Raw genomic sequence first — 144,179 nt, forward strand, 5'->3', positions numbered from 1 at the left:
AGCAACCGGAAGAATTTTTGTCATCTTCATTCTTTCCGTCAAGGACAAGATTATCTTTGAATGTGATACCAAAAATCCCTATTCTCATATCAGGGTTTTGCTACTGACTTCAATTCATCATCTAACCTATCCCAGATAACTTTATTTATTATTCTCTTAGGCTAACAATTACTAGTGCTTTCGAATGACCAAACATATTTATTTTTTGTGTTTTCACTTTGTGGGAAACCTGAACGGATAAGTACTCCTTATGTTTATGTTTATGTTTATTAGTATTGATATTCTATTTGTTCATGCATTACTTGCAATGTGCATACATAAACTATTACATTTTTATTTCATGATCTGACATATTTATAATGTGTTGGCATAATTAGATGTGCTCAACGCTATAACAATTGCCAGTATATTAAAGTTATAAAACTCTTTCATCATATTTTGTATTTTATATATTTGGTCTTAATATTATGGAATGCTTATAATCATTGTATTGTTTATATATTTTTTATTATTAATTAGTCATTGAAGTATTAAGTTGTTTGGTTTTTCTTTTCTAGAACGTGTTGATGCATATATGTTTAATTTTGCTGTATGGTTTTTAAAATTTTTAGTTATTTCTATGAATACTATTTCATTGTATTGATATTTTATCATATTTTTGTTGTATTATAAGACTTTAATTTATATGACAAAAGGTGACTTCATAATTCAATATGATTTTCGTCTATAATATATTTCTGGAAGAAACACACATTTTTTTTATTACTTTTACTATAACTGTACTTGGTATAATATAATGAATTGTACTTTTATTTGCACTAATTATTGTGAGATATTTTTACAGATGAACTTACAACATGAAGTTAGTGGATAATACTTAATTTTTCCTCTATATATATCTTATGGGAACATAATATTAGATAGTTGTTTATTTAATTTAAATTAGTTCAAATTATTGTAATATATTCTAATGTACAAGTTATGGATAAAATTTATTCATTCATTTTTACTTATAAATTTGACTACTAACATTGCAAAATTATGTAATCTTATGTTGAATTCTTTATATACTATATTTAATTTTATTTGCTCAATTTTAAAATTTTTATATTTATTAACAATAATAATTTTTAATATATATATTTTATTATAGTATTAACATTTATATATGAAATTTTGTAAAATTTCTTGCGTGTTGCACGGATCAATGTACTTTTTTATATATATATATATATATATATATATATAATTATTATTGTCATATTTATATATTTGTTGTGTCCTCTGTCTTTAGACTTTATATTAGGGTTAATTTGAGAAATTCTAATCCTATTTTTTTTATGCGTCTTCATCCTTTGCTTTATTATGATCATGATATTTATCGTGATAATTGTCTAGTTGGGCCTTATGAAGTAGAGATGATAATATGAATGAGTGGGTTAGTCTATCGATAAAAAAAGAGCATAGAGCGGGTTGTTTATTTTAACCACTAGTCCACTTAGGTTTGTTTTGCGTAACTCATAATCCTCGCAGGTCAAGTGCAAGACGAGTTAGGCCAACCACATATATTAAAATTCTGGATTTTTTTATTTCCATAATTTCTTCGAGTACCCCATACTCTCAAAAATTACAAAATTATCCTCATCAGCTTATATAATTTGAAATACAAATTTTAGCTAGATTTTATAACTCTTTGTATTCCAAATTCTAGAATTAAAGAAAAAATTTCAATGAAAAATGTAAAAGATAATGTGAGTATTTTTTGAAGTATGGGGTGTAGGAAGAAACATCTCTCAATCCCTAATTCATAACACTTTCACAAAATTCGATAAGACTTAATGATTTTTTGAAATTTAATAATGTATTTTTGTCTTTCTGAAATGCATAAATTATTTAGGTTTCAATGCTCATCCAATATAGTAATATGACCTAATTCATTTTTATAATAAAATTTAAATACAATATTATATATATATATATATATTATAGATGTTATTTTATACTATTTTCTAATTAGAATAAATCATATTTTTACATCTATTACTTTTAAAAGTGTATATATTTAATAAAATATTTTATTAGTCCATTTATTTGTACAATTAAAATTAAAATTTTATTGAACATAATAACTTCATAATATTTTTTTTATCCATAACTTATTACGCATGTGTCGTGAGAACAATATTGTGAGACAATTTATCTAATTCATCTAAAAGAGAAAAATATAAATTTAATAAACAAAAAAATGTATTTAAAATTTTTATTTGAAAAATTATTTTTCATTAATTTTCTTAAAAAAAAGATATGCGGGTTGGAATCCTGCCCGCAGACCAACTCTTATGCAAGACGGAAAAATAAAATCAATCTGCATTTCCTATGCGAAACCGACCAACCTAACTCATATTTTAGAGGTCAAAAGTCGACGGATGAGCCCAAATTGTCTTCCCTAGTGAAAAGAGGAGTGTTGGAAAGTCCCCCATTGTCTATGTCAGTTCTTAGAGTGTGTGTTATATATATCTATTGGACGACTTTATTAGTTACATGGCAATTGGTTTTAAGCTCAAATGTAACTAAGTATTAGAGCCTTTGAACTATTGTCATATTTTTATATTTTTATTATTGTTATACCTTGTACAGATTTTCTGAACATGTAAAGTATATAGGGAAGAATTCCAATACATATTGTCTATCTCGACATTAGAAGATCAATCAATTGGTTTCAATTACCATTACTCAATTGTTACAAGTTATGGTTCACCTCTTTAGCAATTGAAATAAACTTAGTACAACAGGTTTGCAGCTCTAGTCCATCAGAAAATATTTTCCTACAACCAGTTCCTGATGAACAATACTCAACAATGTAGAATTACACATACTCAGTTCAATATTTGATATGACTTGACTTGTGTATTTCTAATTCTGAAATCACAACAAAATCAATAGATGCAGGTGAAAAGCAAAATTAATTGACTTTAACAGAGCAAACTCTCAAAGAACTATAAGAGAAGTGGTGTTTCAACTAACCTTGCTGCATAATTTTAAGAGCTCACAGGGTTACAAAAGTAAGGGGTTTTGAAACGACATTAAATTCGTTTAGGCCTCATGACTGCTGAAAAAACTCAAGTATGTTCAGTTAACATACAAAAAAATTTGAAGTACAATGAAACGCCTGATAATAAAAAACATATTATATAATAAAAGTACCAGTTACGTTTAAGAGAAAGACAAACGATTAACAGTATATTAAAAATGGGGTGAGCGGTTACAAAATGGAATTTGGTCTCTACAATGTTTCATAGTCTACATTTTCAGTCACATTTGTTGATATGTGTAAAGAAAACAGACAGACAATCACTGGATTAAATGTTTGATTATTGTATGAAATCCTAGAAAAGTTGTTTCTGAATTCATTCATTGTTTCTACAAATTACAAGTACCACTCTTTGGATAGATTGAAAAAGTCTCTGCATATATGTTTGACATATTTTTCCTCTGTTATCTTAATATTTAAACATGATTTTACACAAGAACTTGGACTCGGAAATGTGAAATCGCTTTCAATTCAGAGATTGATTGAAAGTCTGTGCAAAGAATATACAATCAGTGCATCAACTAGAATACCTTTGTAGTCTAATTTGCATATTTCACATGACTTTTTCTATTTTTCGACCATCATCAATTTCACATCTAATAAACCTTTAAGTTAAAACAGAATTCTATACTGCATAGATCTTTAATATTAAAGAAAAGTGTATCGACTCTCTTCGGTATCTCCAATATATAATTTAGAAGTCGAGAAAAAAAAACGAATTCAATACATTTTCCTCATTTTTCCCCTAAAGAACCATTTAAGGACAAAACCATTATGAAGTTTTAAGCTCCAAAAACAAACAATACCTCTGAAATACAGCCAAGTAAGAATATGGCTAGAAAGATTCTCTTGATTTTTGTTTCACACTCTCTAGTAAGATTCTGAGTGTTTTCTTCTTCTATTGTTGCTTGTCCTGGTTTTGCCATAAGAGAAGGGTCCAAAATCTGTAAAATATTATTAGGAAATGAATTTTTCTCAAAAGTATGCAAATTTGACCATCCTCAAAGATGGTCTCCTTCCTGTAAACATTTCCAACATAAGAATTCCTTATGTATAGCAAAAGTAGTCCTTAGTAAATAAGTCCTTACAAAAGGCGAGACAGATAAAAAAAGGCTATTAAAAAGTTTACACCATACCTGGGGGAGCATAGCCTACTACCGTCCCTTTTATTCCCTTTTGTTCCTGTTAGGCCATATCCTGGAAACCATTCCCTTTCCACCACCCCTTCAGGCATTCAGCTTCAATGAATCCAGCTTCAATGAATCCGCAAGCGTGGGATTTGGTTTCAGTACTTTCATCACGGCTTCTCTCACAGAGGGGTCAATCATTGCACATACAAACCAAGTGGTTTTCGAGGAACTTCCTCGTTTTTGCAGAGGCCACAGAACAATTGAGAGTACATGCTGGTAAAAGTATATATTATGGTTTCATAACAAGTTCTTATTTTTTTAGACTGAAACAGGTTCTTTTTCTGACTTGCAAGAAAGAAGTTAAGAAAGATGCAAAATTTGACATAATGTTTAATGAATAAGAACAATGAATTAATTACAACTTTCATGTAAAACTAGATAGAGAATATAAACTTGATTTAGAATCTGTAAGAAAATCTGACCACTTTTAGTTGTTCTTGTCTCTCAATAACATATTTTTATTCCAATAAAACTTGATAAACTTATGTTATAAGCTCATGACCAAACTATGCAAGTATTCTTGACGTACAAATTCTGAGTTTAACAAAAGATGTTGAACACAATTCAACATTCATAGCAATTGGTTCAAAACTCTTTATCGTTAAAAAATAAAATACAAACCTCTTAGTATGACAACAATAGCTAAATCAATTTAACACAGTGAAAGATATTTTACTAGGTAAAATATAGAGGCTTTTGAGACTTTTTTTAGTTAGGATTAGAATGAACAGTGTAACACTGACTAACTGACTAATTTGGTTACATTAGAATGAGTTGTATATAACTTCAAGAGTCGTCAAAGTATATTTTTCTTTTTGCAGGTCTGTCAGTACCTTGTATCGGACAATCCTTCATCAAACCTGATGCTGAACTGTTTGGAGGAGTCGCCTCCTATTCCCTTATGTAGTGTCAATGCTTCTACAAGAGGAGAGCCACCATTTACAAACTACACACCTGGCTTCACTAGAACACTCGACTATATTTTATATTCCCCTTCTGATCACATTAAACCAATTAGTTTTCTTGAGCTTCCAGACTCTGATGCAGCCGATATTGTTGGTGGACTGCCAAACTTAAGTTAAATCATCAAGGAGTAAACATTGTTGTGTGGAAGGTGTTCTTTAAATTACCAGGCTTCATGTTCCATCTCCTCCCCCTTTTTGGAGATGCAAGCAAGGCTCTGGGAGCAAATGTTCAATGAATTATGTCATAAAATCATCACAGGCACTTGCCAAGGAGGCCAACAGTCACCAAAATGCTAACATTATGCAGGAATCTTTGTTTCTAAAAAAGTTTTTTTATTCTCAACTAGACAGTATCAGAGATTATGTGAACATATGTATCCTTTTAAAGACAATAATTTGTTATGTATTTTTTAGGAGATAAAGCATTTTTTGTGATTAAATGTCATTATTCATTTCAAAGGAATACTGGAAAAAAGTATGTATACCGAATTTCTTTGTTGATCTTGAAACTATAGTGATTAATTTTATTGGATGTCCTTTCTGGCCAGCAGTTACTGGCCCCCTTCAGCTTTTACGACCATGATCTTTTTCGTTGGATATTTTCTTTTTTAAGATTGTGGTGGAAGTTCTGAACCTGTCCATACGAAACAGAAATTTGATGTTCATCATGATTGTCACATGATTTGATGGCCCAACGATAACGACTAGTTAACATAGTTGATTTACGAAGTCAATATTTGCCCATTCCCCTATCAGATTGCACATATCACTGTTTTCCCATAACACACATTACCTTGTGAGAATACACTTCTTATTAGCTATAAATTCCAAGTATCTCTTTATCTTTATCTTTCTTGTCTGGGAAAAATAATATGGAAAAAACGCACACGGAAGTAATATATATAATCACGAATCAACTATAAAAAATAAACAATACAGAATTTAAAGTGATTCGGTTGCTAATTCCAACCTACATCCACACGGACAACTATTAGGTTTTATCTATCCCCATCAAATTTTTTTCTATTCTCATCTTTTTTATTTCACTTCTTTTTATCAAACAAATAATTTATGTAAGAATGGGCAAATGAGTAGCTAACTATCTATTTTTTTTTATATTGTTAATGCAATAATGACACGAATTGACTTGTTTTGCTGGTGTAGGGATTTTGAAACTACAGTTGTTCCATAGCTAATTTGCTCTGCTTTATGTACTTGTTAGACGACTCTCATTTGGCCATTCGCGTGATGCTTAGCACATCGTTTGGGACCACGAACATTGCAAGTTGCAAGTTGGGAGGGGTAGGTTTGTGTTCTCATTTTTCATATAATCTGAAGTGTGTAGAGGTGTTACTCTTTAGATGCATTAACGTGAACTTCATTTCAAAACTTCAAGAACATGATTAAAATGCAACCATTGCGACTTTCTTTGAGGAAAGTTCTTACCTTTAAAAAAATTAGATTGTCACATGGTCATATAAGCCTTTAGATAGATAGTATATACTTGTCTCCGAAATCTGAACCATACCCAAAGAAAAGTGGGGAACTGGGGCTCATGGTGATTAACAAAAATCCTTGCATATTCGTCTTTGGCTGGAAGGTAAAGGAAACTTTGCCCTCCTGACATGGGAAACAGTTCGTATAGAAAGAGGTACCTTTTGTAGTAAATCAGGCTTTAAAACACAAACATTTTTGCTTTCCCAAGGTGCGAGTGATCACTGTTCGTAAGGACTTATCCGCGGTGTATTGTACAAGTTCCCGAGGATACAACACAAACATCACTTTAGCTAAACACCCTCACCTATGAATCCCAGACACGGACACGGGAACGGATACGACACGGACACGGACACGGAGATACGGCTAAATTGAAAATTATAGGACACGGGACACGGCTATGTATAAATTAAAATGTAGTAATATATTTTGTTATATGAAAAAAATCAAGAAAAACATTTATAAAAATGGTATAAAAAAAAGATGTATTTATGTAAACCATAATGTTTAACTTTTACATTTATTCATCTTCATTAAAAAATATAATTTCTAATTCTGGTTCATCAAGAGATAAGCTAGCAATATCGAGAATTCCATTGTCATCCAATGAAAAGTCATCTCCTGCAATATCCCATAATTTAGTTTCCTCTTCTTTGTAATGTGAGGAGTTCCTTGAGAGAAGACGAAGATTACTATGGACAAATACTAGATCCTCTGCCCTTTTCGATGTCATCTTATTTCTTTTTAAAGAATGTATAAAGGAGTAGGTACTCCAATTCCTCTCACAACAAGAAGAAGAACATGGTTGTCCAAGTAGTTTAAGAGCTATCTTCTGAAGTGTGGGTGCATGAACTCCATGAACAATCCACCATGATTTTGCATCCATTTGACCTCTATCATTTAAAGAGTCAGCATCGTCAAAATCTTCTCTTCCATCTGAAAAGTTTGCGAACTTTATATTTACTTGTCTCCTTACAACCACATCATCAAAGTACCTTATAAAACATTTCTTCCTTTCCTGAGTAAGTTCCTTATCTAGATGTGGGGCAACTCTGTGTGAATCTTCACTTAACCATTCATGACTATAATATCTACATAAAAAATATAAAAAACATAAATTAACATAATATTATGTACTCAATAAAATATAAGAATAAAATAATATAACTATATTGTATTACCTTGGATTTAAAGAATGAGCCAGACAATGAAGTGATGTGCTACTCTTAGTCCAACGATCAATTAATATTAACTTGATTACCTCGAAAAATGATGAGTATTCAGCTTATGTCTTCCTTTCATGATGGTATATGACCTTTTTCACATTTTCAATCATTGAATCCCACATTTCATATACTAAGTGAAGAGTAGCCATATCCGTATCTGTTTTTCTGAGTACATCATAAATAGGAGTAGTAAAAGCAAGTATGTAATCAACCTTCATCCACCAATTATCATTCAACAAAGTTTCTTTCACAAATTGTGCACTATCAACATTATCCTCTTTGTAAGAAGACCATTCATTATTAATAACCATCTCTTGGAGCCCTTTCTTCAAACTTCTAAACCTTTTTAGCATGACTGTGGTTGAAGCAAATCTTGTTGAAGCAACAGAAAGCAACTTCAATGAGTTGAAGTTATTGAACATTGATAATCTCATAAAGTGCCCCATAATAAAGGTTTTAATAAAGGTTGCATCATCAGCAATTTGTGAGATCCAAGAACATTGTTGATAAGTATCACTATTTTTTTCGGTATTTTTTGCTGCACATATATTTTTCAATGCAAGATTCAAGGTGTGCACTACACAAGGAGTCCAGTAGATTGAAGGAAATTCTAATTCTATGAGCATACCTACTGCCTTACATACAGATGCATTATCAGTTATAATTTGTACCACATTTTTTGGCCCAACCTCCATAATTACATCTCTGATGTGTTTAGCAATAAAATCTTTGTCCTTTATTTCACCAGACCCATCTACTGACTTCAAAAACATTGGTCCACTCTCAGTGATAGCCATAAAATTTATAAGTGGTCTTCTTTGAGGATCACTCCACCCATCACTAACAATGGTTACACCTTTCTGATTCCATGAGTTTCTTATAGGTTGCAGAAGATTTTCTACATGTCTTCTTTCCTTTGAAAGTAAAGGACCTCTCAGTTTATTATATGTTGGCGGTACATACCCACTAAGATTAGAAGTATTAGTTGCAACAGAAAAGGCATTCCTATAATAAGGATTTCTTGCTAAATGAAATGGTAGTCCTGAAGAATAAAACATCCTCGCAACTGCACAATCAACAGTATCCCTCCCTTGAATATTGAAAGCAGCTTGTAAAGAACCTTTCAGTTTTGGGTTAAGATCATTGTTGTTGGTCTGCTTTCCTTCATCAGATACATGTGGCAAAGGAACCTTCTTCTTTTTTAAGTATTCTATTTTCAATGATGCTTCATTATCTAATTTCTTGAACTCAACCAGTTTTGACGGCGTCACATTCGCACAAATTCTAACTCCTCCCCCGTAATTCTTAACAAATGAGCTCTTACTCGAGTGTAAGATCCATTGAATGAAAAATCACACGAGCTACACTTGATCATATTATTTCCACCACCAGGAGTTTTCCTTAACTTTGAAACATATCTCCACAAAGGTTTTGTTTCATCTTCTTCTTCCGTAGTTTGATTGGATATATTCATCTTAATTTCCTATAACAAAATAAATTAAATATAAAAGATTTACTTACATATAAAAATCAAATAAATTTATTTAATAGAAATCAAATAAATTTATTTAATAGAAATCAAATAAATTCATTTAATAGAAATCAAATTATAAATATAAAAAATAAAATACGTAGAAATTAAAGATGAATTATAATATATTTTATTTTTAAAAAGTATTCAATTATTATGTTATTTATTTAAGGTTATTTTATATTTTTTGTTTTAATATAATTATTAGAAAATAAATTATCTTCAATATTTAATATTTTTAGGTTAAAAGTTTAATTTACCTTTATAAAATATTTTTTTAATAAAAATTTAAGTGAATATTTAAAATAAAAAAAAATTATTTTCATGTTAGTAATTTAAAAAATAAAATAAAATATTTAAATTATATAATAATACATAATATTATATAATTATATTTAAATTATTTGAAAATATTAAAAATTAAATAAAATAAATAAATTCAAAAATTACTGTATCTTTATTCAGAATTACAATGATATATTTATATAATAAATTATATTTAAATTATTTGAAAATATTAAAAATTAAATAAAATAAATAAATTCAAAATTACTGTATCTTTATTCAGAATTACAATGATATATTTATATAATAAATTATATTTAAATTATTTGAAAATATTAAAAATTAAATAAAATAAATAAATTCAAAATTACTGTATCTTTATTCAGAATTACAATGATATATTTATATAATAAATTATATTTAAATTATTTGAAAATATTAAAACTTAAATTCAAAACTACTGTATTTTTATTATCTACAGTGCTGATTAAAATATTGATTAATCTTAATAAATATAATTATATATAAATTATTTGAAAATATTAAAAATTCAATAAAAAAATTAAATTCAAATTAATATTGTATTGTATGTAAATTATATGAAAGACCTTTATCTCTAACAATAAGTAGTAGGTATGCATTTTAATGGCAAAGAAAAAAATTTAAGAATTTTAACATTGGAATATGAAGGGATTTATTGAATGGACAATTGGGCAGTGTGAAAATTAAAACTAAGGATAGTCACTTACCTCTCTTCACCAGGTTGTCTTTTTTCTTCCTTTTCTTTCTTTCTTCTTCCTTTCTTCTTCTCCAATGTTCACCACTTTACGCCTTCCACTTGAGTTCACCAATGCTCTGTTACTGGTTCTAACTCATATTTATAAAGTTTATTTTTTAAATTATAATTTTTTTAAGAAAAAAATATATTATTTATTCTTAATTTTCTTTTTTAGTTAAGATTTTCTGTGAAATAAAGGTTTTATTTGATATTTTAGTTAAGATTTTATGTGAAATAAAGGTTTTATTTGAAATTTTAGTTAAAATTTTCTGTGAAATAAGGATTTTATTTGAGATTTTAGTTAAGATTTTATGTGAAAAAAGGGTTTTATTTGAGATTTTAGCTAAGATTTTCTGTGAAATAAAGATTTTATTTGAGATTTTAGTTAAGATTTTCTGTGAAATTAGGGTTTAAAGAGTGCAAGTGTCCGTCCGCCGTCCGTCCGTCCGTCCGTCGTGTCTCAGGAGTGGACCGCACGCCATCCGCCGTGTCGAAGGAGTGGGCCGCGTCTCCTCCGACGTGTCCGGGAAGAGGGCCGTATCCGGCCCAGGCAGGTGCGTCTGACACCGCGTCGTGCACGCACCCGTCGCGCACCCGTGTCGGCGACGTGTCGGAAGCGGTAACGGCGTGATTTTTGCCGTATCCGAGCTTCACAGACCCTCACACTCTTAGGTATTTCATATTAGATTGATAACCTTTCCACAACTCATAAGGTGCTTTGCCAGTTTTTCTATGTGGTATCCTATTTTGCAAAAGACACGCGGTAACCAGAGATTTGCCTAAAATGATAAATCAAATTCAAACAGTGTGCAATTCTTGCACGAAAAAAAACGGTGAAGTAGCATCAGATTTGGAAAATTTATCATAATTGATTGATGCACTCTTTTAGCATGATTCCAGTGCCAAAAGTTAGTTAAGATCTCAAGTTGTCTGTGGTTTAAAATTCAAATTCAAATTTGAAAGATTCAGTTCAGCATAATTTTTTTAAGTCACACATTTGATACGTCAAAATTCCAGTAGTATTGTTTTGGTTTTATTAATCCAATTCTAGTGTCATTCATTAGGTTCAATTTGTGTGTTATCCTTTTGTTGTGTACCTTATTTTGTTTGCTTGTCATTTTTTGTTCATTTACTTTTTCAAGTTGTCATATATCAACTCCCTTTGTTGTATGCCAATTTCAAAATTGATTTTTGGTTGCTTTAACTTTTGTTGACCTCATTTCTTGGTGGATAAGTAATTCAAAGGTGCATTGTTAAGTTTGGGGCTAATATCTTTGGTGAGAGCTTTATCACTTAGTAGGTGCTGATTTGATTTTTTAAAGTTGAATATCCTTGAGAGGTTGAGCAAGAGGACAACAACAAGTGAGCTAGCTTAAACACTTACACAAAGAATGAGTGCCAAAAAGAAAAGAAGGGTTGCATAGAATAGGAATTTTTAAATTTTATCAATTCAATTTTCTTTGTATTTTCTGAGTTGTAATTTGCAAAACCTTTGAATAATTAGTGGATTAATTGCGCATTAGACGGTGAGTGTGTCTTCAATGGTTCTAAGTACCTAGAAGCCTCACCTTAGGATACGTCTAGTTTAAAGCTTTCTAGATAGTAATTTTTCAATTGTGTATTTTCTTGTTTAGCATTGTTTAATTGCTTTGCATTTTGTTTTTCTTGCATAAAATTGTGTTTTCATTCTTGATTGTGCTCTAAGTGAATTACTTAGAGAAAGGTTTTGTGAAAGTTTTGAAGGATAGAATCTGGCTTGGTACTTAAGTAATCCAAGTGATTCACCTCCCTTTTCTGGGAATCTACCTACACTACTTCACTTATCTTTCTTTTGGTAAATTGCTTTTAACACATAACTTTAACGATGTCTTCTTATTCTCATCATTCTAGTGAAAGTGATAGAGAGTCTATTAAATCTCTTTTGAAACAACTAGCACCAAACTTTCAATCATTTTCATATAGACAATTGCAATATGAGACCCAAATCAAAGAGAGGGTTGAACATTTTGCTTTGATGAAAGAAGAGTTGATAGTGGTTAAAGAAAGGGATGAATACAACAAATTGAAAAAATTTCTCATTCATCTAGCTCTGGAGGAGATGATTCTTTTGGGGAACAAAATCTTAGAATTAATGACTATTATCAACCACCCCCTAGGAGAGCTAGAAGAGTAAGACAAGAAAGCACTAAGGAGGTTAGGGTAGATCTACCTTATTTCCATGGGAAAGAAAATGTAGAAGCTTATCTATATTGGGAAATGAAGGTAGAACAATTGTTTTCTTGTCATAGAGTAAGTGAGGAATGAAAGGTACCTTTAGCCCCCCTAAGCTTTCAAGGTAATGTTATGTATTGGTGGACTGCCCTTGAGCAAGATAGGCGCCTTCATAAGGACCCTCCCATAGAGTATTGGAATGATCTTAGAGGAGCCTTAAGACGCTGTCATATTCCCTCATATTATAATAGGGAGTTAATGGACAAGCTCCAAAGACTTCAACAAAACATTATGAGCGTAGAGGAATATAGGCAGAAAATGGAATTATATTTGATGAGAGCCTCAATTAGGGAGTCTGAGTCCACTACCATAGCAAGGTTTTTAAGAGGACTCAATCTTGAGATTAGAGATAGAGTTGAACTTTTACCTTATAGAGACATGAATGATTTAATTCAACTTTGTATCAAAGTTGAACAACAAAATTTAAGGAAAACTTCAAGTCGTAGGGAAGGTTCATATTCTAACTCTTATCCCAAAAGAGAGTATAAAAGGGAGGAAACCACAAAGGAAAAATCTAAGGAAACTCCCAAAAATATAGATAAAGATATGATAACCCCACAACCTCGTAGCCGAGATACCAAATGTTTTAAATGCTTTGGAAGAGGTCATATAGCTGCCCAATGCCCAAATAGGAGAACCATACTCTTAAGAGGGAAGGATGAATATAGTAGCCAAAGTGATGAAGCTAGTGGGGAGAAGAAAAAGAAAATAGTGAAGGGGAATATCCGTGTGAGGGTGAGTTAATGATGATCCGTAGAACCCTCAACAATCAACCTAGTATGAATCAAGAGTCACAAAGTGATATGATTCCAATAGCAAAATATAGATGATTCTTTGACATTTTATGGAATCAACTTGAGTTGGAGAATGAAGAGGCACTTTTATAGAAATGGATCAATGTTCTATGTTTCAAGAACTCACCAAAACTTGCGCCAAACACCAAAACTCACATGGAAGTCCCATTTCTTGTCAATTGAATCGATTAAAAGATGCAAGAGTGCAAATGAACCGATTAAATTCCATAACAATTGAAATGCACCGAACAAATTAATAGAAAATGAAGAAGAACCGATTAAATCCAGCAAGGAAGAAGATGAACCGAACAAAACATGATTTAAAGCTAAAGTACCGAAAAGAATTGCAAGAAAGGAACCTAAGACATGTTTAGAAGTTCATATGTTCACGGAAATGGAAGGAATAGATGGAGAAGAAAGATGACTTATGTAGTTGTAGTTCTTGGTTGATGAATACGCCACTTGAAGTGTGAAAGCTCCAAGATAAGTGTGAATTGCCGCCACTTGAGGGAACCAAGGCTCTCAAGATGAGACTAGGAAGAGGAGAAGGCAAGTTCTCACTACACTCAATCACCAATTTGGGAGAGTTTTGATACTACAAATTCCAATTCTGAATTTCAAAGGACCCAAGCCCTCCTTTTATAGGAGCAAGGGCCGGTCATGAGCTTAACAAAGCTTGTACTACAAGCTACCCAAGAGTCTCCTAAGCTAACGCCTATAGTGACTTATGAAGAGTCACCTTCTAGAAAATTCTAAACTAAAGCCTAAAGATGCTTTACAAAAGAGGTATCTAATGTTTCCCTCTAAGCACCTTTCTAAAAACCATGTATTAAACATTCTACTTTTTATACAAAAGACACTATAAAAAGAGAAAACAATCTACCACTACTTCCTAATTCCTTAAACTTGCTCCTTGTAAGCCTTTGAGGTAAGCTAGTGTCTCCTTGAGCTTCTTCAACTTCGGCCTCTACCTCCTCTTGTCCTTGATCTTCGGCCTCTATTTCTTCTTGATCTTGATCTCCATCACAAAGGGGGAACATTTTACACACAAGGTGTAAAGTTTTTGAAAATGTGTGTTCTCTCATTGTGGATAGTGGTTCTTGTTGCAACTGTTGTAACGCTAGGATGGTTGAGAAGTTGAATCTACAATTAATACCTCATCCTAAACCTTATAAACTTCAGTGGATCAATGAAGATGGGGAATTAACTGTAGATCAACAAGTGAAAGTCGAGTTTTCTGTGGGAAACTATAAAGATAAAGTTTTATGTGATGTAGTTCCCATGGAAGCTTGTCATATTTTGTTGGGTAGACCTTGGCAATTTGAGAAGAAAACTAAGCACAATGGTCTTACCAATGAGATTACTTTCACTCACAAAGAAAAGAAGTTTGTACTTTATCCCTTATCATCTTCACAAGTGATAAATGACCAAGTGCAAATGAGAAAAAAAAAAAAAAGGAAGAGAAAAAAAAAGTTAGAAAACCAAGAAAAAGCCCTTAGGGAAAAAGAGGCGTGGGAGAAGAGTGTTCCTTCCCACAAGGTTATTCCGAAAGAAGAAGAAACATTTGAAAACCAATTAAAAAATAATTATTTCTGAACAACCATCAAGCCTCCTGTTGTGTAAAGGAATACTTACATGCACTGCCACACTTACTGCAACTTGTGTTGTACCTCCTCAAGTAAAAGAACTTTTAAATGAATTTGATGGCATATTCTCTAGGGAAGGCCCTAGTGGACTTCCTCCTTTTAGAGGAATTGAACATTAAATAGATTTAGTTCCGAGAGCTAGTCTACCCAATAGACCAGCTTATAGAACTAATCCTGAGGAAACTAAGGAGATAGAATCACAAGTACATGATTTGTTGGATAAGTGTTTGGTTCAAAAGAGCCCGAGTCCTTGTGTTGTACCTGTCTTGTTGGTGTCCAAAAAAGATGGCAAATGGAGAATGTGTTGTGATTGTAGAGTCATCAATAACATCACCATCAAGTATAGACATCAAATTCCAAGACTAGATAACATGCTTGATGAATTGCATGGGTCCACCATATTTTCTAAAATTGATCTTAAAAGTGGATATCACCAAATTAGAATTAAAGAAGGTGATGAGTGGAAAATCGCTTTTAAAACCAAATTTGGACTATATGAGTGGTTAGTAATGCCTTTTGGACTTACTAATGCACCTAGCACTTTCATGAGGCTAATGAATCATGTTTTAAGGGATTGTATAGGAAAATATGTAGTATTTTATTTTGATGATATATTAGTATATAGCCAAAGCCTAGAATCTCACCTAAGTCACCTTAAAAAAGTTCTCCTAGTGCTTAGGAATAATAGTTTGTTTGCTAATAGAGATAAATGTACTTTTTGTGTTGATAGTGTAGTATTTTTAGGATTTATAGTTAACAAAAATGGGGTACATGTTGACCCTGGAAAAATCAAAGCCATCCAAGAATAGCCAATTCCACAAAGTGTGGGACAGGTTAGGAGCTTTCATGGATTAGCAAGCTTTTATAGGAGATTTATGCCTAACTTCTCAAGTCTAGCTTCACCACTCAATGAGTTAGTGAAGAAAGACACTCCATTTTGTTGGACCAAGAAGCAAGATCAAGCCGTCAAAAGGCTAAAAGCTCAACTCACTAATGCACCCATTCTAGCTTTACCAAATTTTGCAAAAACTTTTGAGCTAGAGTGTGATGCATCGGGAGTAGTTATAGGAGGAGTTTTGTTGCAAGGTGGACACCCAATTGCTTATTTTAGTGAAAAACTTCATGGTGCCACCCTCAACTACCCAACCTATGATAAAGAGCTCTATGCACTTTTGAGGGCCTTAAAGACGTCGGAGCACTATCTAGTTTCTAAAAAATTTGTCATTCATAATGATCACGAGTCTTTAATGTATTTGAAAGGTCAACATAAGTTGAATAAACATCATGAAAAATGGATGGAATTTCTTGAACAATTCCTTTATGTTATCAAATACAAGAAGGGCAGTACAAACATTGTGGTTGATGCTCTCTTAAGGTGACATGCCCTATTTTCAAAACTTGGAGTCCAAATTCTTAGATTTGAAAACATAATTGAACTTTACAAAGAACATCATGATTTTGCATCCATCTTTGCTAAATTTGAACATAGAGCACAAGAAGGGTTTTGATGTGTCTGAGGGGTATCTTTTTAAAGTAGGAAAACTATGCTACCCTAAGGAACACATAGAAAACTTCTTGTAAAAGAATCTCATGAAGGAGGTCTCATGGGCCATTTTGGAGTTGACAAAACTCTAGAGTTTTTAAAAGGAAAATTCTTTTAGCCACATATGAGAAAAGACGTTCAGAGACATTGTTTTAGATGTATATCATGTTTAAAAGCTAAATCTAAAACAATGCCTCATGGACTATATACTCCTTTACCTTTTGCAAGTGCTCCGTGAGAAGACATTAGCATGCATTTTATTCTAGGACTTCCTAGGACGACAAGAGGTTTTGATTTCATTTTTGTGGTTGTGGATCGGTTTAGCAAAATGAAACATTTTATTCCATGCCACAAAGTGGATGATGCAAATAATATCTCTAGACTCTTCTTTAGAGATGTGGTAAGACTTCATGGTCTACCTAGAAGCATAGTGTCTGATAGAGATCCAAAATTTATAAGTCATTTTTGGAAAACCCTTTGGGCAAGACTTGGAACCAAATTGAATTTTTCAACTTCTTGTCATCCTCAAACGGATGAAACCGAAGTTGTAAATTGATCTCTTGGTACTATGCTTAGGGCAGTCATGAAAGACAACCAAAGATCTTGGGATGAGTATCTTCCCCATATTGAGTTTGCATACTATAAAGTAGTCCATAAAACTACTAATATTTCTCCATTTGAGGCTGTTTATGGATTTAATCCTCTTACTCCTTTAGACTTGTTGCCACTTCCTAATCCACAAGAATTTGTGCATAAGGAAGGAGTAACAAAAGCTGAATTTGTTAAGAAAATGCATGAGAGAATTAAAGAACAAATACAACAGCAAACAGAGAAATATATAAAACATAACAATAAGGGGAAGAGAGAGATAGTCTTTGAAGAAGGAGATTTAGTTTGGCTCATCTTAGGAAAGATAGATTTCCAACTAAGAGGAAGTCCAAACTTACACTACAAGAAAATCATGAAATAGAAACCAATTTTTAGAGACCAAAATAATTAGTTGTAATAGTAATTAAATTAGAGACCATTTTAGAAACTAAAAAAATGGTTTCCAAATTAGTTTCTATTACTGGTAAATAGTTTCTAAATTGGTATCTAATTAGCAACCAAGGTTTTAACTACCAAAAATTGGTAGTTAAAACCTTGGTTGCTAATTAGATACCAATTTAGAAACTATTTAACAATAATATAAACTAATTTAGAAACCGATTTTTTTTAGTTTAAAAAATGATCTCTAATTTAGTTACTATTACAACTAATTACTTTGGTCTCTAAAAATTGGTTTCTATTTCATGATTTTCTTGTAGTGTTAGTCTCTGAGATGATGGACCCTTCCAAGTCCTAAAAACAATCAACAACAATGCAGACATTCTTGATTTACCTAAAGAATATGGAGTTCATAATACTTTTAATGTTTTGGACCTAATGCCTTTTGCAGGAAGTAATGAAGAAGAAAAAGTAGAAGCATGAGATTTGAGGACAAATCCTTTTCAAGAGGGAGGGGATGATGGAAGAGGCCCAATGGCAAGCCCAAGTGAGCCCAACAAAGAGAAGATTCGGGCCTACCACTAGAGCCATGACCAAGAAGAATCAAGAAGATTGGAATACTACTACTGATGGCAGGGAAACCTTCTTGTACATGTTTAAAATGTCATAACTATAGTGTATAGTAGAATTTATTTTCGTGTTAAAATTAGATTAGGAATTTTACTTGTAATTTTCTAAGAGATAATTTTGGCACCTAATTATGAGACGGCCCATGGAGGAGGGAATAAGAAACGCTAATCACACCTCCCATGTGCTCATTTGAATGTAGCTTTCATTTCATTTGTATTTGGCTCTTCAAATTCTAAGTCTTTCATTGCTATAAAAGGAGGTGCTTGGCTCATGAAATAGCAAGATTATTCTAGAGCAAATTGCTGCCAAAATTGTGCCAATTTTGCTCATTGTCTCCTACCTCTCTAGGATAGACATTTTAATCTTCATTCTTCACCATTGCCAAGTGAGATGGCCTCACCACTCACTCTCCACGCCTAACATGCACCTTCAAGGAGTCCACAACTCTACGTGAGTTCCTTGTTCATTATCATCCATTGAAGCTTCTGCCACTCCTCCAAGAAATTACAATTCGGATGAAGGCACTCTTCCATCAGATAGAGGTATCTTTTGTAGTAAATCAGGCTTTAAAACACAAACATTTTTTTCCCAAGGTGTGAGTGATCACTGTTTGTAAGGACTTATCCACGGTGTATTGCACTAGTCCCCCCAGGATACAACACAAACATCACTTTAGCTAAATACCCTCACACTCTTAGGTATTTCATATTAGGTTGATAACCTTTCCACAACTCATAGGGTGTTTTACCAGTTTTCCTATGTGGTATCCTATTTTGCAAAAGACACGCAGTAACTAGAGATTCACCCCATAGATTATCAGGAGCATTAGAACTAATAAGCATGACATTCATTATTTCTTTAAGTGTCCTATTTTTCCTTTCAACTACTCCATTAGATTTAGGTGAATGCGGTGGGGTTACTTCATGAATAATACCTTCTTTAACACAATAATCATTAAATTAAACATATTCACCACCTTTATCTGACCTAATTATTTTAATTTTCTTATTTAATTGATTTTCTACTTCCGCTTTATAAGTTAAGAACATGTCAAAAGCTTCATCCTTATGTTTAATTAAATACACTTTGGTGTATCTAGAAAAATCATAAATTATTATTATATTTCTTTTTGTGATCATATTTTTTCTCGTACCTTTTTGGAGCTGGTTTGTCTTCTACCACGTTTGCTTTAGCAGACAAAGTTTTGGCCTTTGCAGCAGCGCACTCCTTCCTGTTTGTGTCTTCAATGATGATGTGGGTGATCAGATCCGATAGTGACATATGTTTGTGCTTCAGTTGTTATTTGTAATCCGTCCAAGATTGTGGAAGCTTTTCGATCAAGAGTTCTGACATGAATTCATCCGGCAAGGCTATGCTTTCAGCTTTGATATCTTTAAGCAGCTTGTGATGTTTATCTGGATTTTGATGTCTTTGCCTTCGATAATCTCCCAACGGTAGTAGTTTCCAATCACGAACCTTTGTCTAACGATGTCTTCGACAGTGTATTTGAGGATAAGAGAATCCCAAATATCTTTTTCTTCCTTGTAAGAAGCATAGACATCGAACAGGTCGTTGGATAACACACTGAGTAAGGTGTGACGACATACCTTGTTTGCATGGATCCAATCATCAACTTGTTTCGCAATTGTGCTTGAGTCGGGTTTAGAAGTTGTAAGTGCAAAAGCAACTCCGTACATGTCTAATAGGGTGGACACGCGTTCTTGCCAACGTCAGAAATTCTGACCGGTGAAGACTTCAATTTGTTAGACGTTCGGAAATGGTTTCTCAAAAATGGTTTCCATTGCAAAAACAAAATTTGATGTTTCTGGAGCAACGTTGTTGTTGTTGTCCATATTTTCAGCCATAAGTCCTTACGATTGTAGTAAATCAGACTTTAAAACACAAACCTTTTTGCTTTTCCGAGACATGAGTCATCACTGTCCGCAAGGACTTATCTGCGGTGTATTGCGCAAGTCCCTTAGAATACAACAGGAACTTCTCGAAGATTTTCGATGATCAGAACTAGCAAGTTACTCTTAATAGAGTAAGAACCCAATGAACCCAAAAAAATAATTATAATAAAATAAAATAATGAATGAAAAGAGAGAAAGAGGAAAAGGTGAAAATGGAGAAGAAAGGTGCACGGTGGTGGGTTGAGGAAGATGAAGAAGGTAAGTGAGAGACGTATCTTCTGAAGCAAATGGATCTGGTATTTATAGATGGAGAAGCCACAACTACCGCAGTTTCAAGCCCTAGTTGAGCGGCACCATTCCATGGTCATGGCCGCCGAAAACGAAGCAACCGCCGATGATGGAGGAAGACCCGCGTGAATGGAGGAGCCAACCACCCAAAACTCTTGCAACGTTCTCTGAACCGCTCGAGAAAGAAGGGAAGTTGAGCGTAAATCTCTTCCATTTCTCTTTCATTTTCGCGGATGTGGTTTTAAGGTTTGTTCTCGTCGGCTCGAAGTCGGTCGGATTATGGATGAGCTCTTCTCGGATTCCCTTCTGGTGCTCGGTCAGCCAACTGGATGAGGTGTTAGTAATTGCCTCCAGGCTTTAGCAAACTGATCTTCTGGGGACGAGGGGGGTTCCACTTGCGATTACACTCCGACGCCCAAGTCAGTGAGAGCCCAAAATATAGTGTATATGGTAAAATATATTGCAAAGATGCAAGTTTAGATACTCCCCTATGGATGGTTGTCTATTTATAAGCCTTCATGGGCTTGGATTTTTGACTCGGGTTCCTCTAGACATCAATGTGTCATATTATGATAACTTTACATAAAATTTGAATATCAGTTAATATAATCGAAGCATTTATGTAATATAATAAAAGATATTAGACAAATAAATTAGGACATTTATGTGATATAATTAGAGAATATTTATAGCGTAATCATAGATATTGTGTTAACATTTATAATGTAATCAGGAATACTGCGTTTAGCATTTATACCGTGATTTGAACGAACTCTAATGAGCCTCTCGATTGATATGGAGACCCGAGTAACTTGTCTTAATTCCTAATTCCTAGCCATTTATAGGACGGTTAAGGATTCACAGCCCTTTTGCAATATCTTTATAGGAACGTTTGAGGTTTGATTTACAACACCATATCTCCCAGGTCAAGATCAGAAACTTTAATTTTGATGTCGTACGTAGTACCTCAAATATTTGACATTCCAACTAACTTTTCCATGATCTGGAAATCGTCCTTCTTGAGGTGACCAAATAAATGCTCAATAAATTCTTAAACAGTTTGATGAATTTAGTTTTCTTACGGGAGCTTGATCAAATAAAGATTGTGCTAATGAATATGAAAATCTTGTCAAATTTCTCAAATTCATAATTATTCTCTACAGAGGAATCTTTAAAGTAAAGTTGTCATCCCTAATATTTTTTTTATCGTTAAATAAAATAGCTCAAATGAATCTCTAAAAAAATTAAACGAGTTTATCCTAACTTTTAACGAACTCCTCTTTGTGATCCTTATTCTCTGTCTGTCTCTTTTTTTACTCACATAAAATCTCATGTAAATATATAATTTTTCTCTCTGATTTTTCACCTCTCCAAATGTAGTTTCTCATTTTGAGTGTTCATCAAACATTATCTAAACGATAAACAAGGCACCCAAATTTTAAGCTTCACTCTAAACACATTCATAATTCAAACATTTCAGTTTCATCTTTTGCTGTGGTTTGTGTTCCACATGTGCTGTAATTAGTCTTACGCAAATCTTTCTTTCTCATTTTGGATGGTGGGATCGGCACGTTCCATCTCATACATTTTTTGTTAAATTTCTCTTTATATTAGTTTTTTCGATCTCATGCCTCCCTCTCTTCAGAAAGCTACACTGCTGAAAAATCCAAACAAATTCATGACTCGTCTCATAGTTAAAAACGTTTATATATATTTTCCTCTCATAACTCAGATAAACTCCAAAATAGATAATATTTCATACAATATCTAATTTAATCAATATAAATATTAATTATTTTTTATTTTTTAAAATTCATTTTTATTTAATAATTTCATCATAGTAATGATAAAACATCCAAAATATAAGTCATTTTAATGTACTTCACTTAATGAAAATGATTAGCTCAATTACGATTACAATATGAAAATTATAGAAAGGAAAAAAGGAAAAAAAAAATAAGTTTATATTTTTCAAAAAGTTAAAATAAGCTTTTTTTTCATTTGTAAATTTATACATTGTTTTTAATTTAATATTTTGCAAAAGTTAAAATATTATATAATTTAGTCAATATAGCAACTAATTATTTTTTGTCTTTAAAATTAATTTTTATTTAATATTTTTTTTATAGTGTAAGAATGCATATGACATGTAACATGACGGGATAATATGATAAACCAAAAATTATATGATTCTAAATAAATTGCATCGATTAAAATGAAGGAAAAATTCAAGAACAAACAAAAAGAGGCATGAAACAATAAAACAATAAGAATCTTAAGTTGAAATTTTTTGTGTGTGGAAGGAAATTTAGTGAATTTGCACCAATAAAAATGTAAAAATACAACAAACAATTGGTGGAAAAACTTCAAGCCATGAAAATAAACTGCGAAACAACATGGAGTTGGATAGACAAAATTTTAAAGAATTTTTCACTTAATGGCAAGAATCGTGCTTTGATCCATTTGATTAAGTGTTGTTTAGCTCTTATCAATTCTGTGAATATGGAAGGTATGGTTACTCAAATCATTAAAGTCTGAATTTTACAAAGAAAGAATCATATTATAGGGTTAGAAACTATAACTTGCATGACAAGTTATGGTTAGAATGTTGTTTGTCATCCTAGCTTGTTTTAAGTCCTACCTTGCATTCCAATTGGTTAGGGTTTTATTTGGTCCTAATACAATATCTAAAATGTATTTTATTATAGTTTGTATAAATATTTACAAGATTCAAAAAGAGAAAATTCATAGATTGATATTGATGTCCTCTTGTGTGATGTTCTAAGTCTAGTTTTGTGACGGTTTGAATAACCTCCATCAACTCATCTTAAATTCAATCATGTAAAGAGACCCTTTTGATGCTTATCAAATTGGGTCAATGATGAAATAACTTTTTGGAACATAGAGTTTTCAGAGTCATGGGATGATGTCAAAAAATTCATTTTAAAATTACTGAAAATATTGAAACAAATCTATTACCTTTGCAATTTTTGTGTACCTTTGTGGTAATCCTGTGCCTCAATCCAACCACCTGTAAACCTTAACAGCATCGATTGATGAGAAGACAGAAGAGAATCCGACAGTCAGACACAACCAAGAGTCAAACACCTTCATCCATATAGCTAGCTGGTAGTTAAACTTTCTAAAACGAACAACTGAATGTCTAATATTTGTTGTTATCCAGAAAAGGAAATCTTATAAACAGAATATTATTCAATATGATTTCTTTCTGGTTAAGATAACTTCAATGGAGTCAATTGACGCATAATTGTCTCATACTGAAAGAGTTAATTGTTATATATTTCTAACATTTATGTTTTAATGGAAAAATAATTAATATAGGTTTTTTTTCTTTTAAGTTTTAAAAAAATTGTATATATGCGTGTAAAAGAAGGTTGAAACTAATATTTTTTCTTGGAATAACTATAAAAATACATGTAGTGTATACAGTGTAATAAATGTCATTATTCTTATTTTGAACTAAACCTGCTCCAAACCTTTGTGACTATTGTTTTGCGGATGTAAATTAACTCACCCGTCGGTCAGCCGACAAATTATGTTTGGCGGGAAATGAAATAAATTATTCTTTAGCAGTTGATAAAAACTAGATTAATTATACTTTTTAATTCATGTTATAAAATTATTAAATAAAAATTATTTTTAAAAATAAAAGAATAATTAATTATTATTTTAGTATGTCTAATAAATCTCATATTACTAAGTAAGATTAAGGACAGTTTATATATATTTTTCATTCATAATTTAATTAATATAAATACTAATTATTTTTTAATCTTTAAAATTAATTTTTATTTACTAATTTCATTAATTTAAAACATCAAAAATATAAGCCATTTTATCGTACTTCACTTAATGAAAATGATTAGCACAATTACTATTACAATATGAAAATTATAGAAAAGAAAAAAGGGAAAAAATAAGTTTATATTTTTCAAAAAGTTAAAATAAGCTTTTTGGTTTTTTTTTTCATTTGTAAATTTATACAATTCTTCTGAATTTTAATGTTTAGCTTGTGTACACACTATTTTTTTTCATTTTTTTTTCCTAGAACTAGTTATGTAAAAACTTATTTAAATATATTTTTAATCTATGCAAATGTTAGTGAGAGATGAAAATTGAAATTTGAAAAAAAGTAAAATCCAACGACTATTATACATAAAACACAAAAACTATAAGTGAAGCTAAAAAATAAAAAGGACGTGGAGCAATAAGAATGACATGAGAAAGTGAATTTTATAAAATTAGTTATTCTTTGTAGTAATTATAAGTATTTGAATGAAGCGGAGCGGAGGAGGGAGAGAGTTGATTTGTTTGGAAAGAGATTGGTAATTGTGTGGCTGAGCGGTTGCTATAAAAGAAGGGAGAAATTGTACGCAAGGTGTGATGAGAATGGCGGGGCAATCTGGGAAGTGGATGGTTCTGGTGGCGACTATCTGGATTCAGGCCTTCACCGGAACCAACTTCGACTTCTCCGACTACTCCTCTTCCCTCAAGTCCCTTCTCAACATCTCTCAGATCAAACTCAACTACCTGGCCACCGCCAACGACATGGGCAAGGTCTTCGGCTGGTCCTCCGGTCTCGCCCTCAGTCGTCTCCCGCTCTCCCTCGTCATCTTCATCGCCGCCTCCATGGGACTCCTCGGCTACGGCCTCCAGTGGCTCGCCCTCAAAAACTTCATCACCTTGCCTTATTACCTGGTTCCCTTCTTCCCTCTTTACTTTTCATCAACATTAATTTAATTTCACCTAATCCCATTCAAGCTTAACTAGGGTTACATATTTAGAGAGCAGTTTTTTTCCCACTTATTAAACAAAATTCACTTTTACACCATATTATTCAAAAACAGAGTTCAGTTTTTAAGTAATCAAACTTTCGTTTCTAACTTAATTTTCTATTTCTTTAAACTAAAGTTGCGAGAAATCTAAGTTATTTATTTAATAATTTTTATATAAACTATTAAACTAAATTAACTAATATTAATTTAGTAGTTAATATTTTTATTATCCTTAATGAATTTATTTATCTGCTTTGTATTTGTTATTTACAGTTTTTTTTTTTTAATTTGAATTGACGCTTATTATTTTAAATTTAAGTTGTTTCAATTTTGCGAAAATAATGGTTAATATATTAAAAAATAATAATACAATATTAAATTAAATCATTTATTTAAATTATAACTTAAATTTTCAATTTTTATTGTCAAATATTTTTTGTAATTAAAATATTATTTATCTTAAATTATAAAGTTTATTGCATTAAAAAAATATTTTTCAACAGTTCTATAGAGCTTAAAAGTAATAATTGTAACATGTCATCTTATTAGAAACACATCACAGCTTAATTTAATATAAAATTGCATAATTAAATTAATAATATTTAAATCATTATAATATTTTGTAAAATGTTAATAATTTTAGTTGATATTACAGAAATAAATTCAAATATTATTAATATTTTAAAATATTAACTATTTTAATTTCTATAATTTTAGCATTTAAAATTTCTCAAACATAATTTTTTTTTAGAAAGTGAAGAATTCGGGTTTTAAGAATCAAATTTTTACCTCATTTTTAATGACGGATGTATTAAAACGGAGAATTTGGTTATACATATGATGAGTTATTCTATCTAGAATCTTATGTCAAAGGTGGTACATTAGAAAAAAAATAAATTAAAAAGCACTAATTTGAAAATATATTTTTAGCAGTGAAGAAGTAAGTAGCAAAGTTTGAATCCTTGGAATGGGTAGAGTCATGGCCTTGACTGACAAGTAGCACTTTGATATGGATGATATGCTTGTGGTGTAGACCTTCCTTACGTTACATACTCTTCATTAGTTCATCTGGGTCGTTACATTTTTTTCTCCATCTCCATATTTTCATGCAACTTATATTTAATGCACATTTATAGATGCACAAACTTCCATAGTATAATTCAAAAGTTAATATTTTGAACAATTTGTTTTTTATTTAAAAAAGACTTTTCAATTGTAGAGAATCCTTAAGTCATTTTTTTTAAAGTTTCAAGGTTTCAAAAGTTGGAAGCTTTTGAATTACACAATTTAAAATTTATTTTTTACTTCTTAATTATATAATTTGAATTGTAATATTCGGAAATTTTTTAAAGAAATACTCGTAGATTGTTGTGGAGTATAGAAGTCTTCTTTTAAGTAAAACATGATTTTTAGATGGTATAATCCAAAAAATGTTTTTTAAATTGTATGATTCCAATTTTTTTTTTTAAATTATGTAAATAATAAAATATTTTTAATTTTTGGATTGCAAATTCTCAAGAGGGGTAAAATGAGAATTTTCAATTTTATGGAGTGCTGGACCAAAAATAGGGAGGTGTGAGGTGGAGGAAGAAATGCCCCTCATACCAAGCTTTCGCTTTTCTAGCTTCTATCCATTTTTTCTCTTTTTTACAAATCACAGTAATTTGTGTTAAACTCCAATGTCACCTTTTACTAATTAGTGCTAACTTATTATCATTTAACAGATTTTAGTGAAGTAATAACTTACATTAAAAATTAAGGAATCTTGTTGAAGGGTATCAGGAATCTGCTGGGGCGATTTTTATCACTACAGTACAGAACACTCACTCCATTCCCAAGGACGGCTGGTCTAATAGAGATTGTAGTTTTGGCAAGTTTGAAAAGTTCGTTATAGTTTTGAATGGCCTTCAAAAAGAGTTTTGAACGGACCACGTATTTCTGAAAAGGATAGAAAGTTATCATATTTGCCTCCATGAATCTTTTATATTATCGTTGTTATGTGTAGCTGTGTTTTGTTTGTGGTCGTGTTTTCCAGACATGTCCTTTCGTTTCCCAACTTCTCAACTGTAGTTCCGTTTATTCAGCTGGTCCCAATCACAAAAACTCCAAAATCATAGCCTTTTGACGTGGTTCTTTTCTATACGCCACTACGTCTGCATGTAACACAAACCAGAAAAGATTACAAAATTTATACTTATACAATCTCTTTCTCCTATACAATGATAACTATTTTATAATTTAACAATAATAAAACTATATCTATATTATTATATTGTTAAAATAAGATTATTAAAATAAGATTATCAAATACTTTTGTAAAAGATAAAGGATGTGAAAATATGGAGTTTTTATCATGATGGGTTATTTTTTTGCTTTTTACTAAAATAGGGTCCGTTTAAAAAAAATTACAAATTTAGACAAGTCGTGCCAATTCGGCACGACTTCATATTGTACAAATTGTCCCAATTAGACACGACTTCTGTCCTGTCATACTGAAATCGTACTAACTTGGCACGACTTCTGCCACGTCATAATTTTTTTTTTCTATGTATTTATTCATTCATAACACTCTTTAGAACATTCATTTTCTTTATCTATGTATTTATTCATTCATAACACTCTTAGAACATTCATTTTCTTTATCTATGTATTTATTCATTCAATTCAAACATGATCCAATTATCCAATTTTTTGTTCCTTAAAACTAACACTCTTAGAAAATTATGTATCAAATTAATTTTTAACATTACATAACTTACTACCCAATATATAAACAATAAAATTAAAAAAAAAACAAAATTATGACGTGGCTGACACGACTTCCGTGTGACAAGGCAGAAGTCGTGCCAAGTTGGCACGACTTCAGTATGACATGACAGAGTCGTGTCTAATTGGGACAATTTGGGCATATGAAGTCGTGCCGAATTGGAACGACTTGCCTAAATTTGTAATTTTTTTTAAACGCACTCCATTTTGGTAGAAAAAAAAATAAACTCATAATGGTAAAAACCCGAAAATATGATTGGAGAACAAATATATACCTGCACAATAAATTATTCACACAAACGATAAATGAACAGCTTTGGAAAATTTCTCTGACCAAACTATGGTCGATCAATTACAAAGGAATATTAAACCTCACAAAATTGTAAAGGTGTGATGTATTAATATATTTACAGAAAGTTGGTTATATTAATTTTTAGTCAGGTTAATTAGCTCTTTACTTTGTATGTGGCAGTTCTTTCTTCTGAGTTTGTTGAGTGGCTGTAGCATCTGTTGGTTCAACACAGTGTGCTTTGTTCTCTGCATTAGGAATTTTCCAGTGAACAGACCCCTTGCATTGTCACTCACAGTGAGTTTCAATGGTGTGAGTGCTGCACTCTACACACTTGCCGCCAATTCAATAGACCCTTCATCTGATTCACTGTACCTTCTCTTGAACGCCCTTGTGCCCCTTCTCACTTCCCTTGCAGCACTAGTCCCAATTCTTCTCCAACCTCCTTTAGACTCTCTCTCTAGATCTCCAGATGCCGCTCGCAAAAACTCGGTGATATTTCTTGTACTCAACTTTCTCGCCATTTTCACCGGTATTTACCTCCTCCTCTTTGCCTCATCAACTTCTGATGAAGCCACCTCGAGGCTCTACTTTGGTGGGGCCATTTTTCTCCTTATATCCCCACTATTCATCCCTGGTACCATCTATGCTCGAGGTTGGTTTCACACCATCCATTCCAGCTTTAATATGAAAGGCTCTGGTTTCATTCTTGTTCATCTTGATGATCTCGAGCTTCATAAGGAACTCCTCCTCAACGGTCAGGACAGTACTCTCAATCTCAGCAATGGAGATGATCACGGCCTGTTGGGTGAGAATGGATCCGTGCATGGAAGTCAGAGGGAAAAAACCAGTGATGTGGGCTGTGACAAGGTGCTTGGTCAGGATCTGTTGGCAATGCTAGGAGAAGAGCACACCGCTGCTGAGGTAGTCCAGAGGTTGGATTTCTGGCTGTATTATGTTGCATACTTCTGTGGTGGCACAATTGGTCTTGTCTACAGCAACAATCTGGGACAGATAGCTCAATCTTTAGGCCTGAGTTCAAGTATATCTACCCTTGTCACACTATACTCAGCATTTTCTTTCTTTGGTCGCTTGCTTTCAGCTGTACCTGACTACATTCGAAAGTAAGTGTTTTCTCACCATTATCAATCGTGTCTATCATGTTTTTGGGTGAATTCTTTCTCTGAATAAATAATTCATTAAACAATAAATTATTTGTAGACTCTGATATCAGAAACATCTATATATAATACTAAATTTATTGACCTATATAATTATCTTCAAATAAAAATGATTTCGGATTGATTCCTCGTGTAAAATATTTTGTATAGAAAGTACATACATGTTAAACTCTTTTGTTAAAATCATACCAAAGATGATTTCTGATCAATTGATTATACAGAAACTTTAATACAGACAATGCATCTATTGTAAACTTTTGTTATTGTTAATACTGCACTAAATATCATTTATTCAAAGAGTGAGTGCATACTTTTTTAACATTCGCTTTATTCCGGAATCTTGTAATATAATATAAGTTTGTAGCAGTTATGATGATAATATTTTTCCAAAATGCAGCAAGTTCTACTTTGCAAGAACCGGATGGCTAGCCATTGGGCTTGTTCCAACCCCAATTGCATTTATATTGCTTGCTGCATCTGACAGTGCCGAGACACTTAAAGTTAGCACTGCACTGATTGGTCTGAGCTCCGGTTTCATCTTCGCAGCAGCAGTGGCAGTTACATCAGAACTATTTGGACCCAACAGTGTGAGTGTCAATCACAACATTCTCATAACAAACATCCCAATTGGGTCTCTTCTGTATGGTTTTCTGGCCGCATCGATCTACGATGCCAATGCTTACCCAGTCACAGGTGGCTATATGGGTGACACACTGGTGTGCATGGGAAGGAAGTGCTACTTCTGGACCTTTGTGTGGTGGGGAGGAATGTCTGTCCTAGGACTAGCTTCTAGTGTGCTGTTGTTCTTGAGAACAAAACACGCGTATGATCATTTTGAGAGAAACCGTTCGAGGATTTCGGCGCATTCACTTGTGTCTTAGCTTGTGACACCGCAGAAAGGTGGAAATCATAGAATTGTTGATGGAAAATCCTTTGGTGCACTCTGTGATTAAGACCAACAGATTTGTGGCACGCGTCACTGTAAGTAATTTGATTTAGCTGACTCAGCCTCGTGTGTTCTTGCGTAGTTCCTCTGATACGCCAACTGTTAATAATTGAAGGCTTGAAACAAAGACTCTTGAAGGCTTCTTAGCAGACAAGTACCTGCGACTTTTCCTTCCGACTTGATTATCAGAAAGTATATATAACTGCTTTTTAAGCATACTGTAATATGCATACAGGTAAAAAGGGTACTGTAACGTTGTCATCATGTATAGAATATGGTATTCCATACCACAACTCGGATAAAGTGAAACAGGAAATTATAATCACCAAAACAATATCTTGAATTGACAAAACTTAAATTTTTTTTATACTGATATCTGAATAACGGAAGCAGATAAGGCAGTGATCAAAAGAAAAAGATTACACCTCAATAATAGTTACAAAATTTATCTTCTTTTATGCATAGGAATAGTCTCTCATATGCCAACGCCATCTTTGTTGCTGTAAACATAGAAATTGCATATTCACGGCATGCCTTTCCCCTCCTTGCAAGCCCTACCTTTCCTTCCTTCACCACTGCTTCAAGAGCCTCCATGAGAGATTCCACGTTGGGAGAGAACATAAAGCCAAATTCATCATCCACCACAACACTACCTTTGATGCTTGGAAACCTTGATGCCAAAAGGGGTTTCCCACTCATCATGGCTTCCATCAGAGTAAGGTCAAGCCCTTGTGGTCTAAGGGTCGGATTGACAAAAATGTCAATGGCATTATAGAATGCTCGTAGCATGGAAGGACTCATGGATCCAAGAACAAGAACTTGGTTTCCTAAATCCCTATATCGATTCTCCCATGGTCCTGAGCCAGCTACAATCAAATACACATTGGGGTGTTTTGTTATTAGCCTAGAGTATGCTTCATGAAGGAGAGGGTGGCCTTTGTCCTTCACTAATCTTCCAGCGACACCAAGCACTAAACTAGCATTGCTTGGAATGCCAATTTTGGTTCTAAATTCCCTTCCTAATTCCACGTCTTCTCTGAAGTCACCCTCATCAACTCCATTGAGAATCACATGCACTCTTCTGCTGGGGATTTGGTACACATCTCTTAACATCTCACCGCAACTATCACTGATAGCAACATGGTGTGCATAGTTTCTGAAGAACCTTATCTCATTTAAAATCTTAGGGAGAACCCCTTGTAAACCTTTGTCAAAATCCGGGGATCTAGGTTCATCAGTTCTACGCGCTAAGTCTTGGAAAAGGCTAGATTGCAAACTCTCAAGGGCTATGCCATGCCATGAAACTGCAAGGTTTGGAAGGTCGCGAGCGAGCCAGTGAGGAAGTGCTACACTTTCTGAGTGAACAACATCGAAGGGTTCTTTCTGGTTTTGTTCCAGAAACTGTTCCCATGCTTTGTTGTAGCGCCACTTGCCTGGCTCCCCTTCATGGCAATGGATGAAGGGTGAAGAGGGTGCATTAACATCTGCTTGGTGATTGGTTGTGTCTGAAGAGAAGGTTGAAGTGGTTTCTTCTTCTGGAGGAGAGGTGAATATATGAACCTTGTGGCCCCGCTGAGCTAGAGCTGTGTGAAGTGTGTATGCATGGCGCTCCATGCCACCAGGAGTAGTTCCAATAGGCCATTTTCTAGAGAAGACAGCGATTTTGAGAGGTAAGGGTGAAGGGTTGTGTTCCAGAAATGGGAGTTTGTTCCATGCAAATTTGGCTAAAAGAAGATCACCTGACCAGGTTTTGGAGAGGGTGGTGCATGTGGTGGGTGTGTGGAGGAGGAAAAATGCTGGTATGGTGAAGAGGACAAGGAAGAAAAGGGTGACACAGAAAGTAAAATTAGAAGGGGAACTGGACTTCTTTGATTTGTTGTTGAAGGCCATTTGTTAAAGGAATTCTGGAAATTTGGACATAGATTTTGTTTTTGTGTTTTGAATTCTGCGGTCTATGAGGTGGAAGCTGGGAATTATCTATGTGGAGTAGCTAGGTTGGCTTGCAATGAACCGTTTAGTTAGATTTTACTTTAATTGCATTTCTCACGCCCCTTTTGAGGGAAAAAGGTGGATTCATGTGGCCGAGGTTTCGTAGGTTTCTGAATCAGAAACTTTATTTAACATACACACTCATGCCAGAATGGACTTGAGAGAAAGTTAAGAGTCATTATTAACATACTGAATTCCTGGTTAAGTTTTGTCTTATGTAGAAAAAAGGAAACCACAACTATGGTTAATTACAAATTTACAACGTGTTCTTCTTGTAATTTTGAATTTTGAATGTTTTGATGCCCCACAAGCTGAAGCAGAGTAGTTAGCTTAAGAAATTCGCACAGTAAACTTTCTACATCACTTGAATATCAGATCCTAGAAAAAAATGGGGTGGATCCTGTTACAAAGAATTTATTACACTCACAAAATTATTATGCAAAATAGCATTTTATTTGGTCATTTTAACTTTCTATCATTATCACTCTGTAAAGAAGCCTGTTTTTATAATACATTTGTCGCATGTGCTTCCTGGAGAACCGCTGAGCATGATGGGGTTATTGTAATTTGCGTACATAATTTGGTCCCTTCTCTTCTCCATTTCTGGAATATATTAATGCTAGTCAAATGATGTGACGTAATTGTAGGATTTTTCCAGTCCTAAAGCAGTTGAAAATTTACTCGTCTTCTCCTGGCTTGGTGGTTTTCCTTCTCAAGCATTGCATATAACTTTGCGTACATAACATCTACATGTTATTGGAATCTCCTTTGATCTGTAAATCACATGGAAAGGCTTTAACTTGAAGAAATAAGTTATGTTCTCACTTTTCTTGTTAAACCAGACACGTACTTTAGTGGCCATTTTTTTATCAGAAGATGTCTTAACGATATTAAGATTTAAGATTATTTTTCTTTGTATTCGTAAGATTTGCTTCAGTTGACAACTATAGCTAGCAAGCATGTTGTCAGTTGATTTAAAAATCTAGCTGATTTTCATTTTGATGGATTGAGAAGAAATCTAAATTGGATTAAGGAAGATTTTAATGTACACTCTATATATTGAAAATATGTTTTATACATTTAATTACACATATATAGGGTGGCTTGAGAATTACTCTTATACCACATGATACTTCATTAAAAACCAATCTTCTTAAAGGTAGCAATCAAGTTTTTTTGCTCAGAACTGGTGATGGTTGCTTGTGGTTTGCACCGGCTCTAGTGTTCACATTCATCTTATTGTTGGAGACTTTACTTCTAGTAGATTTTTGTGACACTGGCCAGTGTCCACTGGTAACAGCCATGTCCTTGTACTGTTGCAAGCCTTCAAGAGTTTCAACAATCATCGGCATTCTTGGTCTGTCTTTAGGATTCAAACTTATGCATTGCAATGCCAAACGAGAAATTTCCTTTGCACCCTTCACAGAATATTGGCCTGCAAGCCTTGGATCCATAATATACCTCAATCTCCTACTGCTACTCAAGTAAGGTTTTGACCAATCCACAAGGTTTTGCTCAGTCTTTGGTCTTGTTTTGTCCGTTGCTCTCCTTCCCGTCAGCAGTTCTAGCAGGACTACCCCAAAGCTGTAGACATCGCTTTTGGTGGTTAAATGCCCTGTAAACAATCATATGTTGCATTAAAATCTGCAAACTATACCAAATTTGATGACAAACTATTACATGGTTGGTTCCACATGGTTTGACCAATCTCCATATGACACATAGTTGTTTTGTTTATAAAGAGTTGATAACATTTTTCTCATTACCAAAAAGTACCCGTCAAATACTGTAACTAATCTTCTTGGAAGTAGTGAACATATAATATGGCCAATTCATCCCACTAATTTTTATGTGACACAATCATATTTTCAATTACCAAAAAGAACTATCAACGTGTCATATGGAGATTGATCATGACTATAGATCATATAATAATATTTCCCCAATTGGCACCAGTTATTAGTTGAATTCCACTTTGTTCTCCTTATGGAAGTAATAAACATATGCCAGAAAAAAGGTACATATTATATTTATTAATCTTACCTGTTGAGATGTATTCTGGGGCTGCATATCCATAAGTGCCCATGACTCTGGTTGAAACATGTGTGTTTGATCCCTCTGGCCCCATTTTTGCAAGTCCAAAATCTGACAATTTAGCTGTGAACTCCTATTTTAAACAGAAGCACATGATGCATAAAAACTCATTGGATTTAGCTTCTTGTGTTATTTTACAGTTTTAATGAATAACAAAGAGAATGATTGGTAGTTGATCACGTACTGAATCAAGCAAAACATTGGAAGTCTTGAAGTCTCTATAAATGACTGGTTTCTCAGCTCCATGCAAGAAGGAAAGTCCTTTAGCAGCACCTATTGCAATTTTTAATCTTGTTCCCCATGGAAGTGATGTTAGCCCTGCAATCACATGCAGTGCGTAAATGAGTAAGGCATTGTTTGTTTAATGTTTTCATAAACAATTTTCTACTTTCTAAAATTTGTTTGTTACCTCAACACAATTGCAAGTATTTGTCCTATGAAAACATTTCTGTTTTCTAAAAAATTGTCTCTTCAGCATAAGAAAACTCCTCCCAGTTATTTCTGTATTTTTGTTTTTGAAATACTTGTTTTGAAAACAACTTTCAACACATTTGGATGATAAATTGATTGCTAAGTAAATTGTTTTAGAAAACATAAAATAGTAAGAAGTGAATCAAACAAGTTAAAAAAGACAGATCTGCAAAGTGAGGCTTTGGAGCATATGTTTCCCAAATAAAAATGTACAAGGATTTTGATGCATACTTCTGAAGAGATGATTCTCCAAACTTCCTCGTGGCATGAATTCATAGACAAGTAATCGTTCTTCATCTTCACAACAATACCCAATCAATTTAACCAAATTGGGGTGTCTTAACTGCCCAAGAAAAATCACTTCTGCCTGCAATCCAATGCAATTATTCAACTCACTCAGCCAAAAAAAGCCTAGTTCTAATTAACAGGGGTTAAAATTTAATTTCTATATATATAAGAACCAAAATTTACAATTTTTTATAAGGATTAAAACCTAAAATATAGATAATTATAAATATGAACTGAATAGTTAAACTTTTCTATGTGAGGTTGCAAAAACAACTCAGAGGATGGTGGTATAAAACTTAGAAGTGCTCTTAAAAACAATGGTTAGAAACGCAATTGCTTCCTGCACCCAATAAATTTACCCTTTTTAGTTTTTTGATAGGGTGGGCTGCAGGTCAAAATGTATTCTGGAATATATTTTCAGATTTGGGTCTCTAGAGGTTAGGTTTTTTAAACAACTTTTTTGGAATAGATTTTTAGAATATGTTTTTGGATTTTTTTTTTCTGGAATATGTTTCTAAATTTTGTTTTTCAAAATGTACTATTTGTATTTTAGATTTTTCTTTTATAAGTAGATTTTAGTTTTTCATTTCTATTATAAAATTTCATTTTCAGAATGTAAAAAAATCTATTTCACATTTCCTTTTTCAGAATGTATTTTTCAATTCCAGATCAATGGACGATTATGAAATTTTAGAAATTCATTGGATGCAAAATAATTGGATACAGGAAGGAATTGCCAAATTACAAGTGCATTTGTTTGCAAAACAAAAAAACTTTTGCGCTGGCCTCATTGGGTTTCAAAAATCTCAGTCCCATCGTTATAAAATGGGCTTCGGTTTTCGGTCTTAAAAGGGAATATTAATTTTGTATTTATAAACATAAACTAACTATCTTGGACGTACCTTTTGACTTTCTGAATTCACATTACAACTCGATATATTATTGTTTTATTATTATACAATATTTTATTAAAATAATCGGTTGTCAAAGGAAACTTTTCCAACTATCTTAGGGAGGCTGGTTTACCTTTTATTTATTAATTGATATATTCCTATTAATAATTCTAAAGATATTGTAATTTTTTATTTATAAGTCGTTTGTTCATAAAAATTCAACATAAAAATAAATACAAAATAGTTTAATTATTTTCACCATTGATGAAATTTGATAAATTAAAATTAAAAACAAAGAACTTAATAAAATTTCCCCACATATTTTCCCATGCATTTATGACATCTAATAGGACAATCCTTGTTTCTTTAATATTATAAAGAATGGTCTTTACAAATTATTACATTACAGTATGCTGTTTTATTTAACTTTTCTTGTACTATAAGAGATTGACTTTCATCCATCCTCCGAAGAATCAAAATAATAAAATATGAATACAAAAAATGATATAATAATAATAGTGCATGCCAATATTAAAGTCTTAGTACAAAATTTCCTAACTTTTATCTTGGATACCCAATCATATGAGTTGATGAAGGATTTAGTCCACTAATTGCATCACACTCATTCCTAAAAATGAAAGATTCTGATTCCAACAACTACGCCAAAATTAAACGACCCTGATAATGACTTGTAAATATAATTACATGAATATATAAAAGGTTTTGTTTTTCCTTAAGCAAGTTATTCAAATTGAAGTTGGTGATAGAAAAAAGTGTAGTTAGAAGAAGAAACAGCATTAAAAATGAAAGTTGTGATTGAAGAGTTATGTTTAAGATGATTTGTAACAGTGAATGAAGAAGAAATGTGATACTCACAAGCCATTCACGGTGTCCTTGCAAGCCTTCGATGTCAAGAAGCTTGACAGCAACAGGTTGTGCTTTCAATCCGAGTCTGAGATGATCATCTAAGTAGCCCTTATGCACAGTTCCAAACCCTCCTTCTCCCAGCAAGAAGTTGCTGCTGAAATTCTGCGTTATGGCACGCAACTCACTCAGCTGAAAATCAAACAAGTCCGACCCAAAAGACTGTGCAAGATCCTCATTGATTCGCACAGATGAAGAACGGCTGAGATCGGAGAAGGAGAGCCTCCTGAACGATGGCAAAGGAGCAATGTTCTTTGACAACTCAGAGCGTGAAGGCTTGCACCTGCTGAAGTTCTTGAAAATAGTTTGGTCCTCTGTGGAGCAGCAATTTGCAGTGATGGGTCTCCATGGCTTTGATGGTTCCTTCATTTTCTAAGTAAAGGTCTTGTGGGAAACAATTGTGATGTTCTGCAAAATTTAAGTACCAAGAATATATGGTCAAGTTTTCCAACATTTGATGGAGACTCAGAAAAAAGATATTCTTTCTTCAACTGCTCTAACCACTCTAGTAATTTTTGGAGACATTATTATATGTTTTCATATGTTTGTTTACTTATATATACGTTGTTTTCTTCTCTAATTTGGCATCTATGTTGTGTCTTCATGCACAATACACCAATGTCTTTTTGTACGTAGTATTACTATAGGTCCACGCCAGACACCTTCCTTTTCCTTTCCTTAATTGTTTGTAGGCAGTAGTAATGTAACAAGTACAATATATATATATATATATATATATATATATATATATATAAGTATGTATGTATGAATGTAGAGAGAGATTAAACCAGATAATTCATGAGTGACATGAACACTGATATTCATGCTGTTTGCCAGTATGAAAAGTTGTATAGATATTTTGTATCTTAAATGATTGTAGTAAAATTATATTTAGTGAAATACTAATTTTAAACTGAAGTTGTTATTCTAATTATGGCCAGGTGGCGTGAGGATACATTTAATTATACTGTATAATAATTCAGATTGGATAGAATAGCCTTATCTGTTCCATGAAGGAGAATATTATGGATGATGCTATTCTAACTTTCATTCATAATTTATGTTAACAGGTATAATTAAGAAAACTTAATCAATATCACCCTTCAAATTGAATAGTGCTAATGATTTGGTAACCTAAGTAACGTATAAATGGCAACAACAACAACGGTGACGAAGGGAATGATAGCATCAATTTGTGTCTTCATTGAGAAATAGAAGTACTGAGAGTTAATGTGAAGAGGAGCAGTTGCATGTTGAAGTGCTGGATAAGGTATTCCACAAGATAGTCCAAAAAGTCATTATTATAATAAAAGAGAGAAAAAAGTAGGTAGTGAATGAGGTATACACATAAGTATGTATGTTACGTACTCATAACCACCAATTTCAACAACCAGATAAAAAGTAAACCATTCATCAGTCCAATGTTAATTTTGTCAAACTTTGAAAACTTGGTCATGTCATGGCAATTTCATTTGAATCACTTTCAACCTAAAATCATTTTCAATGTTGCTTCATATGTTCTAGAGTGTGTATTCAATTTATAATTCCAAAATGGGTTTAAGACTAGAGTTGTAGGAGATCAAATATGATAATTTTGTATGCAGTCAAATGTATTATGTATGTTTCTATATATAATTAAGGAAGTGGGTTTGTTAGTGCTGTTTATATAATTTAACAAGTGGATTTGTTTATAAATTTTTATTAAAATATTAGTGTGCATCTTTACTTTTGTTAATTATGAAAACTTGAGTTGCACAATAAAACAGAGAAATATTAGATAACAAACGGTTTCTTTTATTTTATTTGTTGTATACATTAAGTCTAAAGGTATCACTGGTACAGAAAGACAAAACGAATGCAGCTATTTTATATTTATAAGGGCAGCTATAGAGTCGTATTTAATGAACACGCATTTTTAAATTGAAGAGATAAGAAGGCAGCTATATAGCCACATTTGTAAATCATATTTATAAGGACGACTATTTTTGGTAACCGCACTTGTATATACTTTTAAATGAGGGTTTAGAATTTAAGGGTAATGCATTTACAAGTGCAACTATGGTAATAGCCGAACTTGCGTTGGATTTACAAATGCGACTATAGTAAATAGCCGCCCCTGTAAATGGTGTTTTTTTAGTGCAATCTGTTTAGTGTTAATTCCCATATAAATTATCCTGTTCAATTATACCCAGCTGGACAAATACATAAATTTAGATAAATTCAGAGAATCAAATTATATATATTGATCAAAATGTATTACAAACACTAATCAAATTATATAATTACTGCACTATTGATCAACTATCCTAGAGTTATAAAAATTTATGAAATATGTGGACCAAGAATGTCTCACATATGTTATGGCTTCCGAAGACATTGGTGCTTCATCCGTGAAGAACAACATTTCAAAATATGGTTGACATAAATTATTTTCAAGATACATATATGTTCAAGAATTATAAAAATAATTTAACATATCATGTTACCTCTTTCCAATCACTTTTAAGGCCTACTCTTACAATGGTGATCATCCATTGTATAACGTAATAGCCACACTCATAACTTCCTGGTTGTTTATTACACTATAATTCAATAAAAAGTAAAAGTTAGTATATTGATAAACAATGAAAAGAGAGAAAAACTTACAAACCTTTAGTCTTATCCAGTTCAAATTTTGAAAATTTGAATTGGATTGACCTTTTACGATGTTATATCCACGCCATGAACTGGTTAATACAAAAAGCCTCGTTAGTAGATGGTTAATTAGTAACATACAAAGTTAAGTTTATAGTGTACTTACGTATTAATGATATTATTCTTAAGACTTGGGAATATCTTTTTGTGTAGGGAACAAAACCACACAGTAGTCTTATCAACCATTGATAAGACAATTAACTGTCAATGACCCTTATATCATCCATGAAAAGAGTTAGTAAATATTTAAAACATGAAATAGTAATAATTGACGACATATAATTAAACTTACTCATTAATATAAGGGCATAAATAAATTTGTTTTCCCTCTTTTTCCAGGGTGTTAGTGATGTATGATTGGATCTCATTTGCCTTTGCTCCAGTTGGATTAGTATATGCAAGATCTAAGAATCCATACACATTTTCCTTCTCCTCAGTGAGACAGACTCCATGCAAAAACCTACAAGTTATTAGTTAAAGCATAATCAATAATAATTTAACATAAAGTAAATTGAAATATAGGTAAATATACTTATATCATAAAAAGTTAAATTATATTTATATTGAGCTCCTGATCTTCAGCTACAAATTCTAATAAATTTGTCATGTATATGTATAGTGGCAGTTCAGTGTTTATTTCAAAAAATGTATCATCCCTGGGAACTTCAAAAGGTTCTCGACCAATCTGTGTAGCACCTACAGCTAAGAAAGCTATATGATCGTCAACCGGAACCTCATGCTTCTTTCTCGGACTTGGTTTCCGACGAGGTTTCTACAAAATAAAGAACATTTGTATTAAATTAGATGTAATATATAAATATAAATTAATATAATATAATGAAATGAAACTATTACCGGAGGTTCTGCAATAATTCAAATAAGGTGTTTGGGTCAGGCAACGAATGTCTGAAATGCATCGACTACAGTGGTTACCTCATCTGAAAGTAGTGGAACACGAGCATCAGGTACTCGTACTATTTCAACTGTTAACTTCGCCACATCAGGGGAGAGAGGAACGTTATGTAAGGTGGTTGATGAGAATCAAATAAAGGAGACTTTTATTAATGAAGGAAGAGGACATTCGCCTTCACATTTGAAGTTCTTCCTTCTAGTCTTCTCAAAATTAAAAGAAGACATAAAATGAAGATGAGGCCCAAAGCCCAAAGCCCAAAGCCCAAGCCCAAGCCCAAGAAGGCCAAAGCCCAAAAAGCCCAAGTCCATCCCATGAGGGGCAAGGCCAAGCATTAAATAAAAGAGCATCATTTGATTTACTCTTGTAGGAGGTGTGGATATTAAATAAGTAGGTGTAAATGTTTTAGAGAGAGTCACATTGTCCATGTGACTTAGTGGGAGGGTGTAGGCGTAATAGGGAGGTGCCAATCTAAGAAAGGAAGTCACACCTTCCTCATGCTCTAAGTTGGTGCCACTTTTATGTCATTTAGGGGGTAATTTGAGTTTAATTAGCTTTTCATTTCAGCACCTCTTAGGCTATAAATAAAGGTGCTTGCCTTTGTAAAAATCAAATTGGAAATTGGTAATAGAGAAACTCTACTCAATTTGAGAGAGAATTGTGAGAACTTGTCTTCTCCTTCACTTTGTCTTATCTTGAGTGCATTTGGTTCTCTCAAGTGGCGGCACTAGCTCACTCATCTTGGAGCCTTCACCATCCAAGTGGCGTGATCATCAAACCAAGTCCTCCATCTCCATAAGTTCTTCTTTCTTTCATCTCCTAGCTCATTTGAATCTAAAACATGTCTTAGTTTACTTTTCTAGCAATTTCATTCGGTAATCTAGCTTGTTTCTGAATTTGCTTCGGTTCATTTGCTTCTTGGTTGTTTCTAGTTGTTTCTTCTTCATTTCTTGCATTTTGTTCGGTCCAATTTCAGTATTGTAGCTTTCTATTCGGTCCTTTTGCTTTTATACACAATTTAATTGGTTCAATTGGCAATAGATGGATCTTCCATATGAGTTTGTTGTTTGGTGCAAGTTTTGGTGAGTTCTTGAAACATAGAACATTGATCCAATTCTATTAAAAGTGCCTAAGCTATCTCCAACTCAAGTTGATTCCATAGAATGTCAAAGAATCATCTCTATCTTGCTATTGATTTCATATCAGTGGTGGTCTCTTCACAGACTTTTCAAATGGCCACCACCCGAGGAAGCATGTCACCCGCTACCAGTAGCTCACATTGCCTTGTTTGGCCAATGATATCCTCCCCTGATGTTGTAGGAGCTACATAACTCCCCTTTATGCTCTTGGGAGCGGGACTAACAAGGGGTTGAATCGGCTCAGCACAAACTTGTTGCGATAGAAACTCTTATCGCAACTCTAGCCGCATCCGATCAGTCTCCTTTTTCATCTCCTCCATTAATTCTTCACATATCTTAGTCATTATTTCTGCTTTGGTCTCTTGGGGGGAGGAGGATGAGTGTCGTTGTAAAACTCCAAAATATAGTTTAATTCCAACCCCTTGTCCAGCTGCACGAACACGACCACAGTGCTCAGGTCGTCCAATTGCTTAAACCAGGATATCGTGACGACCTTCAAGAACAAAATTACCTTGGGATTCCAAGGAATCCTGCTAGAGACAAAAATCATATCAGTTTTTAATATAATTAATGCTTTAAAATAAATGAAAAAATGCTAAAAATAACTACAATTTTTTTTATGATAACCCCTAATTGCTCAGAACTTGGTGCACTCGACTTTTTAATTCAGTCTCTCTTCCATTTTACATGGCGAAAAAGTGGTGATGGAGGAGAAGTGACCCCTGTTACCACATTCTCAGACACAGTCCTTGTCTAGATTGCTTCTTTTCCATCATCAGTGATTGGTCAAGCTTTCGATACCCCGAACGAGACAATACGTGCGGGGTAACATTCTTTAAAGCTATCTCTTGAGATTTCTTCCGACGATCTTGTCATAATTGAAATAAACAAATTGAATTAAATAATATTAACTTATTAATGTTATATAAATAAAAATAGTTAAGTAACTTCACTTACCATCCAAAATTCATTTTCACGGCTTTGTTTAAAAAGACGTCATGTCTCTTCATCAATATTTTGTACTTTAAACAGGGACTTTTGCATTTAAGATCACCAAAATATATTTTGTCGTCAGTCGTGACTTAAAGTGACGAAATTTAAGTCCGATAGTATCTTTGATCGAAGCGATTCCACATTAGGAATTTCAAAATTTGCCTGCAAAATAACATCACCAAATTAAAATTAATCAATGAATATTAAAAAACATTATATGATAACAATAATAATGTAAAGCTTACCCCACTACAAAAAAAAAATCACTTTTAGCAACCACCAAATTTGGTTGCTAACCGTATCTGCGACCGAAACAGTCACCAAATAAAAATGGAAGCGAAAACCCTAGTCGCAAAGCCTTTAGCGATCGAATTATAAAGTGATCGCTAATTTGCAACCGATATTTCGGTGGCGAAATCGGTCGCAGAATATTTGGTCACTAAAGTTTAGAAACCAAATTAGCAATCAAAATTTCAGTGGCTAAATCGGTCGTAGAAAATTTGGTCACCAAAATTCAGAAACCAAATTAACAATCAAACTTTTATAAAAAAATTGGTGGCTAAATCGGTGGCTGAAACAGAGGTGATAGTGACCACATTCGGTCGCTAATGGATTAAAATAATTAATTAAAAAAACTTTTGGTGGCTAATTCGGTGACTAAATATTTTTCTTAATTACAGTACCGATTCTATTTCGGCCGCTAAATTTTTATTTGTAAATATAGCCACCAAATCGATTTCGGTGACCATTTTTATATATATTGTTCATACCTATTTAAAATGGTATTTTAACCATTTTATAAAGAAATTCAAACCTGCTTATAGATACTCAAAATTCAATCAAGCTAAATATGAATGAACTTTAAATACATAGTTTAAGAAGGAGTTGTACTCAAATTAAAAGTAAATCGTATTACACAACGAAAAGTATTAAAAACTAGTTTAAAAAGTCAAATCTATTATATAATTCAGCATCCAACTAATCTTCTTCTGAACTATCATCTCTAATGTTGTCTCCTTTATGATGTCCACTGGTAATAGGATTTGAAGAACCTGATATGGGATTATTTATTTGAATGTGTTGCATGATTTGTTGCATCTGCTCATTTTGTTTGCGCATCAGCTCATCTTGTTTGCGCAAGCGTTCACTTTGCTCTTCATGAGTTTTCATCAATAGCTCCATCTTTTCTTCAAGAGTCCGCTCCTTGACATGTTTTGTCATAAGTTCATCATTTAACTTTTGAATAATCTCACGCATTTCTTCTATTTGATGGACAACTAGAGCTTGGCTTGTAGTCGAGTGAGCACTTGTTGAACTATTAAACCTTTTGCTCAATACACCAAGACCATAGACATTCCCTTTCTTATTTCCACCTCCAACAACATAAATGTATATTTCATTGTCATCAATAGAGGCAACATGAGAGTTTTGCGAAGATTCGTTTTCAAGCATTTGTTGTTGTTGGGCTTCTTCTCGACGTTTCTTATATTTCTCCTGAAAATGAAATCAAATTGATTATTACAAAGAAAACATATAGTAAAAATTAAATTATAACTTAAATTTTAAACATACTGCAAGGTCGCAAGTCTTGTCATTGACCCATTGTCCAGTCTTCAATTTCTTCGTTCTCTCTACAACCTCCGAAGCAGTTGGTTGTCGTTCAAGCTCCTTAGTCTACATAATTTTAATAAAAAGATATAATAGATTATATTTAAATAAAATATAGAAAGAGAAAAAAATATAATAATATTACCATTTTCTCAAAGTGAGCCGCAGTAGATATGGAACCACCATAGTAGGCTGAGGCTCCCTTCTCAACAGCCCGATTCGCCTTGGCAATAACACTCTTGTTTTGGAATTTTGTAGAACTCCAATGCTGGTCCAAGGTTGCTCGAACAAGTGGTGGAATCCAGGTCCCCTTATCTTGACCATGTCTAACTTTACTCATAGCATTTTTAAAGATACGGGAGGCTTTTGTATCAAAAATGGATCTAATGAGTTGGTCTTGTTCCAGATCCCACCTATACTCTTTATGCATGAAAAATAAATTAGAAAACAAACATTGTAGAAAATAGAATAACATTTTAAATGTAATCATAACTCAAATTACCTTAAACTCTCCAAACCATCTATCTCTGAGCTCAAGACAAACCTTCTTCCATGTGGGACTGGGTTCATCATATTTTTGCTTGATGATTTGTGAGATTACATTGGAAGGTCCATTTGCTGGTGAAAATATGTATTCAAAACATATTGTCAAAATGATATATGAAAATCAAAACATATTGATGAATTACAATTAGATTAAAATATACTTACTCTCCTCTTTCTGCATGAAGCCAGGGTCTTTGATCAACTACATTGTCGGACTCATTGTCAGGTGTAAGAGAGTCTTGTATTGGTGAAGGTTGATTCATAGTTGGCTCTGTAGAAAAGGAAATAGGATTTGATTCTCCTACATGATGTTCAGTATCTTGTTCGTGAAGTGTAGGAAGTGGGGGTCCTTCATAGATAAGATGTGTAGACTCCATAGTTGTTGGAAGAACAAATGAAGGGCAAATGTTGGAGTTGGGTAAAGATATATCATCAACACGAACACCTTGACCACCACGATTAGGTGGTCTACGACCACCACCTCTACGACCACCACCACCACCAAGTAAAAAATATTACATATATAAGATGTAATTAATACAATAATCAAAGTGGACCAATCAATTTTGAATAATCAAATAAAGTAATCATGATCAAAAGACTCAAACTTGATTGTGTTTTCTACAACCAAATATGCCAGTTATCTTCCCTGTTATTCACTACAATTATGGGAAACCACAATAAAATTAATGTTAAACATAATTTTGACAAGGTATACAATCAATTTTAATGCATGAATTACCGAAGAGGTATCTGTTTCACTGAAATCACTCTCAATGTTATCCTCACTTGAAATGTATTCCTCCTCGTATTGTTCATCTATGTTTGTTTCATTTAGTAATTGTAGATCTACTTCTTCTCCCCCCCCCCAATCAACATCAGCAAGAGAATCGTGAATGAATTCTGGATCAACATGTAGCATTACTTCAAGTTAATATGAATCACCAACAAGTTGACCAATTAAACCCAACAAGTTAATATGAATCATATATGGATAATGTCCAATCAGAAACACGCAAAAAACATATTAACTAATTGATTCTCGTCGTACACGGTACATTGCTTCATACACATTCATAATATAATAGTTCATAAGAAATTGCATTGGAACATTAACTTGAGTAAAATATACTAGAAAATACTTGCATACCTCCATTTGCGCCTCTTTTCACGCCTTTGCTCGCACCTCCGCTCGCCTCTATTTGCGCCTTCGTTCGCACATCTGTTTGTCTCCGTTTGCGGCGACGCCCTCCATGCGCAGCTTCCTCCTCCTTCTCTTGCACCTTCGTTCGCACCACAACCACCAGCTGCAGTTTCTTCCTCCTTCTCCAATGGTTCTTTGTTTTATGAAAATTTACCCACTTCAATACCCTAAAAGTTAACACCAACTCTTTGAAGCTTGAAAAAGAACACAGTGAGAGAACTTTCTTAAAATAATAATAATAATATTCAAGAATTTATGACCACAAATTTTTCAATAGATTAAATAAAATTGATTTTAAATCAACATCCCAATGTTTTATTTAATTACATTATTTATTTTTTCAATACATAAAATAAAATTGATTTTGAATCAACATCTCAATGTTTTATCTAATTATATTATTTATTATTAGAAATGAATAAAACTATGTAGCCATACACATTCAAAAATAAATATTAAATAAGTATTTAAATACCCATGATAATAAATATGAATATTTTAATCACTTAATTATTTTTCATACTAATACAAATTTGATGGTTTCTAACTTGCATATACTTATTATCTCTATTAATAATTTTTATTTAAACAGCCTTTTTTATAGAAACAAGTAATAAAAGTGCTATTAATAAAAAATATTAATAATTAAAAAATTATTTACAATTTAATTCTGAAAATTTATTTATTTTTATAAAATTAAAGTTGTTTTTAAAAGATAGTTTTATTTAAATTTAATTATGTGGCGTAATTTATTTTTTTATAAAGAATTAATTTTATTAATAATAATTTTTTATTATGTAATTTTATTTATAATTTTTATTTTAGCTGATATTTTAAAAATAATATTTAATTAATTTTATTTAAATTTAAGAAATTACAAACTCATGACCACTCATGAATGTATAGAATGTGATCCTTGTATAGTTTTTATAATAAAAATAAAAGTAGTAGTAAAATAAACAATTATATTTAGCGACCAAAACAAATTCGGTGGCTGATTTGGTGAAAAAAATAAACACTTATATTTAGCGACCACAAACAAACCGGTGGCTAAAAAATAAACAAATTTGGTGGCTGATTCGGTGGCAAAACTAAACAATTATATTTAGCAACCAAAGAAAAATTGGTGGCTAAACAACAAAACATATTCGGTGACTAATTTGGTGGCAGAAAATAAGCAATAATAATTAGCGACCGAATTAAAATCGGTGGCTAATAAAAAAGAAACATAATCGGTGGCTAATTCGGTCGCAGATGTATTTTCCCAAATTTATTCAAAACAGTCACCACTTTAGCGATCGGTGATTTTTTCACTCTCATGTTCGGTCGCTGATGCGGTCGCAAAACTAACTAAAATCATTAATAATTCAGTTGGTCGTTATTTTGGTCGCAGATTTGACACTATAGGTATTCGGTGGCTAATTCGGTTGCAAATTGCGACCACTTATTTTCGGTCACTGAATTCGGTGACTAAAGTGTTATTTTCTTGTAGTGCCCAAACATCCTCCCAGTGCATGTTTCGATTGACCTCTGACACGTCATCCCATGAATTAATCAAAATGGAGAGCCTCTCACGAGAAACAACTCCAAGATATCTATTAAACTCATCTGCATTAGGACCAAAAGTCACTCCAGTGTTGACGTCAATGTCAACACGTGTCGTCTCACCAGCAGCACGTTTCAATGCGAGATGCTTCAATCTAGTAGGTCCTTTTCCGGCCTCGTCCGGATTGGGATCTAATTGGAGTTTGATTGTCATCCATATATGTGTTAAAAAAATTAGGTAACAAACATTAGTTAATCTGCATCGAATTAAAATCATATAAAACAAATACATAAAATTCTAAATGCGTATTATAAAAAATATTTCTAAATTTACTACCATAGTGGGTTGAATATTCATATGTAAATTCCTTCACTGTGGTCTTTACGGGTTGCATGTACATCATCAAGTACATCGTCATCTTTATTAATTATCATTGGTGTGAATGAACGGGGGTCACCATTTTCAATATTATCTATGGCCTCCCCTTGTTTTTTCCCGTGTAAAACGACATACCAATGTTCTGATGTAAGATCTTTCACATAGAAAATCTGAAATGCTTGTTGAACCATTATAAATTGCTCATCTCGATACCCTATCTTTCAAAAGTTCATTAGTGTGAATCCTAATTCATCAATTTTAACCCCACTTTTATTGTCAACCCATTTACACTTGAAAACTGGAACGAAAAACTTAGTGTAGTCAACCTCCCATATCTCTTCTCTAAACCCATAGTATGTCATTGATCCAAGTACTGGATTTGTATCTTTCGAAGTCGAAAACTACATTGACACGGCTTCAAGAGTAACACCAGAATTTTGAATGATACTTTTTTCATTCATAGACTTCGTGTAAAATATACAATTATTCACTTCGTACACTTTACAAGAAATGACATCAAACTTCAATCCAGCAGCCAATCAGGTCAAGGTCTCCGATGTCGTTGAATCCTTTTTTTTTATCAGCATCGTTGAATCCTTTAACACCTCGTCTTTAAACCAAGGCATGAAAGTTTCCATCAATACCCATTTCTCTGCTTGTCTTGGGTTATTTGCCCTCACAATGGTTTTATGAGCTTTTATGTAAGGTATAACTTCATCTTCAATATATACAAATGTGCTTGCAAGACTTCTGATCGAGGTTTGCTTACAATATTCACACAACGTAAACATTTACGTGTAGAATGCTTGTGGTGCCATGAATTAGCTAGAAGACCTATTGGATTTGCTTTTGACATGTATTATGAACAAAATTCAATACTTTCTTCAGCTTTGTACCTTTCAATCATTGAAGCTTCTGGACGATAATGATTTTTCACATAACCTTTCAAAATTTTCATATACCGCTCAACAGAATACATCCATCTTAAGTACACTGGTCCACACAATCTAACCTCTCTTACCAAATGCACAACTAGATGAACCATGATGTCAAAAAAAGATAGAGGAAAAAACATCTCCAATTCACACAAGATAAAAACAATTTCATCTTGAAGTTCATCTAGTTTTGATGGATCAATGACTTTACAACATATGGAAGAGAAAAATGAGCACAAACGGGTTATGGTATGTCTAATATTTTTTGGTAAGATCCAACGAATAGCTACTGGCAGCAATTGTTGCATCAAGATGTGGAAATCATGAGACTTCAACCCAATTAACTTCAAATCTTGCATTGACACTAGGCTTTTCACATTTGAGGAATGTCCTTGTGGCACTTCCTTTAGACATTAACAAAAACTATTTTTTTCTTCTTTTGACATGGTGTAACAGGCTGGGGGCAAATATGTACACTTACCCATTTCTATGGGTGCCAACTCGCCTCGTATGTTCATCTCAGTCAAATCTAAACGAGCATTTAGACCATCCTTCGTCTTCCCGTTAATGTTAAGAAGTGTACCAATTAAGCTATCACACACATTCTTCTCAACATGCATTACATTTATAGAATGTTTGACTTCTAACCTCCATCAGTATGAAAGATCAAAGAAGATTGATTTTTTCTTCCAAATGTTTGTCACAGATGACTTTTTTTTTTACTTACCGAAGGTGTGGTCTATGTTATTTACCTTTTTGTAAACCTCAACACCAGTTAATGGAGTTGGTGGACCACTAGTCTCTTGGTGTCCATTAAAGGCTTTTTTCAACCTCCGGTAAGGATGATGGCTTATAAGAAACCTCTGATGCCGAAGATATACTATATTCCTTCCATGTTTCAATTATTGAGAAGCATTGTCTTCTTCGCATATTGGACATGCTTTATGACCCTTAACACTATAACCTAATAAGTTACCATATGCTGGAAAGTCATTGATGGTGCAAAATAACATGGAATGAAGCTTGAAAGTTTCATTAGAAAATCCGTCAAATACTTCAACACCATGGTCCCACGTTAACTTCAAATCTTCAATTAGGGGACTTAGATAAACATATATGTCATTCCCTGACTGTTTCGGACCGGATATCATCATAGACAACATCATGTATTTTCGCTTCATGCACAATCCAGGAGGTAAGTTGTAAATAACTAGTAAAACAGGCCATGAACTGTGATTTGTACTCATATTACCAAATGGATTCATTATGTGTGTAGCTAAATCAAGTCAGATATTTCTTGATTCTTTACCAAACTCTGGAAACTCATCATCAAATTTCTTCCACTGAATAGAATCAGTTGGATGTCGGTACATGGCATCACATTTCCTCTCATCTGCATGCCATCTAAGATTCTTAGCATCGTTTGGGTTTGCAAACAAACGCTTCATCCTTGGAATGATGGGAAGATACCACATAACCTTCATTGGGGATCCATGTTTTTCTATATCTTCAATAGTATCATCATCTTTTTGTTTCAACTTATAACGTGATAACCCACACCTCGGACAACTTTTCCATAATTCAAAATCTTTCTAGTATAATATACAATCATTAGTACATGCATGTATTTTTTTATACTCCATACCCATTAGACAAAGAATCTTTTTGGCCACATAATTACGATTAGGTAGAGTATTTTCCTCTGAAAGCATATTCTTCAACAATTGAAGCAATTTCGTGAAGCTTTTATCAGTCCATCCATTTATTGCCTTCAAATTCATCAATCTTAACACCGCTGACAACTGTGTGAAGTTAGTTGCTCCAGGATATAATGGAGTCTCTGCATCACTTGACATACTTCCATATCCATGTGCTTCTGCAAAAGGCTGAGCTCCTACATCACGAACCATGTCCTTCAATCGATCATCATCTACATCATTATGTATTGTATCATCCATGGTGGACCCCACATATTCTTCAGTTACGGAAACACATGGTAAATTTAACAATTCATCATGTCATGTCCAAGTTTATAAGATCGAAGAAACTCATCACATAGCAGGTGCTCCCTCATTATCTTAACATCCAGTATCCTTCCATTTAAACAGTTAACGCACGGACACCTAGTCTTTGCTCCATCATGACCATTATTAATCGTGTTACGTTGTGCAGATTGTATAAATTCTTCTACTTCTCTTTCGTACTCATCACTTATGTGAAGAGAATTAATCCAATTTCAATCCATTATATTCTGAAATAGTCATTCAGGTGTTTTCTAATCAATGTTCTATCTCACGCGTTTGTCGATGGTCGAACACTCCCGGACTCAATACTAGCATGTATCAATTATCGAGGGTGGAACACCCTCGGACTCAATACAAACACGATAATTTTATTCGAAACTAACAACTAACATAATATAAATACAAATTATAATAAACACGAAATAATATAAATTTTAAAAAATACAAATTATAATACATAAAAAAAACAAATTCATAACATTAAAAAAAATTCAAAAAATAGAAAACATCACCAACCTTGAGTGTGAAGGCAACATTGGCCAAGAGTGGCACGACGGTGGCAGCAGACGCGGCGGTGGAAGCAGAAGCAGCGACGGAGCACACCAAAAACCAAAGAAGAACCCACGAAGGCAATGCAATAGTACTTCAAGTGCAACAAACCAAACAAAGTAAGATAAAGGAAACAAAAATTATATACATTGGTGAAGAATAAAGAGAGCTCGAAGAAACTTACAGAGGCACGAAAGCAAAATCAATGAAGCTGCAAGAAGAGATGAACAGTAAGCGCAAATGCGAGCAGGAGTGTGCAAACGCGAAATGCAAAGAGGAGAAAGAAAATAAGAAAGAGTAAGTTGCGCGCTTCATAAATTAGGGTAAAAATGATTTAAGAATGCGGTTATTACAAATAATCGCATTTGTAAATTAACTTAATTTCAAAAATGTCACCGCGTTTTTAAAGACTACGTCTGTTTGTAAAGTCGCACTTAATAAACAGTAGTCATTTCTACATTTTTCTAGTGTATGGAGATACCCATTTCACATAAAAAAAAACACGTCCTTTTCAAATTCTTTTATAATTAAATATTCGATTATATATATATATATATATATATATTCTATTTATTTGATTTCGATAAATATCAAATATAATTTTTTAATTCAAATTTAAAAGTTTAAATCTTAATAATATTTAAAAAAATGGATTTTTCATTTTGTTAAAATAAATAGAATAATAGATTTAATTTTTAAAAATTTTCTATTTGACATGTTTTTGTTTTCCACTCCAAGAAAATCATTAAATAGAAAGATAAAAAATAATTAGTTACAACATTAACTAAATTATATATTATTTTATAGACTAAAAAATTATTAGTATCTAAAGTGATTTCTATTATTAATAAAAATTTATAAAATGATTTCTAAATTAGTATCTAAATTAGCTATCAAATTTTAGTTATTTATTATTTTGTATTCTAAATTAGTCTCTAGTAACTAAAATATTAGTAGCGGATAGTTAGATATTAATTAAAAAAAATATTTTATAAATTTTTATTAAATATAAACTATTTTAAATATTAATATTTTTTTAATTTATAAAATAGTTTTTAATTTAATATTTTTTGTTAGTTACATGAATGAGAATATTTGTCTTCATTAATATACAAATATATTGGTCTTACAAAGTAAGGTATAATTAAGGAAATTTATACACTTAAAAAAACTTAAATCAACTTTTTAATCTTATTGTTTTATGATGGTGTAACTCTATCTCTACAAAAGTTTCAACGTTTTAAAAATATTGGAATTTTATTTCTTTAGTGTTTTAAAAAAAAATATTTATGTTGCATCTAATCTAATGTATGACATGAGATTTAGTGACAAATGATATGTTAGAATGATAAATAGTTATGATGTCACTCGCAATGTATTAACATACGTGGCAATAAGAACTAAAATTACATCATCGTGATTTTAAAGATTAAATTTGCACAGCTGCCACTTTAAAGATCAAAATCAAAATTACACACTTAATTTTGTGTCAGTTTTTCTTATCCATTTTCTATAATCAAAATACATTTCAAAAATAAAATAAAGCTCACAAATAGATAAAGAAAAAAAAAGGGTAAACAAAAAAACACATGAAGGGGAAGGAGTGAAGCACAACTTATTATATAAATCAAAATATTAAAAGATAAAATTTATTATGGGAAGTTAGTACTAGTTTATCTTTTGTTTTTCACTTTTTTTTGTATTTATTTGTAATCATTATCCAAACAAAATTAGACGTAGATTCGTCACGGAAAATGTGTTGAATTTTTTCCATGACGTGTAATATGGTCAATTTGTGTGCATGCTATACACAGGGAGAAGTTTACATATTCATAATAACCTATGGTTCTTTGTTTTGCATTTTTTTTAAGTTTTTCTAAAAAAATTGAGTCTTAATAAAATATAATATCTCTCCTTTCTGTTTTTTTTTCCTTATTTTTATTTAAATTGTAAAAGTTTCATTTCAATAATTATAAAGAAATTAATAAAAGTAAACAAAAAGCTAAATTAAAAATAAACAAAATTCAGTGTATACTTTTGATATTAAAATACAATAAATATATACTTTTTAAGCATTAATATCATGAATATATGTACAATCATAAGACTAATTAGAAGAAATATAAATTTAAACAAAATTGCAAATTTAAAATAGAGATGTTAAGATATTTCTTAGTCTCACCAATAATTGTTTATAAAAATGTAACTTTTTATTCTTTATACTTGATATGTTAACAACTCTAACTATATTATAATTAAAGAATGATATTTTTTATTAAAATGAACTAATTTTAAAATTATATTGACTAAATTAATTTAGTAAATTAATGACTTATATAAAGTTAGCAAATAATAATTTTCAACTAAATACATTTACGCAATTAGACATTTCTCTTGAAAAAGTCCAATAGAACTCCTTTGTGGACAAGTTCCACACACGAATCTTCTTCAATAGTTCCTTTTACGTACCAATCTGATCCATAACTTCAAGCTAAAGAAACCAGAATCCATATTCAATTGAAAAAAAAAAAAACATTGACAAATCTCAACTATGTATGACAGAAAAATTGATCTAAAAGGAAGCCTAAGAAACCATAATAGTATGAAACATACAATAATGTCTGAAGATGAATCCAGCCAAAAGCAATGAAGAAAGAAAGTCACAAGTATTTTTTACATAAGATTTGATTGTTTTTGGGGGTGAGTGAGAACTGATTTGAGTGCAGAAACATCAATTCTTGCTGATTCCTGCTTCACCCATTGGACAACCCTTTCTGCTTCCTTGCTAACCTTTTCTTCCTCTTCCAATGCTTTCTTCAGCCTCTTTTCTTGTTCCTTCACTGAAAACGTGCTCCTGTCAGATAGCATCTCATCATCCTTTCCCCTCTCAACGTCTTCTGAACTCAACTCTCCACTGCTTCTGCCATTCCTTGCAACACTCTTCTTGCTGGAGGAGAAGCAAAACCAACACTCCATGATCAAACTTTGGGATAACAAAACCAACCCTTCTATTTGTTCAATAATTAATTAAAGTTGAGTAACTGAATTTGATGATTGAAGAATGTGATAATGTGGAGTTGTTGAGATGAGGTGTTATTTGAAGAAATGGAAAGAGAGATGATGTGAATGTGTTGGTTAATTCATATTTGGCAGTGGGTGAGCTGGTGGGACCCACTTGTATGTATGAAGTGGTGATGTGTGTTTATTATATGCCATGTGGGGAGACTCATTTCATCTTTCTTTTTTCTTTCTAAAGCTAATAGGAGATGGAGACCTAAACAAATTGCATTCCTCTTGAGCCAACAAGAGTTAGTACACTTTTTATTTTAACTAGATCAAAATTCACTATTAATTGAATTGATTCACTTTTAACATTTTAACTACTTCTTATGGGATTATATTTTTTAAGATAAGATGATGATTGATAATAATTCAAACCCTTCATATTGTTTGTAGTTCAATTTAAGGGTTTTCTGAAATCATATTGAAGTTCACTTTACATTATTATATTATTCATTCTTTCATGTAACTTTTAAAATTTAACTTAATTTTACAATAGTTTCAATGAATACATTTTATCGACCCTAATAATAACATCACTAATAAAGAATTTTAATTAAAATATTAAAATTAATATATGAATTTTCAAAGAAATTTTAGTATAACATAATAAAAAATTTGAATTTAATTTAATATGTAAGATCTTAAGTATAAGGAGTTAGAAGATAGTTTTAGAGTAAAAGTGATATAATTAGAATGATACCTTGATATTTATTTTATTATTAAAGTGAAAATTTCATATAAATAAAAAAATTAATTATTCATATCTCATTTTAAAATAATTATCATCTTTTTAAGAATCTTTCTTTTCTGACTTCCTTCTCTCTTCAATTTGACTCTATCCTTAATCAGATTTAACGAAAAGAGACATTTTTCGAGTTCTGACAGTGAATAGAGTAAAACTTCCTGATCATATTTTTTATTAGAGATATTTAATTTTGCTTCTTTTTTTTAGTCATTTTTTAGTTTTCCTATTTACCTAGGTAACCTTGTTTTGCATGTGGTGTTTGTAACTCCAAGATTAGTCTTTGTTAGTTCAGGATTCTAGTGATGTTTGTATATCCTAGATAAATACTTTATGATGCATATTAGATTATCTTTATGTCTTTTGGGAGTCGAAACTCCTTTTTGGTACTTAGTTGTCTAATTAGGTAAGGAAAGTTAAACTTGAGTCTCTATAATACTTAGGCTATAATATCTTACTGTGAAAGTGACTTGATCACTTTGTTGGAATTTCTTGTAGGTTTTGAACCTTTGAGTGAAATATATGTATTTTGAACTTATAGGTGATATGAAATGGTGGATGTTTGATGTCAATGGAGTATTTTTAGTATTTTTTTCTAAGTTTGTTGAAAATGAATTAGATAAATTGAAAAATTGTAGTATTATTGATATGTGTATGAGTACCTGAGTATTATTGATATTAGTATTGATATTATTATGATCTTTGACTATTTGATGTGAAAGTTGGAAGGTTTAAATTGTTTGATTGTGTGTATGAGTACCTGAGTTGTGGTAAAACACTTTAGATAGGATCAAGTGACTCAAGTTGAAAATGATAGTTTGGAAACAAGTAAGAAAATTATATGAAAAACCTTCTCGAGTCACTTGGACCAGTTTCAGAATTCTACAGTACGCAGACTCGCTGGACAAAATTCATAAATTTAAGCATTGGTCATTGGACGAGTCACTATCGCTAAGTGATTTAGTCCTAGTAGTTTGGATGTTGCATGAGTAATGTTCTCGCTCAGCGAAATTTGGGGAATTAAAACCTCAAGAGCATTCACTTTCATTGCGTGAAATTGGTTTTGGTCACTAGACAAGTCTAACATTCACTGGGCAAATTTGGTCACAGGGCTTGGTTGTTGGGTGAGCCTGAGCTGAGACTCACTGGGCGAGAACATGTGTTTTGCACATGTGAATTGTGATTGTGAGATGTTTTAGTTTGTTTTAAAAATTAAATTTCTATATAAGTGTATGGTATATTAAGGTGTTAAATGAAATATGAATTATGTAGAAGTTTGATTGAGATATAGTATTTCCAAGAAAAAAAAATATCGTGTTGAGATTATTTAGAACATGCATTGAATTATATATTCATCTACAATGAGATACTCTGACTCTACTAGTATATTAGAATCGCATAGATGAAAATGACTAAGACTACAATTTGAAAGATAGTTGGTATGGTAGGTAGGTCATATGCATTTATCATGTCATATGAGAGGACTTGCTTACTATGTTCATGTAGTTGTGTGGAAAAATAACACAGTAAATATGGTATGACAGATGCAGGTCTCTAAGCCAAATTCAACGTATTTGTATTCCAGAAGTAAAGTCAAGTGTTTATATATGTATATCAATGGATTTCTAACATGAGTAATATTAAATATGAGTTATTTGTAAAACACTTGATTATTGAGTACACTATAGGTGATGAAGTATGAAAGTTTGAGATGTTTGTAACTTATTTGAATGGTAATTTATTTTAATGTTATATTTTTGTTAAATCTTTAACTTATCCTATCTCTTTTTATGTTCGTTTAAAATTTATGATGATAGTGTGTTATATATGATATTGCATGAAAAAAAACTCCAAAGTGAACAAATACAATTTCATTTGTTTTCTTTTGATATTTTATTTTGACATGTGTATATTGAAAAATCTTTATAGAAAGGAATATTTTTTTGTAAAGTTATTTGATGATGATATAAATAATATATATATATATATATGAAATCCCTATATAATTTTTATTAGAATTCGTCAAAGAAAGAAAAGTGTAAGAGAGTTTTCTTAATAATATGAAAGAATGACACCTACTTTAATTAAAATAAAACCTACTTAAATAAAAGAAATATGAATATTTATTTTATTTAAAAAATAAAGAATTAATTTAGTAATTAAAATTATATCTTATTATCATATTTTAGTATAATAAAATAAACAATATAAAAAGAAAGTGTGACAATGTAATGATCAATAATTTTAAAATCTTAAATTAAGTTTCAAGTGATTAGTTTAATATTTTATTTATTAATTTTTAGTTTTGATGTTTGGAATGAATGTGAATTTTTTAGTTACAAAAATTTAATAATTAATATATATTTAAAAAATAATTAATTAATTAATTAAAAAATATATATTTTTAAGAGAAAGAACAAAGCTGAGAAGTAGATAACTTCACTGTAATAATATTAATTAAAAAGAATTTAAGGGTTTGGAGAATAATTACAATAAAATTACATTTTCGTTATTACAAAAGGGGTTGGAAAAGATAAATGGAAATGCGTAATTATGTGAGATAAAAAAAATACTTAAATGTTGAGAGAGAAAATTAAAGAATTATGTTTAGAAAATAATAAAAATCATGAAAAATAGTAGATTTTGATGAAGAAGAAAATTAGTGAAAATGATAGTTCAAATCCTAAAAATAAAGGTTACGAAAATATTTTCTCTAATTTATCATTTTTAACAGATAGTATTATTAAAATTAGAGAAAAAAAATTAAAAATTTAAGGGAAAAAGGTATTTTTAATCATGTTTTATATTTTAATATTAAATAGGAAAATAAGATAAATATTAAGTTAACCGAAAAGAAATCTTTTTTGTCAATATTATTTCGAATTTTGTTTAAAAAATTTCTAGTATCTAAAAAAAATCCAATTTAAAATATTATAAGAAAAGATTTAGAATACACAGTGAATAATAAACTGATAAAGAAAATGCACTTTTTTTTAATTTTTGGTCATCAAGATTGATATTTAATTAATAGTAATATTTTTAAATTTTTTTAAATAATTTTTTAAATTTTATGATATAGATATTTGTAAATGGAGTAAAGTGTGATATACTATGCTTTATTTATTTTTTAATAAGGATGCATTTGATTTTAAGAATAATTAATTTTATCCTGTGTTTGATTATGATGTATTCTAGTTAAAATAAATTGGTATACCGTTTAAAAAATGTATTTTGAATTATTTTATTTATATTTCCGCTAATATTTTTATATTTTGATATAACAAAAATATATGAAATTTATATATTAAATCAGTTTATACGAAAAATTTTGAAATAAAAATTGAGTTACGAAAGAAACTTTTAAATACAATAAGCAGCTAGATGTTAAAGGTGATATATATATATATATATATATATATATATATATATATATTCCTTTCATCAATTTAATAAAATATACAAAACAATTTCGGAATTTTAAGTTTTTTTCATAATTTTATTATCCATTACCATTTCTATTTTTTTATAACTTTAGTTTACACTCATTCTAATTCGATATTCCTTTTTACTTGTGTAATTCTTATTATATTTATTATTTTATCTATTTCTTTATTTTACCAAAGTGTTAAAATTACATTTTTTTAAACAAAATTACATTGTTTTGACCATGAGAAATACTAAATTACACTTTTGTCTAAAAAAATATACACACTAAAGACTAATATATTTCACACTTTAATTTACTAATATAGATGTCTTAACGACTCTATTGAACTTCTATTATTTAAATTTAAAAATTTAGGAAATGGAACAAATTTTTTGAGTGAAGTAGTAAAACTGTACAATAATTTCATTAAATATACAAATGTAAGTTTTGTTAATCAAATAATAAATCATCAATTTAACCACATTAATTCTTAAATTTAATTACTCATTATAACTGTACTTTTTAAAAGTTTAATTAGCACAAATAATAGAGTTACTCTTTTGTTGAAGATAAAAGTTATGTACAAAAATCTGCCACGTGTCCGTATCTATGAGCATTATGTGAAGTAGTGGGTCCCTAAGAATGCACACGTGGACCCCACACTCCGAAACGGCCCAATTAGCCGTTGGCTCGTTGTGCAACAGAAACCCCCCCACGCTCTTGTTGCTGTCCCTCTTCTTCCTCATTTTCTTTTCCTTTTCACACACACACACTTTCACAACAAAACTCACTCACCTTAAACAACACAAACAAACCACACTCCATTCCAACAAAACAACAATGGTGGGTTTCTACGACTTCTCCGACACCGACAATGAGTCCGCCATAGAAGAAATCATCTCACAGGCTCAAGACGCATGCGTTTTGGACCAACTCTCCGCCATCAACTGCTCCGGAATCACCAACTCCGTCCTCCCTTCCCACCTCGAAACCCGTTTCCGCAACCTCAAGTCTTTCCCACAAACCAAAGCTCGCACCATTCCCACCCCCACTTCAAGAAACGACGCAAGTTTCAATTTTTCGCCCTCCAAACAAGACCCGGATTCTGGGTACACTTCTTCGCATGACAAAAAGGGAGTGGGAGAAAAACCAAAAGATGGGTCAGTTTCTTCGCCCCCGTTTACCCCTTCCTCTGAGGAAAGTTCCATGTCTTCCATTTTCAAACCGGTGGAAAAGGAAGGACCCAAACAGGACTCTCCTCTGAGGCCTTCGAGGTCTCCTTCTCCTTCGCCTCCTCGGAGGTGGGGTTGTTTGTGGTGCTCTCCCAAGAAGGAGCAGAAGAAGAAAAGTAAGGAGAATTGGGGTGACGAGTTTTTGTCTTCATTGGGAAGCTTCTCGATGAAGGAGCAGCAGAAGATACTGAAGAAGGCAATGAAGGAAGAAGAGAAGGTTAGCCGCGAGGCTGAGAAGATCGTCCAGTGGGCCAAGCAAGCATCTGCAAGAATGACAGCTTCCGACATTGATGATGAACTCAGTGATTGAAGCACTGAATGTTGGGTCTCTATATCACTTTACTCTTCTGACGTTCAGAGAGAAAGAAAAGAAAAATTGAATTTGTTGTCTTGATTTGTTGGGGACAGTGGGACACTGTCAATTTCATTTTTCGTATTGTCCCAATATTGCGTTTGTTTTACTTTGCATCTATACAAATATTTTACATAGTTTGGGAATTGCCTCATTTGGCTGTATTGAGTTTATACAACTGATAATAGAAATACTTTTTTCCAATTTTATTTCGATTTGATTATCTCCATTGTGTTTTTTGTGTATTATAGATGTTAAATACTCTATTCGTGGGCTTACAATAGTTTGCAAAATCGTAATTGGTCGCGGATTGTTTGTTCCAATTTGATGTTTGTTTTGGACTTCAATCTGATGTGTCAAGGTTATATGATTAATCATAAGCATAATTTAGTTTTCTTAGTCGCTATGAACTTTAAATATACATTGCACTAATTTTCAATCAGTTTGTGTGGGTTTGACTTCAATTATGCACAATTGTTTTTAATACTGTCATTAAAATATACATTAAAAATATTTGTCACGATAGAAATACAAGTATAATATTATGCTCCTTTCATGACACTATTTTACTTATTTCATATTCGATTTCATCTTTGTGCATGCGACTGCAAGTCATGTCTCTAGTGTCATATGCCATATTTCGAAGGTGCTGTTAATAAGGTAATTATCTAAGCATTCTTGATTGTTTAACTTGGGATTTCCTCTTGAAAGTTAAATTGATGAAAAAGGAAACCATTAATGGATGTGTCAGACTTTCTGCTCTCTCTTTTTCTGTGCAAATGGACCTGTTTGGCTAGAAGGCTTTTGGAATATGAAGACTTAGGAATTATGGAATGTAATTGGAATGTGTGTTCAAATCAATTTCAAGTTTATTTGAATCTATGATTCTAGTCTTGTTTAAACCTTCATTTAGTTTTCAGATAATCCATTAACACCATTTAAATTTCTGGGTCCCTGTAACATAGGCCATAGTTGATTTCTGAAACTAAAAAATAAACTACTTTTTCCATATAGATAAATCGGAAGATTTCTTAATACAGTGATTCTAGCCATGTCTTACATTAGAATTACAAACAATCCTATAGAATATGGACAGCATAAAAGTAACATTTAGCCACCTCACTAAGCTTTTCATCTCCAAAACTAAGTTCCTTAGAATGACACAAGGGTCTAAGAAAATGCATATAATATATGAATCTACATATTCAAACTGCTATTTCCTATTACAATTATGCTCACATCACATGTACAACATACTACACAGATGACAGAACCACCCAAAAATAATAGCAAGCATATGCTATGGCTTTTCAAATGCAGCTATTCCGTGAGTATAATATACAATTTTCACCTCACCTATTCAAAAGACCAATGTTGGTATTGAGTGACGCTATTCCGTTACCTTGCTCACAGGTATCAAGTCTTGTCTCTGTACATAAGCAGTGGGAAACCATCCAGCATTGCCTTTGCATTCTCCTTCAGACCATCCATTAGGACCAACCTGGAAATGTAGCAATCCAAAGGACAATACAAATGCAGCTCAAATCAGTCAGTCTGATACTGGCAATATAGATTATAACTTAATGTCTGAAAAAATAAAATCAAAACATGTTCTGTAAATACTGAATCAATTGTGGCACTAGAAGGTCTCAGTTAAACTTGGAGTCTAACTCCATCAAACCAACTAGTAAAGTAAGAACTGCCCAAGCTTTTTAGCTACATTAGTTATATTTCTAATCGATGTGAAATCTCCAGAAAAAAAAAGTGAGAAAAAGCACACCATACACTTCAGCACAATAATATATTAAGGAGTAAAAGTGATGCATATATTTGCACGCTGCCAACATACAGTGGTGAAATGTTTCAATACTTAAAGTAATCTATTTCTTAAGTAACAGATAATGGGAATTAGAGCAGTTGAAGAAGGTATGAAAATCAAATAAATAAATTAACTTCAAAAGATTATTCCTTTTTTGGTCATTTAATTTGAATTATATCTCTACTTTGCCCATCTGCTTCTGCATCACAAGTCCAACCAATGGCCAAAAAGGTCCATCTTAGCTCTTTATACAAGCTAAAAATTAACCTTAGAAAGAATCTGTTTATCTGGAGTACAAGTGAAGTGGACCACAAATAGCTGAACAGTTCTTAAAGAAATACCTGACGAACTACAACAAAATCATCAATTGAAAGGCTTAACTCCCCCTCAGCTTGAGCATCAAATGGATGTACGACCTACAGGACAGATAATGAGGAACATGAATCAGTCTAGAAGATTAACGTAGATTGCATAGGCACTGAATCCTAACAAATTTTGGATCATATCATAGGCGAGACATAAACTTTTATTTTGCTTGTCCTAGGCCTCAGGTAATCTTCATAGGAGCCAATTATGCTAGAATCGGGTAAGATAAGAACACTACTATTAGCGGAAAAGCTCTACCCAAGTACTTTGCACAAAGATTTGCTAATGTTTTGTGTATGAACGTGAATAAAGAAGCCAAATACTTTATGCCTTAAAATGATTGCATAAATATAATATACCAAATATCCATAAATTAAAATATGCTGATACAGGAAAAATCAGTATTAGCCAGTAATAGTAATAAGAAGATCTGCACGAGATATTGGTAGCATTAAAAGCAAAAATAAATATCTGTATGGGCTTTCATCTTGAGCAACAGTAAACTGAAAGAATATAGTTGTACATTATAAGAATTTGTAGAGACAGATTTATTCATCTGTTCACACATGACTTACCTTTGCAAAAAAGTATGTGCCTGTTTGACTGTTTTGTTTATAATCAATGCCATTTGAAGCAGCATTCTCATCTGCAGGTTGATTATGTCCATCTCTTGGCAGTGGAAATGATGTAGCCTCTTTTGGTTGTCTCTCCTCAATTATCTAACTCCATACAACATACAATATAAGATACATGTTATTAATTTGATCGGCATCCCTAAATAATGGTTAGAATTTACTCCAGAATTTAACATGTAGAATGGACACAGGAACTAGTATTTATTTTTCTGATTTGAAGGAAGAGTAAGGCTATATGATGACTGACCTCAGCATATACTTTCTCTAGAACAATAAGAACATGCTGATGATAGGCTCTCTCAGCATCCACCTGCCAAAAGGGAGAACAGATTAAAAAAGAAAGAAAAGGTTTGGCGGAGGAAGATTTCCTCAAGGCTCAATACAATACAAAACTTAACTATACTCAGTTAAGCAAACATCAGTTAGTTACTATAATGAATTTAGGTTCTCGTTAGGGTTTTGATCACCATCATGCCAAGAAATCTACTTAGCTCTTAATTCCATTTACTTCAAATAACCAACCAAACCATAAGTATATTGTAAAGATATTTTCTTTTCTTTTTTTAATTTTCATATAGGAAGCAACTTGGTCAATGGCACAGTACAAAAGAGTACAAGACTCCCACCTAGTGCAATCTGTGGTGGGTAATAGATGTACAGTCTTAACCCCACAACCACAAGTAGAGAGACAGTGCCAGGATTTAAACCCATGACCTCTAGGTCACAAGGGTTGCACTAAGGCTCACCCTCTCATCAATGGCAACAACTTTTGTAAATGTAACGGCATCTCTTGTATGAACAACAAATATTGATGTTAGTATCAATTAGATTGATTCTATATTTATGTTATTATATATAATAATAATGTAATGTAATACTAAGCTTTGCCACCAGTCAGACACATTAAAGTCTCAGTCACATTGTCAAGAGAGTACTGCCACAAGGAATTTAGCAATACCATTGTACGAAGGCTCTGAAGAGTCATCTGTTGCTGTTGTTCTTCAACAGACAACATAGCAGCAGTAGCTTCTTTACCAAGTGCCGCCAAGGCAGATTTAAGTTCTTTCAACCTTGTTTCTGCATTTTGAAGCCTCACAGAACTCTCTGCAGAAATAGAAGAATTCCTCAACTTCGATCGACGCCTCAAAACTTCAGCAGCCTGATGAGAAGATATCTATGATAAATATCATGCATAGCATACCACCATATGCATGCCATTGTAGCAGTAAATTATTACCTGAGCTTCTACTTCTTGATGAAGTTTATCATACCGGTGAGTGAGATGGCGTGCATCCTCCAAAGGAGCTCCTGTTATCTGTGCCCGCAGTGGCTCAGAGATCTATACAAAACCTGAAGCAGAGTTAGAAGCAAGAAAATTTGGGGATGGGACATGATTGCTAGTCACCATGTTTGTTTTTCATTTTTGGATAGGGTAGAATACTTAAAAAATTGTTCCTAAGACCTAGGCTTCCCTTAAAAAAACAGAAAGTAAACAGTCTTCTTAGGTTGACTTGGTGAATAGGTCGGACAAACTAGGGCTTCTTATTTCCTATCAGACAAAAATAAACTAATATCCTAATATGAATATGGAGAAGTTGAATTCCAGAACCCATGTGCAATGTATTAATCTTGGTAAAAAAATCAATGCAGCAAGGCAACCACCAGTAAATCAGGTAGTTATAATGTTACACTAAAGAATATTAATTCAAAAATAATATACCATATGGTCCACTGAAAGGCTATTTCACAAAATGACATCTTCAACACTATACTTGAGAGTACAAAAGAAATACCCCAAAAGATTACCTGATCACCTAAAATCCCGAGCAAAGTCTCCCTCTCATTTTCCATCATATCATAAGAGTTACCAAATTGAAGAGAAGCCCTTGCAAGGGGGAAACTACTACCAAGATTCTCAGTTCCATACCTACAGCAATCCCTAGCCAACTTCCTCGCTGAATTACAGAGAACAAAATATTAACTGAGGCATAAACCAAAGTAACACAGAGGTGCAAAAGGCCAAAAGCAAAAGTTACCTATCTCCATCTGCTTGGAGCTAACAGAGATGAACCCTTCAATAGCACGAACAATATGCCGCTGAAAATGCTGTGAAAAGACAACGGTTAAAAACATATAAAAGAAAAAAAGTTTCCTGAACCCATTAAAGAAGATACATGGAGTGAAAATATAAAAGCACCTTAGCTGTCTTTGTAGAAGTGTATAACTTTTGAAGCTGCTGGTGACATTCAATTTCAGATTCGTCAGTCATGAGCGGTTCATTGCTAATTTGGCCCAACTGTCTAAGTATGGCCTGCAAAAACAACAATATCATGATAGAAGACCAAAGTCAAAACAAATAAAATCACTAGATTGACCCAAAAAAAAAAAAACAAACCCAAATACAACCAATAGAAACACAGAATCAATACTTTTTGTTTAAGGTTCCCACCCCCATCAGTTCAAATCAGACCAAAAGTAAAAATGAGCCTTTTCCTATAAAATCCCACTAATTCAAGGTGAAATTAAAAAAAATGATATTATGATCCCATGCTACAGAAGCACTTATAACCTAAAGAGTAAATAGTTACTCAATTGGGAAGCACCCCACAAAAAAATTTCAGTTTCATCTAAAAAGAAGAGTAGGAATGATGACCTGTTGTTGCCTGGCAACTTGCTCCCTTAATTTGCTTGCTTGCTTCCTTATAGCATCCATTCTTCACCCTTTATTTACAATAAAAACAGCTACTTTGTTGCAGTCCAAACAGAAAATCATTACAAAAAATATAGTCTTGTGTTGGGTTTTCAATTTATTCATGAAAGGGTGGAAAGAAGAGGATTCATAATTACCTGTAAAACTACCTTGCTGGCTGGGTCTTTCTAGAGATATAGAGAGAGAGTAAAAAAGAGAAAGGTTCCCACTTTGGAATAGTTATGAGAAGAGAACAGAAGAAAACAGAGAAATTATGATAATAATTGAATGAATGAGTTATGAAAATGAAAGTGAAAACTGAATCATGTTGTGAGAGAGAATCTTGGGGGAAAAAGCGTTCTTTTTAGACTTTCACAGCACCGCACACGGACACGCGCTTGACTTTTCTACAAAAAAAAACTCGTTAAAAATGTTTCTTGTTTCTTTTTTTTAATTACAGAAATGGAACATAAAAACAAATAAGACATGTTTTTATTTATTACTAAATTTTAAAATATTTTTCACATTTAGTAAAATGTCGATATATAAAGACCTTTTCTCTGTACTATACGCACAAAATTAAATGATTGGACATTAAAATTAGTTTCTTTATATTATATATATAATAAAAATATGTTTTTTATTTATAACTGAAAAAACACTAGTTAACTCCCGTTTTTCTTCACTTTCACTTTATAACTTCATTTAATAATAAAATATTATATTTAACTAATAATAATAAATATAAACAAAATTTTAAAATAAAATAATAATATATTTAGTTTTCAAATGAAAGTGGAAAAAATATTAATGTATAAGTATCATTTCTATTTATAGACATTTTATTTCTATTTTCTTTTTATGATTTTTCCATTATTATTTTTTTTATTCTCTCTTTTATATTCTTTTATTAATTTAGACAGTTCTTCTTCTTCTTCATTTTTCTAACAATGTTTTTATTTTTAAGATATTCAATGTATCAATTTAAGTTTAAAAGGTTGTCTTCTTCAGTTTTGGAAAATGACTAACCTTTGAGTTATTATCTTTGTTTTATTTTCTGTTATATATTTTTCTAATAATGATTTTATTTACACACTGTTTTTTTTTTCTTTAGCTCTATAATAACATTTGCAGAGAAAAAAATAATATAAAGTTGACTTATACCTAACAAAAAGAAAGATTTTAGTATAATGTACTATCTAATGAGCTCTTACATGGTATTATCTAAAAAGTATTATCTTTTTATTTGCCATTATCTAATAATTATGTTTGGTAAAAGATTTCATTTTTCTCAAAATAAGGAACAAAATAATCTTTTGAAAAAGGAAGAAAAAACAATTCTAACTTTCAATTTTCAGTGTAATTACACTATTTCATTAATTTTATGAAGATAATGAATAATTTCAAATATGAAATAAATAATTTTATTTTTTTATTTGTTCACTAATTAGTTAAAACTAACTCATATATGTACTGTGATTCAACTTTTACTCTACTTCAGTTCAAATTTATTTCCTTTCACTTTTGTCATGTTTAATTTAATACTATGTTCAAAAATGAAATGAACAAAACGCTTATAAAAGTTTATATAGCGTTATATAGATAACATCGAACGAACAATAATTTGGCATATTCTTGAAAATTACCGTAAAAATTAATGGATCTTTAGTATAATTTCATTAAGAAATAGTTTTGCATATATTCTTTCACAGCGAAATTAAGATTAGCTTAAATAGCTTTACTGTAAATAAATAATTTGATCCTTTTGAACGTGTCTAGTGTAAATTTATTGCTTAAAAATTTTTTAAAAAAAAATCCATTGAAGTTCGTAGATGTATAAAAAAAAGTATAATAATTACTTCGTATTATTAAGTTTTACAAAATTATTTTATTGTTAAAATATAATTTTAAAAACTAATTTAACAAAAAATAAAAATGTATACTATTTTGTTATTAAACTATTATATTTAGGAATCATTTTGTATCTTTTACATATTCAGATACTAAGATTTGTTATTATTTCTATAAATTAACAATGTACCCCAGGTTTAAGAATCAATTGAGTATTTACCCTTTGTTTTAATTAATAGAAAGTGAAATTTGGACCAAAGCAGTAAGTATAAGAGTAGACGACATTGATAAAGACAAACAGAAGTGGATAAAAAAATGTAAAACACTAGAGCAGCCTGAAAGGTGAGAAGCACACTAGTTAGATGAATTCTTTTATGGGACATATATTACAAAAATAAATTAACAAAAATCACTTGCAAGGGTAGGCGATCTGAACTTGTACACATTCATATACACTTAAATTGGAGTGAACAAATAGTAACAAAGATTACAATGCTAGCATAGCAAATAGAAAGGAAAAAGAAAAACACAAGGGGGTAAGACTGGAACGGCAACCGATCGATTAACACAAGCAACTCCATTCACAAAGACTTAGAAACGTTTGAACATGTCCAATGATGACATGTGACAGGGAACCACAACTTCTATCATGAAGTGGTGTAATGAAGAACCTCTTTCTTTAAATTCCAGTTAAGAATGAATGCAACTGAGACGAATAGTAACACTGCAGACTCCGAGCCTCTTTCATAGCTTCTGACTTTCAAGTAATTTGCAGTGACATGGATGCAAACACAACAACGTACTTTTAGTTTGTCTTTGCAAGCTTTCTAATCGGAGTTGGAGTCATAGAAGTCACTAGGGCATGGAGTTACGACCTCTGATTCAAACAGCTGCACCACTCGGTGCATAGTGGGTCGATCTTCTGGACTTGAGGAGACACACTGAATAGCCACAGAGAGCAAGGCATCAAGGCTCTCCACTTGCACCCCGTCACATAGTGGGTCAACAATTTCCCTCCGCCTGTTCTCTGTAATTAGAAAATTCAACTGCAAAGAAGCAAATGTGTTCAATTGGAGTGGTGATCCATTACATTGGAGTAGCAACTAAAGACATGATTAGCTTGCTTAATAATCACGTAACAACTACGCAGCTAGTGTATGTACCAAAATAGATATAGAATTTGGCTCCTCTAAAGTGCACTGCACTTTAAAGGGTATTGTTCTGATAACCATTGATTTGAAAACCATGCGTTGATATTGTGGTAAATTTTATGCATGTGCCGAAAAATTATGAAATTGTTAAAACCCTCAATTATTGATTTTCCAGTGAATTATTATCACTCCACACTTAACTTTCTAAGAGAGTGGGATCCCGTTTAAGAGAGCCAAACCCAACAAGATGATAATAAATTTCAATTATTAACCATGTAACATTCACTCAACCCACTCTATGTTGATTATATTGGCAGCCACAGGGAAGCCCATTGTACAACAGAAGGTGGTATACTCTCAAAGTTAAGAAAAGATGCCTTAATGGGTATATGAAAAAAATTAAAGTATTTAGTTACTCAGAAAACAAAAAACTAGAGTGATCAAAACTTGTACTAAAATCCAATATTTAGGTGAATGACATACCCAACCAACAATATTGAGACCCTTTTCAATGAATGCTGCATCTGTTGGCCGCTTTCCACTCAGCACTTCAAGTGTCAACACACCAAAACTATACACATCAGACTTCTCAGTTGCTCTGCCACTTTGCATATACTCTGGCATGAAATAACATATGCTTGGTTAGACAACCATGGAGTTAAAAGGAGTGAGAAACGAAAGAAAAATTGAAAATAACTTCTCCATAGATAAAAATGAGCTTATGCAAAACTAATTTCTAGAAGTTTTCTAGTGTAATTTTTCTAAATTTTTACTTTTAACTTGCACTATTAGCTTATAGAGCAGATCATGTTATTTTTTTATTTTTTTTCCCTACAAGTGCTTATGGAGCTTCTGTGGATTCAACCCTATGCACTACTTTATTCAAATTATATTCTAAATAGAGTAGGAACAAAATTAATTTGTTTGACCCTCATACTCACTCTAATGCCAGAAAGATTCTAACACTGTTGCATTTACTCATAAAAACCATTATGTAGAGTTTCGCATGCATGCACTACAGAAAAATATTTCATGTGAATTATTATGTCAGATGAACTGGTAACCTATCTTCATACAAATGGTATACATGACAAAAGAGATAACATAGTAAACGTCCATGCAGTCTAAGACCACCCAGTGACTAGTTATACACATACCCTCAACAATTACAACAAAAACTTCACCAATAGTTTGAATGCTAAATACCATCAACCATGCCCCCAGTGATGATTAGAACTTCTAAATAGCTTACCTGGAGCAAGATAACCAAATGTTCCGGCAACAATAGTGGTGATGTGAGATTCTTCATCCTCCAGCAGTTTGGCAAGTCCAAAATCAGATACTCGAGCATCCAAGTTTCCATCAAGCAAAATGTTACTAGATTTTATGTCTCGGTGTATAATCCTAGGGGAACAATCATGGTGCAAGTAAGCAAGCCCTTTTGCAGCTCCCATGATTATATTCAAGCGTGAATCCCAGTCTAGTTGCTCAGCCCTTTCTGTGTGATGCATCAGAAACATCATTATCCAACCAAAATGATTTATTTAGTCAAAGATACAATAAAGTGAAAATGTAAATTCAAAATGAAAAATCGTTTTCTTTAAAGATTATACTTGATATTGATACATAACATAACATCCACTTTAAACATATTAATATCTGTATGACGCCTTCAGCAATGAACAAAGCTTTAGGAATATATCCAATTGAACAAACTAAAAAAAGAATAGTGCATTGCATTGGCAACCAAGGAAAGCCACATTGAACAATATTTAATACCTTTAAGAAATACTCCTTTTAGACTCAAATATAAGTAAAAATACATAATTTCACACTAATTAAAGAAATTAGTTTCATATGATTTTCTTGATATCTTATCTTATAATAAAATAACTACATGTTCTAAACTACCCTTAATCAAATTTATTTTGAAGATGATGCTCACATTTGAATAATGACATTAAGTAGGGTTGAACTAGTTTAAAATTGCTTATATTTCAGTCCACCAAACCTTTTGCTTATATTTTTCAGTCCAAAGGGGTAATAATTACATAAAATGAAATTTCCTTTTTAGGACAGATCGTGCTTCCTGTAATTTAGCCCTTTTCCAGGAAACTAGTTATAAAGCATTTCCTATTTGGTACAAACATTACTATACAGAACATACCATTCACAAATAGTATTTTCAGATTATTGATGTCTACTATTATCTACTATTTAATATGATACTGTGCCCCTGGAACTAGAAGGATTGTCATCTAGGCTGAGCCACAATGCTTGCTGTACTAGCTTTCATGTTAAGTAAATTTGTACCAACTAGTGCAGCATAAATGAAAAGGCCTTATTTAACAACCAAAGCATGATATCCCAAGCAAATATAAGCTATAATAACCAAATATTGATTCATGAATCATGAAAATGTTCCATATAAAATAATTATCAGTTGAGTAGGTATTTCATATCCAAAAAGCATTGAAGATTCGTATGAGCTGCTTTGGTGAAATAGTGGTTGCTGTATTTGGTAATAATGAATGCTCACTCATAACAAATTACATGGACATTTATGTTTTTACCTATTTTCAGAGAGTTACTATGGGTTCTTAAGAGATCAGTTGGTTTATAAGGGAACTAAATGATAACTACCACATGAACCATTTGCTCTGTCATTACCACATGCCCACCTTAAAGTACCATACTTCTACCCAAAAATACAGATATCCAAACAGAGGTCTTACCATGAAGAGCTTCATCAAGACTACCACCTGGTAGGTAATCATATATTAACAACTTCGATGTTGGTGAATTACAATATCCTCGTAAGTTCACTAGATAACGATGCTTGATGCTACCAAGAATTTCAAGCTCCCTCTCAAAAAAACGATCAAACCCCTCATTCAATTTTACGATCCTTTTTAAAGCGAAGACATTCCCATCATCCATTGCAAGCTTGTAAACAGTTCCAAATCCCCCAATTCCTATTATGTGTTCTTCATTCAAAGTCTCTAATTTCTTAATGATGTCTTTGGAAGAATACGGAAGGTCTCCATGAAACATCACAATTGATGCACCTACAAGACATTTGGACATTATAATTTTAACGGATTTTTCAAAAGCATATAAAGTCAAAAAAAATATAACCAAGATGTCCAAGCTACAGAGAGATAAGGAGTAAACCTGCACCAACATCCATTGCCAGGCTTATTCTGTCATTTTTACCAAACTTCTTGTAAAGAAAACAACCCCAGAAGCACATAAGTGCTACCAAAAGTAGAGCTCCCACAGTTGCTGATGCACTGATGAGCAGCCGACCAGAATATTTCTTCTTTCCCATTTGATTTTGATCTATAAGACAAAATTGAGTTGGTAAATACATTCTGGGCTGTGACAACATATAAAAAATGAAACATAATAGGACCTGAGAATTATGGAGCGCCTAAGTCCCGCATCAAATAGTATAGGCTACTCAGTGAACTACTTAAACGCTTTGTTGTCTCCCTTACCAGCTAGCTTTCATATTTTACTTAATAGGTGTCATATGAGTATCCCCTAGTATGCAATTATTTTGAGCATGTTTTGATTAAAGTTCGTAAACTTAAATTTGAATAAAACTCAATTTGCAAACTGAGCTTGCAAAAGCAGCCTCAATATTGAAACCAGGTTTCAAGCCAAATAGGTATGCAATCAAATCATATCTCTAACACTACCATTCCCATTTCTTTTGTTATCCCTTTAAAGCTGGCCATTTGCCACCATAGAATATAGTTGGTCATATAAACAGTACAATAAAACCTTCCTTTGAGCTTGGTAGGCTTTGGAGTCACAAATAAATAACCCCCTGATGCCTTTCTATATTTTAACCACCCAGCTTGTGTCTACTTGAAAAAAATCATATTAAAAACACAATGCATCATTAAACGAAAGAAGGAACACTTGAGATGAGATCAAATAAAAGATAAACACTAGATTAAAAAAACACACACAGATTTACCTGAGGAAGTAGATTGAGAATTGTTCCCCGGTGAACCATCATCTTTACATGTAGAATTTATTCTCACTCCGCACAGACCACGATTGCCAACAAAGCTGCAAGAAGGCATAATATTCTTGTCTCAATATTGTAAAATGGATTTAATTCCTTTGAAATTGACTGTTATATTAGGAGAGTTTAGTATCCTTGATAACAAAAGACAAAGTAAACATTAAAAACATAATTATTGAAAATATTAATGTCAAGACTTAATATATCTGCTAAAATACCAACTGGCATAACAATATAAAAATAAGATTATCATAAAACTAGACAAAGTTAATACAGTCATAAATAATACAAATTTATGCCTACAGACACCTGTGTACATGGTTAACAAGTAACAGTTAGTCATCAGATTGTTGAAACACAGGTGGATTTCAAATATCAAATGCCACGATTGCAATAAAAGGTCATAGTATAATTCCAGCTATTTCATGTTCCAAATCAAGAGAAATTATAATGAGCAATTTCTCAAAAATTTAAATGCGTAGCTACAAACTAGGAAGCAAACCAGGAAAATAAGATAAATTTAAATATTATAAATCCCAAAAATCATAATTTGAACACACAAAGAACTAATATTGTGGAGTAACTATTATAGTGGAGTTTAACTCTGTATTTTGCTAATGTGTAATCACTGTACCTTTACAGCTGTCAGCTAGTTTCTGTCAGTTGTGTGACAGCTGTCTATGTAACTAACTCTTAACAACAGTTAGTAAGTCTTTGTCTTTACTTATACAGCTATACATATATAGCTGCTATATAATCTTTGTGTCTTGATTAAATCATTTTTCTCAGAAAACAAAATATCTCTTTTAAATTCTCTCTGAAATCTGATAAGTATAAATAGATTAGTATTATTAATATATTTAATTAAAATTCAACTTTAATAAAAGAAAAACATCAGCACTTAGCTTACGGAACATCTATAAACAGGAAAGGCCATACTTACGAGCTTCCAGTAAAGTTGCCAAGGACACCATCAGAAGGTATAGGTCCGACCAGAAAATTGGTTGATACATTGCTTCAAAAAACATGACCACAATGGTAAATGATTCATTTTGGTGTAAAATAACAACTTAATAAAATGTTCATAGAGAATATCACAGCAGAAAAGAAAAGCCTACATACAAATTTTTTAGATTATACAACTTCCCAAGTGATGCGGGAATATTCCCACTGAGGGAATTGCTTGATATGTCCCTGTAAAATAGGAAGATATATTATGAATATGATGCCTGCATGACTGTAACACCAAAACTAAAGAATTTGAATATGTTTAAAAAAGGAAGAACTAGAAAATTCACTAAATAACTAAAAAAAGATAATCATCTTAAATATTGGATTTTTGTTTCCCTTTTTTCTTTCATATGAAAACAGAATGAATGCACAATACAATTCGCCCAAATAATTTAAATACAAACAACAAAGAGAAGCATGAACTGGAAGAAACTCACAAATTTATGAGCTGTGAAAGGTTTCCTATTTCACTTGGAATGATTCCACTAAGGTAATTACCCTGTAAAAATCTGCACAACCAAAATCAGTAGTTGTTACCAAGTTAGTAATAGAACAATTGGGTTTACCAAATTTAAACATCAACATAAAGAATAAGATCTAGTGGTTATATAACTTCTATCAGAGAAATTTGTTTAAGAAAAGGAAGTATGTGAATCAGACAATAACTGCAAATGTCATACTAGAAGTTAAAATGAAAAATACAATAACTCTTGCACAAATGATATATAGATTGCAAACATACACACAGACATATATATACATATATGTAACAAGCAATCTGAATAAGTATGTGTATCATTCTAAAGTTAACAAAAGATAGATGAGTTTGTAAATTTGCACTATTTTAACATCAACAACTAAGATAAACACGGAAAATTTTCCAAGGTAAATGGAAAAAAAAGAGGATGGAAAAGAACTAGGCAAATCAACCGAACGTAATACTTACATTCCCTCCAATGCAGTGCAATTTCCCAATTCTGATGGAATTGTCCCATAGAAGTTGTTGTTATGCAGAGCACTACAACAGATACATAATCATTAAATAACCAAATACAAAAAAGTGCCAAATAAGTTAAAAGAAAAGATATCCGCAATCAAAATTTTAAAAATACGTACAGAATCCTTAGATTCTCGAGCTTCCCAAGGTCAGGTGATATAGACCCACTTAACTTATGGTGAGATAGACTCCTAGAATATTACCAAGGAGAGCATAGTTAGATAAAGAATTTCATACAAAACTGCCAGCAAGTCTCTTGTAATGTATCGATGAAGTACTTTTTTCTAAACTTAAGAAGTTCTGGAACCAAAATATCACACAGATGCAATCTTTCAATGAAATTTACACATAAAAACAGTGCATTCTATCCTGATTTAATGAAACCCTACCCCAATGCAAAACCCATAAAAGAAAGTGGTGATTAACTCACTAGGAGTAAGAATTTAAGTCTAGCATTGAGCTATGACAAGATCATAAACTAAAGCAATAAGAAACTGAAAATAGCCTAATGGTTCACGAGAAACATCCAATCAGCAGCACTAGCTGTAAGAATTAGGCAATAGATTTGTGTACAAAATCTATAGTCTAAATCAGATTATAAATGTTCCGGATGTGGTAAAAGAATTCAATTAAGTCTGGTTTTCTGTATTTATAAACACAAAACCAACATAATACAGTCTATTTACCATTTAAAATAATAGATGTGACAAATTACACTGGTCAATCAAACACTTTCATCTCTAGTAAAATGTCTTAGAGTAAGTCTAGACAAGAAATATGTCATGATCATTATAAAAACTCACAGATGTGTTACTCTTTTGGTTTTCGGATCACATTTCACTCCTTTCCATTTACATGGGTCAGGATCCTCTGGCCTCCACTGTAATAATATACCATCAGAATTAACAACTGCGGTCCTAAAGCTGAGAAGCACCTCACCTACAGATGTGAGAGAATATAACATGATATCAAAATGATTATGCATCAGCCAAATGAAACTAGTTAAATTCTAATTTTAATCAAGTCCCATAAGAGAACAAATGCAGGCAAGAAGGTGGTAAAGATAAATAGTGGACTTTGTAAAAATTGGTTTTAGTCCAATGAAAATATTATGGAATCAAAGTGAAAAACAGCAATAGTTTTGATCAAACTGGGGGACATAATAGATATATTGGATTACGAAAATTACAAAGTTTTATCTCACTAGATGAAGTCGACTACATAGATCACACAACGTAATTTGGCGTGATTAAGAACCAAATATATGTATGGTTGTGTCCAGATTGTGATATGCATGATATAAATGTGATCATATTAGAAGCAGGATTAACCATAGCCTCAAAAGCAATAAGTTAAATACAAGTGTAAGAAATAAATATGATCATACCATCGGGAGTGATTGCGTTGCTCTTAATGATTACAACATGTATCAGCACAATAAAAAGAAGCCACGGCCATTGCCATTTCAAAAGACAAATGCCCATAGCAACACTGCTCAGTAAGAATATAGCTAATAGAAGTCATATGAGAAAAATGTATCGCTCCACCATGTAGTTATCTAGTTGGCACAAACATCAACAACGCAGACAAACGTAGACACCGCCTGCAACAGCAAAAAAAAATAAAAAGTTAACCGTAATGAAACTACTACAGACAGGAATCATCATTGTTATTTATTACAAACTTATCAACGGAAATTACAGTGGATAAGAAAAAAAATATTTCGGCAGTTATGAACATCAATGGCTTACACTTAAAAACACTTCACAGCCAGTATACATATAACCACATAACCGAATGAATAAATAAACTAAAAAAATAAAAATACTAAATAAATTTCTGATATTTGAATTTTTTATGCATATGTACAAAAGCAGTTATAAACACTTGAAGCAAGGAAAATGCAACCTGAGTTCAAAAATTTTCAACTGAAACGCACTTGACTAGAGAGCAAAAAAACGGAAAGTAGCACCGAAAGCACACTAGGTAAACAGCTAGAAAAAGCTTCGCAGTTCGGTTACAGTACTTGAGTGAAGAGAAATTCAATTCAGCATTTCAAATCAAAAGCACTGAATGTGCAACCATCGAATCGAAGCTAATTAATACGCCACGAACAGCGATTGCGAATTTGTCGCGTTTTTCACTTCTCAGAAAATCGAGGTAACTGAAGATAGAAAGAGAGAAAGAGATTGCAGGCAATGACCTGGATTTCGATCTGAGATGCGCGAGAGTGAGAGAGAAATGCAGGTAGAGCTGTAAAGGAATAACAAACAAAAACGTTAAAATAAAACCCTCTCTCTCTCTCTTTCTCTTTCTCTTGGTTCGTTGTGTTGTTGTGAGCCTGAGATTTCTGTGATTCCAAAGGGCGAGTGCGAGTGAGCGAGTGGAAGGTGTGTGCGCGCGTGTGAGTGAGAGTGTGAATAGATGCTGTTTGGTATGCTATGTTATACTCGCTCGGGAATTAAAGGGGAACCAATAGGAGCAAGGCTGTTCCGCACGTGACAACATCGACATGCCGCACGTGCGACCGACGCCTTCACTCTAGAACCCCGTCACAGCTCATATAACAACAAAATGACGCCTGTAAGATTTTCAACACTTATCCCTTATTTTTCTCAGACATTAATTTTTAAACGTCTTCCTTTTCTATTAATTAATAAATCACGAAAGTAACTTAATATGTACAATATTATTCTCACTTTAATTTTTTAAAACTAAAAACATGCCTTTTAACAAAGGAAAAAACGATTATTGAGTATCCAAATATTATAAATTTCTTTGCTGTTTTATCCTGCAAAGAGATCATGTAAAAGAAAAAAGAAATTACATTATCTTTTTCCACAACAAGATAGTCTAATCTGGATAACATGTATTAATGTTAAAATCTAAGATAGATAAGAAGGATTAAGGTAATATTTAATATTTAATTAATATCAGTATATAATGGGTTTTCCCATATAATATGACACAATATTGCTATTTAATTAAGATTTAAAATAATTATTTATTACACAATTTAAAAGGGACAAATTTAAATGTATATCTATATCTATATAACTTTCTATATGTTATAAATAATGTTGAATGAAAATGAAGTATTAGTGTAGCATTTATGCTCTATTTGGCTTATATGAAACTAAAGAGAAATGTAAATGGTTAACATATAAATAAGGAAGGAAACAAAAATGCAATGAATCTCATGTAAAAATTTATTTCTTTCCTGTTCAAAAAGAAAATAAGGGAAAAAATTAATTTAAATTTAAAATATAAAACTATTCTTGAAATATAAAATACTGTTAATCTTTTAAATTGGTAAAATAATTTTTAAATTTATTACTATCTTGGCTAGTTTTTCCTTTAACAATTGAGAGTGTAATTACATTTCATTTTTTACGGGTGTTAATGTTATTTTACAATATTCATTTTCTTTTTCCTCTTATTCTTTTTACTTTTTCTCCTATCAAAACAACTAAAAAAATTATCTTTCTTTTACTTTATTTTATTTTACTTTCTTCCGCTTTTATTTTACGCCAAAAGCATAACATTTATTTTATTAATATAATATGTGTATAAATATATAATTGTGCAATTTTGGTAGTATTAATACAACTAGTTAAATATGTATCTAAATACAAACTAAAGATCTATTTTCATATAGTGTCATACAGTTTTATCATTTCATTAAGATCTATAAAAGTTTATAAAATAAATTTTAGAAAACAAAATAATTTATATTTATATAATTATTTTATAAAAACAACATCTTAGACTCATGTTACGCATGTTATTAGAAAAAATTAGAGATGATAAAATGACTTGAACCCATTTTGATCCAATCTAGAGTTAGTCCACAAATTGAGACAAATCAACTCATTAACCCAGATAGTTAATTAATGTATTGAAATTCCTAATTTGCTTTAGTTTTTCTTTTATAATTTTATTATTTTACTATTTTTTTAAATTAAAAAACACGTTTAATTAATAAATATTTTTAAATCTTTAATTGATTAAGTAATATTTTAAATTAAAAAAATTATTATCTCTGTATATCAAGTTATTCCTTTATAACTTGTAATTGAAATTTAATTTGTTACCGAACATTATCAATTGATGTATCTTAAATAATATAATAAAAAAATAATATTTAAAAAAAAATTATATTATTTTTAATTTAAAAATATATTCATTCTATCTGTAACTTGCTGAGTTGACTGTCTAAGACAAAACAAGATAAAAATAAATACCAACCTGCTTTGTTAAAATTAATGGTGGACTGATGGACGACCAACTTTACTCCTCCTAAAAAAATTGAAAGAAAATTAATAAAATGAAAATTGATAAGATTTTATAATTAATTTATAAGATAGAAGAAAGTTAAAACTTATCTTTTCATTAATTCGACTACTGAAAAATGAAAAAAAAAAATCCATGTATACTAAATTATTTGATTAATTTTAATAATTAGATATTATTTTTTTATTTCAGTTTTTTTATTCTAGTTATTTTAACGAATAAGAGTTCCCTTATTAAAAGATTTATAAACAACACGCTTAAGGTTGAAACTGTTTAATTTCACCGACCATACCTTTCAATCCGTAGTTATTTACACACATTGTTTAATTCTTAATTTATTTTTAATAAGTATTTCTTAAGTTGTTGGTTTGACCAACAAATTTGTTTATTAATTTGTTTATGTGTAGATTGATAAGATGACAGATTTATTAGTTATTATAATAATTATCTTAAGTATCATATTTTTAATTGTTTGATAATATATTTTTTAAATCATATGACATAAAAGAAAAAAAAAACAAATATAGAAGAGGAGAGTAGACTAAACTCATAAAAAATATAAAGAAAACTCCTACCTAAATAAAATGATATATACAAAGTTTATAACTATAATAGAACAAATTTTAAAAATGTTAGATGATATATTGTTATACTAAGCATATTTAAGCATATTACTCAATCCTAAAGAAAAAATTTATGAGTTGTGTTGCACTCTCTTTCAAAATATGAGAAACTTTATACTCAATATTTAAAAAAAAAACAAATATTTAGTTCATCTATTGTAGATAGGTCATGTCTAAAAGAAAAAGCAAGACAAACTAAGGTAAAATCACTCTCCAACCACAAACACCTATAACCAGTCTTTTTAACATGCTTGACTGCAGTGATAGCTCGATAAAATCGGCAAAGAGATCATCAACAAACTTCCTCGCACTCCCTCTCAAGATACCAACATAAGCAACAAGTTCTTTGGTATCAATATTAGGAGAAATTTTAAAATCACCATCAGTGTTGTCTTTAATCCAGTCAACAATAGGAAAACTCCATAAAATATGGGTAGGCTTAGAGATTTTATCAAGCCTAGTATTGATGCCAAAGAACTTTAAGATAAAAAAAAAGTCAGATATGTCATTATACATAGATATATTAGAAGAGTTACATGATATTATAGTTCAACTCTTAATGAAAAATTGGATATTAATCTCCTTTTGAAACCTGAAATAGTTCCTCATTCGAATCATCCCAAACGAAAACGAGATAATAACAAGTCTAATAAGGTTAATTAATAAAAGGACTTCCGAGAGACTTAATAAAAGATACAAGGTTCGCAAAAGAAGAAAAAGTCATCTTAGAAAAAACTTGTCGAAGTCAAATCCAAATATACACAACATTAGAGTATTAAAAAAAGAGATGAAAAATATACTCCTCATAATATTTACATAAAAAAACACATGGAGCATAAAAAACAATCCTCTAAAAAAATGGAAGAAGACCAAACAATATTATCCCAATCACAAATATTTTAAGGATTGAGATTGATAATATATAAATTTCATATTTTTTTAAGAATATTTGTATTTAAAATTATTTTTATCCGTGACTATTTTAATACTTAATACTTGCATTTGCAAAGGAGTAGTTTTGCTTTTAAAATTAATTTCAAGCATCTAAATGACATTTAAAAATCATATTTATTTATTACAACACTTCAAAGCATCCAACTCTTAATTTTTAAGGAGAAAAAAAGTAAGTAACTTGTAGTGATAAAGACTAAGTTGTCCCAACCTAAACCAGCTTTGTTATGGAGCTTTGTTTTATTAAAAAAGTAATTTAGAAAATTACCTATCTCTACACAAAAGACGCTAAAAACGTAAAAGCATATGCAAAATAAATAGAACAGTACAATTTTATAACATGTACATATGTAGCTAAAAAAGGAAAAAAAAAACACCTATTACTCAATACAAATACCATGAAAAAAAACTAGGTACATTCTCATGTGAAAAGTTGGTGATACCATTTATTATTATGTTAAGTGTGTCCACATTCATATTTCTTAAGAATAAAAAAAATGTTCAATGAATATTTCTCAAGTTTCCTTTAAATGTTTTAAGAGAAGACAAGTTACAAGTGTACTTGAGGCGAACTTTTAGTGCAATCTGATAAGTTTTTATTTTCATTGCAATTGTTTTAAATATAATTAATTTTTTTTTCTTCTCATTGTAACACATTTTATATTTTTAATGCATTTAAGCCTTCTTTTTTCATAGAAAATTATTATTTTACATGTTTAAATAGCCGTGAACTTGTGAACAAAACCAATATTTATTTATATGCACACTCTTTTATATTTCTGCATTTTGTCGTATTCATTAGTTTTTATACACAAACAAAAAAAATATTTAAAATCGTAAGGGCAAAAATAGTAGGCACGACAATTCAACACGGTTTTTATTTTTTTCAATACCCACAAGTTGGTTTCTTTGTTTTATCTGTATTGAAAAGAAAAAGAAAATTTTGTTCAATCTCCTAACTTAATAATCATTTAATATTCTTTCAACTAATAACTTGGAAGTAACTTTATTGGTTAACTCTATAACTATATAACACATGACAGGAGTAATATCACTTAATAATTACTTTTTAATGATGAAATTAAGTTAAGCTAGAAAAATAAATGCAACTAGTTTTTTATGATGATGACGAAGATGATCTTCAAGAATTATTGATTATTAAGATTTCCATACCGTGTGTTTTTAATCTTACATAAGATAATTCACATAGTTTAGTAGATATTTTATTTTTCTAAAAAGTTTTAAATGATTTTTCAGAAAAGATTTTTATTTTAGTTTAATCGATTAAACATTTAAATAATCAAGTAATATATTCTTAATGTATTTTTATATTCACCAATAATCGAATAATCGATTAATAGGTTTTCATCAAAGATTAAATAATTATACATAATTAAACATGTGCGTTTTTGGATCAATTTATTGTTCTCTTAAATACTACGTATTTAAATGTAATGTGTTTTTCTCTAGATTAGTTGATTGAGATAATAGTCAATTATTATTTTTTTGAGATTTTTTTTTTAAATATGAAAAATAATTTAACGATTAAAGGTGCAATAATCGATCAAAATAATAACAATATTTCAATATAACTTTTTTTTCTCTTCACATAATTAGTCGATTAAGTTTAGATAATTAATTACTTTTTATATAAAAACTTTTATGTTAGACATTACTATAAAAGAGTTATTTGAGAAATTTGAAACATAGGAATAAACACATCTTTAAAGGATGAGTGATACATCATTCTGAGATTTTTTTTCTTTGTTCAATTAAATGTTTAGTCTTTCTTAACATCTAAATGTGATTTTGCTTGGTTTCCTTTTTTTGATTGGTGTCTTGATCCGTGGACTTGTTTGTTTATGATCAAGAACATTTGAGTAGGTGGATTTGTGGTGTTTTTTTTAGTTGTCTTTGTTGGTTTTGAGTTAACAGTTTGGTAAGTTATGAGGTCTCTCTTTTGTTAGGTGTTGTTATGTAAAATGGTTGAATCATCCTTGTGATGGTAAAAACGCACGCGGAAGCAATACATACAATCATGAATCAACTGCAGAAAAATAAACGACACAAGATTTAACGTGGTTCGGTCACCAACTGCAACCTACATCCACACGGACAACTATTAGGTTTTCATTCTATCATGTTGCACACCAATTATAAGTACAATAATCTCTTTAAATAGAGATTATAAAAGGGACACAATGATTAAGCACACTCACTAAATATGGTGTCTAGTCAGTCCAACCCAATTGGTCTTGACTTCATACCCAACACCCTGGAGTGGTTCATATTTATTTATTTTTTTCTTGCCGATAAAAAATAAATAAAACTTAACATCTCAGTTAGACTGACACCTCAAATAACAACAATCATCTGTCATTACATGAAAAAAATATTACTAAAAAAAAAGGAAATAAACAAAAATTGGAGAAACTATACCAATTAATTTGTTCTTAATGTATTTCTAAATTTACCAATAATCGATTAATAGATTTTCACAATCAATTAAAACATTGCATAGTTAAACATGTGTTGCATAAAATTAATATTTTCTTTGAATTTATATTTTCTTAAATGTTGCATAAATAAACATGTACTTTTCTGGATTAATAATTAACTTTTTTAAAAAGATGAAAGAAAATTTATCAATTAAATGATATTATAATTGATCCAAACAATGACAATAGTTCACTATCTTTTTTCTATTCATATAATCAAATACCAACTTAACATCTTCAATTATTTGTCACATAGGCTTTTAAAAATCAAGTTTAAAAAACTCTATGAAATCAACTGAAGGGGAGGATTTTCTAATAGAATATGAACTGCTCATACTAAAAGTTTGTATGTCGAAAGGTTGAGAGAACGAAAGAAGTTAATGATAAGTGTGAATGTTAGTGAAAATATTACGTGAAAAAACATATTAGTGTCAGTGTTAAGAAGTGATACGCATGAACGATAAATAAAATTAATTAAGGAAAAAAAACAATTAATAAGAGATAATCAAAAGAATTAAAAATGATGTGACAGATCCAGTAGGCCCATTAGCAAGTAGTATAAATAGATAAAATGTTTAGTTCAATTTTTTTAGCTTTTATGTGAGATAATTAACACAACTACTAACTTGATCTTCAAAGTGTTCCTGCAGGTACTACTTCACATACCAAGAGACCGAAAAGTAGTTCCAAGAACACGAGTGACCGAGAGAAGAGATACGAACAGGAAAAAGGATGGACCAGAAGAACGAAGTGAAGACGAATTTTGGAAGCTCTCCCACATAATCACAAGTACATAACCCTATTCATCTATACACAAATGTTAGCACCCACAAAGTAATATTATATTTTCTTAAACTCTTTTTTTTAACAGTTTTAATTTCTTTCTAAAATATTTCTATTTTTGAAACCTTTTGTTATACAATTATAATTTAGTTCTTAATCATTTAATTAGTAGTTTCCTAATATATCATATTTCATAAAACATTTAAGTCTTAAACATAATAAATCTGACTTAAAAAAAGTATGCTTACAAATATATGGGCAAAAATGAAGTGAGAAAAAAAAGTCTACTAATAACATTGAGTCTTCAAACTTCTATTCACCAAACAAAAGAATTTAATTATTTTTTTAATAATATTTCTTTTTATACGATGATAAATTATGGTTGTTATTTAAAGTGTAAGTTAGCTGAAATGTCAAGTTGATAATGTTTAATAAAAAAATTTATTAAAGAAAATAAAATCAACTAATAGAAAAACTTAATGATCACACCAAACATATCTTATTTGCAAAATTGAAAATACACAATGCAACAAAAGTAGTTTTCCGCCACAAAAAAGTTTTATCAATAAATTAACAAACAGTCATTGTAGTTACAGTTTCCATAAAAATATTATGGACCATGAAGAGAGCTAGTATAGACCCAAATAGTGATGAGAAAAAGGAAGCACCATATTCATTCTTATTTCTAATATTTTTTTAAGAAAAATATTTATTCATGTATTTATTATTTTTTAAAATATTTGTAATTAATTAATGTACTTCTACTAAAAAAATATGAATACTCAAAGTTAATTTTGTTTACCCACATGTCTCGTAAACTTTTTCATTAATTGAAAATCTTAAACAAAATATATCTATCTATGTCTATCTATAAAATAATATATACAAATCAAGAGAATACAAATGAAAAGTTTTTACATATGTCAAAAAATAATTAAAAATTACCAAAGAAGAAATGTTTCCACCTACGTGGCAAATCCAGCACAAGTGACTTTACCAACCAAGAATGCGTGGCACTAAGAAACCCCAAATACCTCACTCCTCAACACTTCAGTATCATTCTTTGGATTTTTTTTTCTTCTAAAACTGGTGTAATTTTATTTCGAAATTCCAAGCAATTATTTTTATTCTCAAAATGGGTAAATCACCAATATAGAGTGCATTTTGATAAGGCAAAATGGCCACCGATTTTTTAAAAAATTAAAAATTGTATATGTGTAATAAATTTCTAATTGAAATCGTATTTTATACATACATTTTAATATTATAATATATTAATTTTATTAAAAAATTAAAATCATATATTTGAAATACGATTCAAACAAGTTTTAAATACATTTTAAATATTATAATATATAAAATTAAAATATGTATATAATATATAGAAATACATTTTAAATATTTTAATATATAATAATTTTAATATACATTTTTAGTATTTAAAATAAAAATAATATAAAATTAGATAAATTTAATTTACTATTATAACTTTGTTTTATATATAATTAAAGAATATTAGATTTTAGTATTTAAAATAAAATAAAAATAAAAAAATAGATAAATTTAATTTTTTATTACAATTTTTTTCCATATATAATTGAAGAAAATTATATTTTTATAAAATATGTTTTTAACTAAATAAAGATTATTAGTCTAATGAGACCAAACTTCATCCAGAATCCCAAAAAAATCATACATACCAACAACTAATCTAATCGTATACATAATAAAATATAAACATTTTCAAAAAGTCAAACAAATTCTTACAACTGCAATGAATATCACAATAAAGCAGACAATACTGAAATGTAAACTATTGTATTGTTTTCTTGTTTTATATGATAACTAATGTTTTCCGGTAACATTCTTTATTTGAACTTTTTTTGTTAAAGTTTCTCGTTTACTTTTAGTATTTTGAATTAGAATTTTACTATTTTATGAATTAAATTTACTTTAATCATTTTTTTAAAATAATTAATTTATATTATTTTATATTATTAAAGTATCACATCTTTAATTTTATTAAAAATTCAAAATGATTTTTATCCATAGTAAATAAATATTTTCTGAAAAATTATTTAGTTAAAAAAATATGTTATAAAAATATAATTTTCTTTAATTATATATAAAAAAGTTATAATAATAAATTAAATTTATCTAATTTTATATTATTTATTTTAAATGCTAGAATAATATATATTAAAATATCTAAAACGTACTTTTATATATTATATATATTTTTATTTTATATATTATTATATATTGTAATATATTATAATATTTAAAACGTACTATTTTTAGCTAAAATTGTATTTTACATATACAATTTTTCAAAAATTAATATATTAAAATATATTATAATATTAAAAACGTATAAATACGATTTCAATTAAAAAATATATTTGAGATATACGATTTTTAATTTTTTTCAAAATCCTATATGGGGTTGGCCATTTTGTAACAAAATGGCACTCCCTATTGACAATTTACTGATTTTGGGAATAAAAAAAATTATCCAATTTAATAATTTCAAAATAAAATTACATTAGTTTTTTTTAAAAAAACTATTCTTTGTTTATCTAAAAAAAAACCTAATCCAACGAAATTCATGCTACAAATTTCTAATATTTTATTATTGATATAATCCATAATCTATATCATATATTACCTAGAAACAATTCACACTGCTACAAATAAATACATAAAATATGACTTCCTATAAGGACGTTCTTAAAGAACAATCATAATAATAGAGACAATGACATTTTTATAGTTTTTTTTAAAATTTCGTTACTTTTTAACGATGGTTCGTCGTTATATGTTGGATCTGACACTTTTATTTCGCGTGGGCTACACTCTTCTCACTTCTTCTCTTCCTCTCATCACTCCCTTCTTCATCACTCTTCGCCGTCCTCAACACTTTCCTCCATTCATCTCTTCCTCATTCTCACTTAACCTTCATCACATTATCTTCTTCCTCGCACATCCCGCATTCCCATCACACAACTCGTCGTGCCTCTGCCTCAAACCCTCCCTCTTGCGTTTCACCTCTGCGATGCGTCGCCGCGTCTTCCAACTCTCACTGCGCTGCCCTCTCTCCTCCCTACCTTTCTTCCTCCCTCCCTTTCTCACTCCCTCTGTACCTCCCTAGCAATCGCACGTCAACAACGAAGGACGTCGTGCCTCTGCGGTGCGCCGTCGCATCTCCCAACTGTCATTGTGCTGTCGTGCCGCCTTCTCTCCTCCCTACCTATCTTTCTCACTCCCAACGTACCTCCACAATAACCGCGCGCCAACAACAAAGGACGATGTATCGTTACTTCTCCTCTGCGCAAGTGGACGTCCGCACCGCTACTCTCCGCACCGTCGCGCCTGACCGCCCTCGTGCTTCGCTTACCCGTGTCATTTTTCCCACCAGGATATTGTTTTAATATTTTTTGTTTTCAAATGTCACAGTTTTTCAATGACCCACAACAACTAGATTCAAAAGCGTTAGAGTATGTGACGACAACATGGTCAAAATATTTTGTAACCATGTATAACACCTTAGGATAGATAAATCATTAGAATGATATAAAACTTTTTCATATATTACCAAAACTTTTTGTATAATGTTATATATACTTAATTTGTTGTATGCATTTTTCATATTTAAATTATGATATTAAATGCTTTTATTTTTTGGAAATTAGATATTTTTATGCAAGTTTGAAGTGTATTATATGAAATAAAACATTTAAAAAAAAGATATATACATATAACAACAGTTCTATATGGAATCGTCTTTACAAATTTTGCTTTTTCTAAACTTTTACCACTTATAACAACAATTTTAGGAGGAACTGTCTTTAAAAATATTTTTTAAAAATTCAATTATTTACTAGTCAAAATAGCGACAATTAGTTACACATATTTATATTACTTATTTATAACGACGATTTAAGAATTATTGTTATAAATAACTTATTTATAACGACACTCAAAATAATGATGATGAATAATCTTTATATACCTTTTTACTTGTTGTTAATGTAATTTTTTTACTAGTGTGATATTTATTATATGTATTATTTATCATTATTTTAAATCATTATATTTTTATTAATTAAATTTATATAGTAAATATTTTATATTTTTAAAAATAAATGTCAAAGTATCAGTATAAGTATATATATATATATATATATATATATATATATATATATATATATATATTCTTTTAAAGACACATAGTTGTACATGATTTGCTTTAGAACATTTCAGTAACATTTCACTATTTTTATTTGTATTTCTATTAACTATGATTGTTTTTATATCTTGAATATCAAAGTAAATATAAAATTTTAAATAAAATATCATTAATTATATTTTTTAAATTATTTAAATTTAATATTAAAAATAAAAATTTTATGAACTTATCTCCACCAATAAAATTTAACACAATACTTTATAAAGCAATCATAATAAACATATTTTTTTTAAATATCATAATTTTCAATTTGCATAACTATTTAATAAATTAATTAATTATTAATTTTTTTAAAATTAAAATTAAAATTTTAACTTAATTCAATATTAAAACTTATTTATGTCACTTCTTTTAGAATAAAATCTTCCAGATAAAATCAACATAATCAAGCATGATAGCAATTTATATTAACAAGAATATATATATATATATATATATACTTAATTAATTATTTTATTAAAATTAAATATGATAAAATCAACATAATTAATTGATTAATCATATTTTAAAGTTACTGAAATATCTCCAACATAATTTCTCACGTGGAGAACTTAATATTTTAAACATAAAACAATATATTTATAAATAATTTAATAATATTTTAATATCGAATGATATAATAAATTCAATAAATATTGTTAAAAGTAGATTATGATTCTACTTTAAAAAATAAATTTTAAGTTTAACTTAATTTAGAAAAAAATTAAGATTTATACCAAAAATGTAAATATATATATATATATATATATAATGTGTCTAAGCGTTAAAAAAAACGTAAACATCAAACACGTGTCTCTAATAAATATTATATATGTCTAAAACCTATCAAATATGACCAGAAACTATTTTAAAGTATTCTGAGAAGGAGGTGACAATGCTTCCTATTACATTATTTGTAATTGCTTTTGAAAGTATATGATGGGTGGAAGAGTTGTATAATCTAAAAAGATATTTTCTAATTTTAACACAGTAATGTCATATTCTTAATGTTATCTTTAACTAATCTCTTTTATAAAGAAAAAGAAAAAAAAAATCAACGTAAAGAATAAGATCTAGAAGTTATATATAACTTCTGTTAGAGAAAATTGTTTTAAGGAGAAGGTGTTATGTGAATGAGACAATAACTGCAAAATGTCGTACTACAAGTTAATATTGAAACATACAATAACTCTTATGTGCATCATTCTAAAGTTAATAATAGTGGGAAGATTTAGTAATTTAGTAAATTTGCATTATCATAACATCAACAACTAAGATAAATGAAGATAGTTTTCTAAGGTAAACAGAGAAAAAAGATGGAACAGAACAGGGCAAATGAACTGACAAGATCATAGATTGAAGCAAGAAACTGAAAATGGCCTAATGCTTCATGAGAAACATACAATCAGCACTAGCTGTAAGAATTAGGCAATAATTTTGTATACAAAATCAGACTACAAATGTTTCAGATGTGGTAAAAAAATCCAATTAAACTTAGATGTGACAAAACCAACACAATACTATCTGTTTACCATTTAAATAATAGATGTGACAGATTACACTGGTGAAATGCTTAGAGTAAGTCTAGACAAGAAATTTGAAAAGATTAACATAGCTCTTGCAACATTTTAGTGTCTCTGATACATTTTGAAAAGTATGGATACTTGTGTTCAAGTGATTCTTGGAGACACCATTGGCCTCAATGGATTCTTCATCACAATAGTGAAGGCCTGCTTCTCACTCATGTCAACCTCACACCCATCTTCAAGTGTCCATTTGAAATCCCTCACCAAATTGGCCACAAAGTACTCAAGGTGAAGGGTTGCCATACTAATTGCTGGACAAATTCTCCTCCCTGCTCCAAAAGGCATCATTTTAATCTCCATTGTCCCTTTCAAATCAAACTTAGCATCTCCACCATGCTTCAGAAACCTTTCAGGTTTGAACTCCATAGGATCTTCCCACACATTAGGATCCCACCCAAATTCAGCCACAAGAAAATTCACAATTGCTTTTTTTGGTATATCATAGCCATCCATAACAGTGTCCTGTGTAACTGCCCTTGGCAGTATAAAATGCCCCGGAGGGTGTCTCCTTAAAGTCTCCAACACCACAGCCTTCAAATAAGGCATCCTTTTCAAATGCTCCTCCTCAATGTCCTCACCAGGTCCCACAACATCCTTAATTTCATCAAACAACTTCTCTTGCATGTCCTGGTACTTCACTAAATTCGCCATGGTCCATACCCACGTGGTAACTGTTGTATCAGTTCCACCTATCATAAACTCAGCACACATACTCACCAACTCTTCATCCCTCAACTTGCTTCCATTGCTTGGGAGCTTCATATCAAAAAGGGTATCCACATAAGGCTTAAACTCTTCTCCAATCTCATCTTCAACACCAACCTTGCCCTTTATTTTCTCTTGGCGTGCTTTTATGATAGGGAGGAACACATTCACCTGATCCTCACGAATTTTCAAGATCTCTCTCCACAGTCCTCTGAACACAATCTTAGACAAGACAGGTGCAAAATTCAGCACATTGAATTTAATGAAATTGTGAAGAAAACCATGTTGCACCCTTTGGATATTCCTAACGGTTCTCTCATCAAATTTCTCTCCAAAACATATGTACGAAAATAAAGCATACAATGCATAGTTGAAATGGTCTTCCATTGGTACGGCCTTATTGCCAGACTCAATTTCATCAATAATATTTTTCTTTAATATATTCAGTGCCCAACTGCGACAATGAGAATATGATTTTAACTGAGAAGGTTGAATTACTTGCATTAAATTTTGGCGCATCATTCGCCAATTGTGGCCAAATGGAGAAGTGGTGACAGTATATTGGTTAGGAAAGAAAACTTGTGTGGTTTGAAGAGCCAAAGGTCGACCAGCAAAAACTGTGCCATTTTTAACAAGTGCTCTGTGAGCAGCTTCTTGACATGTTATGAAAATGGAAGGGGTGGAACCTATGTGAATGGTGACTATGTTACCATATTTTGAACGTAAAGAGCGAAGAACAGGTTCAAGATCAGCAAAATTTTTGGAGGACTTAAGGAGCCAAAATATGTTACCTAAGATGGGTATGGTTGGAGGGCTTGGTGGTAGCCTCTTGTTGTTGATGATTTTGAGAAAGACTTGAACACATATAAAAACACATGCAAGAAGATAGAACCAGAATCCCATTTTTTTCTCTCTTTTTTCTTCTTTGGTAATCATGTATATATTATCTCTCTTTCTTTGCTCTTTGAATTTATATATTGTAAGTTATGTTATTGTTAAAAGTTTAACGTTATATGATATTTTTCACTGTTATATATACATTACAATTAATGTTTAGTAGTTTCTAAATTCTAAAACAACGCTTATTGATAAAATATATGAAACCATCTTACTGAAAATGCGAGTACCTCCATTGCACGTATCTGAGAGGCTTTATCAGCTAAAAGAATCTTTCAAATGCCATAAAGATAAAATTTAAAAATTTTCAACAAATGTATTTCGATATAATTGGATGACATAAATTTGATAATTCTTCATAGTAAAATAAGTTGTTTAAAAATATTGAATTTTTTTTTTGAAAAATATTTCAAATAACTAAAATAATAAAATTTAAAATTACGTCTAGTCACTTGCTCTTTATACATATACAACATACATACACATATAAAGTTTAAATTTAAAACTTTATATTTTAAAATGAAATTTTATTTTAAAAGAGAAATTTAATTACTTTCTCTAAATAAGAAAATTTAAATTTAAATTTAAAATATTTTAATTACTCTATTTGCATAAAAAATTATAAAATAAAGAAAATTTAGTCATAATTAATTTAAATATTATATATTTCAATTTCTTTATAATTTTTTGAAATTCTTCATTCAAATACAGAATTTAACGATCTGGAAAAGTTTTTATGAAAATACTTAGAATAAAGTTTTTGAATCATGTAATCGATAAATATGTTGCAGAGAAGAATTGAAAATAAGTATTATTTAACTTTGAGTTTTAAATAATTTTTAGATTAATAGGTTAAATCACGTTTAGTTATAGTAGATACTTTTGTGTGGGTTTGTGTTGTTTAATTTTCTGTTGTTGCTCGTGAAAAATCTAACCTCATTACTTTTTCATTTTATTTTGCAATTATTTTGGAAATTATGAAATCTAGTTTATCAAAATAATATATATATATATATATTTAAATAATTATCCAATTTTTGTTAACCTAAATGTGATTCAATATTTATTTTTAAAGTTTCAAAAAATTCAAATTTAGTTTATAAATTACAATTTTCATATATTATATAATATCCAATTATCAAAATGATGAAAATTGGACATAATCAAATTAAAAATAAAATTTTATCAAATTACACTATAATTCTTAAAATTCAAAACACATATTATATTATAGTATTTTGTATATACAATTAAATGTTTCATGCATTATTTAACTTAAAATAATAAACAAACTTGTTGTAAAAAAATAGTATAAAATAGAAAATTATGCACATATAAATTCATAATAGAATTGGACAAAACTTATATCTGGAGAGAAAATTATCAAAATAAAGAGTTAGAGATTTGGATTAATGACACCCTAAAATTGAAATGAATGTCTTAAAGTGATGTATTCTCATATTTATAGAGTAGGACTGATGGGAAGAAATAAATTTTAACTTTAACTGAATGAAACTAGATGACTAAGAATTTAAATAACTAAGTAAGGAGAAGAAAGCTTATCTTAAGATTTTCTTTCTCTTGCCGGAAATTGGGAAGTAGATGTTAGGCAAAAATTTTGCACAAAAGAATTTTTTTTTCGCAAGCTCATCATTTATATTAAAGTTGTCATGTCACAAAGGTAAACAAAAAATCTTCTTACTTTTTTCTTATTGATAGTATGTGAAAATTGTGAGAGAAATGAACTCGGTTCATTTTTTTTTGTTTGTTTTCAATTAGATCAAATAGGAATGATAATTCGGGTTGAACCGCTCTGCATTTGCCTCCATAAAATACGGGTCGGGTTGGTTTGTTCCACATAAGAGTCCGCCCACATACAATAGGAGGATGTATGTAGATTAATGAAGTCAAATGTAGATTAAAATCAACGCATAAATTAAAATTAATGGTTCAAGTCGTCACCATAACATAAATGATTCTTGTACAAAATAAATAATGATACCCACAATAAAAAAGAGAAAAAAAATTATGCTGTCCACAATTAATTTATTGCCAATCATTCATTATGTGCTACCAAGTCATGTTTTAGTTGTATAACTTAAAATTAATGGTTAAAACCAATATGTTCATCGGACAAAATAAATGGTCATAGTACAAATTAAAATATAATTTTATTTCCATAATAATCTGGATAAAGAAATGATAGTTCAACTAATTCAGTCAAATTTGAAAAGAAAAACACTTTCTATATTTTGAATCTATTCAAACATACTATTCTAATTAAATTCTGTTCGAATTTGTTGTGACAATGACAAAGCAACACACAACCTACAACTTTATCTTTTTTTTGTGAGTTAGCTCCTCGCCCCACCCCACTATTAATGTGTGCAGGCTGCGAGTTATGTGAAGTAAAACTAAGGAGTTCACAGATTGAATTAGTAAGCTCATCCATACTTTTTGCTAGGTAATATAACTTAAAAGAATATTTAGTCGTATGTGATTGACGTCTGATTGTTTTTCGGCAGTTTAACTGTAGATATATTTTCTCGTGGTTAATTCAAATTATATGTAAATAAGACTAACAAAATCATTAATCCTTAAATAAAATAAGAAAAGGGTAAGATCCAAAAGAAAAAAAAAACAATGACTCCGCTGTATAAGAAAATCTTTTGGAGAGAAATCTCACCTTCAATTTTCAGTTATTTCATAGATATTTTTTCATTTACTCCATTTTGAATTAATTTAATTATTGAGTGACTTTCGTGGAATACATGTGCAATGACAAGTTGTCACTGGGATAGAAATCCAAGAATCATATGCCATCTCTATGTGATACCTAAAAGATCAGCATTTATGGTTATTTTGTGAATCAATAGAACTAAGGATAAAAAAAATAGAAGATGAGAAATCATATCATACTTAAAACCTACCATTTAAAAATTAAGGTTTCAATCAATTTTTTATCTTTGTTTTTATGGTTCTCTATGACTTTTCAGTTTTACTTTTTTTCTCTCCACATAGTCCCTCAAAAGAATATTATTATGTTTTTTTAATACCATATTGAATTGAAGTGTCAGATACATCCAAAATAAAGTTTAGATTGGTGAAATAAAATTGCATAACGTTACTTTACTTTACTTTTATATATTACCAAATGTGCTCACATTTAGTTAACAGCTAATATGTTGATTAAAAAAACCTAAATATAAAAAACAAAACAACTTATTTTTATTAAAAGACAGTAAACCATAAAAAAAAATTATTAGACAAATAAAAAAAATTCTCAAATTCTAATAATTAAAGAAATTAATATATATATTAGTTATACTAACCAGATGTATTTACTAATGGATATTACATAATAATTTGGAAGTTTAGTGATTTTTACTTAGAGCATGGATATCACATAATAATTTAGAATTTTAGTTTCTCATTCTCATTTACTGTAAATTACATGTATTTTTATTTTGGTTTTCTTATTTTTTGTATGATGAGAGGATGTATGTAGATTAATTTTAATATAAAATTAATGATTGTTCAATGGTATAAATTAAAAATTAATGGTCATAGTACAAAATAAATGGTCATAGTACAAAATAAATGGTCATCCTACAAAATAAAATATAATTTTATCCCACAGTGATAAAGGAAAAAGAAAAAAGAAATGATGGTTCAACTAATTCAATTTAATTTGAAAAAAAAAATTAATGGTGTTTATCTTTCTATATTTTAAATGTATTCAAACATAGATAACTACTCCACAATTAGTTTATTGTCAACCATTTAATATGTATTACCAAAATCTTCTGCATCATAAGGGCCTGTTTAAATTAGATTCTGTTTTAATTTAAGCAATTTCTTCCTGCACCCAATCCATTGTGATTGACACTCGACCAACATCCTAAAATTCAATTGTACCCTTGTCATGTTTATTTTGAAAAAGCTTGTAGGGTGCGCTGATGCCCTCATACCTTCACGCAACAATGGAGGACCTTCGCGTGGCTTCATCTTTGTTCAAGGGGTCCTTCCACTCAACACTACGCTGTTGGAGAAATGTCAACCAAGATGCGAGGATGCGAACGCTCGTGCGAGAGATGGTGTTGGGTGCGAGAATGACAGAAACAAACTTGGGTGTGTGATTGGGTGCAGAAATCACTAAACCCTAATTTCATTTTCATTAAGGGTAATTTGGTACTTTCACAAATGCAATTGGGTGCAGGTCCAATTTGATTGGGTGAATGGAGAATCAGCCTTTAAGTTACTGTGACAGTGACAGAGCATCACACAAGGTACATAACACAACTTTGTCTTTTTTTTGCGGGTTAGTGGGCCACCCGTCCCACCCTGCTTTTGATCTGTGCGGACTACGGATTATGCGAGAAGAGTTTAAGTGGGTCAGCGGGTTGAATTACTGAGCTCGTCCTATGCTTTCGTTAACGAACTGCGGGTCGACCTGCAGAGCCCGTCCCGCATTGCTATCCCTAAGATCAAACAATGAATTTGAGTTTATTGCTTTGTAATACACAATTTGCTATCTAAACCCTTATTAAACCCAAAATCATGTATTTCTCAATAAAGATAACATTTCAAACTTTTTAATATATTCTAACATTTATTTATATGAATTACGTTTATCTTTATTATTATTTTTCTAAAATTTTATAATAATTTTTTTATAAATCTTATTAGTGATGAATTTTACAATGGAATTATGGATGAAATTCGAAATTAGTAGAAATTTTAGTTAAATTTTTTGTATTAAGTAAATTTATACAGGAAATAAAACAAAGTTCAGTGTATATTTAAAAGTTATAAATCAAATGAATAGTTTTCATTGTGATTTTAAAGTGTTTTCAAAAATCAACTTAATTAGTTGATTAGGGGCTTAATTGCAATTATTAAAAATTGACTAGGAACAAAACCACAATTAATAAAAATATTCAAGGACTATTGAAAATAATAAAAGTATCGAGGACCAATTTATAATTGTTGAAAATACTTAGAAGTCAATTTGTAATTTTTTTTAGGATTTTATATGCAATTATAAAAAACATTTATAAACTTAACAAAAACACATAATTTTTGTTCTTGAAGGATATAAACTAAATTTTGAAGTTAGGAAGAAAATCAAACCTAAATAATAATTAATTTTACTTTCTATAATAGAATTTTACAAAAAAAATACTTTCATTACACATTTTTACAACATTACTAAGACTTGTTATTGAAAGTAATATAACAACACTTTTATAATATGGTTATGGAAGAGAGATTTGATATTAGATAATATTGTAATTTTTCTATTTTTTTTATTAGTAAAAACTCAATTAAATTAGATGGAGTATTTTATGGGTGTCCTAATCCTTATAAAAAATATGACAGTCTCAACATGCTTATCAACTTTACATCTCAATCTATCAAAATACCAATTGTATAAAGTTATTAGATTTCTATCAATACATAATTCGTATTGCACCCATCTTCATATCCTGATATCCACATTCTTATAACACCACATAAGCAAAATCATGAGCCCAAACAAACTAATCCTATGACATTAAAGCACCATTAACATAACCAACATTCATAAGCCTTCAGCCCAAAGTGCATCCTTTTCCGCTGCAAAAGCAAGAAAAACAACATAAAAAAATAGTCCTTGAACAGTTTGTTCTACCATTCTCTTGACTCTCCTAACCGCTTCTAGACCCCTTATTAAGTTGTTATCTGGTGTTGCATCTTGCTCGCTATCTAGAATAATAGACATGTTCATATCCCTTATGCATCATAGCCCTTCTAACACCCAATGTTTCCTATAAGCTTTATGTTCGTGCAAAACCAACACAATGGCAACCTTCCAGCTTAAAGTTGTGAATAGCAATACCAACTCCCAAAAAGAAATCTGCATGAAAGCTTTAAGTCCAACACCAGACAAAACAATAACAACCAATATAAGGCCCTTGCACAAGGTAAACAACCTTACCAAATACATCTATAACTGGTTTGCAATTCCTCCTTTCCCTATAAATCGTCCTTTCACTTTCCGCTAAGATCATTATCATGTGAAGACACTATGCCTTTTCCTCTTTACACATTCCTTGCACATGCAACAAAAGAAGATACCACATCCAAGTAAGCAATATCTTACACGTAACCACTGCAGCCTAGCAGATTAACCAACACCACAACAAACTATAAAACTCATATAACAGTTTCACCACTTCTTCTACCCCCAAAACGGAATGAAATCCAAAAACTACCTCTAAGAATTCTCTTCTAATGGATTTTAAGTGTTCTATTAATAGAAGAGGTCATAGAGAGTGACGTTTCCTGTAGTGGTGATGCGGCGGTGCGGTTCTGCTAGGATTCTCTCTGCAACACAAGAAATCAACCAAAAAACAGAAGGCAAAAAACAAAGAACAAAGGTAGAGTGATAGGGAAAGGAACCCTAGAAGATGAGAAGAGATTAGAGAAACAGGGGCAGAGAATAAGCGAGAGAAAGATAGAAAGAATCTTTTATTATTTTGTCAAAATTCCAATTACAGATTATCTGGCAGTGTTGATATAAAACACTTGAAAAAACCAAAAGGAAACGGAAATGGGCCTAAAGCTGATGAGCGGCCCAATACACATATATGCAGCCCAAATAAAAGAAACACATAATTTCATGAACATTCCAGAAACAGCACGTGCATCCAACTTTTTTCTGTTAGAAGTGATAGTACTAGAATAACAAAGGCATCCAAACACGCGAAGAGCAGTTAGATCATACGATTTAGCATGCAGTTTCTCATAAGGAGATTTATTATCTAATAAAGGAGTCGGAGTGCAGTTTATCAAAAGAACAACATGTAAAGTAGCAAAATTCCAAAATATAGGAGGCAAGTTTGCTTGAAAAATAAGAGGACGAGTTACATTTAGTATATGCTGATGTTTCCTCTCAGCCACACCGTTTTGTTCGGGTGTCTCAACACAAGTAGTTTGATGAATAATACCTTTAGAGGAGAAAAAAGATTTCAAGGCAAATTCTTGTCCATTATCAGTACGAATTATTTTGACATTGTTTTCAAACTGATTTTTAACATATGCAATGAAATTTTCAATGTGAGTTCTGGTTTCAGATTTAGTGACCATGGGAATAAGCCAAGTAAAACTTGAAAAATCATCAACAATAGTTAAAAAATATTTATGACCATACATAGAAGAAACAGACCATGGACCCCAAATATCCATATGAAGTAATTCAAAACAGCGATTAGTACGAGAACTACTCAAAGGAAAGCACAATCTCTTTTGTTTTGCTCTATGGCAAGTATCACATACATGGGTTTTGTCAGCAGTAATAAACGGAAATTGAGTTCTCAAAACAAGTAATCTTTCATCAGAAGTATGACCCATTCTATTATGCCACAGATTATGGTCTTTATCAGTGGTACTGTAAGAAGAGGCAACAGTTTTGAGCCTAGAATTACAAACAACAGCAGAATCAAGAATATACAGGTCATTTGTATTCTTAACTGTACCAATCCTCTCGTTGGTAACATTGTCCTGTATTTCACATTTATTTGAAGAGAAAATTAATCTGTAATCCAAGTCAGAAGTAATTTTTGAGACAGATATCAAATTAAAAGCAAAGTGAGGTACATACAAGACATTTCTTAAGTAAAACCTTTTACTAAAGACAACAGTGTCAGAGTATTTAGCCAGAACATGATGGCCATTTGGCAGATTTATAGGGACAGGTTTAATAGATTTATATGAGGCAAAATTAGATAAAGAAACACATACATGATCAGTAGCTCCTGAGTCTAAGACCCAACAAGAATTAGTTTTGAGAGGAAGATTACCTGTTGAAGAATTAGAGTGATCCGTCACTTGGTGAGCTGAATGGGTGGAGAGAGATCCCACTTGATTCACTTGTGCCGGATTGATCATGCTTTTGTTATCAGCAGCACTTTTATTTTGCTTGAATATGTCGGAAAGGATCTGGTACTGCAAGGGAATGAGGGTAATGTTGCCCTCTTCCTGTCCTTTTTGACAATTTTCAGAAGAAACATCATCAGTAGACACAATACTATTAATTTGACTGGGTTTTCCACCATTGGAAAATTTATATCCAGGAGGATAACCATGTTTCTTGTAGCAACTCTCAACAGTATGGCCACTTATGCCACAATGAGTGCAAATTTTCTTATTACTGTTATTTTTGTATATTCTACTGTCTTTATTTGGAAAGCCATTCTTTCGAAAATAAACTTTTTCAGTGTGCCCTATCTTACCACAAAAGTTACAGATAACAGAAGCAGAACTAGCAGAACCAGGGTTGCGGTTGATACTAATATTGCTAACAACATTGTTGATACTAGTGACCAAAGTATTACTAACCAACTGATGTTCTTGTTGTACCATCAGAGAAAAAAATCTTTGATATGGGAGGGATAGGTTCCATCAATAGAACGTGAGACTTGATGTTGTGATACTGCTCATTTAACCCTCTGAGAAACTGCGTTGCCTGATCTTCAAGCTTCCTCTGATTCAGAAGAGTCATAACAGCACAATAACAAGAGCAATTTGTCTTACAAGCACATATCGGGTTAGGTCTAAAATTCTCAATTTCATCCCAAATAATGCGAAGCTTAGTAAAGTAATCAGTGACAGATTGGTCTCCCTGACAAAGGGTAGCAGCTTCCATTTGCAGATCAGAAATTCTAGAAAGATTACCTTGGGAATACCTAGTTTTGAGATCGTTCCACACATCAACAGCTGAATCCATCCAAATAATGCTCTTCCTTATCGGGACTGAGACGGAATGCACCAGCCACGACACCACCATGTTATTACAGCGGTTTCACGCGGCATAAGTAGAATGATTCTTAGCTGGGCAGGGATGCGTGCCCAGAACAAACTCCAGTTTATTTTTCGCACTCAAGGTCGTCATGACTGACCTACTTCAGGAATGATAGTTTGTCGAATCCAGAACGGGTGATACCAAGCTGATTCCAGGATTCTCATTAAGATGTAGAGAAAGATAGGTTTCGTCAGATGTCTCTTTCGTCGCTTCTGTCATGACTGCGGAGCAAAGAAGAACAAAACTTCAAACACAATGTGACGAAAAAAAAAAACAGAAAAAGGAGAGGAAAGAAAAGGTACGATTGAAAATCAAGAAAACAAGAGGAATATATAAAAAAGGAATCAAGAACTAGAACCAGAATGAAAACAAGATCAGAGTGCACAGCAGAGCTCTTCAAATGAAGAACTCTGATACCATAATATAAGAGGCCATAGAGAGTGGCATCTCTGCTAGGATTCTCTCTGCAACACAAGAAATCAACCAAAAAACAGAAGGCAAAAAACAAAGAACAAAGGTATAGTGATAGGGAAAGGAACCCTAGAAGATGAGAAGGGATTAGAGAAATAGGGGCAAAGAATAAGCGAGAGAAAGATAGAAAGAATCTTTTATTATTTTGTCAAAATTCCAATTACAGATTCTCTGGCAGTGTTGATATAAAACACTTGAAAAAACCAAAAGGAAACGGAAATGGGCCTAAAGCTGATGAGCGGCCCAATACACATATATGCAACCCAAATAAAAGAAACACATCATTTCATCATCTATAGGATTCAAACACCATTGAGGGTACGCAAATTGTGCTAGCCTTTCTTTACTTGTTATCCATGACCACACCTTTAATTAAGTCAAAGTAAAAATTTCAACGCTATCCGCTGCCATTATTAAAAATGATTTTATTTCTCTGTTTGCATATCTCCTCTATCACTGCTATCCACATGCTTCCTCGCAGTCTATTCACCTTTTTATTGGTCCAACAAAAACTAAAGAGTACAAAATGTGTTCTAGCTTCACAATGTTCAACTGTGTGTTCTCCTACCCATTTGTTGCACTGACTTCATACTAGACAAACTACTTTACATTTGAAAAAATATATTGTTAATCATCTTTTCATTAACACCACACATTACGCACAAGTTACTTTCCAACACCATATCTCTTTTCACCAAATTGTTTCTTGTAGAAAGTTTGTCACATAAAACCTCCATTCAACCGCCTGTGTTGACAATAAAACCTTTATACTCCCAAAAAGATCTGTATAACTATCTTTGCTCGCCACTTGCTTATTTTTTAAAATCGTATAAGCTGATTTTACTGTATATACTAATGTCTAATCCTCCTTCCAAACTCAAACTGATTGTAATTTGTGTAGTATCTAGTATCTACATATAACATTAATTTTGTAATATTATATTTATATTTCATATTTGTTATAATAACAATCAATGTAGTATTTACCAATAAAATAATATTGATTAATATTCTATGTTATATACATATATCAATAAAAAAAATCAAATTCTTTATTTTCATCGTTTTACATCTCACATTAGTTCATTATCACTTTTATCATTGTTTTTTTCCTAAAAAAAAGGTTTACTTTTCTTTCGGAATCTCGTGATGTTGCTTTTATGTCTTTTTACCTCATGTCCTTGCATCTTCTCTTCTCTACCTATTGTGACATCTGCAAACAACATTTTCTTTCGGAATTTTGATGTATAACATTTTCAATAATTGACTAAGAATATTTTTTTTTACATAATTTAAATTATATAACCACCAATATAAATTATATTTTTTAGTTAATATAAATATGTAATGTTGTCATATTTTAAAAAAGTTAAAATAAAATTTGTTTGCTTAATTATTTTTATTATTATAATTTTATTTTTAAAACAATTATGCTTGTTATTTTACCTTTTAGAGATAAATTAAAAATATTAAAAAAATATATACCTTTTTGGAAATTTTTTTATCAGCTTTTTAGAAAGTTATGAAATATAGATAAGTCTTATTGATATTTCAACATATAACGTTTATTCTTAAAAGATTTAAATAAAAACAATTATTATTTTAGAACCCAATTTTGACTTTCTTTAAAAAAGTTGCAATTTACACTACAATAAAATCATGAAATAGAAACCAATTTTTAGAGACCAAAATAATTAGTTACAATAGGAACTAAAATAGAGACCATTCTAGAAACTAACAAAAAAATTGGTTTCTAAATTAGTTTCTATTATTTTCTATTATTGTTAAATAGTTTCTAAATTGGTATCTAATTAGCAACTAAGGTTTTAGATACCAATTATTTAGTTTCTAAATTTGGTCTCTAAAACCTTGGTTGCTAATTAGATACCAATTTAGAAACTATTTAACAATAATAGAAAATAATAGAAACTAATTTAGAAACCAAATTTCTTTTTAGTTTCTAAAATAGTCTCTAATTTAGTTACTATTGCAACTAATTATTTTGGTTTCTAGAAATTGGTTTCTATTTCACGATTTTTTTTAGTGTTAAAATATGATTTTATTTTATTAAGTTATATTTTTGAAATATGATTTTATTAAGTTATGTTTTAAAATATGATTTTATCATAAGTTATATATATTTTTAAAATCCCAAGTTAAACATTGTTATGATTTTTAACATCTTATTAAACTGATTATTCAAAATCCAATCATTATTTTTTCATCACATGAAACAAATATTATAATATATCAAATTCATGTAAAAAAAACAACACAATCCCTATTACAAATATAATATAGAAAATTAATATTTTAAGTAGAAAAGAAACCAAACTAATAGAATGAGAAAAAAAATAGAATATCAAACAAATTCTAACTTATTATCAACCTTTTAAAATACAACTTTAAAAAAATAAAATTAAAACATGAATATATTAGAATTACTGAAATTATTTAATTCGATAAATTGGTTTGAAAAGTTAGTAAATTGTATTATTTTTTAATTGATTAATTTAATTCATGAATTGAATGAGCTTAAGTTGGAGATATTAATTTTATAAAATATTTCTTATATTTTAAAAATAACTAAAAATATTATAATATTTTTTTAAAAATATACATACATTATAATTTATATAACAAAAAATATTTAAAAATAAATTAATTTTGTTTAAAATTTTATTTTAACTCTATATTTTACTTTTTTTTTAAGAAGATAAAATGATCAGTTGACTTAAGATAGAAGGAAGTTTGACTATAAAAGAATTACAATCTATTTAAAATATAGGTTAAATTAAATCAATACATAATTAGGAGATTACATAGATTCATTGGAAAGTTTAACCTTATAAATAAAAATATTGTTTTAAATCACAATTTTTTTATTAAATATTTTTTTAAATATAAATTATCCATATTTATAATTCCAGATATATTTATCCATTTAAATAAAAAATGATTGCTTGTTACAGAACCTTAATAAATAAATATAAAAGATAAATTGATGTGACATAATGAATCGAAAAATATTAAAGGATCATTTAGTGTTTTTTAGTGTAATTTAGGATTTTTTTAAAAAAAGTTAAGAAATGTAACAAAATTTGCAAGTTCAATAATTTTTTTTTTCATTTTTATGTCATAGTAGTTATATATAAAAAAATTAATTAAATATTAGATAAAATAATAATGCAATAATTAATGGTTTAGTTTAGCTTTGAAATAAGAATACATTTTTTTTTTATAAATAATATAACACTTAGAAAAAGAAACAAGAGAATAGTTACTGGTAAAAAACATATAATCATCGAAGAGAGGGACCCACTTGCGTCTCTGCCATTCGTCTTCAGATTTCCGTGTTCGTCGTAAAATTTCTTCTAAGTTTTTTTGCATTCTACACACAAAAAAAGAAAAAAGAGACAGAGGAAGAAGAGGAAGATGACGCGGGGAAAGCAGAAGATCGAAGCGCAGAAGCGGAACGCAGAGAAGAATCAGAAGTCAAAGGGCTCTCAGCTAGAGGCCAGAGCCGTTGGCCTCAAAGTCATCTGCCCCATCTGCAAGGTTTCCAATTTCACCTTTTTTCTTCAAAAAAATTTCCTTTTTCTTCTTGCCATTCTTTCTTCTTGTTGTTATTTTCTCCGAGTCACAAAAAAATTGAATTTTGATTGTTGGGCGCCTTTGCAATTACCCTCTGATCACCTGGTGGTTGTTGTGGTGGTTGTGTTAATTCGCTTTGAGTTATCTCGTCGAATCAGCTGATCTGGGTTGTGCTTATCACTTTTTGACTTTTACATTATTTGTGTTTTCTAATTCAAAAGTAGTCATTGCTTGACTGATACCATTTAATCAGCTTTGAAAAGGAGGTCTTGTTGATGCAAGGGTTGCTAGGATAATCAATCTCGCTTCAAGTGATTCAATTATTAGTTTTGTTAATTACTATGAGCTAGTTGTGTCAATTACATAACAGATGATGTTTTGTTACACTTCGTGCGTAGTTGGTTTTTTTTCGGGTTACAATCTGGTGGTTTGTTTTTTAGCAAAAAAATTCAATGTGTGATGGAAGGCACGTTACAGCTGCTGCTGTTGTTGCGTGAATGCGTTGGTGGGGATGTCAGAGAAAGTTATGCAGTTATGCATTATCTTATTTAGACTCTCGTGTTAGTCTTCATTTGTTGTGATTTGTGATACTCTCGGGTGTCTTTGTTTGAGGTGTGGTTGAAATAATGCATATGCTAACTTTTTAATATGTTTGCTTTGGCAATGGATATCGACATATTGTTGGGTTTCCTATCCAGTGGTGTGGTCCCAACACAAAATTAGGTGCATGTTGCATGTTGCATGTTGCATGTTGCATTTTGCATTTTGATTGGATTAATTGTGGATGAGTAAATGTAATCTTTTACAAAATAAACATTTGAAGTTGTAGTTGCTACGATCTACTGTACCTTTTAACTTTGGGTGAAAACCAGATATCCAGAGCATAGCATCAGTGTTGTGACTTGGAGCAAAAGAAAAGGTTCTTGGGAAATGGTGCTACTTTTTCAGTGATATGCTAATAAACGAGTTTGAGATGGGTTTTAGGTTCTTTGGCAAACTATTTTGTGTGCCTGGCTTCTTATTTGAAGTTAAGAGATAGCTTTATCTATAGCTTTTGCTGGTTATTCTTGTGCATTGTTTGTCTGTGTTTTGTAGGACTTGTTTGTTAGCCTCCTTTCTTTGCACTGATTGCTTTATTCTTTCAAATTTCATTACCTTCTTAAAGAGAAAAATAAGTCCTATAAGGAACATTGAAGTTTATAGCTTAGACACGTGTACCTTTTGTTTGTGGACAACGTAATTTTTTGCTATGTATGAAGCACCAGCTCCAACACGGATACCAAACAAGACACGGAGACTGGGACACGACTAATTTCGACACCTCTAATATATAGACTTATCATGACAAAATCTCAACTAAGAATTAAAATTTATATAACTGACTACTGACTGTAAAAACAAATTTGCAAAGTTATACTGTTTTTCTATAATAATGGCCCTCAGAATATGTTTTAAGAAACACATTCCTTAATAATTAAAACAACTAATTAAGTTGACTGAAAATAAGCATCACACAAAAAAATTATGACCCTAAAAAATTTATGATGTAAGTTGTTTTCTTTTAATTTCTTATTTTTGTATGATAGTGGTGTCTGGAAGTGTTTACTCAAGAATAAGTGTGGATTCACACGCTTGACTTGTATTCAAGTTGTGTTGAAGAGGTCTCCAAGAGGTGTCTAAGCTTAAAAAATATTTTTTAATTTATGACAAAGTTGAGGAGTGTTAGACACGTGTCAAAGACATGTCAGTGGTGTTGGTGCTATCTACTTACATCTATAATTGCTTCTGAAAGTACATGATATTGATTTAAATTATCATGTGCTTTTATCCTGATCCGTAGTGAAGTGAATTTAATATGTTGATTCTGGTGTTGGTGTAGGTTTCATGGTTCATATAAACTATTGTATTACAGTTTGAGTCTGAACTGTCTTCATTCTTTGGTAGTGATGTGATATTGAAATTGACCTGGTTTTGAGGGGATGGTTGATACACCTGACAGTTTACTTTTCTTCTTGTTTGTGCTTCTTAGATGTATGGGTTTGCAAACAAAACTTATCGAAGTTATGCATGAACTGTATAAAAAAATTAATTTTTTTTAGAAAAGAATGCTGTGGGAAGATCATAGTTTCCCATACATTTTTTCAGAACTGAACTGCTGAAGCATCTCCCTTAAAGAAGATCTCTTTGTAGAAGTGGTTGAATGTATATGTATTTATACTACTATTAATAAAGTGCCTTGTCATATTTATGGATAAGAACTTTGAATATCATTAGAAATTCTAAGTTTATGAAACTTACATTAAACACAATAGAGGTCAAGTCTTTACATCTTGTCTTAAGCTTTTTAAGGTACGTACTTGACTTAAGAGAGGATATACTATCTTGTCCATCCATGAAAAGGAACTACACAGGAGAATCAAGTACATGAAGTTGGAACAACTCCTTTTGAAAAAATGGCCAATACATCTGGTGTAACAGACCTTTCTATAAACTAAATTTACTTGGTTCAAAAGATACTCTGTTGATCATGCTTAAATTAATAGGTCAAATAAGAATATTTTGTTCTTTGAGAATCAAGGATATCTTTTTTAATATCATCATTTCTTCAGTTTGACTAATAGACTATAGCTCTAATAATGTACATTTGGCGTTGATCATTCAGTTAGGGTGACAATGACAAGGATACTATAGTTAAATTGGTTGATGGGCACATTCAATTTTAACACTTTGGATTTTTTCTTGTGTATTTTTTAATATATTGTATCATGCTTCTTCACACCGCTGAACATTATTTTTCAGGTCCAACTTGCAAATCAAAACCAACTTGCTGATCACTATGCATCCAAACATCCGAAGGAGAAACCCCCTGCAGAGTCAAGCTAGAGATATTTTGAGCACATGGTACGAAAGGTTCAAAAGATAACACACTCTCTAGGTGTACCTTCGTGCTTTTAATGTAATCCCCTGCTTACGATGGAGGTTGCAACATGTTTTAATTAATCATGTTAATGTGCATTATTGTGAGATCAGAAAGGACTATGAAAACTGCATCTGTCATTATAACAATATTATCATCATGTTGCACCAGTGTTCACTAAGTTGGGGTGTTCGTATTGTTTGATGCCAAGATGGAAAGAATGGAGCTATTAAATTTTTGTACATTTTAAATTTAATTTTCCATTTTGTTACAGGTGTTTTGTAAACTGAAAAATCCAACATAAGCCACCGGTGTTAACCAAAAGAAGACTGAAGTAGTTCGTAATATCGATGTGGATTGGATAGACGTTGATGTAAGCTCCAGTCCAAATTTCAAGAGTATATAATGTTCATCCTATCAATTATTGTTGGATTATCCGACTAATAATGATATCACTAAATTAAAATGTATAATGGATAAATAATAATTAGTAGCTAATTAGATATAAATTTAGATATCAATATTTTTTTAATTCTAAAATAATATATAATTTAGTCAATATAATAATTAATTATTTTTTTTATAAAATTAATATTTATTTAATTATTTCTAATAGTAACACTTGTTTTATGAAAAACAAAATTAATAAATGAAGATCTTTAGTATATACTGTTATTACATTAGAACTAGACGTAGATAAATGAAAACAAAATGTTGTTGTTGTAAGTTTAAAATGTTTAAATTTTGTAAACTATATTATATGTATTAAAATTACAACAATAATAGGTATATATATATATTAAAAAAAATTATAATAATTTTTAACTTATTAAATGTGATTTTTTTTTTCCTAGTAAAACTATTGGGAGCATAATTTATATACTTAAAAAATTATACATTTAAAAGTTGTATACTTTTTTATTAAGAGTTGAATAAAAAAATTTAATAATCAATTACAATAAAATAAATTGAATTTTGCATTTTTTGTATAGTTTTTTTTATAATTTTTTTGTCTCATATTGTAGGGACTAAAATAGTTTATTTTGGCTCTTTTTACATATTGTAGGGTGAATCTTGAAAAATAGGAAAAATTTTCTTCAAAATGGTGCACGTTCATTAGCTACCACTCTCACAAAATTCACTTTCACAAATTATAGAGTGTAAAATTATAATTTGATATTGAAAATTCATTTCATATAAATTATACATTAATGAAAATTATACATTTTGTAGCTGATTTATATAAATGAAAATAGAGTGAAGATATATATAATATATCAAGATTTAGAATCATCGTCATCTAATATAATATGATATGTTTGATCTGATATGTTGCATGAATTTAGCAGAAACAATGGCAAAAGTGACTTGGATTTTTATGTCCAAAAACTTTACAACGACCACCTTTTCCGCATAGATGGTTTAGACAAAGAGAATTACAATGTTTGTCATCCTGTGTTCCTGGGTTGCAACTTCGTACACGGTTGTCAGAACAACAATACACATCCTTTTCTTCTATATCTTTTATGCTCATCCATTCATCTAAAGCCTTCACATCACTCTCCTTCATCGTTGATTCTGCTCCACCTATATCTTCACACACCAATTATACATTATTCTAACACAATATCTACCATAATCACATACATTCATCATTAATACATGCATGCAACAACACATATACTTTTAATTGAATCTGAAATGGTTAATGCATGCAACCTATAACAACAAAGATTAGAACCGAACTTTCTTAGTTTCTCCCATAATGAAACTCAGTTTACCTAAGAATAACACGATGACCAGAATGCAAGCAAGGAGTGGTAAACGTGTTTTCTGTGTATTAAAATTCTTCTAAAAACTATCCATATATATAATGGAAAATTATTGTTGTTGATAACCATAATACAATCTTCAATGTATTCATATCAATTACCCTTTATTTTAAAAACAAACTAAATCAAAAATAATAATACAAACTGCTCACAACCATATTCACATCACATTTTTATATTTTAAAATTATAATAAGAAAGAATATATTTTTAATCAATTTAAGATTATTATAGTCATAATTATTATTTTTTAATCAACTGATATAATTTTATACCATGATTCATCAATAATTTTTTTTTCAAAATTAAATATTTCACCTATTAATATTTAAAAAATCACATTAATTTAAGAAATAATTAAATTTCTCAGATTTGTCTTTTTAATTTTTTTTTAAAATAAAATAGAGTAATAAGTTTTTATTTGAATCAAAATTTGATAGATTTAGTTTTCACCCTAATTCCATTCATCAATGTATTGTTGAAATCATAGTATCTTCCTTAAATCATGAAAATTGAGTTTACGAGAGAATAAAATGAAGAGAAGAATGGCAGCAAGGGTAGAAGAGTTGTGGTTGATCCTTGATATTTCTATTTCTAATTTAGTTGGTAGTCTTGGGTAGACAGTAAGAGATTATATTGTGGTTTGATATGTATATAGAAAGATACTCTTTGAACTTACTACTATAAAGGTTGAACCACCTCTGAAGTGGGTCTATTTAATTTTATTACTTCTTACTGATAAAAAAAAGTCATCTTTCAATATATTTTTTTTTGGAATAAAAGAAGCATTGCGATATATATAGCTAGAGGGACATGTGTTACCTGCACAGAAAACTGACTTTATTAACATAAGTTTTTTTTTATCGACAAGAAAAAATAAATAATATGGGCCACTTCCCGAGTGGTCCAACCCTCATACATCCTGAACACCCAACGATTAATTCAACATAACAAAATCGATCAATTTAAAACGTTAATTATTTATATAAAAAATAAAACGAGTTACTAAAGTCATTTAATCTATATAACCTACAAACTACAAAAATAGTCATGAAAGAAAATAAATTATGTTTTTTTTTTTAAAAAACTTCATTTTTCTATCATGGTTTGCCATAATCTACATGAATCGAACCAACTATGGACAAGCTGAAAAAAATAAGACCAAGAAAACATCTGAATAATGATTAAAAATAATTAAACATCTGGATAGGAAAAAAAATCGTTATAGCATAATTTAAAATTAATTAAACTCATTGTTCCTGCCGGTTGACTCGATTGCCTTCGCACGTTTACGACAATCACATGCCCAATTATCCCTGCTTTCGTTCGTGCCTTGCTTCGATCAAACACCTGAAAATGCAAAGACAAAGGGCGCCCTAGAGGCCGTTTGCACTCCGACGCTCAAGTTAGTACTGGGGCTAGGAAACACCAAAACTTAGCTGTAAAAGCTCATTGTGTGCTTGCGTAAGTGTAGCGTAAGAATTAGCGTACCTTATTAGGTTTGATACTACCCCTTATATACTCTAGGGTTGTGCTATTTCCGTTAACCGTAATTAGGGTTACTGAGGGTGTGCCTTAGCGCCGTTATCACCCACTCTTAGGGCAATCTAACGTGTAAGGCTCCTTTACTGGAGTGCAACCTCTGACGTGATGACCACCTAGGTACTTGTGCACCTAATACCTAGGGCCATCCGTCCTGGGAGTGCCCTAACTGTTCACATGCCATGCATGCAGTTTACCACTGGAATGTAACACTTGCGGGCCTTATCTCTTCCAGTGGCTCTTTACTCGTGTTATGCCTGAACGCGTCATCCACACCACACGCATGGACCCTAGTGACTACAATCAAATCCGTATCAAACCGGGTGATGAATGGAAGACGGCTTTTAAGACCAACTTTGGTTTATATGAGTGGTTAGTTATGCCCTTTGGTTTAACTAATGCACCGAGTACCTTCATGCGCCTCATGCATCATGTTCTTAGACCATTCATTGGTAAGTTTGTTGTTGTTTACTTTGATGACATTCTCATTTATAGCTTATCTTTGAATGACCATAGGTTGCATGTTAGGCAAGTTTTAGAAACCCTTAGGAAGGAACATTTGTATGCTAATCTTGCTAAATGTATGTTTGCTCTTGATCATATAGAATTCCTAGGGTTTGTTGTGAGTTGCAAAGGGGTCCATGTGGACAAAACAAAGGTGATGGCCATTCAAAATTGGCCTACACCGAAATCTTTGAATGAGGTCCGAAGTTTTCATGGACTTGCTTCTTTCTATAGAAGATTTGTCCCAAACTTTGGTACCATTGCCGCACCACTCAATGACATAGTGAAAAAGGATGTGGTCTTTCAATGGGGAGAAGCACAACAAAATGCTTTTGACACTTTGAAAGAGAAATTGACTAATGCTCCCATCTTGGCCCTTCCTAATTTCACTAAGACATTTGAGATTGAGTGTGATGCTTCAAGCATAGGTATTGGGGCTGTTCTCCTTCAAGAGTGTGATGACTCCATTTTTGTGGTAGTGGATCGTTTTTCAAAGATGGCTCACTTTATTCCTTGCCACAAAGTGGATGATGCATGCCACATTGCAAACCTCTTCTTCCAAGAAGTGGTTCGCTTGCATGGGATTCCTAGGTCTATAGTGTCCGATAGAGATCCCAAGTTCTTGAGTCACTTTTGGAAGACCTTGTGGGGCAAGCTTGGGACTAAGCTTTTATTTTCTACCACTTGCCACCCACAAACTGATGCTCAAACCGAGGTGGTGAATAGAACTTTGGGACAACTATTGAGATGTTTTATTTCGGGGAATCCTAGAGTGTGGGAGAATTTACTACCTCATGTTGAGTTTGCATATAATCGTGTAGTAAATTCTACCACCTCACATTCTCCTTTTGAGGTTGTCTATGGGTTTAACCCCCTAACACCTCTTGATCTTCTCCTATTCCCCTTCTTGGAGATGTCTTGTGCAAAGATGGGGATGAAAAGGCTTCTTTTGTGAAAACTTTGCATAAAGACATCAAGAGGAGAATTGAGAAGAAGGTTGGCAAGTATGCTGAACTTGCCAATAAAAGGAGAAAAGCATTGTTGTTTGATGAGGGCGATTGGGTTTGGCTTCACTTGAGGAAGAATCGCTTTCCTACTAAAAGGAAGTCCAAACTAATGCCTCGAGGGGATGGACCTTTCCAAATCCTCAAGAGGATTAATGACAATGCTTATGAGTTAGATATGCCTGATACATTCTTAGGTAGTCATACTTTTAATGTCAGCGATCTAACTCTTTTTTCTGTAGGTCTCCAGAATTTGTGGTCGAATTCTCTCCAACTCGGGGAGTATGATGGAGATCAAGCTCAAGTGGACATGGAGGCCAATCAACAAGATCAAGAAGAGGTAGAGGCACAAATGGAGGACGCCCATGGAGGTCAAAGCCCACCTCAAAGGCTTACAAGAAGCATGTTCAAAGCTTTAGGAGCTAAGGGACAATTATTTTCTCTTTTTGTAATTTCTTTGGTTGAAGGTGCTTAGAGGGAAACATTAGAAACCTCTTTTGTTATAGCATCTTGTAGGTTTTAGTTAGGAGCTTTAGGAGGGGGGGTGCGTTAGTAGATAGGTGTAGGAGTAGAATAGGAGGTGCCAAAGTGAAGGAAGAGGTCACACCTTCCTCATGCCTTGTAATTGGCGCCGGTTCTAGAACTTTTTTAGGAGGGAATTTTGAATTTGTGTAGCTTGCATTTCAGCACCTTAGGCTATAAATAGAGGTGCTCCCTTTGTAAAATGCAGATTGGAATTTAGAGTAAAGAAACTATACTCAAATTTTGAGTGAGCATTGGAGAGCTTTTGAGCCTTCTTCTCTAGTCTTATCTTGAAGGATCCATGGTGTCCTCAAGTGGCGGCAGCACACTCATCTAGGAGCAACCATCCTTCTAGTGGCGTGATCATCCACCCTTACTTCCATCTTCATGAGCTTTCTCCTATCCTTCCTTTCTTCTCTTTTGTTGTTCATGTTTTGAGTTGGTGTTCTTGAGATTTTGGTTCGGCTTTAAGTTTTCCAGCAGCTGTTCTTACTCTTCTTTGTGTTTGGTTCGGTACATTTCATTTTCCAGCTTTCCTTTTCAGTTTTCTTGTCTTTTATTTCATTTTGTTCGGTTCAAAGTTGTTCTTATTCAATTCTATTCGGTGCCTTTGGTTTTTACCTCTTTTTGTTGGTTCAATTTGACAATATGAGGAGCTTCCATATGAGTTTGGATTTGGTGCTAGTTTTGGTGAGTTCTTGACTTAGAACATTGATCCAATTCTAAGAAAAAGTGCCTAACAATTTGTCCAACTCAAGTTGATTCCTAAGAATGTCAAGAATCATTCTCTTCTATGCTATTGGAATCACATCACTAGTGACTTAGGTTTCTCTCTAGCTAGTAACTGGTGTGTTGTCTGGGATCCATCTCTTGTGGCCCAACTCTGTTGTTTGACTTACCGAGGTCCGAGGACACGTCAGCATATCCTGATGACCGACGCTTGACCACTCCTCGACCCTCTGAGCGTACTGTCTACAAGGCACTATGGGCGTACCGCTTGTTCAGGTTGCCTCTGTGCACCCTGAGATTGACGCCTCGCCCTTCGCGACGTCGAATCACGTCGTGGATGGGTAGATCGTGCCAAGGGCTCCGCCCTCTTAGCTTGTATATGGTTTTCCAACAAACAATCTTCCTTATATTTATAAATGCTTGTTTTACTTTCATTGTTTGAACTGTTAACTGTTTTAAACTTGGATGACTTGAACTGTTCTCTTAAATTGACTTGTTGAACGCTACTTCTTCTATCTCGCCTTGACTTGCACCCCTCGTGTTCGATTGTTCACTGTCGTATCTCGCGCTAACATGTTTAACAATGCCTTTGACAAACACTTGAACCTTAGGTAGCACGCTTACCTACCCTGGTTCTACCGTAGGCTTTTCCTTAGGCAGTGAGGGTGTGCATACTAACCTGTAACTGAACTCACCTTCATACACAAAGGTGAGGGAAACCGAACCTGCTTCATAAGGCACGACAGAGAGAGGCCTTTCAACTGACTCTGCTCCTATCTTACTGAATGAGGAGATGCCGTACTGAATCCGCGCCTGCTCCCTGCCTGTCCTCCATGGGTTTAGGGAGGACTCACCTTCTGGACCACACTCTCTCCATTATGGTGCTCTCACTCGAGAGAGGGGGTGTTCTCTACGAACCTTCCTGCCCAGTCTCGGGACTTCTAACCCAAGGAGAAACTCATGACTGACCTCATCCTTGCTGTATAAAGTCAAGGGAGGATTTAACTGGCGAACCTTACTTCTTTCCCTTGGTGTTCTCACTCGAAGGGGAGGGGAGGTGTTCTTTATGAACCATCCCACTCACTCTTGAGACTTCTAACCCCTGGGGAAGGTTCTAAGCTGACCTCACCCTTACTTTAAGCCTTGGCGTTCTGACTCGAGGGGGGAGGTGTTCTCTTCAAACCTACTTTTCCCACTCCCGAGACTTCTAACCCAAGGGAAAGCTTATGACTGACCTCATCTTCGCTCGAGGCGAAAGAGGATTTCTCTGATGAACCATTTCTTTCAACCTTAGCATTCTCACTCGAGGGGGAGGCGTTCTCTACGAACCTACCTTTTTCGCACTCGAGATCTCTAACTCAAGGGAATGGCTCGTATCTTACCTCATCTTCGCTCAAAGGCAAAGGAGAATTTCACTAGGGAACTATTTTGTTCAACCTTGGCGTTCTCACTCGAGGGGGAGGCGTTCTCTGTGAAGCTACCTTTCCCGTTCTCGAGACCTCTAACGCAAGGGAACAGTTCGTGTTTGTCCTTATCTTCGCTCAAAGGCAAAGGAGGATTTCTTCGGTGAACCGTTTTGTTCAACCTTGGCGTTCTCACTCGAGGGGGAGGCGTTCTCTGCGAAGCTACCGTTCTCGTTCTCGAGACCTTTAACGTAAGTAAACAGGTTCATAACTGCATTGTACAAATATTCGAGAAGATACTTCAATCGAAATTTATTGGGTGACCTCATTAAAAAACCCCTATAAGGGAAAAAGAGCGTCCCCTAAGAACTATGTACAATGCTAGAGTTTAACTGAAATAAAACTTGAGGTTGGTTGCATTCCATGTACAAGGAATCGCGCCTCCCTCCAGTGTCTCAAGCCTGTATGCTCCATTCCCAAGGGCCTCTATCACTCTGAAAGGACCAGTCCACTTGGGGGAAACTTGTTCTCTAGCTGATATAGGTGGGCCTTTTGCATCACCAGGTCGGCGACTTGGAACTGTCGAGGCTTCAACTTCGAGTTGTGTTTGTACTCCACCCTTCTCTTCAATGCCTCAGCTTTAACTCTTGCTTCCTCCCTGACCTCATCCAGCAGGTCCAGATTCACCTTTCTCTCTTCGTTGGACTCTTCAGCCACGAAGTTCTGGAAGCGTGGCGAGCTCTCCTGGATCTCCACTGAAATCATTGCGTCCGACCCATACACCAAGCTGAAGGGTGTCTCTCTGGTGGTGGATTGGGGAGTGGTGTGGTAAGCCCACAAAATTCTAGGAACCTCCTCTGCCCAGGTTCCTTTGGCCTTCTCGAGCCTCCTCTTCAGACCTCTGAGCAGGACTCTGTTGGCAGACTCGACCTGCCCATTCGTCTGGGGGTGCTTGACTAATGCGAACACTTACTTTATCCCAACTTCTGAGCATAACTTGCCCAGTTGTTGACTTGCAAACTGTATGCCATTATCAGACACCAAGCGCTTCGGTACCCCGAAGCAACACATTATGTTCTTCCACACGAAGTGCTGGATCTTGTGGGCCATGATCTGCGCCACGGGTTCAACCTCTATCCACTTTGTGAAGTACTCTATAGCGACCACGAGGTACTTCATCTGCCTTATCGCCAAAGGAAAGGGTCTCAGGATATCGATTCCCCATGTATGGAAAGGCCAAGGGCTATAAATCGACCTGAGCTCCTCTAGCGGCGCCTTGTGCCAGTCAGCGTGTTGCTGACACTGCTTGCACTACTGTACATACCTCGTGCAGTCTTCCCGTACTGTTGGCCAATAATATCTCGCACGAATGGCCTTCGACGCAAGAGATCGACCACCGATATGACTTCGACATATCCCTTCGTGGAGCTTTGCCATTATACGCATGCATTGGTCTCCGCTTGCACATACCAAGATTGGGTGGGTGAACCTGTGTCTGAACAGCTCCCCGTCGATGAGAGTGTACTTGGCAAAATTTTTCTGGCCTCTGTGGGTTCCAATGGAAGTACTCCATCAGCCAAGTAGCATTTGTAGGACGTCATCCAGGTTTTTCCTCCTTCGACCAGGAAAACCTGCATTGATTCCTCCCTCAGGATTGGATATATGCTTATCCTGGGAGTCTTCAGTGTCTCCTGGGTCAGTGACTGATGACTCCTCACCCCTCCCCTCCTCGTGCTGACCTGGTGTACCCCCACCAAGTTATCTGTGGTGAAAGTTCGAGGTGTCTTTAGGGTTTCTTGTATGATCGTCCTCTTTCTGCCCCCTTGCCTGAACTGACGAGCTTAGCTAGCTAGTCAGCTCGGGCATTCTGCTATCTTTGGACATGCACCAGCTCAAACACCGCGAATGACCCCTTCAGAATCTGGACATACCCTAGGTATGCGGCCATTTGAGGGTCCTTGGCCTGGTATTCTTCAGTCACCTGACATGTGACTAATAGGGAGTCACTCTTCGCCAACATAATTTGTGCGCCCATCTCCTTGGCTAGTAGCATGCCAGCGATGAATGCTTTGTACTCTGACTGGTTGTTGCTGGCCTTGAAGGCGAACCGTAGGGTCTGCTCGATCAATAGCCCATTTGGTCCCTCCAAGATGACGCCTGCCCCGCTGCCTTGCTGGTTAGAGGACCCGTCTACAGAGAGCACCCACCGGAAGTTGGCTTCCTCTTGGTGTGCATATGCCGAGGAGAGCTCTACCACAAAATCTGCGTAGACCTGACCTTTGATAGGACCTCAGGGCTCGTACTGGACATCGAACTCTGAAATCTCCACTGCCCATCGTACCATCATTCCCGCCACGTCCAGTTTCTGTAGGACCTTGCGGATAGGCAGGTCTGTCATTACCACCACTGTAAAGCTTTGGAAATAATGGCGAAGTCTCCTAGTTGAGAATACCACTGCTAAGGCTGCCTTCTCTAGGGCCTGGTATCTTACCTCAGGACCTTGCAATACTTTGCTCACAAAGTATATAGGCTTCTGAACTTGGTATTGCTCCTGCACGAGGACCGAACTAATCGCCCGCTTCGTCACAACGAAGTACAGGCGGAGCGGAGTACCCGGTTATGGCTTGCACAACACTGGGGGACTGGCCAGGTACTCCTTTTGCTTGAGGAACGCCTCTTCACACTCCCTAATCCAGATGAACCTGTTGTTCCTCCTCAAGCATTGGAAGTAGGGATGACCCTTATCTTCTCCAACTGATACAAATCTAGACAGAGCGACCATCCGCCCTGTCAATTGCTGCACCTCCTTCACTAAGATTGGGCTTCTCATCGCAAGGATTAAACACACTTCTTGGGGTTCGCCTCTATCCCACGCTCGGTGAGTAAGAAACCCAAGAATTCACTTGCTTCCACCCCGAACACGCCACATTTCACCTTATCATGGGTGCGAGCACTTTGTCTATCAACCTCTGGTAGGTGGCACCTGCATTCTTTAGCTCAAAGGGCATCACCGTGTAACAGTAGCAAGACATCTTCGTCATGAACACCGTCTTGCACTCATCCCTGGGATGCATCTTGATCTGGTTGTATCCAGAAAAAACATCCAGGAAACTGAGCATCCTGCAGCTCGAGGCACTGTCCACCAAGGCGTCAATGCTTGGTAGAGGATACGAGTCCTTCGGGCAAGCTTTGTTGAGGTCCGTGAAGTTGACACACATCGTCCACTTCCCATTGGCCTTCTTTACCAAGACCACATTTGCCAACTGTACCGACCAGGTCATCCGGTGTGATGACGCGTCTTGCACGCGCTCGGGTGGGGCGCGCTCAGTGGAACACGTGGGCTAGAAAAGATGAATGGTTCAGAAGTGGGCGTAGTCGCCGATCGCTGAATTGGCGTTCTCCGATCTCTAGTGTGCGTAACCGGCGGTCACCAGAGTTACGTCACAGTCACCGTATGAGTGCTAGGAGATCGGGGGGTTTACACGCCGCCACAAGGAGCACATCGCCGGATCTCCCAGTAAACTTAGTTAAAGCTGTTGAAGGCTCAGAAGGGTAATTTCAAGCGTGTAAGTCCAGTAAGACGATTGTTGCACCAGCATGGGGCATGAAGGTTGAGTGGGTAGGGGGGAACACCTTGCTCATCAGCGACAGGATTCCCAGAGTGGACATTCGTTGGTGGCAAGGTTTCCCCATGCATGGCGTAGCAATAAGGAGGGTGCCACTTGCGACGAGCGATATCACATAGATGATGCACTTTGTTGCATCCGATACTCGCCTCGTCAGGTGGTGTTTCACAGCGCATGGCATGCTGGGTTACTCCTTGAGTTGAGGACTTAGCTGTGCGGCTGGTTACTACACAGAAATAACGTTCAAGTTGCCCCAATCCAGATGACGACACGTGTAGGGTTGGATGTCACCAGTTACTCCAACCTAAATGATGACGCGTGTAGGGTTGGGAGCAATAGAGAAATGACGCTCAAGTTGTCCTAGCTCAGATGACGACACGTGTAGGGCTGGGCACTACCTGCTATCCCAGCCCAGATGACGACACGTGCAGGGCTGGATGCGAGCCACGCGTCCAAAAGCATAACGGCCTGGAGAAAGAAGAAACCTAGCTATAAAGGTAACCTTAACAGAATTTGCAGAGGTACGTTTTTCATACGGCTCATTCTGCTAGGGTTGTGTGCCTTTAGTACGGTCCTACAGAGCATATTTTCTCTTAGTTTTCTTGGGTGTTCTTGTCACTGACTTGAGCGTCGGAGCGCCACCGGCCGCAGAGGCGCCACTGTGTGTTTTTCAGGTTCTCAGAGAGGCTATCTGCTGTGTGGACTTGGAGGGCACGTGGTGACAAGCTGGTGAGGAAGGCTATGACGAGGCAACGCTCTTGCGCTAAGTCAACCGGCAGGATCATCAGGCGCCCACCGTGGGGCCGTGTAAAAGGTGATTCCCAACCATAGTTCGTGTTTGTGGTGTTTGTGGTGTTTTTGGTGTTTTCTATTCGACTGCTCGCTATCGCAGTCGCTTCTTGGAGTTTTCACCGTTTGTTTGGAGTCTTTTGAGTTGTTGAGCTTGCTGAGGAAGGATGAGGACAACGCGCTCCAGCTCAGTCGCGCCATCGACAGACGAAGATGCTGTGTCCATGACACAAGTGATGGACATGATGAGGACGCTGCAGGAGAACGTGGCTGCATCGCGTTCTGAATAGGAAAGGATGCACGAGGCGCTGGTGGCCTCGCAGGCAAGAAACGAAGAGCTCAACAGGATCAACGAAGAGCTACGCGAAGCCCTTCAGGAGCGGGAGGAGCGTGCGGCTGGGGACAGATCTGCACCCCCATCCCCACCACGCAGCTTTCCTATGCCATTTTCCCAAGAGATCATGGACTCGGTGGTCCCGGCTAACACTGTGGCAGTGAAAGCGTCTTTCACCGGGGTGGAGGACCCTGAAGCCCATCTCACGGCGTTTCGTACTCAGATGATGCTCTCAGGGGGCTCAGACGCGGTGTATTGTAAGGTGTTCATGAGCACTTTGAGCGGAACGACGTTGGACTGGTTCGTCAGTATACCCACTGGCCACATTACCACGTTCCAACAGTTTTCCAAGATGTTTGTTGAGCAGTACATAGTGAACAAGGCGCCACCTTTGGTGTCTTACGACTTGTTTGATATAAGGCAGTACCAAGGGGAGTCCCTGAAGGATTTCCTGAACAGATTCGGAGCTCGGATAGTCCGTTTTCCAGGAAAGGACGAAGAGATGTTCGTGCACGCCTTCAAAAAGGGCGTCTTACCCGGGCCTTTTAGTGAGTCGCTCATCAGGAGCCACCCCCACGTTTGCTGAAATCCGGCGACGTGCTGTGGCTCACATCGCCGTCGAGAGCGAGGTCACCGAGAAGAGGGGAAACGTGGCCCCAACTAAACCGTGCACCCAAGCAAGGGTACAACCACAAAGGGTAATGGAGGCGGCGGCGGGAAAGAGGGATCAAAGGACGCGCCATCCTTACGACCCTAAGAAAAATAAGAGCAAGGGACCAGGGCGCCCCAGGGAGAGTAATCGCCCCCCAAGGTATGAGTTTGTGATGGGTTTGGCTGATTTGATCGCCATCCCAAAATAGCTGCCAGTCTCAAAGTGCCTGAGAAGACGACGGATAAGGTTTTGGGGCCAAAGCCAGACGCATGGTGCGAGTTCCACAAGAGTTTTGGCCATTCTATCAACTCGTGTTTGACTCTGGGACACCAGCTCGCCGAGCTGGTCAAATGTGGTTTCCTGAAGGATTACTTGCTAGAGAAGCAAGCGGACCAAGCGTCAGGGTCTCAACCGGCGAGCAGCGGGGGGCAACAGCACGAGGTGCCCGTTCACGGCGAGATCCACACCATAGCTGGCGGATTCTCCGGCGGTGGGTGCACTGCGTCGCAGCGTAAGAGGTATGCGAGGTCGGTAATGTCAGTGGAAATTTTTGAGGATCACTCGCCCGACGTGGACATCACGTTCACCAAGGGGGACTTCCGGGACGTGGTGCCTCACGACAACGACCCTATTGTGATCTCGCTTGTCACGGCGGGAAGGACTGTCCACTGGGTGCTGGTCGACCAAGGAAGTTCAGCAGATGTGATGTTTTGGCCAACTTTTGAGAAGTTACAACTGTCCCCCGATCAACTGAGACCATATGGGGGCTGCTTGTACGGTTTTGCCGGTGACCAAGTGGAGGTGAGGGGGTATATCGAGCTGAGGACGACCTTCACTGACAGCTTGGCCTCACGAACGGAGAAGATCGAGTATCTTGTTGTAAACGCCCCGTCAGCATACAACATACTGTTAGGAAGGCCAACGCTCAACAGAACAGGAGCTGTGCCTTCGACAAGGCACATGAAGGTCAAGCTGCCGTCCATGGAGGGCATGATCATCACTATTTGCTCCGACCAGAAGGAGGCGAAGAAGTGTTACGAAAAAAGCCTCAAGAACAAGAGGTCTGTGTGCCACGTAACCACAACGCCTCCCCCTGGCGTGGAGTCAGAGCGTGAACCCCGGCGAGTTTCGGATTCGGCGTTAGAGGTGGTCGCCGAGGGCGATGTGCCGATGGGGAGTGTAGAGGCAAGGCTAGAGAGCGGGAAGGGAGAAAGAAACTGCTCGGAGATCGCCAGAGAAACCGGTATCGCGAGAGCGCTGATCGCCAGCGAAAGGAAACCTCAGCCAGTAGAGGAATGGCTCGAGAAGGAGATCAGCGACAAGGTGTTTAAGTTGGGAAGGACCCTGAATAGCAAGACGCAAGACCAAATCGCCGAGGTAATAAGTAAACACTTGGATGCGTTTGCGTGGACTGCTTCAGATATGCCGGGAATCGACCCCGATTTCTTGTGCCATCGTTTGGCAATGGACCACCAAGTTGGGCCCATCTGCCAAAGAAGAAGAAAGTTCAATGAGGAGAAGAGACAGGCGATCAAAGAAGAGACACAGAAACTCCTTGCAGTAGGCCACATCAGGGAAATCCAATATCCAGAATGGCTCGCTAATGTTGTCCTGGTCAAGAAGAGTAGCGGAAAATGGCGGATGTGCGTTGACTTTACAGACCTGAACAAGGCCTGCCCGAAGGACTCTTACCCTTTGCCAAGCATAGACGCCCTGATAGACAGTGCATCAGGGTGCAAGCTGCTCAGTTTTCTGGATGCCTTCTCGGGGTACAACCAAATCAGAATGCACCCCATGGACGAAGAGAAGACCGCCTTCATGACGGAAAGGTCGTGTTATTGCTACAGGGTAATGCCCTTCGGGTTGAAGAACGCAGGGGCCACATATCAAAGGCTGATGGACAAGGTGCTCGCACCCATGCTCGGAAGGAATGTGCAGGCATACGTCGACGACATGGTCGTGACATCCCTGGAGAAAGACAAGCACGTCGTAGACTTGGAAGAGTTGTTCATCACGATAGCCAGGTACAAGCTAAAACTGAATCCTGAAAAGTGCGTTTTTGGTGTAGAAGCAGGGAAATTTCTGGGGTTTCTCCTGTCAGAGAGGGGAATTGAGGCTAACCCCGAGAAGTGCGCCGCCATTTTGGCAATGAGGAGCCCCGCCAATGTGAAGGAGGTGCAGCAACTCACGGGGCGGATGGCCGCCCTGTCCCGATTCGTATCGGCAAGCGGAGAGAAGGGCCACCCATACTTCCAATGTTTGAAAAGGAACAACAGGTTTGTTTGGACAAAGGAGTGTGAGGAGGCCTTCGTAAAGCTCAAGGAATATTTGGCGAGCTCTCTAGTTCTGTGCAAGCCCCAACTCATAACACCGCTTAGGTTGTACTTTGCCATAACTGAGAGGGCGATCAGCGCAGTGCTAGTACAAGATCAGGATCAGATCCAAAGGCCTATATATTTCGTTAGCAAAGTGCTGCAAGGCCCGAAGGTAAGGTACCATTCCCTAGAAAAGGCAGCATTGGCGGTTGTATTCTCGGCGAGGAGATTGCGCCATTACTTCCAGAGCTTCATGGTACTAGTAATGACTGATCTGCCAATCCAGAAGGTTTTGAAGAAGCCCGATGTGGCTGGAAGGATGGTAAAGTGGGCAGTCGAGCTTTCGGAGTTCGACATCAGATATGAACCCCGGGGATCGATCAAAGGGCAAGTTTTCGCCGATTTCGTGGTCGAGTTGTCCTCCGAGGTGGCACAGAACGCCGAGGGTGACTTTCGTTGGGTACTCTCAGTTGATGGGTCGTCCAACCAGCTGGGCAGCGGGGCTGGGGTCATTTTGGAAGGGCCCAACGGAGTGTTGATAGAGCAATCATTGAGGTTTGCTTTCAAAGCAAGCAACAACCAAGCAGAGTATGAGGCTTTGATTGCCGGAATCCTGCTGGCTAAGGAAATGGGGGCGAGAGTGCTAATGGCCAAGAGCGATTCGCTGTTGGTCACCGGACAAGTAACTGGCGAGTTCCAAGCCAAGGACTCGCAGATGACAGCCTACTTGGAGTACGTGCAATAGCTAAGAAGATCTTTCACTTCATTTGAAGTGGTGCACGTGCCACGAGAACAGAATGCCCGAGCTGACTTGCTAGCAAAGCTCGCCAGTTCGGGCAAGGGGGGCAGGCAGAGGACCGTCATTCAAGAAACTTTGAAAGCGCCTCGAGCATTCGTGGCAGACCACCAAGTTCTCCATGTTTGCAGATCAATGGAAAGACCGGCGAGAAGTCATAGATCCCTAACGCAGGAAACTCTGAGGGTGCCGAGGGTCAGAGCGCGCCCAACGGATGGGGCAAGATCGATGCAAGTTTGCGCTGTCCACGAACCAGACACGTGGATAACGCCCTACCAACGTTATTTAGCGGATGGTGTGCTTCCAGTTGACTCAACTGAGGCCAGAAAAATAAAGAAGAGCTCCAGCAAGTTTACCCTTATTGACGGCGAGCTGTACAGTTTTGGATTTACACACCCTCTTCTTGTATGTATACACGGAGAGAAGTGCACGAGGATTATGGCTGAGCTCCATGAGGGAATTTGCGGGAGCCATATTGGAGGTCGATCGCTGGCGACAAGGACTATCCGTGCAGGCTATTACAGGCCCACGATGAGAGAAGATTGCAAGAGATACGCCCAGCGTTGCAAGCAATGCCAGCAGCACGCCGATTGGCACAAGGCACCCCCAGAAGAGCTGAAGTCAATTTACAGCCCCTGGCCGTTTCATACTTGGGGAATTGACATTCTGGGACCCTTCCCATTGGCGGTCAGGCAGATGAAGTACTTGGTAGTGGCGATTGAATACTTCACCAAGTGGATCGAAGCGGAGCCAGTGGCCCAGATCACCACACACAAGGTTGAGAGCTTTGTATGGAAGAACATAGTGTGCCGGTTTGGTGTGCCTAAATGCCCGGTGTCAGACAATGGGACTCAGTTTGCGAGTCACCTGTTGAAAAAGCAGTGCGAAGAGGTGGGAATACAACAGGTGTTCGCATCCGTCGAGCACCCACAGACGAATGGCCAAGTGGAGTCTGCCAATCGGGTGTTGCTGAGAGGTTTAAAGAGAAGACTAGAGAAAGCTAAGGGATCGTGGGCTGAAGAGGTACCCCGCATAGTTTGGGCGTACCATACCACTGAGTAGTCAGGAACCCACGAGACCTCATTTAGTTTGGTTTATGGATGTGATGCGATGATTCCAGTCGAAATCCAGGAAAGCTCGCCGAGATTTCAGAACTTTGTGGCGGAAGACTCGAACGAAGAAAGAAGAATGAATCTGGATTTGCTGGATGAGGTCAGGGAGGAGGCGAGAGTGAAGGCCGAAGCAGTAAAGAGAAGGATTGAGCGAAGGTATAACTCTAAGGTAATGTCAAGGCAGTTTAGAAGTGGCGATCTGGTCATGAGGAAGGCCCATCAGTACGAGATGCAGAACAAGTTATCGCCTAAGTGGACAGGACCGTTCAGAATAACCGAGGTGCTCTGGAACGGCGCCTACCGCTTGGAGACGTTAGAAGGAGGGGCGATTCCTCGCACTTGGAACGCCACACATCTCAAATTGTATTACATTTAAAGCCTTGTAAGTAAAGACGAACATGAAGAGATTTGAATAGTTTCTGTTAAAACAATGTCAAGGGGGCACTCTTTTTCCCTAAGGAGGGTTTTTAATGAGGCCACCCAATAAAGAAGAGTTTTTCACAGTTTAAAGCTTCTAAGTTCGCATGCTTATTGTTTTGAAGTTTTTAGAAAAAAGACCTTATCACTTGTACGTGATCTAAGGCAGCAGTAAAGTTATATTGCATGCTTCATAGTTAAAGGTTTTAAAGTCCCCGTCGTTTTTCGGCGATCGGTGACAACAGTTAAAAGTTTTAAAGACCTCATCATCTTTCAGCGATCGGAGACACCAATAGTGTAAAAAGCCCTCAACGCCCTCGTGCATTTTGAGGCAAAAGAAGAAGTCCTCCTCGCCCTTGAGCGAGTGCAGGCGAGAAATAGAAGAAGTCCTCCTCGCCTTTGAGCGAGTGAAGGCAAGAACAGATTGAAAGACCTCTTTGCATAAGCAGATTGAGGCAAGATTAAAAGTCCTCAGTGCATCCAGGGGGGAGGAGATGTACACCCTAGGCAAGTTGAGGCACCAGAGAAAGTCCTTCTCACCCCAGAGTGAGTTCATGCAAGATGAAACTGAAAAGTCAGGGGTGTTCGTGACCTTAAACGGTGGGAAGGGAAGGTCGATGGAAAACGCCCTTTTCCCCTTTAAGTGAAACATCAATATTGACCCAGTAAGACCAAATAAAGCTTCCGCGCTTGCGGGCGGTGTGAAGATAGATAAAATCCTTCTCGTCTTGAACGAGCTCAGGTGCGGTGTGAAGGGTGGAAGAAGATAAAGGATAACTGAGGTAGGTTCGAAGAGAACACCTCACTATCCAGATCATTGTTCTAAAACTCAGGGAGGTAGAGAAGGATCCGAAAGGCGCCTTTACCCCCAAATGAGGGAACAATGATCAAGTTATGCAAAGAAGAAAGGTAACATCGCCTGAACCCTATGGCGTGAAGGTTGAGACAGTGAAGGGGTTGTGCGGCGAGTGCCAGATCAGAAGAGTTCCAGGCGATGACGAAAGTAGGGGGCACTTCACTTGGCAGATCAGGTAAACTGTGTTTTAATACTAGTTTGAGTTAAAACCTGCTGCCTAGCAGGTGATTTTATGTTAAGGTTTGTTACCTTAAGTTCACAAGTTTTATTGAATGCCATCGCCGAAGAGTTGATAGCTGCTCAAATTTACTTTGAGTTAACAGTTCGCTAAGTTTGTTATAAAGTTAACAATTTGCTCGAGTTAAAAGCAGTATGTGAAGGGTTAAGTTCAAGTATTGCTGAGTTCATGCAGTTGAGTAAGTTTCGCCAGTTATGTTAGTTAACCCCACAGCAGATAGAGGCAAAGAGCGATTCGAAAGACGGATCTCCTCCCAGGTGAGCAAAAATGAAATTAGAAGGTGGTCCTGCAAGGGACGCTTTCAGTTAAAGGGAAGATGACGTCGCCAGAAGCCCATGGTTTGAGATTAGAACAGAAAGAGAACCGCACAGCGGAGGCCGCGTCTGCGAAGTTCTGAGCGACGATGTAGAGACGCCTTTGGCCCTTGGCGGGTCGGGCAAGAGAAGTTCCAGGTGCTAAATGGTTTGCAGAAAGTTAAGTACCGGTTGGCGCAAAGTACATTGGGTCGAGAAAGGTTAAGTACCGGTTGGTGCAAAGTACGTTAGGTTAAGAAAGAACCATCCAGTTAAACCAATTGATTGCACAACAGAAAAATTAGAAGATTATACATATATATATATATGTATATATGTGCACACGAGCATCGAACAGTTCGAACAAAATGAAAATTATTACAGACCAAGGTAAAGCATAAGAGTTTTCAAGGAGATAAGTCAATCGGGGGCACGATTTTGCCGTCCACCACCTCATTGTACACTGAGAACTCTGAAAGATCGAGGTCAGGATATTTGCAAGCAAACTGCTCCAAAGCAACGCAAAAGCCAGAAGTTAGAACCTGGGCAGCCTCAAGCTGAAGCTCGTCGATCTTCGTCTTGAACCCACTGTTCTCTTCACGAACCTGGGTGACTTCAAGCTCGAGCTCGTTGGCCTTCTTCTTGAGCCCGTTGTTCTCCTCGCGAACTCGAGCTAGCTCAGCAGCAGTTTCACTGAGTTCCTGGGAGGCCTTATCACGATCTTGCTCAACCTTTCCCAGAAGGGTCTCTCTCTCGATTGACCTTTTCTCTAGGTTGACCATCTTCTGAGCGTCAGTCTTCTTTGCCTCCTCCAGCGCGGCAATTTTCTCCCTCAGAGGGACGATCTTGCTCTCCAGCTCGACAGCGTCTTGGAGTTTGTCATGAAGCTTCTTGCCCAGCTCTTTGTTATCTTGCTGCACGCTCTGGAGCTCGTCCTTGAGGGCGTTTTCAACTCGCGAAAACTCCAAGCCTTGCATCATCATATCGCACTTGGTCTTTTCGGCTTCAGCTTTCGCGGTGCTCGCCACCTCCTGGTTGATCCGATTGTCGAGCTCAAACTTCTCCAAGGAGTCTTTGAGCCCTTCACCGACGATTTGGGGAAGACAATCATCAACCATAGCACTTAGGTGCACGGTGAAGGACTTCAAAGCTTCTTGAAGAGTGGCTGGGAGGCCCGAGGTTGCTGGTGGAGGCGAAGGTTGGTGTTCACCACCACCCTCGCAAGGTTGGACGGCGAGGGGAGCTTCGAGGCGTGGTGGTGAGGCAGGCAGCTTCTCGGCGGCTTGTGAGGAGGCTTGTGTGTCAGCAAGTTGCTCAGGAGCGGCCTCAGCAACTGAAGCGTTTGAAACGAGAACATCCCCAGCGGACTCGAATGGTGTGGAGGCGCTGGGGGGGGGGGGGTTCTCGATGAAGTTTGGAGCGGCGCTCTCAATCGTTGGCGGCTCAGTCACCGCCACCCTTTGCCTTTTGCAGATTAGCCCGTCCTCGGTGCTTTCATCCGCCTCTTCGTCAGATACTACCCTGGGGGCTTTCCTTTTGGCTTTCTTAAGAGGTAGTTTTTTGCGTTGGGGGTTGGAAGAGCGGCAGCAGCGGGTGGACCAGCTGGTGGGGGTTGGCCCTGGGCAGCGGCGATCTCCAGAACAGAATTCGGGATCATTTGAGAGCCCGCCGCAAGCTTATGGGACCTAGCTATGGCGCGTAGCTCAGCCATCCTATCTTGTCCCAGCATTGTATCTGCAAAGGGGGCCAACAGTTATCAACTAGCACAAAGAATTGACAGGTAATAATGCGTGAAGGAGTTTGAAACCATATGCGAAGTAGAACAACAACGTCAAAGTAGGAATGAGAAAATGCTAAGTCAGTTTTAACTCGAAGTGAGGGCCTTTGTGTTGGGGAAGGGGCTAACCTATGTACATGTCGAGTTGGCCCTCAAGGAATTCAAAGGAGATTATCTGAGCACTGGGAAGGGTGATGTTGGCCGAAGCCACGCTCTTCCAGAAGAGACAAAGGTCTTTGGCCAACTCCCCCATGTTGTCAGGGCTCCATGGTCTCTTGAAGTTGTCCTTGGGATCCTTGTTCCCTTTGTTCACCCAATACAAGGGAAAGCCGTCAAGCAACGAAGGGTCTTGATCGTTCTGGCACACCTTGACGAACTTCCCCTTCCAGTCTTTGTAGGATTGCTGGAAGATGGAGAGGATTGACCTCCCAGCGATCCCATTCAGGCTGACCCAGGGGCGATCTCCAGGATTCTTTGCCTCGAATAAAAAGAGGAAGACATCCACCGAAGCTGGTAGCCCCAAGTGCGCGCAAAGGATTTGGAACGCCCTCACGAATGCCCAGCCGTTGGGATGGAGCTGGGCAGGGGCGATGTTGAGCTCGGTTAACAGCTCCCTCTCGAAGCGAGTGAAAGGAAACTTAAGTTTCACTTTCTTGAACAGTGTGACGTAGATGAAGCAGAACAACTCGCCGTTGCTCCTCCTATCGTCCACACAGATCGGTTCTCCAGGGAGGCAAGGCAGCACTGTCACTTTGTTGTCGTGCTCCTTGTGAAATGAAAGGTCAGATTGGTCCCCTTTCCTTAGTCGATGTACCCCCACCTCAGTATTTATCGATGAAGTTTCCTTCAGTAGAATCGGGGAGGCCCAAGGATAGAGCTTTTTGTAATCTTGCGAAGGAAGGGAGACTCCCCCGGTTTGTGGTGGAGTTTCTTGGGTAAGATTGGTGCGAGAAGAAGCGGGCCTCTCAGCCTGTGTGGAAGGAGCACCAGAGGCTCGTGGGGGGATGCGTGTTGGTGGTGGGTTCGTCCCGGTGGTAACCCTACGAGTTTTGGGAGGAGGGTTTCGCGATGAGGAAGGAGGATTAGCGGTGGACTTTGTTTGAGCCATCGCAGGAACTGCAAAGGAAAGGAAAGGGAGGAGATGAGGATAGTGAGAGAATGACTTGATTGAAGACGAAGAAGATAGAACGAGTGAGAATTCACTGGGGTTTGGACGTTATCAGGAACGAACCCTTAAGTTACGAAGAAAAGAAAAAAAAGCAACCCACAACGTATGCTTCAGACAGTTAATGGATGATGCAAATCGTTTAAAATGCAACAAATATCAGTGGAAGGAGTAAAAGAGTTACCTTTTGATGATCGGATGAGTGTTGGAAGGAGTTGAAGATTGAGGGAGACGTAGGTTTCGTAGTTCGTAGAGAGAGCGTTCAGAATGCTTGAAGATGAAGAAAGATAATGAAACAGTGAATAACGCGAAGGGTTTAAGGGTTTCGAACGTTGCAGGAAGCGTAAACGACAGGGAATAATGGTCGTTGATGGGTCCACGTGTCGAACGATCGAAGGAGTTGGTGAAATGTCAAGTCAGTGAACAGTTTTAGCGCCAACGCGCAAAGCCACGTAAGCCGCCGGATTTAAATTCTTTAGTCTCCTCGCTGAGCAAGTCGCAGCTCGAGACTGGGGGGCTTGTGTACCGACCAGGTCATCGGGTGTGATGACGTGTCTTGCACGCTCTCGGGTGGGGCGCGCTCAGTGGAACACGTAGGCTAGAAAAGATGAATGGTTCAGAAGTGGGCATTGTCGCCGATCGCTGAATTGGCGTTCTTCGATCTCTAGTGTGCGTAACCGGCGGTCACCAGAGTTACATCACAGTCGCCGTATGAGTGCTAGGAGATCGGGGGGTTTACACGCCGCCACAAGGAGCACATCGCCGGATCTCCCAGTAAACTTAGTTAAAGCTGTTGAAGGCTCAGAAGGGTAATTTCAAGCGTGTAAGTCCAGTAAGACGATTGTTGCACCAACATGGGGCATGAAGGTTGAGTGGGTTGGGGGGAACACCTTGCTCATCAGCGACAGGATTCCCAGAGTGGACATTCGTTGGTGACAAGGTTTCCCGATGCATGGCGTAGCAATAAGGAGGGTGCCACTTGCGACGAGCGATATCACATAGATGATGCACTTTGTTGCATCTGATACTCGCCTCGTCAGGTGGTGTTTCACAGCGCATGGCGTGCTGGGTTACTCCTTGAGTTGAGGACTTAGCTGTGCGGCTGGTTACTACACAGAAATAACGTTCAAGTTGCCCCAATCCAGATGACGACACGTGTAGGGTTGGATGTCACCAGTTACTACAACCTAGATGATGACGCGTGTAGGGTTGGGAGCAATAGAGAAATGACGCTCAAGTTGTCCTAGCTCAGATGACGACACGTGTAGGGCTGGGCGCTACCTGCTATCCCAGCCCAGATGACGACACGTGCAGGGCTGGATGCGAGCCACGCGTCCAAAAGCATAACGGCCTGGAGAAAGAAGAAACCTAGCTATAAAGGTAACCTTAACAGAATTTGCAGAGGTACGTTTTTCATACGGCTCATTCTGCTAGGGTTGTGTGCCTTTAGTACGGTCCTACAAAGCATATTTTCTCTTAGTTTTCTTGGGTGTTCTTGTCACTGACTTGAGCGTCGGAGCGCCACCGGCCGCAGAGGCGCCACTGTGTGTTTTTCAGGTTCTCAGAGAGGCTATCTGCTGTGTGAACTTGGAGGGCACGTGGTGACAAGCTGGTGAGGAAGGCTGTGACGAGGCAACGCTCTTGCGCTAAGTCAACCGGCAAGATCACCAACCACTCACGGTACTAAATCTTCCTTATGTGGCCGACGCTCAGCAGCTTCTTCGTCTCCTCCTTTATGACCTGCCGCCTCTCTTCATTGAACTTCCTTCTTCTCTGGCGAACAGGCCTGACCTTGGGGTCCATGATGAGGCGGTAGCATAGGAAGTCTGGGTCTTTTTCTAGCATGTCCAAAGCAGACCATGTGAAGGCATCCAGATGCCGTGCTATAACCTCGGTGATCTGGTCCTGTCCTGCTTGGCCTAGTGATTTGCCAAGCTTGAACATCTTACCTTTAATCTCCCTCTCCAGGACTTCTCCTGCTGGCTCGGGTCGCCTCTCCTGGGCGATCTCTGCAGGGGCGATTCTTTCTTCACTTGGTGCCCTGGTGGTGACCATGAACACCCCTCTCTTGGTCTTGAGGCTATTTTCGTAGCATCTCTTAGCCTCCTTCTGGTCTGACTTGATGGTCACCTTTCCTCCCAAGTCAGGCAGCTTCATCTTCATGTGCCTTGTCGATGCCACCGCCCTCAGCCTGTTCAGCGTAGGTCTACCCAATAGTATGTTATATGCAGAGGGGACATTGACAACGAGGTACCTGATGTTCTCCGTGCGAGATGCAACACCATCTGTGAAGGTGGTCCTCAACTCTAAGTGCCCACGCACCTCCACCTGGTCTCCCACAAAGCCGTACAAACAGCCAATATAAGGCTTCAGTTGTGTTGAACCAAGTAGTGTTCAAGCTTTGAAGAATCCAAACCCTTTGAAGGATGTTGAAGGCTTGGCTGTGCTTGCTGTTGCTGAGCTCTCTTAGTTAGGATCTGGGGTAGTTTGAGTTTTGTAATTTGTACCGTCTTGTATCCGGGCGTTGACTAAGTCAAGGTCAAAGTCAACGACAGGAGAGTCAAAGTCAACGCAAGGCGTCGCCTAGTTGGAGAGACGTCGAGTGCCAGCATCGCCAAGAGGAAGCGTCGCCAAGTCAAGGCGTCGCCTAGGTGAAGGCGTCGCCCAATCAGGGCGTCGCCAGCTCAAACAGTACTAAAGCAAGGCGATCACAGTGTGGTTCCCCGATACCCATGGGTAGGAAAGACCATGGAGGGAGCAACGCCGTGGGGAGGCCTCAGGTCCCGATAACCCGGGGCAGTGATAACGAGAAGGAAAAGGTGGCTTCAAGGCCATAGTAATAGCACCAGTGTAGGGCAGCCTGACTCGTGAAGTACTCCTGCCGCCCCAGAGACGCCTTTGGGACAGATATGACTCAAGAGGAAGGTCACGCCCAGGGTAGCCGGGTGCAGGGTGCGAGAGGAAGGCAGATACGCTCTCAAAGTAAGTGACTAGATAATTGGGGGCATGAGTTGGCACCCAAAAAGTCACCCCTAGCGCAGTAGCACTCCCAAGCAGGAGGACTCACACGTAGAAACGCCCCCAGATGGGGTCATGGCGTCGTGAGGCCCTCCACGTGTACGACAACCATGTCAGAATAGAAACAACCTCCAGTCAGGTGCCAGGTAATTAAAGTCATTCAATACAGTTTCTGTTTCGAACATTCAGGTACTATAATGGCTCCCGAGCGTTTCAACGTCTTAAATGCGCTACGTTTCCTAAATCAGATACGCTGATTGAGTGCGTTACATTTGCAATTAAAGGTGCGTTAAGGCACTTTAAATGCTTGGGTAGTTTAAATAGCGCGGAGAATGTTGGAAACAGGGTTCGAACTTTTGGCAAATTGACCAGAACTCTCTAGTTGCTTGCTCGTGCTTCAAGGTTACGTACAAGGGACTAGGGAATATCTTTGCCTGAGGGAGAAAACACACACACATATACACAGTTCTTCTTACCACCTTTAGAGTGCCATACACGGTGCTCAGAGACGTAGGTGAACAGTTTTGGTGTTTCTTGCTGGCTGACTTGAGCGTCGGAGTGCAAACGGCCGCTAGGGCGCCTCTTTGTCCTCTTTTTTGCAGGAATCCACAGGTAACCAGTGGGAAGGAGTCCCTAGCTGACGGTTGAGGTCGCGCACGAAGACGTCCCGGTCAACCGGACGGAACATAATCCACTCTAGATTGAATCCAAAGCATAGGCATTTTCATTTTAAAAGAAAAATGTTTTTCAAACTAAGTGAAAAACAACCGATTGTTTTGTCGAAACAACCGATTGTTTTATACTTAGATGTTTTTAGAAAAGATTGAAAACTGTTTTTCAAATGGTTGAGCTGTTAAAACTAAAACAACCGATTGATTCGAGGAAACAACCGATTGTTTGTTTTGGTACCATAACAGAAAAACTGTTTTAGCTTTGACTGAGCTTTAAATGTTTTAACTGTTTACTCTCCAGTCTTTAATGCTTTGACCAATCTTTAAATGCAATAAATAAGTTTGTTAATATTTGATAACAAACATCTTTGAATAAATTCAGAAAAACAGATTTGAAAAATAACAATCTTTTGAGAACAACAAGATTCTGATTTTCAAAGAGTTGAGATTGCTTAAAGATTGAGATTGATCAAAGAGTGTGAGATAGGATTTCTGCTTGTATTGATTTCAGATTTACTTCTGTAACAAGTGTAATTCTTGTATCTGTTGAACAAGTTTCTTTTGTGTGTTTGCTGAGAAGTGCTGTGTGTTCTTGAGGGGATCAAGGTCAACATTCTTAGTGTTGGTGTGTTGGCCAAGAGAAGTGTGTGTCTTGAGGGGATCAAGGTCACTTTCTTGGTTGTGTTGTAAGTGATCTAGGTTTGATTGCTCAGTGGAATTCCTCAGTGGTTTCTGAGAAGACTTGATGTAACTCTGGGTTTAGAGTGAACCAGTATAAACATCTGTGTGCATTCTCTCTATCCTTAACTCTTTAAATTCAGTTTTGATATTTGCAAACTGGTATAAACAATCGATTGTTTCTGCGAAACAACCGATTGTTTTTCTGGTGCTGTTGATTTTGCTTATTGTTTTGGCAAACTGGATTACTTATCAATTGTTTCTTGAGATAATTTCATTCTTGACTTAAAAGTTTTCGAAATCCCTCTTTAAACCATTCACCCCCCCTCTAGTTTAAAGCCATCCATTCTAACAATTGGTATTAGAGCTTGGTTCTTGAAAGTTATTCAAAATGATCCTAAAACTGTTTTTAAATGGCTGATAGACTACCTTTTAGGGGAAGGTGCTTCAATCAACAGACCACCTCTGTTTTGTGGTTTGAACTACCAATTTTGGAAAGTAAGAATGAAAATCTTTATGGAATCACTTGACAAAGGAATTTGTGATGCAATTGAAAATGGTCCTTTTGTCCCAAAGTTTGAAAAAGATGGATCTTTCATTGAAAAGCCTTGGTCTCAATGGACTGATTCATAAAGCAAGAAGGCCAAATTCGATTGCATTGCCAAAAATATAATAACCTCTGCTTTAAATTCTGATGAGTTTTTCAGGGTCTCTCAATGCAAATCATCAAAAGAAATGTGGGACACCTTGGAAGTAACTCATGAAGGTACAAATGAGGTAAAGAGAGCTAGGAAGCATACTCTAATCCAAGAGTATGAGATGTTCAAAATGCTCAAAGGTGAAACAATTGCTGAGGTGCAGAAAAGATTCACGCACATCATCAATCATCTCATGAGCCTTGACAAGACCTTTGAAAAGGAAGAGCTAAACATCAAGATCTTGAAATGTCTTGATAGAGCATGGCAACCCAAGGTAACTGCTATTTCCGAATCTAAAGATCTAACATCCTTGAGTATGGCTTCTTTGTTTGGTAAGCTTAGGGAGCATGAGTTAGAGATGAATCAACTCAATGTTCAAGAAAGCGAAGACAAGCACGTAAGGAGCATAACCTTAAAAGCTTGCAAGCACAAAGGGAAACAAGAATCTAGTGATGAGGAAAACCTTAACTTGTTGTCAAGAAAGTTCAGCAAATTCTTGAAGAGGAACCGCAACAAGAACAACAACAAAGATAGGTATGGAAACAAGAAATCAAATGATTTTATTTCTAATAACTATACTTGTTTTCGCTGTGGTGAACAAGGTCATATAAAGGCAGATTGTCCAAACAAGAGCAAGGAGAAAAAGCCTAGCTACAAGGAAAAGAAAGGCAAGACAAAGAGAGCCTACATAGCTTGGGATGAAAATGAGGTATCATCATCAAGTTCTTCATCAAGTGAAGATGAGAAAGCAAATATCTGCTTGATAGCTGAAGAAGATGATGAATCTTGTAGCTCAAGAGAGGTAAGTTCATGTGCTTCTTTAAATGAACAAAATTATGGTGAATTGCTTGAAGCTTTTCAAGAAACTTATGATGAAGCTAATCGATTGGTTCTGTCAAACAACCGATTGAAAGAACTTAACAGCTGGCTGGAAAAGAGAGTGAAATCACTTGAAGATGAGATTGAAAAATCTAAAAATGATTTCAAAAATATGGAAAATCATTTCAAAAATTCTTCTTGCAAGTGTGACACTCTCATTTGCGAAAATTGTGAAAATCTTGAGAAAAAGGTTCATTATCATGTTGACACTTTGGACAAGCTTTCAAAAGGGAAATCTAACTTTGAGAATGTCTTGGCATCTCAAAGCTGTGTTTTTGGAAAGAATGGTTTAGGTTTCAATCCACAGAACCAACAAGATAAGTTTTCAATTTTTTTTTTAAGAAAGCCAGTAAAACAACCGATTGTTAAATCGAAACAACCGGTTGTTACATGCTTTTATTGCATGAAAATGGCCATTCGGTTAGATTCTGCAAACTAAGAAAATTTTCTGTTCCCAGGGGCTTCATGAAATGGATTCCTAAAGGATGTGAGGTTCCAAATGAGAAAAAGAAATCAATTGGACCCACATTTGTGAAGGGACCAAATCTTGTTGCTTGAACTCATGCTTGTGCAGGAATTCTAAAGAAGTGTGAAGGACTAAGTCATATGATCAAGTTTTTGGAAGAAAAAGACCAACATTGATGCTGAATCAATGCTCTGCATCTGTCCAAAATCCCTCAACAGTTAAAAGAGGCTTCTTGATCCTAAAGCACATGGCTCATTGAAAGAACAATATAAAGGATAAAACCTTCCTTTTCTCTGCTCTTGTACCGATCGGTAATCGGGAGTCCTTCGATTTCTAGTGTGTGTAATCGGTGATCACTAGAGTTGCGTCATAGTCGCCGTATGCGAGTACTAGGAGATCGGGTGGTTGGGCACATCGCCGAAAGATCAGGAAAGCTTGCTTAAGGTTTCCAAGGGGTACAAGTACGGGGGACTAGCGATATGCTTGTCACGCAGCAGTGGAGGATGAGGTTATCAGATGATCACTCCCTAGCCAGAGGTAGGGGCAAGGGAACAGTTTCCCAGAACATGCATGGTATGCAAGTGAAGCAGATCGTGATAGCGGCAGGCGAGACCACAGGGAAGGTGTACAAGGTGACACCCCGTACTTGCCACTTAAGGGGTCGCGCTCCAAGGTAAGTTGTGCACCAAGTTACTCCTTGTATGGGTAACTTAGTCGAATGGCTTGAAGAGTAGAGGTGACGCTCAAGTGGAGGGAGCTCCAGATGGCGACACGTGTACAGCTGGATGCGAGCCACGTGTCCAGAGGTGTAACCGTCAGGAGAGAGAAAATGCTCAGGTATATAAGGAACACTTAACAGACTTTTGAGGTACGCTTTCAGAACACTTTCTAGTACACTGAGATTCACTGCGCATGGTTCCTTGAGTTGAGATATTCTCTCTGAGTTTTTGGTGTTTCCATCACTGACTTGAGCGTCGGAGCGCGATCGGCCGCAGCGGCGCCACTTTGTTTTCTTCAGGTTCTTGCGAGGAATTAGGGCGTGAGGAGCAAAGGCTAACATGGTGCGAGGCTGATCAAGAGGAGAAACCTTTAACGTGGCAAGACTCTTGCACTCAGGTCAACTGGCAGGATCATTAGGCGCCCACCGTGGGGCCGTGTAAAACGTGTTTCCCATCCACAGCGAGAGTTTCTTGAAGTTTATGCAGTTCTTGTGTGGTTGTGTGCTGGTGCAACCATTTTTGAAGTTTTCCACTGTTTGTGCGAGTTTCAATTGGTAAATCGAAGTTTTTACCGTTCGTTTGAATCTTCGATCGGTGAATCGGGAATTTTAGTGGAAAAGCAGGAGGTTCGTGTTGAGATTGCGAGTTTCTGTGGAGGTTTTAACCGATTGATTGCTGGATCGATCGTTCCGCTGGAGAAGGTTCTGGTCGTTGGAGTTTGATCTGTTGGTATTTCATGAGAAAGATGAGAAGTACGCGTCCAAGTCCCGTTGTGCCGACCGTTGAAGAAGGCGCCATGACCATGGCGCAAATGATGGAGATCATGCGCGCGTTGCAAGAGAATGTGGAGGCGTCGTGCGTCCAGCAAGCGAAGATGCACAAAGACCTGGTCGCCTCTCAGGCCAGAAACGAGGAACTCAGCAAGGTCACTGAGGAATTGCGTCAAGCTCTTCACGAGCAGAGAGGACGCGCAACCGATGAAGAAGTTACACCGTCGTCGCCGCCGCGCGATGCCGTTTGCTCAAGCGATCACGGACACGGTCATCCCTGCGAGCGTGGTAGCGTGAAAGCTTCTTTCACCGGCGTGGAGGATCCTGAGGCACATCTCACTGCGTTCCACACGCAGATGATGCTGTCAGGAGGCTCAGACACAGTTTATTGCAAAATGTTTATGAGCACACTCCAGGGAATAGCGCTGGAATGGTTCCTTAGCCTGCCTACAAGTCACATAACCAGCTTCCAGCAGTTCTCAAAGCTTTTCGTCGACCAGTACATCGTGAACAAGGCGCCGCCTATGGTGTCTTACGACTTGTTCGACGTAAGGAAGTATCAGGGAGAGTCCCTCAGGGACTATCTGAATCGTTTCGGAGCACAGATGGTCCGCTCGCCTGCTAAGGACGAGGAGATGTTGGTATACGCCTTTAAAAAGGGCGTGCTGCCTGGACCTTTCAGCGAGGCGTTGATTAGGGGCCACCCCGCCACGTTTGCTGAAGTTCAGCGACTCGCTGTGGCCCACATCGCTGACGAGAGCGAGGTTGCAGAAAAGAGAGGGAACGTGGCTCCTGCTAGGCCACGGGCCCAAACTAGAATTCAGCCGCAGAGGGTGCTGGAGACGGCGGCGGCCAAAAAGGATCAAAGGACTCGCCATCCTTACGATCCAAAGAAAAACAAGGGAAGGGGTCCAGGGCGCCCTAGGGAGTTCAATCGCCCTCCGAGGTACAAGTTCGTCATGGGATTGGCAGACCTGATCGCCATTCCCAACATAGCTGCCAGGCTTAAGGCGCCTGAGAAAGTCTCAGACAAGGTGTTAGGACCAAAACCGAATGCATGGTGTGAATTCCACCAAAGTTTTGGTCACTCCCTTGATTCATGCTTGGCCCTGGGTTACCAACTCGACGATTTGGTCAAGAGCGGCTTCTTGAATGACTACCTACTGGACAAGAGAACGGGGCAAGCGTCGAGCTCTCAGCCGGCGACCAGTGAGGGCCAACAACATGAGATGCCCACTCACGGCGAGATCCACACCATCGCTGGAGGTTTCTCAGGTGGTGGATGTACTGCATCACAGAGGAAGAAATATGCAAGGTCTGTGATGGCAGTAGATGTGTTCGAAGATCACTCGCCAGATGTGGACATTACGTTCACAAAGGAGGATCTCGGGGACATTGTGCCTCATGACAACGACCCCATAGTTGTCTCGCTAGTCACGGCGGGAAGGAAGGTCCACCGGGTACTGGTGGATCAAGGAAGCTCGACAGATGTCATGTTCTGGCCGACTTTCACCAAGCTGCAATTACCCCTTGATCAGTTAAGGCCCTACGGAGGATTTTTGTATGGGTTCGCTGGCGACCAGGTGGAGGTCAGGGGGTACATTGAGTTGAGAACCACGTTCACAGACGAGGCGGCCTCGAGGACGGAGAAGATCAAGTACCTCGTCGTGAATGCCCCCTTGGCGTATAACATTTTGTTAGGAAGACCGACCTTCAACAGAATAGGAGCTGTGCCCTCAACCAGGCACATGAAGGTTAAATTGCCGTCGATGGAAGGGGTGGTGATCACCATAAGGTCCGACCAGAAGGAGGCAAAGAAGTGTTACGAAAACAGTCTCAAGACCAAGAGGTCGGTTAGCTACGTCACCACGACACCACCTCCCAGTGTGGAGCCTGGGACAGTAGAGAGGCGAGTTGTCGACGCGGCGATGGAAGTGACCGCCGGGGGCGATGTCGTCATGGTGGACGCCGAAGCAGGGGGAGAGAACGCCGGTCGGGAGGAAGAAGCAAGAAACCGCCCAGAAGAGGCTAGGGAGTCGGGAATCGCCAGGGCGGTGATCGCCAGTGAAACAAGGCCCAAACCCGTCGAGGAGTGGCTTGAGAGGGAGATCGGGGGCAAGGTCTTCAAGTTGGGAAGATCTTTGGAAGTTGAGATGCAAGACCAGATCGCCAAGGTGATAGAAAGGCATCTGGATGCTTTTGCATGGTCTGCTTCAGACATGCCAGGAATCGATCCCGATTTCTTGTGTCACCACCTAGCAATGGACACACAGGTCAGACCAGTGCGACAGAGAAGAAGAAAGTTTAATGAGGAGAGAAGACAGGCGATTAGGGACGAAACGCAGAAGCTCCTCGCCGCGGGTCATATTAGGGAAGTCCAGTACCCTGAATGGTTGGCCAATGTCGTGCTGGTGAGGAAGAGTAACAGAAAGTGGTGCATGTGCGTCGACTTCACGGATATAAACAAGGCTTGCCCAAAGGATTCATACCCTTTGCCAAGTATAGACGCCCTGGTCGACAGTGCAGCATGGTGCAGGTTGTTGAGCTTCCTCGATGCCTTCTCTGGGTACAACCAGATCAAGATGCATCCTATGGATGAAGAGAAGACCGCCTTCATGACTGAGAGATCATGCTACTGCTACAAAGTGATGCCCTTCGGGCTGAAAAATGCAGGGGCCACGTACCAAAGGTTGATGGACAAGGTACTTGCACCGATGCTGGGAAGGAATGTGCAGGCGTACGTAGATGATATGGTCGTGACCTCGCTAGAAAAAAGCAAGCACATCTCAGATCTGGAGGAGCTATTTACCACGATCGCCAAGTACAAATTAAAGCTAAACCCCGAGAAGTGCATTTTTAGCGTAGAGGCAGGGAAGTTCTTGGGTTTCCTCTTGACTGAAAGGGGAATTGAAGCAAATCCTGATAAGTGTGCTGCCATCTTGGCGATGAGAAGCTCGGCTACCGTAAAGGAGGTGCAGCAGCTTACAGGTCGGATGGCCGCCCTATCTCGTTTCGTGTCAGCTAGTGGAGAGAAAGGTCATCCGTATTTCCAATGCTTAAGGCTAAACAATAGGTTTGCCTGGTCGAAGGAATGCGAAGAAGCTTTCGTAAAGCTTAAAGAGTACCTGGCGAGCCCGCCGGTTTTGTGCAAGCCTTTGGTAGGAACCCCTCTCAGGTTGTATTTTGCTGTAACTGAGAGGGCGGTGAGTGCGGTGCTCGCCCAAGACCAGGATCAGACTCAGAAACCTATCTACTTCGTTAGCAAGGTGTTACAAGGCCCAGAAGTAAGGTATCAGGCCTTGGAGAAAGCTGCACTGGCAGTTGTATTCTCGGCGAGGAAGTTGCGCCACTATTTTCAAAGCTTTACGGTGCTGGTGATGACTGACTTGCCTATCCAGAAAGTCTTAAAAAAGCCTGATGTAGTTGGGAGAATGGTGAAGTGGGCGGTGGAGCTGTCGGAGTTCGACATCAAATACGAACCCCGAGGACCGATCAAGGGGCAGATTTTCGCTGATTTTGTGGTCGAGCTCTCGTCAGAAGCAGCACGAGTTGAGGGGGACGATTTTCGTTGGGTACTTTCGGTGGACGGATCGTCTAACCAGCAGGGCAGCGGTGCTGGAGTCATTCTAGAAGGGCCCAACGGTGTGCTGATAGAACAGTCCCTGAGGTTTGCCTTTAAAGCTAGCAACAATCAAGCAGAATATGAGGCGTTGATTGCAGGTATCTTGTTGGCTAAGGAGATGGGAGCTAAGGTGTTGGTGGCCAAGAGTGACTCGTTGTTGGTCACGGGACAAGTAACAGGCGAGTTCTAGGCCAAGGATCCACAAATGGCGGCTTATCTGGAGTATGTGCAGGAGTTGAAGGGTTCCTTTGCCTCGTTCGGTGTGGTGCATGTACCCAGGGAGCAAAATGCCCGAGCTGACCTGCTAGCCAAGCTCGCCAGCTCGGGCAAGGGGGGTAGGCAGAGAACCGTTATTCAAGAAACTCTGAAGACGCCTAGGGCGTTTGTAGCAGATCACCAGGTTCTTCAGATTAGTAAGTCGACGGGGAGAGGGGCGAGAAGTCACAGGTCCTTAACCCAGGAGACCTTGAGAACGCCAAGAATAAGAGCATGTCGAGGGGAGAGGGTGAACGTGGCGCAGGTCTGCGCTACGCATAGGCCAGACACATGGATAACGCAATACCAACGCTGCTTGGCAGATGGCGTTCTCCCGCTGGATCCGACGGAGGCTAGGAAGATAAAGAAGAACTCTAGCAAGTTCACCTTGATCGACGGCGAGCTGTACAGGTTTGGGTTTACGCACCCATTCCTAGTATGTGTGCACGGAGAAAAATGTACAAGGATTATGGCCGAGCTCCATGAAGGTATATGTGGGAGTCACATCGGGGGTCGAGCTCTGGCTGCAAGAGTTCTCCGTGCAGGTTATTACTAGCCAACGATGAGGGAGGACTGCAAGAAGTATGCTCAATGTTGCAAGCAATGTCAACAGCACGCCGATTGGCACAAGGCACCTCCAGAAGAGCTGAAGTCAATTTACAGCCCTTGGCCGTTTCATACTTGGGGAATTGACATTCTGGGACCCTTCCCATTGGCGGTCAGGCAGATGAAGTACTTGGTAGTGGCGATTGAATACTTCACCAAGTGGATAGAAGCGGAGCCAGTAGCCCAGATCACCGCACATAAGATCGAAAGCTTTGTATGGAAGAACCTCGTGTGCCGGTTTGGTGTGCCTAAACGCCTGGTGTCGGACAATGGGACTCAGTTTGCAAGTCACCTGTTGAAAAAGTTGTGCAAAGAGGTGGGAATACAACAGGTGTTTGCATCCGTTGAGCACCCACAGACGAATGGCCAAGTGGAGTCTGCCAATAGGGTGTTGCTGAGAGGTTTAAAGAGAAGACTAGAGAAAGCTAAGGGATCGTGGGCTGAAGAGGTACCCCGCATAGTTTGGGCGTACCATACCACTGAACAGTCAGGAACCCACGAGACCCCGTTTAGCCTGATTTATGGGTGTGATGCGATGATTCCAATCGAAATCCAGGAAAGCTCGCCGAGATTCCAGAACTTTGTGGCGGAAGACTCGAACGAAGAAAGAAGAATGAATCTGGATTTACTGGATGAGGTCAGGGAGGAGGCGAGAGTGAAGGCCGAAGCAGTAAAGAGGAGGATTGAGCGAAGGTATAACTCTAAGGTAATGCCGAGGCAGTTCAGAGAGGGCGACCTGGTGATGACGAAGGCCCATCAATACGAGATGGAGAACAAGTTATCACCTAAGTGGACGAGACCGTTCAGAATAACCGAGGTGCTCGGGAACGGCACCTACCGCTTAGAGACGTTAGAAGGAGGGGCGATTCCTCGCACTTGGAACGCCACGCATCTCAAATTATATTACAGTTAAAGCCTTGTAAGTAAAGACGAACATGAAGAGATTTACATGCTTTCTGTTAAAATAGTTCAAGGGGGCACTCTTTTTTCCCTAAGGAGGGTTTTTAATGAGGCCACTCAATAAAGAAGAGTTTTCAAGTTTAAAGTTTCTAAGATTGCATGCTTTCTAGTTAAAAGTTTTAAAGTCCCCATCGTTTTTCGGCGATTGGCGGCATCAGTTAAAAGTTTTAAAGTCCCCATCGTTTTTCGGCGATAGGCGGCATCAGTTAAAGGTTTTAAAGTCCCCATCGTTTTTCGGCGATTGGCGGCATCAGTTAAAAATTTTAAAGTCCCCATCGTTTTTCGGCGATTGGCGGCATCAGTTAAAAGTTTTAAAGTTCCCATCGTCTTTCGGCGATCGGTGGCAATAGTTAAAAAGTTTAAAAGACCTCATCGTCTTTCGGCGATCGGAGGCACCAGTGATGATTAAAGACCTCAACGCTCTCGTGCGTCTTGAGGCAACAGAGGAAGTCCTCCTCGCCTTTAAGTGAGTGCAGGCAAGAACAGAGGAAGTCCTCCTCGCCTTTGAGCGAGTGCAGGCAAGAACAGAGGAAGTCCTCCTCGCCTTTGAGCGAGTGCAGGCAAGAACAGAAGAAGTCCTCCTTGCCTTTGAGCGAGTGCAGGCAAGAACAGAAGAAGTCCTCCTCACCTTTGAGCGAGTGCAGGCAAGAACAGAGGAAGTCCTACCTCTCGTCTTGAACGAGTTCAGATTATTGTTCTAAAACTCAGGGAGGTAGAGAAGGATCCGAAAGGTGCCTCTACCTAGAGATGAGGGAACCATGATCAAGTTATGAAAGTAAGAAAGATCGCATCGCCAGAACCCTACGGCGTGAGGGTTGAGATAGCAAATGGGCTGTACGGCGATTAGAAGAGTTCCAGGCGATGACAGGAGTAAGGGGTCACCTCGCTTGGCAGATAAGGTAAACTGTATTTTAATACTAGTTTGAGTTAAAACCTGCTGCCTAGTAAGTGATTTATGCTAAGGTTTGTTGCCTTAAGTTCACAAGTTGTGTTAAATGTCATTGCTAAAGAGTTAATAGTTGCTCAAGTTTACTTTGAGTTAACAGTTTGGTAAGTTATTATAAGGTTAACAGTTTACTCAAGTTAAAAGCAGTGTGTGAAGGGTTAAGCCCGAGTATTGTTGAGTTGATGTAGTTGAGTAAGTTTCACCGGTTACGTTAGTTAACCCCATAGCAAATAGAGGCAAAAGCATGCAAGGTAAAAAGAAAGACGAGATATTCAGGAAATGAAAATTGTTTAAGCAGCGTCAATTCAAGTCTATACTCAAGTAGCTATTACAAACAAAAGATAAGCGACAAGTTTCGAAGAAGAGGCGATAGGGAGAGGCAGTTAGTCTTCAGAGGGTACAATCTTCCCATCCACCACTTCG

At 35.0% G+C, this 144,179-nt stretch overlaps 10 protein-coding genes and 2 pseudogenes across 12 annotated transcripts; 4 read left to right on the forward strand and 8 right to left on the reverse strand.

The window, feature by feature from the left end:
- Positions 1–7,263: 7,263 nt before the first annotated feature.
- Positions 7,264–9,443, reverse strand: LOC137809278 (uncharacterized; annotated as a pseudogene).
- Positions 9,444–12,906: 3,463 nt separating this feature from the next.
- Positions 12,907–18,262, forward strand: LOC150029077 (uncharacterized; annotated as a pseudogene).
- Positions 18,263–24,686: 6,424 nt separating this feature from the next.
- Positions 24,687–30,944, forward strand: LOC137811116 (protein NUCLEAR FUSION DEFECTIVE 4). The gene is made up of 3 exons (XM_068612715.2): positions 24,687–25,354; positions 28,670–29,610; positions 30,065–30,944. The coding sequence occupies exons 1-3, from the start codon at positions 25,040–25,042 to the stop codon at positions 30,546–30,548; spliced, it is 1,740 nt and encodes a 579-aa protein (XP_068468816.2). The 5' UTR covers positions 24,687–25,039; the 3' UTR covers positions 30,549–30,944.
- On the reverse strand, positions 30,930–32,810 carry LOC137811118 (uncharacterized). Its single transcript, XM_068612716.2, has one exon. The coding sequence runs from the start codon at positions 32,501–32,503 to the stop codon at positions 31,040–31,042; it is 1,464 nt and encodes a 487-aa protein (XP_068468817.1). The 5' UTR covers positions 32,504–32,810; the 3' UTR covers positions 30,930–31,039.
- A 798-nt stretch (positions 32,811–33,608) lies between these two features.
- On the reverse strand, positions 33,609–37,765 carry LOC137811119 (Protein kinase superfamily protein). The gene is made up of 5 exons (XM_068612717.1): positions 37,225–37,765; positions 35,399–35,534; positions 34,881–35,014; positions 34,646–34,769; positions 33,609–34,217 (listed from the first exon to the last, which is right to left on the reverse strand). The coding sequence occupies exons 1-5, from the start codon at positions 37,639–37,641 to the stop codon at positions 33,769–33,771; spliced, it is 1,260 nt and encodes a 419-aa protein (XP_068468818.1). The 5' UTR covers positions 37,642–37,765; the 3' UTR covers positions 33,609–33,768.
- A 6,200-nt stretch (positions 37,766–43,965) lies between these two features.
- Positions 43,966–51,183, reverse strand: LOC150029078 (uncharacterized). Its single transcript, XM_090297923.1, has 7 exons — positions 51,084–51,183; positions 45,905–46,065; positions 45,327–45,364; positions 45,119–45,248; positions 44,762–45,040; positions 44,581–44,682; positions 43,966–44,502 (listed from the first exon to the last, which is right to left on the reverse strand). Exons 1-7 carry the CDS (start codon positions 51,181–51,183, stop codon positions 43,987–43,989), a joined length of 1,326 nt encoding a protein of 441 aa, XP_090154049.1. The 3' UTR covers positions 43,966–43,986.
- Positions 51,184–54,244: 3,061 nt separating this feature from the next.
- On the reverse strand, positions 54,245–54,899 carry LOC137809669 (uncharacterized). Its single transcript, XM_068610769.2, has one exon. The coding sequence runs from the start codon at positions 54,772–54,774 to the stop codon at positions 54,472–54,474; it is 303 nt and encodes a 100-aa protein (XP_068466870.1). The 5' UTR covers positions 54,775–54,899; the 3' UTR covers positions 54,245–54,471.
- A 4,830-nt stretch (positions 54,900–59,729) lies between these two features.
- LOC137811122 (uncharacterized) lies at positions 59,730–60,821 on the forward strand. Its single transcript, XM_068612722.2, has one exon. The coding sequence runs from the start codon at positions 59,871–59,873 to the stop codon at positions 60,570–60,572; it is 702 nt and encodes a 233-aa protein (XP_068468823.1). The 5' UTR covers positions 59,730–59,870; the 3' UTR covers positions 60,573–60,821.
- Positions 60,822–61,600: 779 nt separating this feature from the next.
- On the reverse strand, positions 61,601–66,523 carry LOC137811121 (SH3 domain-containing protein 1). Of its 3 annotated transcripts, none has more exons than XM_068612719.2 (11): positions 66,282–66,523; positions 66,088–66,176; positions 65,632–65,745; positions 65,471–65,540; positions 65,241–65,389; positions 64,672–64,773; positions 64,393–64,593; positions 63,682–63,744; positions 63,375–63,518; positions 62,775–62,849; positions 61,601–62,115 (listed from the first exon to the last, which is right to left on the reverse strand). In XM_068612719.2, the coding sequence occupies exons 2-11, from the start codon at positions 66,145–66,147 to the stop codon at positions 62,005–62,007; spliced, it is 1,089 nt and encodes a 362-aa protein (XP_068468820.2). In that variant the 5' UTR covers positions 66,148–66,176; positions 66,282–66,523; the 3' UTR covers positions 61,601–62,004. The 3 variants fall into 3 exon arrangements, with proteins under 3 accessions (XP_068468820.2, XP_068468821.2, XP_068468822.2); XM_068612720.2 differs by having other exon boundaries at positions 66,088–66,179; positions 66,282–66,497; XM_068612721.2 differs by having other exon boundaries at positions 66,088–66,155; positions 66,282–66,450.
- A 1,878-nt stretch (positions 66,524–68,401) lies between these two features.
- On the reverse strand, positions 68,402–77,743 carry LOC137811120 (LRR receptor-like serine/threonine-protein kinase FEI 1). The gene is made up of 14 exons (XM_068612718.2): positions 77,376–77,743; positions 76,560–76,775; positions 75,976–76,111; positions 75,292–75,363; positions 75,122–75,193; positions 74,613–74,684; positions 74,287–74,358; positions 74,108–74,179; positions 73,114–73,208; positions 72,300–72,467; positions 71,861–72,193; positions 70,378–70,623; positions 69,609–69,742; positions 68,402–69,020 (listed from the first exon to the last, which is right to left on the reverse strand). The coding sequence occupies exons 2-14, from the start codon at positions 76,654–76,656 to the stop codon at positions 68,802–68,804; spliced, it is 1,788 nt and encodes a 595-aa protein (XP_068468819.1). The 5' UTR covers positions 76,657–76,775; positions 77,376–77,743; the 3' UTR covers positions 68,402–68,801.
- Positions 77,744–90,218: 12,475 nt separating this feature from the next.
- LOC137811123 (cytochrome P450 89A2) lies at positions 90,219–91,742 on the reverse strand. The gene has a single exon (XM_068612723.1). The coding sequence runs from the start codon at positions 91,740–91,742 to the stop codon at positions 90,219–90,221; it is 1,524 nt and encodes a 507-aa protein (XP_068468824.1).
- A 12,638-nt stretch (positions 91,743–104,380) lies between these two features.
- Positions 104,381–107,744, forward strand: LOC150029079 (uncharacterized). Its single transcript, XM_090298446.1, has 2 exons — positions 104,381–104,610; positions 107,446–107,744. The coding sequence occupies exons 1-2, from the start codon at positions 104,488–104,490 to the stop codon at positions 107,527–107,529; spliced, it is 207 nt and encodes a 68-aa protein (XP_090154572.1). The 5' UTR covers positions 104,381–104,487; the 3' UTR covers positions 107,530–107,744.
- Positions 107,745–144,179: the final 36,435 nt, after the last annotated feature.

Source organism: Phaseolus vulgaris, chromosome 2, assembly GCF_051622355.1.
Source record: "Phaseolus vulgaris cultivar YP4 chromosome 2, ASM5162235v1, whole genome shotgun sequence".
NCBI classification, from domain to species: domain Eukaryota; kingdom Viridiplantae; phylum Streptophyta; class Magnoliopsida; order Fabales; family Fabaceae; genus Phaseolus; species Phaseolus vulgaris.

Bases quoted from the DNA above. Each gene is read 5' to 3' on its own strand.
- LOC137809669 (XM_068610769.2), bottom strand. From the start codon at position 54,774: ATGGAGTGTTGGTTTTGCTTCTCCTCCAGCAAGAAGAGTGTTGCAAGG.
- LOC150029079 (XM_090298446.1), top strand. From the start codon at position 104,488: ATGACGCGGGGAAAGCAGAAGATCGAAGCGCAGAAGCGGAACGCAGAG. The intron at 104,611-107,445 runs GTTTCCAATTTC...ATTATTTTTCAG, and splicing joins TCATCTGCCCCATCTGCAAG to GTCCAACTTGCAAATCAAAA.
- LOC137811122 (XM_068612722.2), top strand. From the start codon at position 59,871: ATGGTGGGTTTCTACGACTTCTCCGACACCGACAATGAGTCCGCCATA.
- LOC137811116 (XM_068612715.2), top strand. From the start codon at position 25,040: ATGAGAATGGCGGGGCAATCTGGGAAGTGGATGGTTCTGGTGGCGACT. The intron at 25,355-28,669 runs GTTCCCTTCTTC...TGTATGTGGCAG, and splicing joins TCACCTTGCCTTATTACCTG to TTCTTTCTTCTGAGTTTGTT. The intron at 29,611-30,064 runs GTAAGTGTTTTC...TCCAAAATGCAG, and splicing joins GTACCTGACTACATTCGAAA to CAAGTTCTACTTTGCAAGAA.
- LOC137811120 (XM_068612718.2), bottom strand. From the start codon at position 76,656: ATGGGCATTTGTCTTTTGAAATGGCAATGGCCGTGGCTTCTTTTTATT. The intron at 74,685-75,121 runs GTAAGTATTACG...TTGGTTGTGCAG, and splicing joins TGCACTGCATTGGAGGGAAT to ATTTTTACAGGGTAATTACC. The intron at 70,624-71,860 runs GTAAGACCTCTG...TGCATCACACAG, and splicing joins TCTTGATGAAGCTCTTCATG to AAAGGGCTGAGCAACTAGAC.
- LOC150029078 (XM_090297923.1), bottom strand. From the start codon at position 51,183: ATGGATGATACAATACATAATGATGTAGATGATGATCGATTGAAGGAC. The intron at 46,066-51,083 runs GTATGTCAAGTG...ATGTTGATCCAG, and splicing joins AGAAGCACATGGATATGGAA to AATTCATTCACGATTCTCTT. The intron at 45,041-45,118 runs GTAATTTGAGTT...TTTTTCATGCAT, and splicing joins GATGGTTTGGAGAGTTTAAG to AAAGAGTATAGGTGGGATCT.
- LOC137811121 (XM_068612719.2), bottom strand. From the start codon at position 66,147: ATGGATGCTATAAGGAAGCAAGCAAGCAAATTAAGGGAGCAAGTTGCC. The intron at 65,746-66,087 runs GTCATCATTCCT...TTGTTTTTGCAG, and splicing joins AAGTTGCCAGGCAACAACAG to GCCATACTTAGACAGTTGGG. The intron at 62,850-63,374 runs GTAAGTCATGTG...TCTGTCCTGTAG, and splicing joins GCACATACTTTTTTGCAAAG to GTCGTACATCCATTTGATGC.
- LOC137811118 (XM_068612716.2), bottom strand. From the start codon at position 32,503: ATGGCCTTCAACAACAAATCAAAGAAGTCCAGTTCCCCTTCTAATTTT.
- LOC137811119 (XM_068612717.1), bottom strand. From the start codon at position 37,641: ATGAAGGAACCATCAAAGCCATGGAGACCCATCACTGCAAATTGCTGC. The intron at 35,535-37,224 runs GTGAGTATCACA...ATTGGATTGCAG, and splicing joins AAGGACACCGTGAATGGCTT to GCAGAAGTGATTTTTCTTGG. The intron at 34,770-34,880 runs GTACGTGATCAA...TGTTTAAAATAG, and splicing joins CCAATGTTTTGCTTGATTCA to GAGTTCACAGCTAAATTGTC.
- LOC137811123 (XM_068612723.1), bottom strand. From the start codon at position 91,742: ATGGGATTCTGGTTCTATCTTCTTGCATGTGTTTTTATATGTGTTCAA.